This window comes from Globicephala melas, chromosome 18 (assembly GCF_963455315.2).
Source record: "Globicephala melas chromosome 18, mGloMel1.2, whole genome shotgun sequence".
In the NCBI taxonomy this organism is placed as follows: Eukaryota; Metazoa; Chordata; class Mammalia; order Artiodactyla; family Delphinidae; genus Globicephala; species Globicephala melas.
In genome coordinates, this window is record NC_083331.1 from 7,426,756 (window position 1) to 7,549,420 (window position 122,665).

At 45.1% G+C, this 122,665-nt stretch overlaps 2 protein-coding genes across 2 annotated transcripts; both read left to right on the forward strand.

Moving 5' to 3' along the window:
- The first annotated feature begins 36,716 nt into the window (after positions 1–36,716).
- On the forward strand, positions 36,717–59,619 carry MEDAG (mesenteric estrogen dependent adipogenesis). The gene is made up of 5 exons (XM_030882565.2): positions 36,717–37,323; positions 47,015–47,124; positions 49,875–49,987; positions 56,073–56,358; positions 58,195–59,619. Exons 1-5 carry the CDS (start codon positions 37,046–37,048, stop codon positions 58,317–58,319), a joined length of 912 nt encoding a protein of 303 aa, XP_030738425.1. The 5' UTR covers positions 36,717–37,045; the 3' UTR covers positions 58,320–59,619.
- Positions 59,620–63,769: 4,150 nt separating this feature from the next.
- Positions 63,770–100,708, forward strand: TEX26 (testis expressed 26). The gene is made up of 8 exons (XM_060288262.2): positions 63,770–64,551; positions 64,642–64,776; positions 65,919–66,143; positions 70,304–70,388; positions 76,823–76,991; positions 78,421–78,565; positions 80,928–81,104; positions 100,123–100,708. The coding sequence occupies exons 3-8, from the start codon at positions 66,002–66,004 to the stop codon at positions 100,404–100,406; spliced, it is 1,002 nt and encodes a 333-aa protein (XP_060144245.1). The 5' UTR covers positions 63,770–64,551; positions 64,642–64,776; positions 65,919–66,001; the 3' UTR covers positions 100,407–100,708.
- Positions 100,709–122,665: the final 21,957 nt, after the last annotated feature.

A 122,665-nucleotide genomic window follows, 5' to 3' on the forward strand; every position in this document is an offset into this window, starting at 1 on the left:
TCGCACAGCGAGGGCCACACTGTCTCCTAGTCAGCCGTCGTCGTTGGAGGCTATTGATGTCCATCACTTGACACTAGTTTATGGATCTAAACAAACCCCCCACCCCCATCTCTTCCCGTTCCATCTTTGCTGGGGTGTTTTGTCAAGGAGGCATTTTCTCTCCACCTTCCAGGTTCAAAGCCCCGATGTTGCCCTTGAGTGGTCCTTCTCCCTCCCTTTCCTCAGCTAGTCAGTTACTAAGTTCCATCAGTACTTCCTTCAGCCTCGACTCTGGGAACTGCACCTTCGTCTCTGTCGCCATGGTCACCACCAATTCCAGGTGCTTGAATCCTTGAGGACTTATCCTGGAATCCTCATGATTCTTCCAGTTTTCAGGCTTTTCCATCTCCAATCCATTCCCATATGTTTTTTAAATAAATTTATTTTACTTTTTATTTATTTATTTTTGTCTGCATTGGGTCTTCGTTGCTGCGCACGGACTTTCTCTAGCTGCAGAGAGCGGGGGGCTACTCTTCGTAGCGGTGCGTGGGCTTCTCATTGCGGTGGCTTCTCTTGCTGCGGAGCACGGGCTCTAGGCACGCAGGCTTCACTAGTTGTGGCTCACGGGCTGTAGAGCACAGGCTCAGTAGTTGTGTCTTGCGGACTCTAGAGTACAGGCTCAGTAGTTGTGGCGCACGGGCTTAGTTGCTCCGCGGCATGTGGGATCTTCCCAGACCAGGGCTCGAACCTGTGTCCTCTGCATTGGCAGGCGGATCCTTAACCACTGTGCCACCAGGGAAGTCCCCATTCCCATGTGTTGTTGCCAGATTCGTCTTCCTTATAAAAATGCTGCTTTCACTTGTCACCACCCTGTTTAAAATCCTCGGGTGCATCTGCAGTTGTAACTCAGACTTATTTCTGGACTTTCAGAAACTTTGTACAGGAAAAGCCGAGTGAGGTGCTGGCTGGGTGTATTTTCTCCTTCTGGGAATCCTCAGGGTGTCTCTCCCCACCCCTAGGGTGCCCCAGCTAGTGGGATCTGAGCACAGCTTGCCAAGCCGTGAGACCCTCTAGTAAACTGGTAGCCCGTGAGTGGGTACTGGACTCGAGCAGCCAGCACAGTGGCCTGGCATGAAGATCTGCCCAACAGGAGCAGCTGTGCTGGATGGAGGCCACTGGGCGAATCTGATCCTCTCCTGGGAGTCTAGCTCCAGACAGGGCAGTGGAGGAGAGTCAGCAAGGGGCTGAGGATGCGTCACCCAATCTGCGGCACTGGCGTGGCAGCCACAGGGGCGGCAGATGACAGCACTGCTAGAGCCACGCTGGTCCTGAATGATCTCTTGGTGTATTAACCATGCGTGTCTTTAATTTTCTATATTCTGATCCTTTGACGTCTGGGGCTTTGCTGACCTGAAGGGACTGCCTCTCCTAGGGTTAGGCGTGTCTTAGAGCTGGTAAACAACCCATCCAAGAACATGCTTTCCAAACCCAAACCAACCAATCCAGAGCCCATGCCCCACCACCTCTTTATGGCTCTCGCACTCGGGGCCACTAGTCCCCTGCCCTAATCACCCCAGGGCCAGGGACCCAAAAACTAAGGACAGCTCTGTGCCCCAGGGACTGCTGAAATTACTCAAACCGGCCAATCCTAAATCCACTCCCTCTTCCTCACCCACTCGTGCTGCGTACGTCACAATACAGGCTCCTGCCCCAGCTCTGCCGGCCTCCCCGGCCTCCGGACTGGCCCTGGTGCTGCCCCGTGAGGCCCTGTGTGGTGTGGTGTGCCCCCTCCTCTTGAGAGCTGTGAGTATCAAACTATCCTTTCAGTGGAAATCATCTTCTAACCTGTTGGCCTTACCGTACCTCAACTTTTCTGTGAATATACGGGACCTTGAAGCACTCTGTTCCCACACTCCACTGTCTCTATGGAGCTTGGCGGTGCGGTTGTCCCTGCTGTCCTCAGAGGCAGGACTGTGCTCTTCCTTTCTTATCCCTCACGTCTTAGATTCAACCCCCTTCGCTTAAGGTAAATTAAGCGGTTCTATTCCTTGCATTCCAAAAAAGCCAACTACAGGATTCCAGATCTGACCTGTACCTACTTCTCCCACCCTTTCTCTTACTGTGCTTCTCAGACCTTTCAGCTGCAACCACACAGGGTATCTTTTTATTCTCGACTGTTCCCGGTTTCCACATCTTGTTCATCCAAGATCTCCGTCAGGAATGCCCTCCTCCTTCCCTCTGTTGGCTAAGTCTACTCTTCCTTCAAGGCCCAACTCCAGCCTCATCTTTCCTTTGAGGTTTCCATGACTTCATCACCATAACAACCGTATCCTTCTCTGGACACCTGCATCTCCTGCTGCCTGGGACATTTATAGGACAGGCCTTGCCCCTCACATTGGCATCACTCACCTCTCAATGTTCGGGAAGTATCTTAACCTAAGGATTTTTTTTGTTTTCTTTTTTAAGATTTTTTTGATGTGGACCATTTTTTAAAGACTTTATTGAATTTGTTACTATATTGCTTCTGTTTTATGTTTTGGTTTTTGGGCCATGAGGCATGTGGGATCTTAGCGCCCTGACCAGGGATCGAACCCGCACCCCCTGCATTGGAAGGCGAAGTCTTAGCCACTGGACCGCCAGGGACGTCCCTCTCCCTAAGGTTTTACATTCTCTTAGTTCAGGGACCAAATGCTTGTTTCTGTGCAATGACGGGATGCACTTGATACCAACTATATCCTCCACATCTTCCTTCTCACTGAGCTGGGATATAAAATCCCCAGATGCGAGAACAGTTGTTGCCATGTTGAGCCAGGGCCTGGCCGGGAGGGGAAGCCAGGGAACTATCTGTTCACCTGTCCATCCGGGGCTAACCCATCTGGGCGGTGGGGCCGCCTGACCCCAGCTTCCCTGAGAGGAGAGCCTGCCTTCTCCTGACACTTCCTGACACTCGGGAAGAGCTTGCTTCCTCTAGTTCCCTCTGGCCTGGGAGGGAAGGTGAAATGTAACTAAAAGAAATGAGAGAGGAACTAGAGGGGGTCCCAGGTCACAAGGGATGCGGGGACTCTTTCTTTGTGGAGGCCTGGAAATCAAACGGGTCCTTCACAGTTTGGTCTTGGGCTGACTTGTTTATAATAAAAACATTTGGTTTGACTTCCAGAGAATCCAACCTATGATGTAAATGCTCAAGCGTTCCAGCCCACATTCCCTTTAGTCCCCAGAGAAGTTCTGTTCAGAAAGTGTGAGGGGTGGAAACAAACAGTTCCTGGGACTGTCTCCAGTCTGCGACCTTGCATTTAGAGTCTGAGCTGTGGAAATAATTCAGATACTAAAATTCAAGCCCTGCATATACCTTTTAAATGACATATGAATTATGTATCCAAGGAGATGGACAGTGTCTCTTTAAATGTTCTTTCCGTTCCCCGGGCATGTTGTAATCAGCAGATGGCCGGCCATACCTTCCCCACGGCCCCCCTTTCAGCAGACCCTTCTAATAGCTAATATCCAGCAGTGACCAAAGCCATTAGAAGGATTAGGTCGTTACCATCCTGTCCAGCAAACACACAGTGCTCACGAGGACTGCCTTTTCCGCTTTGGTTGTTGTCTTCATGGATGAATCAGGACCCAATGATTGATTGAAAAATCAGAACGGGGAGGGCAGAGGGTTATGGTCATTCTTTTCGGGGACACCTCCCAAACAGCCTTGGGATTTGAGGTTCCTTTGTAAGAAGGAGGGCAGATATCAGCTTTGTGGCTTAAGCAAGCTCTGAGAGTACACAGGCAGCACGCGGACCTCTGCCCTCGTCACCATAATATCTCCTTCTCGATTTCTCAATTTCTCGAGCACCACGGCGAGCCTCTTTGCTCTGCCTATTCACGCCGCCGTGTCCCTGCCGCCCAAGACAAACCACCAGCCCAGCCCCGAGCCACGTAGCAGGCTGAGGAGTGCTCTGAAACACTGCCACCCAGAGGCGCCTCCGAGGCACAACAGTCCACAGCCAGGGAGCAGGGAACCTGGTGTTGGGAGCTGAAGGACCAGGGGCAGGGGTGGGGGGCTGGGTGTGAAAGCTGGTTCAGAACCGCGAGGGCGAGCTGCAGAAAAGCACGCTTCTAGGCACCAAGGCAAGTAACTAGTTTGGAGCTGGCTAAATCGGGTGGGTGATGGAAACATGGAGAGAGGCGGCGGGGATATAAAGAAGGTAATGACGTGGTACGGCTGAGCCGTATTTTCCTAAATGGAAGAAATACACACTTTCTCTAAGTGAGAGCTGGAGAAAGGTGCCAGGGAGGTGAGTCAATGGAACGCACTCTTTGGAGTCGGCCTCAGTTAGCATGACTCAGTCTCTCACATGTCTGGGTGTTTAAGGATCCTTGGGCTCTACTGACTCGGGGGGACGTCACTAGACCTCGGTTTCTTTACCCAAAGAAGCTGAGCAAGGTCTCTAAATCTCCTTGCAGCCCTAACACTGTGAGATTTTATTATCCGAGCAAACAAGCAACGCAGGAATACAGGCCATGTAAGCCGTGGGCAGTCCATAAATCCCTGGTGTCTGACTTCCCAATGCAATAGGAGAGAACAGAAAAGATGCCTCCATTTTCACCTCTTGATGGCTCTGTGCTGGGACAAAGCTTGGAAGGTATCCCTGCAGGACGCTGGGAGATTCTCAGAAAGAACCTGCTGGCTCACCTTCCAGCACCAGTGGAGGAGGGCCAGCTCCCCGGGATCTGGAACCTTCCAACACTTTCTGTGTGTAGGGGGAGGGGGCAGAGGGCTCAGAAGGGAAGTTCTACTCCGTTAAAATCGAAGCTAAACCAGAAACGAGTGGGTCAGTCATTTAATAGGTCACTCTTTTCAGTAATATTTTTATTTTTAAAAGGAAACTTCTGTTAGAAGGCAAGTTATTCCAAAGAAGTCAGAGTCTGCTGGTTGAAATGTGAGGAATGCAGGCCGGAGGGAGGGGGAAGGCATTTCGGTGCCTCTCATCTTATCTGATAGCTCCCATCCAGCCCCAGTCGGCAGTATTTCTTGGGAAACAGCATATGTGATCACAATTTTAAAGACTGTTGGAATCCCTTTCCAGCCAAAGTATAAAGAAGATTTGGGTCCAGGCTCTGTTTGAAGAAACCCAGGTTGTACTTCTCCCAGCATTCAAGGCTCGGTGGTTTCTGCTTATCTGAAGTGCTCACATTGCAAATATAAGCAGCAGAGCCGGGGATTTAAATTCTGTCTTGATGGGAATTTGAACTGAAATATTCTGCCCACTGCCACTTTATAAGCCGAGAATCATCAAGCCGCTACAAATACCTCCAGGGGGCCTTGCAGTTGCTCAACATAAATCAGCAAAATGACAGGCAATTGACTCTGAAGACAGCTCTCACATGGCTGAGTGGCTGGAGCTGCCTGAAGCAGATGAGGGCATTTTCCCATAAACACGTCTGTGATCAGCCCCGGAGTAAACAGGGGAGCGAGCTCTATCTGTCGGACTCCAGGCTGCTCTGGATTTTTCATGAGGTAGAAACCAGCGTGTGACTCGGTGCAGCAAAGTTGGCAATTCTGAGAAAGAAGTTTGTATTGCAACACCTGGTGAATACTTCTCTGATCTCCCCGGAAGGTAAGCAAGAAGATCACTTGACCTGGCCGTGTTTTTCTGGAGCAATAAAAGAGGAGTGTGGGAACCAGACCGTCCAAGGTAAAAGCAGTCGGCTTGTAGTCCATGATCTGATGCTGCCTAACAAAGTTTGGCACAGCCCGGCCTTTGGCGAAGGGGAAAGGTGCACCTTTGAAGGGCTGACCTTACTAATGCCATCTGAGGTCACCCACTCATAGGCCCGAAGAAGTCAGGAAGGTGACATCTGTAGCTAAGCTGCCTGGGGGGCCGAGGCCACCTGGAGTGTGCAGGACGCATCCAGGGAGGCAGGCTGATCCTGCTTCAGCTGGGGTTTTGCCAAAGGGGACAGAGAGGCTGGGGTGGGCATACGAACTGAGTTTTCAGAAGAAGCCAGAAATCAGGATTCTCATGAGACACTATGTCTGCCAAAGCAAATATGCCTACAGGCCAACAACAACCTCTGGTGCAAAGGGAACCCTCCTACACTGCTGGTGGGAATGTAAACTGCTGCAGCCACTATGGAAAACAGTATGAAGGGTACTCAAAAAACTAAATAGAGTTGCCATATGGTCCAGCAATCCCATTCCTGGGCATATATCTGGACAAAACTGTAATTCAAAAAGATGCACGCACCCCTATGTTCATAGCAGCACTGTTCACAATAGCCAAGATATGGACGTAACCTAAATGTCCACTGACAGACGAATGGATAAAGAAGATGCAGTATATATATATATACACACACACACACACACACACACACACAGTGGAATACTACTCAGCCATAAAAAAGAATGAAATAATGCCATTTGCAGCAACATGGATGGTTGGACCTAGAGATGATCACACTAAGTGAAGTAAGTCAGACAAATACCATATAATACCATTTATATGTGGAATCTAAAATATGACACAAATGAACTTATCTATGAGACAGAAACAGACTCACACACATAGAGAACAGACTTGTGGTTGCCAAGGGGGAGGAGGGGTGGGAGAGGAATGGATTTGGAGTGTGGGATTAGCAGATGTAAGCTATTATATATAGAATGGATAAACAACAAGGTCGTACTGTATAGCACAGGGAACCATATTCAATATCCTGCAGTAAACTGTAATGGAAAGGAATATGAAAAAGAATATGTATATGTATAACTGAATCACTTTGCTGTACAGCAGAAATTAACACAACATTGTAAATCAACCATACTTCAATAAAATAAATTTTTTTAAAAAGTGACATTGGTTCAAGACGGCGGAGTAGAAGGACGTGCTCTCACTCCCTCTTGTGAGAGCACCGGAATCACAACTAACTGCTGAAAAATCATCGACAGGAAGACACTGGAACTCACCAAAAAAGAAACCCCTCATCCAAAGACAAAGGAGAAGCCACAATGAGATGGTGGGGGGGGGGGCGCGATCACAATAAAATCAAATCCCATAACTGCTGGGTGACTCACAGACTGGAGAACACTTATACCACAGAAGTCCACCCACTGGAGTGAAGGTTCTGAGCCCCACGTCAGGCTTCCCAACCTGGGGGTCTGGCAACGGGAGGAGGAATTCCTAGAGAATCAGACTTTGAAGCTTAGTGGGAATTGATTGCAGGACTTCGACAGGACTGGGGGAAACAGAGACTCCACTCTTGGAGGACACACATAAAGTAGTGTGTGCATCAGGACCCAGGGGAAGGAGCAGTGACCCCACAGGAGACTGAACCAGACCTACCTGCTAGTGTTGGAGGGTCTTCTGCAGAGGCGGGTGGTGGCTGTGGCTCACCGTGGGGACAAGGACACGGGCAGCAGAAGTTCTAGGAAGTACTCCTTGGCGTGAGCCCTCCCAGAGTCTGTCATTAGCCCCACCAAAGAGCCCAGGTAGGCTCCAGTGTTGGGTTGCCTCAGGCCAAACAACCAACAGGGAGGGAACCCAGCCCCACCCATCAGCAGACAGCAGAATAAAGTTTTACTGAGCTGAGCAAAGAAAACAATAGCAAAGATCAATAAAACTAAAAGCTGGTTCTTTGAGAAGACAAACAAAATTGATAAACCATTAGCCAGACTTATCAAGAAAAAGAGGAAGGAGACTCAAATCAATAAAATTAGAAATGAAAAAGGAGAAGTTACAACAGACACCGCAGAAATACAATGCATCCTAAGAGACTACTACAAGCAACTCTATGCCAATAAAATGGACAACCTGGAAGAAATGGACAAATTCTTAGAAAGGTATAGCCTTCCAAGACTGAACCAGGAAGAAATAGAAAATATGAACAGGCCAATCACAAGTAATGAAATTGAAACTGTGATTAAAAATCTACCAACAAACAAAAGCCCAGGACCAGATGGCTTCATAGGTGGATTCTATCAATCATTTAGAGAAGAGCTAACACCCACCCTTCTCAAACTCTTCCAAAAAATTTCAGAGGAAGGAACACTCCCAAACTCATTCTATGAGGCCACCATCACCCTGATACCAAAACCAGACAAGGGTACTACAAAAAAAAGAAAATTACAGACCAACATCACTGATGAACATAGATGCAAAAATCCTCAATAAAATACTAGCAAACAGAATCCAACAACACATTAAAAGGATCATACACCACCATCAAGTGGGATTTATCCCAGGGATGCAAGGATTCTTCAATATACACAAATCAATCAATGTGATACACCAGATTAACAAATTGAAGAATAAAAACCATATGATCATCTCAATAGATGCAGAAAAAGCTTTTCACAAAATTCAACACCAATTTATGTTAAAAACTCTCCAGAAAGTGGGCATAGAGGGAACCTACCTCAACATAATAAAGGCCACATACGACAAACACACAGCAAACATCATTCTCAATGGTGAAAAACTGAAAGCCCTCTAAGATCAGGAACAAGACAAGGATGTCCACTCTCGCCACTATTATTCAACATAGTTTTGGAAGTCCTAGCCACGGCAATCAGAGAAGAAAAAGAAATAAAAGGAATACAAATTGGAAAAGAAGAAGTAAAACTGTCACTGTTTGCAGATGACGATACTATACATAGAGAACCCTAAAAATGCTACCAGAAAAGTACTAGAGCTAATCAATGAATTTGGTAAAGTAGCAGGATACAAAATTAATGTGCAGAAATCTCTTGCATTCCTATACACTAACAACGAAAGATCAGAAAGAGAAATTAAGGAAACACTCCCATTCACCATTGCAACAAAAAGAATAAAATACCTAGGAATAAACCTACCTGAGGAAGTAAAAGACCTGTACTCAGAAAGCTATAAGACACTGATGAAAGAAATCAAAGATGACACAAACAGATGGAGGGATATACCATGTTCTTGGTCTGGAAGAATCAATATTGTGAAAATGACTATACTACCCAAAGCAACCTACAGATTCAATGCAATCCCTATCAAATTACCAGTGGCATTTTTTTATAGAACTAGAACAAAAAAATCTTAAAATTTGTATGGAAACACGAAAGACCCCGAATAGCCAAAGCAGTCTTGAGGAAAAAAAATAGAGCTGGAGGAATCAGACTCCTTGACTTCAGACTATACTACAAAGCTACAGTAATCAAGACAATATGGTACTGGCACAAAAACAGAAATATAGATCAATGGAACAGGATAGAAAGCCCAAAGATAAACACACACACCTATGGTCAACTCATCTATGACAAAGGAGGCAAGGATATACAATGGAGAAAAACAGTCTCTTCAATAAGTGGTGCTGGGAAAACTGGACAGTTACATGTCAAAGAATGAAATTAGAACACTCCCTAACACCATACACAGAAATAAACTCAAAATGGATTAGAGACCTAAATGTAAGACTGGACACTATAAAATTCTTAGAGGAAAACATAGGAAGAACACTCTTTGACGTAAATCACAGCAAGATTTTTTTTGATCCACCTCCTAGAGTAATGGAAATAAAAACAAAAATAAACAAATGGGACCTAATGAAACTTCAAAGCTTTTGCAAAGCAAAGGAAACTACAAACAAGAAGAAAAGAGAACCCTCAGAATGGGAGACAATATTTGCAAACTAATCAACAGACAAAGGATTAATCTCCAAAATATATAAACAGTTCATGCACCTCAATATTAAAAAAAAAAAAAACCCAATCCAAAAATGGGCAGAAGACCTTAATAGACATTTCTCCAAAGAAGACATAGAGATGGCCAAGAAGCACCTGACAAGCTACTCAACATCACTAATTATTAGAGAAATGCAAATCAAAACTACAATGAGATATCACCTCACAAGAGTTAGAATGGGCATCATCAGAAAATCTACAAACAACAAATGCTGGAGAGGGTGTGGAGAAAGGGAACCCTCTTGCACTGTTGGTGGGAATGTAAATTGCTACAGCCACTATGGAGAACAGTATGGAGGTTCCTTAAAAAACTAAAAATAAAATTACCATATGACCCAGCATTCCCACTACTGGGCATATACCCAGAGAAAACCATAATTCAAAAAGACACATGCACCCCAGTGTTCATTGCAGCACTATTTACAATAGCCAGGTCATGGAAGCAACCTAAATGCCCATTGACAGAGGAATGGATAAAGAAGATGTGGTACATATATACAATGGAATATTACTCAGCCATAAAAAGGAACGAAATTGGGTCATTTGTAGAGACATGGATGAATCTAGAGACTGTCATACAGAGTGAGGTAAGTCAGGAAGAGAAAAACAAATATCGTGTATTAGCGCATGTATGTGGAACCTAGAAAAATGGTACAGATGAACCAGTTTGCAGGGCAGAAATAGAGACACAGATGTAGAGAACAAACGTATGGACACCATGGGGGGAAAGTGGTGGGGTGCGGGGGGTGGTGGTGGGATGAATTGGGAGATTGAGATTGACATATGTACACTAATATGTATAAAATAGATGACTAATACGAACCTCCTGTATAAAAAATAAATACAATAAAATTCAGAAATTCAAAAAAAAAGCAACCTCTCATGTTGAGTGGCAGGACTATTTTCATTTTGGTTTCTCCAAACTCATTCGAGCTATACCATGTCTCTGAGCCATTTAAAAGGATTTCCAGAAGGCGAGAGAGAGGTGGCATAGACCCCCTTGGCAAGAGAATAGAAAGTCTACCAGCTCTCCAGATCTAGAAGATTTTTTTTTTTTAAATTTCAAATTTAGATCTTTCGTACTGCCACTTCAACCCCTTCTTTTTATTCTCAGTCAGTGGAAATTCAGAGCTGCTCATCATCGCCGGAATAATCCTAACTCATAGAATAATTTTAAACTCGATTGGCAGTTAGCAGAAGGCAACCCTGTTGATCGCTCTGGATCCTGTTCCCTCGCAGGTAGCTTGTGCCGTGGGGGAACAACAAGGCCGTGGCTCTGCTGGGCCTGGGACTGGTCACCGGGTGCTGTGAACCTCCGTTTGCCCTTTATAGAAAGACCCCTGCGCCTCGCAGGTGGTCTCCTGTGAAGGACAGGTTCTGGCCGAGGGCAGGAAGATGTGTCTGTCTCTTCCGGGTTCAGCTCGTCTGACTACGACTCTCAAAGCCACTACTTGTCACTTGTGTGACTTGGGGCAAATTTCTTCGCCTTTCTAAGTCTTGTTGTTCTCATCTGTAAGATAGGCATTACAGTAGTGTTTGCTCCATAGACTTCTGGTGAGAAGTAAATGAAACAGTCTAAATTAGTGCTCAGCTCTGGTCCTGACATGTGGTGAGTTTGGAAGGAACAGATTAGGTGATGAGCTGGGTGCAGTCGTGGTATAGGGAGGGGGGAGTCTAAGGGGATTCCAGGTTTCTGGGTGACTGGGTGGGTAGTGGAGCCATTAACCAAGACACGTGATACCAGAAAAAGACCAGGTTGGGAGACACGTGATTTGCTTCATTCATGATATACTAGATGGAAGTCACCTCAGAACTTTGAGGTGGAGCAGTCCAGTCGGAAGCTGAGATGTGGGTTTGGATTCTTTTTTTTTTTTTTAATAGTGATCTTGGGGTCTTCTTATTTTTGTTTTTGGCTGTGTTGGGCCTTCGTTTCTGTGCAAGGGCTTTCTCTAGTTGTGGCGAGCGGGGGCCACTCTTCATCGCGGCGCGCGAGCCTCTCACTATCGCGGCCTCTCTTGTTGCGGAGCACAGGCTCCAGACGCGCAGGCTCAGTAGTTGTGGCTCACGGGCCCAGTTGCTCCACAGCATGTGGGATCTTCCCAGACCAGAGCTCGAACCCGTGTACCCTGCATTAGCAGGCAGATTCTCAACCACTGCGCCACCAGGGAAGCCCTGGGTTTGGATTCTTGGTTGGGACCGTCAGTCTCAGCTTGGAGGCAGCAGTGGCGACTGCGTGTGGGTGAGGTTGTCCAAAGTGTAGCTTCAGGGGGGAAGGGACCACAAGAGGACTGAGACCCTAAACCAGAGTTTCAATGGCCGGAGAGCCAGGGAGGAGAACAGAGAGGGTGTATGTCAGACAGGTGGAGGGAGGGACCCCCGGAAAAGAGTTTCATGGGAACCAACAGAGAAATGGAGGGTGTGGTTCCACCTTTGAGAGGTTTACAGTCTGATGAAAAAGCCAAAACAAACGCTGACAACAACCAAAGGGCTTCTCAAGATGATGTGTCCAGAGAGGTGGAGGGAAGGACCCCCAGAGCGTATCTCCACTATAGCATAGGAACGACGCTGATAGGTGATCCTTAGGAACGACGCTGATAGGTGATCCTTAGGAACGACGCTGATAGGTGATCCTTAGGGCTGAGCAGTGTCTGAGGGCATGTAGGTGAGGCCCTTTGGAGACAGTGACAGCAGAGGTTTGGGGTAGCCACACGGCTCAGTGGCCCGCACTGGAGTGCACCGGGGGCCCCAGAAGGCTCTGCAGGGTAGAGTGGGGGGCAGGCCTTCTGCCTCCAGCAAGTGCACCCCAGGGTCGCGTTTGCTTGGTCTCTGCTGAGCGTTCTGGGGCCTGAATGGGGAACAAAGGCTCCAGGTCGCCATCTCCCAGGAGGGGCAGCAGCCTCTCTCTGCCTGTTTAGGGCTGACAGCAGGTACCACAGTGGGTGGAGTGTGCAGGGGGCCCAAGCGCCGGGAGGAGGGCGGGGCGCTGGCATCGCTGCATGGTGCTCCGTGAGCGTGAGGGGACCACAGAGAGGTGCCGGAAGCAGAGGGATGGTGGAGGCTAAGGGACCCCAGCAGACGGACGGAGGAACACAGAGAGGGATGGAAAATCCCAGAAAATGAAGAGAGATGTTTCAGAGGGGAAACATCATTGCACCAGAGGAAGTAGCCGTTACATTTTGCTGATGGAGACAGGAGCCCACCAGACAGTGCTGGAGGCGGCAGATGGTCACTGAAGGCCAGCCAGCATGGACCTGCAGCCCTGAGCCTGCCCTGGCCCTTCCGTCTGTGTGGCCAGGACCTCCCTGCCCCCCGGGGGAGGAGCAGCCGGTGGGCACTATGCTTTCGGGAAGATCCGGTTGCCTGTGTGTGGGCGCACTTGACGGCGACACAGGGTCACGTGGCAGGGACCTGCCCGCCAGGGGCAGCCAGATAGCCCAGCGAGGCTGCCACCGGACAGCCCAAGTCCTTCCCAGGCTTTAGGAGGGCCCCTAACTGGCATCTGTTCTGTGTCTCCCTTTGAACTCGAACCCAGCCAAGCCAGAGCCACACTAAAAACGGCAACCAGAGCAGGTGCTGATGCAAGATGCAGGGTCAGGCCCCCGGCTCTTCTTCCCAGGCCGGCCCGGTACCTCTGGAGCTGTTGCCTTTGTTCTTTTCCCACGTAAAACTGCTCAGGACCCACGTCAGCTCCCAGTTCCGATGTGGAAAATATAGCAGCACACAATATGTTGTTTTGGCAGAAAGCTATGAATTTGAGTATGGAATGTCTGTTACGGGGGCCCATCCAATTAACTCGCTTGTCGAGAAATCAGAATAAATAGTTGAGAGGAGGTGAGTGATGCAGTGCTCAGACCTTTATTTCTTACTTGCTCTCCTGGTTAAGCAAGTGCACTCCCCAGGGCGTCGATTTCGGATGGAGGAGGAAAGAATACGTGTCTTCCCCTTGGTTCTGCCCTTCGAGGGAAGAAAGGGGGTCATTTCCATGCCTTTCACACTCTAGAATTCTGGTGAACTTCAGTTTATGAACGAGTTAGAGGGGCAATCCTGGCAGACTGCCTGGAGTCTCAGGTTTACTGCTTCTGTTCAGTCTGAGACAAGGCCTGGGCTTGACCCCAGAAGGCTTCCCTCCCTCCTTAGGTTTTCCTCTGAGGCTGACGGGCTTGGCTGCGTCCAGCAAGCGGGGGGACAGTCCAGCCTGACACACGCGCCCGCGGGAGCTGGGATCCCTGGACAAGCCCTGAAGGGAGGGCTCTGGGCTCTGGGGATGAACAGAGGCACTGGCCCCCTGAGTCGGGAGCTGATGTGGCCTCCAGGGTAGGCTTTGCGAGAGGACCCCCTACACCAGCGAGGCCCCTGAGAGAGAAGCACCCAGGGCACATGCAGGTCAGAGCCCCGGGCAGGAGCTTTTCCAGCGCCAAAATTGCCCAGGATGATTTTAAAGGGATTCAGCAGATAAAACTCTGCGCAGAGAATGTCTTCCTTCGAGCTTCTTCCCGCGGCTCTCTGTCTCTACATCCTTGCTAAGGTGGAGGTGAAGCCCAAGGCCATTCGGCATGGTGCCTGCATCTCTGAGCTCTGAAGAACTGTGGTGAGTGAGTTTCTTGCAGCTACAGGGGCAGCCGAGGGACTGAGCTTCAGTGGCCCACGAGGGGACGGCCCAGAGCACCTGCACACGTGTGCCCAGCTTGGTGCTTCTGTAAAAGTGCCCTCCCAGCCTCCGAGGGCCCCCGTCCTACCCCCAGCCTCCAGCACTGCAGCCTCCCCTTCCCAGCACCCACACACTCGGGGTTTACATCACTATTCCTCCAACAGTGGTGCAAAAGCTCCATCCCAGGCAAAAGCGTTTTTGGATCTTTGCTCTTGGAGGCAAGCGCCCCAAGTAATGAGGACCTGGAAGAAGGAAAGGGCATCCTGTCTGCAGCGCTGCAGCCCAGATTCCACATCTTGGGCGTCATCAGGAGTCAAAGCCTCCTTCTTCAAGGGCTGCAGACTAAGTTTGTCTTTGTGCTGTGGTACTGCTTCCATTTCAAAGGCTTCATCAGCGAATCTCGTGAGTCATTCCTGGAACCTTCAGGAGTCTCCATGGTGACGGGTTGAGTGGGCCGGGGGGGAAGCCAGCATTCACTCCACTTTCCGACTAGTTCCTCTTCTCTGATTTTTTTTTTTTTTTCTTTTTCAATAGAGACCACAGCTGAGGATTTAGCTTTTTTGTTTTTTAAGCAAATCATAAAACAGGAACTCCCTAAGCTCCTTTTCTGTTTTGTCAAAAAACCTTCTATGTAAATATGTATTCTTGTCTTTACCTGCCTTTTTGAGACCATAAAAAAACAAAACAAAACAAAAACTATGCATTTGTGGGTTTGTTGTTTTGTTGTGGTTTTTTTGTCCAGTGTTTTGAGAAAGGGTCTGATTTTCCTGTTTACTTCAATGGAAAGGTTCTGGGTAAACTCTTGTTGTCTGGAACAAAGACATCAGCCTCATCAGCCCTAGAGGGTTGAACGCCTATCTAGCCCACCAGCCACACAGCAGAGGTCGACCAGAAGTGTGAAAATACCATCCACTCACAGTTGGCAGAGATGTGCCCCCAGTTCTCCTTCTGTGATGCTCAGGGCAAAGCATGGTACTCTGGGCCCATTAGGGAATGAGCGTTGCCATCACTGCCTTGGTCAGAAGAATCTGAGCAAGAATCTAGGGTTTTTTGTTTTTCAAATAGAACTGACTATTAAAAGCTGCCCCCGGGGTTCCCTGGCGACGCAGTGGTTGAGAGTCCGCCTGCCGATGCAGGGGACACGGGTTCGGGCCCCGGTCCGGGAAGATCCCACATGCCACGGAGTGGCTGGGGCCGTGAGCCATGGCCGCTGAGCCTGCGCGTCCGGAGCCTGTGCTCCGCAACGGGAGAGGCCACAGCAGTGAGAGCCCTGCGTACCGCAAAAAAAAAAAAAAAAAAAAAAAAAAAAAGCTGTCCCCAACGTAATGAGCATTGGTCAACCTAAATATATTTGTATAATCTTTTTGTGGTACAAATCCTGTGTCGCAGCGGTGTGCCACCTGAATATTCCCATGTCTGTGGGTGGCGGTGCGTTTACAGCACATGGCAACCTGAATTCTGCTGTTTCCATTGTCCCCCCGGCTGCAGCAGGACGCTCAGCCCCCTGAAGCTCTCCGCCATCTCTGGGGTCTCCAGAGCCATCGTGCGTGTGCTCTGCTCTGTAGATGCAGCCAGTCTCCATCGGTGGTTACTGAAGGCTCAGTGGACCAAGCCTTTGCAGGGCCCTTGGAAGGGGGATGGAGAATGGCCTTCTCTGCTGCGTTAGTCCCTGATGGGGCCCCAAAGCAAGGGCACCCGGGCCTCTACATACCAGCCTTCCGGTCATTGCTTTCAGTCTTCTCCCATCGCCTCAGACCCAGCCTTGCCTCTAGGAGTCCTGTCAAGCAGAAGCTGTGTCTTTGGAACTAGAATTTCTCTGACAACTGAAGCTGTTCTCACGGGTCTCACTCAGTAACTCTTCCTCTGGTTTCTCAGGACACAGTTTCTTAATGTTGGGGGGTCACAGAGGCTTTCAAAAGGGTAATAAAAGCCCCATCTCAGAAAAGTGCATGCACACATGCAGCATTTCACAGACATACTCAGAACTTTACAGACCTGGGAAGCCAATGCCTGGGCCTCCGGGTAAGAATCCTGCCAAAGGAGGAATTTTCTTGCAAGAATTTTCTTAGCACTGCTTTGGTCTCTTGTCCAATCCAACTCACCAGTGTGCCAGACACACCCAGTACAGCTGAATCCCCACCGTGGGTGTACCCAGGCCCAAGCCGAGGATATTCACACGTGCACATGAATTTTCAATTCCCTTATTCCACATATGCTGTCTATAAATAAGCATGTACAAGAAAGTGTTTCCTACTCAAGCCTGCTCTTCAGGGCCTCTCGTAAAGATGAGTCTAGCTCCACTTGGAAAGGCAGATTGCTGAGGTTACGTGCCAAACCCCAGACAGCCCAGGACTCCAGCACTTGGGGTTGATGGATCCAAAATATATGTGCGTGGGTCCTTAGCTAGCTTGAATTTTTAAAAAATCACACATACCATTAAGTTTCCTATTTTTCTGCCTATTGTTTTCTTTCTTGTAAAGAAGCTACTTATAAAGCAAATTTGATCTATCGTTTCCCTGCCCTGCATTTTGTCCCTAAGCTTCTGGATGTTGGGCTGGTCCCCTGTATCCATTTCCTAGGGCTGCTGTAACAATTTACCACAAACCTCGTGGCTTAAAACAATAGAAATGTATTCTCTCACAGTTCTGGAAGACAGATGTCCAAAGTTAAAGTGCTGGCAGGGTCACGCTCCCGCTGTAGACTTTAGACCAGGATCCTTCCTTGCTTCTTCCAATGGCCGGTGGCTCCAAATATTCCTTGACTTCAGTCTCTGTCTCCATCTTCCCATATCTCCTCCTTCTCCCTGTGTGTCTCTTATAAAGACACTTGTCACTGGATTTAGGGACCACCCAGCTAATCCAAAGTGATCTCATCTAAAGATCCCTAACAAAACTTAATTACACCCACAAAGATCCTTCTTTTTTTAATTTTTGTTTTTGCGGTACACGGGCCTCTCCCTGCTGCGGCCTCTCCCGTTGAGGAGCACAGGCTCCGGATGCGCAGGCTCAGCGGCCATGGCTCATGGGCCCAGCCGCTCTGCAGCATGTGGGATCTTCCCGGACTGGGGCACGAACCCGCGTCCCCTGCATCGGCAGGCGGGCTCTGAACCACTGCGCCACCAGGGAAGCCCAAAGACCCTTCTTCCAAATAAGATCACATTCGCAGGTTCCAGGGATTAGGATGTGGATATACCTTTGGAGCCACCACTCAGTCACTATGGTGTTGCTCGTTTATACCCCCAGGATCTCACGGTGGCTGGCCCACAGTCACAGCCCAGCAGGCAACTGTGTATTTGTGTTGGATGGTTTGGAATCAAACTTTGCACCCGTGGATTCTGTCCGCCCGATTCTGAATAAAGGTGGTTTGTGCTGGGAGGAAGCTAGTGTCTTCAGCATCCCTTGACTATGAAAATAGCTACCAGACTAATTAAAGCATATACTTTCTTGCTTTCCTTGGGGAATTGCTGATAGAGTCTTTGATGCCGTTGTTTCAACTTACCACATTTATGTATGCAGGAATTATCTGGGAATAAAGCAAATATGTTTGAAGGTCTTTTTTCTCCCCTGAAGTGGGGTCCTTTCAGACCCTCAGTGTCTGAAAATAAGTTGAGTTTTATTTCTGAGATAACCTTTTGTGTATATACTTCATAATATTTATTAGGATAAAAGATATGCATTTATAAGAGTACAACTATAAATTTTCATGTAGGTGGTCTCATTTCTGTCCTATGGCATTTCATTAACATCTGATATTGACTTCATTTAGATGATACACGTACAAAGGAAGTGACATGCCTTTTCTTTCCTTAAAAACACATAATAGAGGGGCTTCCCTGGTGGCGCAGTGGTTAAGAATCCGCCTGTCAATGCAGGGGACACGGGTTGGAGCCCTGGTCCGGGAAGATCCCACATGCTGCGGAGCAACTAAGCCCATGTGCCACAACTACCAAGCCTGCCGTTCTAGAACCCACGAGCCACAACTACTGATCCCACACACCGTGTCTACTGAAGCCCACGCGCTCTAGAGCCCACGCACAGCAATGAAGACCCAACACAGCCAAAAATAATAGATTAATAAAAATAAATTTATAAAAAAACAAATATTTTAAAAAGTACATAATAGATGCCACCATAGAGCGTAAATGAATATAATCAGCTTTTCCCCTACTCTAGAGTGCAAATTTTAAGCTTTCAGTGTACCGTGAAGTCTCGCCAACCTCCCTATCTGGAGTGGTTTTATTTGACAGGGTTAAAAGTGGCAGGGCGAAGTCTGGCTTTGCCAGCAGGAGCTTTTGAAAACAACGTCTCCTTGTGAATATAATTCCCACAGTCCATACCTTGCAATTTCATGCGGCTGGTCATATTTTATTTATGAAATGTTTGGAATCTGGAATCCAAAATTAGGGAAGGTCCAAGGTCTTTGTTCCCTATTCCTAGTGTAAATGAGTTCAAGTTGCTTTATTTTCATGGTTTTGGTTCCACATTCTTTTATATATCAGGCTTTAGGGGGGGTTATTAATAATTTTTGTCATCATTTATCCATTTTCTAATGAAGAAACAACAGAAGAATCAGAAGAGAGCCGGAGAAAAAGCGGGTTCCCTGTCTCAGTGGTCACACCACGTGCATTGGGGAATGGCAGAAACACCCAAGCCAGACTGCCACCCCATCAAAGCACACTGCCCAGCACAGTTAAGTTTAAACGAGGGTGTGCGTGGTGAGTCTTGAAGCTGAAGATGCGTTAACATCAAGCGTTTCAACTTCACATAGTAACAAACCCCAGCAACAACACAGCATCGGTCAACTAAATGGGAGTTCGCTAAAAAAGCCTACACGTACCCCCGCGGGATCCCTGCAGACAGATTCCACGTCCAAGTTGAAAAGATGGTTAGAATTGCCTCCTTCGGGCTTCCCTCGTGGCGCAGTGGTTAAGAACCCACCTGCCAATGCAGGGGACACGGGCTCGAGCCCTGGTCCGGGAAGATCCCACATGCCGCGGAGCAACTAAGCCCGTGCGCCACAACTCCTGAGCCTGCGCTCTAGAGCCCGTGAGCCACAACTACTGAGCCTGCGTGCCTAGAGCCCCTGCTCTGCAACAAGAGAAGCCACCGCGATGAGAAGCCCGCGCACCGCAACGAAGAGTAACTCGCTCGCCGCAACTAGAAAAAGCCCGCGCGCAGCAACGAAGACCCAATGCAGCCAAAAATAAAATAAATAAGAAAATGAATTTATATTAAAAAAAATTGCTTCCTTCTTGTCCTTCCCTCTGCTCTGTGAACACTTTACAATTTTCTTTCTTTCCTGAAAGTATTCTAGCTCATCTACAAATAGTCTGGCTCCTCTGCAAAAACTAGCTGATTTGTCTGCCACGATTAGTAAGCCTCATTGTTTCAAGTTACTGTGTACTTGATTTTTAAGCTCCCTGACAGCTCTATGTGGTTTTAATTAACTTCTTGGAATACAGTTTTTTTAAGCTCAACAGTGTTCCTGGATAAAAATGATCACGCTCAGTTTGTGTCAGTGTGTGTGTTGTAAGCCTGTGGTAAGCTTTTCCTTTGCTCTAACTGGCTGCAGATAGATGGGAGGCTATTTATTTATCAAAGGCTGGCTTTTCCTGCATATCTTTGTGATAGATACCCACTGGGATTATTTCGTATAAAGTTGGGCCCAGACCAGATAAGGTGTAGGGAAGAACAGCTGACTCTGGCTTTCAGAACTATTTGTGGTTGCAGTTACCTACAAGTTCAGTGTCTGAGACCCATCTTGTTTATAACACTTAGCTAGCATTGTGACACAGACTTTTAAAAACACGATTTCTTGAGCACTTTCATTACATCTAAGTGTTGGGCCCTACCTGTTGGCTCTTTGAACTTGCCAGATACAGGGTAGCCATATACGTTTTTGTCCCTGAAAGTAGATGGGAGATGGGATGCCATGACAGCAGGTGTAAACCAGGGCATCCTGGCAAACAGGTGCATAGGGTCCTCCCCAGACACATGGAACTCTTCTGCCCCCTGGGCCACTACCAAGGGCTTTTTTGTTTTGTTTTGTTGTTTTTTTTGCGGTACGCGGGCCTCTCACTGTTGTGGCCTCTCCCATTGCGGAGCACAGGCTCCAGACGTGCAGGCTCAGCGGCCATGGATAGGAACATGATAGTACCTACCTCATGGGCTTGAAGCAAAGATCAACTGAGTTAATATACGTAAAGTAGTTGTCTTGGCATCTAGTGCATAACAGTCACCTGGTGTAGATTGGTTGCTATTCTCAGCATCTGTCCTGGAACTTGAGGTGATGGTCGTTGGGAGACGTGTGTCGGGTATCCTGGAGAAGTTGCCCTCATACTTCCTTCAACTGTGGGGAGCCCTGCGTAGCTCCACCAGGGGAAATTCAACAACAAACTGAGAACACAGGGTGCCTCTTTTTATTAGAAGCACTGGTGAGGACAGCACCACCCCCTCTGAGAGCATCCACTGCAGGAAGGCCAACGTCAACTGCTGGAGAACCATCAGGCAGAGACGGATACAAGAGTGGCCATTAGCAACACAGGTGGAGACAGATTACGGCCATTAGGTCACAGGCTGGAAACAGGCAAGAAATCTTTATTAACCACCAAGGAGAGACTCTGCCAGGAGGAAGGAGATCAGAGCGCCCATGGTTCGTCTGGGTGGCAGCTCAAAGCCAGTGGATTGCCACCAGCTGCACCTCTAGTATGACCCAGACTATGGTGGTCTGTAGAACTAGGGGTTACACACAACACAGAATCACAATTCCAGGGAAAGAAAACTGTTTCCAGGTGCATCTGTACCTGACTCATACATCTGCCTTGTTCCAAGAATCCTCAAGGAAGGGAATTCCACCAAATTTTCTTGCCACTCTGTGCCAATAATTAGCAATTTTTCTTTATGTGTATTCTTATTAAGGCCTTTTTCTTCTTCATCTCTGCTCATGGAATGATAGGTAGCTAAGGGGGTTTGCCGTCTCCTACAGCAAGCACGACTCAGAGAATCCAAATGGCACAGTTGCCGTCAGTTGATTTTCATTTAGATCTTAACCTCTCAGTTTATTTCACGTGGACTCTGGATATTAAAGTAGAAATAATGCTTTGTGACCTTTAAGCAAGGCACCGGCTGCTCCTCCACCCTTTCCCCTGTGGTTTTGTGAACCACACAGTCCATTGCTGTAATATCCTTATTTCTGGACTTCCAGCCTCTTTCCTAGCAGGGAGGTGACTCATGCTAAAAGCCGCACGTTACACCATGGCTTACTAGGCACCGCACCACATGCTCCATTTGAGACATCCTTTCAAATGGCAGTATCTGTCCTTGGAATCAAGGTTAAATTGAGTTAAAGAAAGAAGCCCCAACTTAGCCCAGACCCCTCTTCAAACCTGGTGCCTTTCCCTCCCTAATGATGTAATGAGAAAGATTTCAGAGGGGAGCACACTGGTGGGTCTCAGAAACACCCGGGGGAGTTCCAGCGAGTGCTGTGACTCTGTGATGCTCTGACCATGGAGTGGGCTTGCAGTAAACTCGTCTTTGGCAGGAGCTGTGCACATCATCATTTCTGCTCTGGTAAAGTAGATTTCAAGGGCAGCGTAAGGAGGGGCTGCAGTGGGGGTGAGGAAGCAGTAAGGAAAATTTTTTTTTGCGGTACGCGGGCCTCTCACTGTTGCGGCCTCTCCCGTTGCGGAGCACAGGCTCCGGGCGCGCGGCTCAGCGGCCATGGCTCTCGGGCCCAGCCGCTCCGCGGCATGTGGGATCCTCCCGGACTGGGGCACGAACCCATGTCCCCTACATCGGCAGGCGGACTCTCAACCACTGCGCCACCAGGGAAGCCCAGGAAAACTTTCTTTAGTGTTCTCCAGATCTTTCAAACCAAGCTTTCCTCTGTGTTGCCATTCCCCTCCCATCCCCCTACCTCTATCACCCCCCCACCCCCCCCCACCCCCCGCCGCAGAGGTCTGGGTGGTAGCTCAGGCTCTGAAGTTGTCATGGCTACCAGGTTGATGGGCTGGAGGAGGCCAAGGAATGAAGAGAGATCAAGGCTGGAGAGATCGCTTGTGCGGGGACAGGGTTCAAGGACTCCACCCACTCACCCACCCAACACTCCTGTCCCAGCCCAGCCCGCGCTTCCCACGCCCACCTCCAAAGAGGAAGAAACCTGGCTGCATAAATACTCTGTCACACTACAGTAGTGAAGACCCGAGGGAGCCGGGTGTGGAGAGAGAGAGAGAAAACAGGGCCAGCTGTCTGGACAAGCGTGGGGTGAGAAACCGTGAGGTGGGCTGGAAATACCCAGGGGAGTATGCTGGGGACCGGCCCTGCGGGTCCCCTTTGGTTTTTAGGAAAGTGAGTCAAAGGTTGGAGTTATTTTGAAATTCCATTTGTTTGTAGAACTCTGTTTGTTCTGCTGCCCCCTGAGGGTCCAGGCTGGGCAAAGACCACACGCGGAAGCAGGCAATGGGCCTGGGGAAGGGTTTCTACCCCCTGGGCCCTGGGGTAGCATAACCCTTGTGGAAAAGGAGTGAAAAGGGAGACGCTGGAGTGTGGGGTGTATGGAACAGGCACCGGTGAGAAGTGGGAATGATGCTGTAAGTGGAGGTGGCCTTAGTTTATAGGCAAACACCTTGACTGTTGACTTTATATTCTGCCAGGAAGCTGGAATCCCGGAGTCCTGACTGGTGGGCTGTAGGTGGGGAACTTCCCTTGCTTGTGTCCTCCGTGGTCTCTGTTGTTGGCCACTGGAAACAGGAGGGGACCATGAAGACAATACTAAAGTTTAATGTCCTTTGTACGACCAGCTTTTGCTGGGGCACCTTCCTCTTGGAATAAGACACTGATTCATGACTGAACAACCGCTACACCCAGAGAAAAAAACCTCCTTGGAGTCTCTCGGTTGGTTTCTGTTTACAAGAACGGATGGTTTCCAAAGACTCTTCAGAAAATGGCTGAGAGAAGTCAGAGCAAAAAAGTTAATGTTTTTATTTCTGTCTCTTTCTTTCCACGGAGGAGTCTGAAATTCTTGCTTTGGGCCATATGGAGTGGATATTCTAGAAGGAAATTATATACGGCTCTGTTTCTGCTCAAATGCTTTTCACTTTGTCAAGCGGACCCTTTGAAGCAGCCTTCTCCTTACCTCAGATTCTGACATGAATAATTGTTTAATTGCCTTTCAGTCTACACAAGATAAGGATGCACGTCTCAAAATTGTGTAATTCTCTTAACCAAACAATAGCTGAGCCACCCAGAGCAGTTTTCAAAGAAAGAAAAGAATTCCTTACATATGTTAAGCATTTTATTCCTTGCAAAGTGCTTTGCTCTGGAGTGTTTTGTTAAATTGGGTAATGCGTGTGAAGCGCTGTGTAAATTGTATCACATAACAGAAAAGTAAGATTTTATGACAATTATTGATTTGATTTTCCATATAAGAAACCGAAGCCCAGGGAAGGGAATTACAGCCCAGATTACAGCCGTCAAGCTCAGCTCAGACAGAGGTCTGTCTCCTTCCTCTGTCCCAGTGGAGGCCAGGATCACCCTGGACCCACCAGAGACTTCCTGGGAGGGCTGGGGCCGGAAGCGGATCCACACAGGCATGTTTCCTGATTTGGGTTACCTCCCCCTGACCCGCTGTCTCCCCTCACAGGCTTCAGGCAAAGACGTGCCTTTTTATCTTGCTCCTTTCCTGCCAGCCATTCTCGGCAGAGCCCTTTCCCTCAGGCTGGGACAGAGGAGTTGTTACTTACATTTAAAAAATATATAGGTTGCTTTCTCTTAAAAAAAAAATGTTGTCCCTGAAGTAAGCACAGGCTCCGGACGCGCAGGCTCAGCGGCTATGGCTCACGGGCCCAGCTGCTCTGCGGCATGTGGGATCTTCCCGGACCGGGGCTCGAACCCGTGTCCCCTGCATCGGCAGGCGGACTCTCAACCACTGCGCCACCAGGGGAGCCCCATTTTCTGTATTTTTTAAAAGCTGTCAGTAAATTCTCCTGGTAGGATGTCGTCTTTAGCTTCCAGTGTGTTAGGACAAGGCCTGGGGAAGCCCTGCTGGGGGCTGGAGTCACAGGGAATTGGAGCACCCACCAACCCATCCTCCACCTGCCACCAGGACAGAGCCCACCTTGCGAGGCAGCAGGACGCAAGGCCGAGGAAGGTCCCAACGTCCGCTAACATCCCTGTGGGGATGTGCAGGGGAACCTGAGAGAAGGGGCTGGATGCAGGTGGAGACGGTGTTTCATGTGCCACAGGAGACGGTCCCTGTGCAACAAAGGACACACTCAGAGTGAAAAGGCAACCATGGAGTGAGAGGAGATATTTGCAAATTACATGTCTGATAAGGGATTAATATCCAGCGTATATAAAGAACTCACAAGTCAACAGTAACAAGAAAACAACCCAAATAAAAAGTGGGCAAAGGACTTGAATAGACATTTCTCCAAAGAAGATATACAAATGGTCAATAATCATGTGATAAGATGCTCAACTAATCATCAGGGAACTGCAAATCAAAAGCACAATGAGATTCCACTTCACACCCATTAGGGCCACTATTGTAAAAAACAAAACCCAAAAAGACCCTCAACAAACCAGAAGATAACAAGTGTAGGTGAGGACATAGAGAAACGCACTCTGTGCACTGCTGGTGGGAATGTAAAATGGTACAGCCACTGTAGAAAACAGTATGGCAGTGTCTCAAAAAATTAAACTTAGAATTAACACATGATCCAGCCATTTCACTTCTGGATATATACCGGAAATAATTGAAAGCAGGAACTCTAACAAATATTTGTATACCAATGTTCATAGCAGCATTATTCACAATAGCCAGAAGGTGGAAACCACCCAAATGCCCACTGATGATGAGTGGATAAACAAAGTGTGGTACATACGTACAATGGAATACTATCCAGCCTTTAAAAGGAAAGAACTTCTGACACAGGCTATAACATAGATCAACCTTGAAAACATAAGCTGTAGTGAATATAATGGCTGTAAGTTCCACCTGTGGAAGAGGTCCTTTATAATTGTTTTATGTGGAATTCTGAGTGTATAACTCTGGCCTAGGGGTGTCCCAGCCTTATCCAGATAAATTATTCAGAGGTTTTATTTTTTTAAAGAAATGAGAAATCATCATACTTGACTAGTGATTTGAATAAGATATTTAAACAGGAAAAATCTTTTTAAAAATCCTTGAAAGTATCTATCATCAGACAGGCATACCCTTATTTTTTTTTAATAGTTGTATAAATGTCAAAAATTCATCTAAACTATATAGCTATTATTTGGAGTAGAAGAGCGAATTATGTCAATGAATCTGTTAATTATCTTACTTATCAGAGCCCTAATTGTGTTTCTGTAACCTTTATATACATCATAGAATGTCTATCCATGCCTCTAGTTTTTCCAAATATTGAGATTTTTTTTAAGTTCATCTGGCACTGTAAAATGGATTTCAGGCAGCAATGCTGGTTGACTCTTGCTTCAAATTCAGCTAATGGTTGCATATTCTTCATCCATTTCCCTTCATCCCCATTCTCTACCCAGGAGCCAACCACTTTCTACTGGGGATCCATGAGGTTCCAGGGAAGCTGATTTCATGTCCATCTTCTCGGTTGGGGTGTGTAGTCTATGCTAAGCCAGTCCATCTTCTCGGTTGGGGTGTGTAGTCTGTGCTAAGCCAATCAGTGCTTTCCATCCCTCTGGACACAGACATTGGTTACAGAGTGGGCACGTGACCGAAGGAGGACCAGTTGGAATGGATCTTAAGATTTTTTTTTTTTTGGAAAGGCTGGGTAGGGATGCTCTCTCTTCTCTTCTGGACTAGAAGGAGGAAGTACCATCCCTGAGAGCTGCTGGAAGCTATGGGGGACCTTAATGGGAGTTAAGAATTTAGAATTTGACACCAGAAAGGGCAAAATGAAGAACCTTGATGGTTTAAGCCATTTTAAGAGAAGCTTTCTGTTACTTGCATTGTAACTGATAGAGCTTATCAATGATATATTAGCATACAACTAAACAGTTTACAAATCATCTGATCCTACTTCATTTTCACAACATCTCCATGGGGATATTCAGAACGGCTGTAATTCCTCTCATATTATATGAAGAAAAGAGCCACGAAGGCATTGCTCCAGGTTAACCAGATGGTTAAGTTAAAAAGTTATGTGAGGGGCTTCCCTGGTGGGGCAGGGGTTGAGAGTCCGCCTGCCAATGCAGGGGACACGGGTTCGTGCCCCGGTCAGGGAAGATCCCACATGCTGCGGAGCGGCTGGACCCGTGAGCCATGGCCGCTGAGCCTGCGCGTCCGGAGCCTGTGCTCCGCAACGGGAGAGGCCACAGCAGTGAGAGGCCCGCGTACCGCAAAAAAAAAAAAAAAAACGTTATGTGAGGATAGGCAGTATACTGTATTATCAGCATCTTTTACAGTGCTTGTCAACTGGATAGAATAAATGTTGAAAAAATAAATAAATTGAATAACAGAACCAACATAGAAAAAAGAGCAACCAGCTTTGTTTTAATTATTCATTCCTTTTTTCAACAAATATTTACCAAATGCCTACTCTGTACCAGGCATGAGACTAAGTGTTCAAATTCAATACTGTGTCAGCACCTCCCATACAAAAAAAAGAGAGAGAGAGAAAAGTGTTGAAGTCTTTAATATTCTTATGCTCTTTTAAAAGTTTCAAACAGTTAAGAGATCATTTAAAGGTCTGCAGTGATTTGCTAGAAAGGATCCTTGTGTTTTAAAATCTCTTCTCTTTTCTGTTGCTTGTATCCATGTTTTCTGCCTCACTGAACTCGGGTAGAAAGGCGCGTCGGTGGTTGTGTGTTGTAAGTTCTCCATGCAGCCCAATACCTTGTAAATACTGAACTACAGTCTCTTCAGTGCCTACGTCTTTCTCTGACAGTATGTTAGGATGTCTGCTCATTCAAATCTCTGGGGGACCATTAAGATGGACTTTTACTATTTTAGTATGTATCACAGTAGATCAAAAATCCATACTTAACCGGAAAAGGCAATATATAGAATTGAAACTCTGTCAGTTTTTAGAGTAACAAGAAAGTATAAGGAAGATTACCCTGAGGGAATGAGGCACTAACCAACGAGTCAGGAAAATAGCCTGAACTGTAATTTCCCAGGGATGGAATGTGGAACCGAAGAAAGACACAACCAAGAAAGGTTAAGCCCTTATATCAAATAGAAACCTCCGAGAATTTAAATCCACAGAATCGACGGATGAAAATTGTTTCATGATTTAAAAACTCAGCAAGGTTTTTTCCCCCTTCTCCTGTCCTGCATGAAAACAGAGAAAAGAGCTGCCCCTTAGATGCCTTTTGGAGGTCAAATTTAGGAAAGTCAGCCCTGAGCAGTGAGTGGAAAGAGCAAACTCTTTAGAGGAAGACTGAGCTGGGTTCAAATCCTACCTCTGATAATTCAGGCCGGTTACTTAATCCTTCTGAGATTCCTTTCCTCACCTGGAAAACAGTGATGATAGTTACTTAACAGGGTGCTGTGGCAGTCAGATACGTGCATATCAAGTGCCCGGCGTATACCAGGCCCGTAGGAAATAGCAGCTATTATGTTGTACTTTTTATAAAAGTAGGACAAACTTGGATTTATTAAAAAAGGGTTGTCACACTTACTTCTGCTTTTCTGATCAGTAAAAAAGATTTTTCTTCACATAGTGTCCGATGGCACAGAAAGGGAAAAGCAAATGAAGAACACATGGTACTTTGCAGAGCATTGAAATTTCTTACTCAAAATTCAGTCACGGCTGCATAATGAGGGTGGAACACGGCCCTCGTGTACCTCTTACTGCTAAATTTACTACATTCATCTGAGAAAATGAGGGAGGCTTTGTTCACATCCTTGAAAACCACTCGAAGTGCCTCATGTTTCTGACATTGTCCTTCAGGACCTTGAGCGAACTAACGATAAAAGAGATGGATGACTGAGGATTATTCAGCGGGTTATTGACAGCCTTTCAGAAATGTTACAAACAGTTTTGTAACTGTTTACTCATAAACCTGTGCTGTTTCCCCTTAGGTAATGTCTCTCATCTTTGAAGCCGAGTCCACGTCAGCTGTCAACGGCGCGGTCTGTTCCTGTTAAGGACCAAGGAGGAAGCAGAAGGGTGAGTGGCTGGGGGCCCTCTCCTCGTCCCCTCTGGCGATGGATCCGGAGCACACCGGGTCCTGGTGCAAGGCTGCGTGTGGGTGGAGGCAGCTCTGAGCCGAGCCCTCCCTACTCCTTATCTACACTATTCTGATCAGAGACAATAACAAGGCGAAAGTTTGCAAATATTGTGCTGTAGAAGTGGCAGTCTTGCACAATACTAATAAATTTGCCATGAGGTTTACGGAGAATCAAAGCAATTTAGGAAATGGAAGTTTTTTTGTTTTTGTTTTTTTCCAGCTGAAATACATAATAAGAACCACTTCTAACTTTTCAAGTTATAAAACTTGAATTTTACTTTTTTTTTGGACAGGATATAAAGTCAACTCTGTGATATTCTAAAGGTATAAAGTGTCGTTGACATGTTGAAACCATACCTTTACGCTATAAAACCCCAAATGCCTCCCTGCTCCCAGCTTTAGTAAGCTTACTGGTCATTCAGAATCAGGGAAACTTAGAGCTGAAAATTCTCACTTCTCCTCAAAGTCTTAGAAGAAATTCTCAAACCTTTCAATTCTGTGTCTCACGCCTTTCACATCCTAAAGTTGAATTTGGTGGTAATTATATACACTGCTATGTCACTTAATACTTTTCAAAATGTGTATATTCACAATATAACAAGCAGGGGAGATTTCATTATTTTCACTTTTTGGAGGAGAACAATGATGTTCAAAAAAATTGACTGAGTTGGATAATGATCAGTTTATAGAATCACTGAGTCTACGGGAGAAACCGTACATATTAGATACAAGTGGCCAAATAAGCTTGATATAAACTCAATTTTTAAACGTAAAAATGAAATTATAAGTATTTTGGAAGAAAATAGAATAATTGTTATAATCTGAAGGGTGATTGTAGAGAAGGATTTTATAACCATGACTTCTAGGACAAAAGTCATAGTGGAAAATATTGCTGGATTTGTGTACTTAAAACTTACACATGCACACAAAAAAACTTCTGAATGGTGAAAAATATACTCTGATATACTTTGGCATTTAACAAAATTTAAAGGCAGACGATAAACTTAAAAATACAAGGAACACCTATAATATATAAAGAGCTCTTACAAACCAATAAGGAAATGATGAATCCATATGTTAACAAAGGACATAAATAGCAAATTCCCAGTGGAAAAATTAAAGTAGCCAATAAACATAAACAAAAATGTTTAACCTTGCTGGTATCAAAATAAATAAAAATTAAAACAATAAAACTCCCCTACCTGATGAAAAAATAGAATAGGATGAAAATATCCAGTATTACCAAGAATTTAGGATAAGAGGCACCTTCCTGCTATGCTGCTGGGACGTTAAAGTCCCTTTTGGAGAGCAATTCAGCATTATGTATCAGAATCCTTAAAAAAGAGCACAGCATCTGGCCCAGCTTCTAGCTGTAAATTCTAAGCAAGTAATTGGAAAAGTTGCCAAAGATCCAAGGGCAGAAATGTAAATGACAGTTTGCTTTTTTTAATAATAGTGAAGAATGAGAAACAACCTAAAATATTGACAATATGAGGTCATATGTATCATAATTAACCCACAAAAAAGAAGAGCTACCAAATACCGTGAATAGTTGATGTGTTTGTTGAAGAAAAATGCATGTATATATTAATGAATACACACACACAACACACACACGGAGAACCGTGCTAGTTGCTGTCTCAGTGCTTTACATATAATACTCCATATAATCCTCACTACAACCCTGTGATGTCGGTGCTATAAAGAACTCTACAGCACAGTTGAGGAAAATGAGGCAGAAAGAAGGCAGCTTTTGCCTGAAGTCACACAGCTGGCAAGGGCAGAGCCTGGATTCCGGTCCAGGTCCTGCAGCTCCAAGGCGCCTGGTCTTAACTACCAGCCCGGCTCCACTGGGTGAAAAAGTGTGCTTTGCGCACTCACTTTACACAGAGAAAGGACAGAATGGGGGTCACACACTGCCCAGCCTTCAGTGCTGCCTCTGATGGGGGAAGTTACAGAGGGAAGACTTCTGTTTATTTATTTATTTTTATCTTTTTATTTTTTTAAGACTTCTGTTTATTAATTTAAAATTAGAGCAATGTCTTCTGATTTTTCCGCACTTGACACACATCCCTTGCTGGTAACAAATTACAAGCTTTTCAAAGCTGCAAGGTTGTCGAAAATGGTGAGGAAATATTCATTCTCCCCCTCATTCCGCTGTTTTGGTAATTTACAGACCAAAATAGGATTAAGGAAGGGCCGACTCAGCTCTCCCAACCCCTGTCTCTGCTAAGCCCTTGATTGTAAAGCCTCACAAGACACAAAATGTGTTGTGTTTTGTTTGTTAAATTTCACTCCTTTCTGAACACTCTGTGCCTGTCCTCTTTTTCTTCTAAAAGGATTACTGCACTAGGGCCCAGCATTCCAAAGGCCTGACGCTGGGACCGGGGATTCGGGCCCCTCTTCCCACTGCTGTCGGCCCGATATTGCCAACATCCTTATTATTTCTGTTCTGTGTTTTCTCAAAAATCCCAGAGGATCTTGGTGAGAGGAAAATTCTTATTTTTTTCCTGACTCAAATCTTGAGATTGTAACAAATACCAAGGGGACTAGAAATAGTACAGTGATTCCTGGTATAAAAAGAGAGAACACACTCAGGGTTGTTTTCTGTAAATCTGTGTCAACTTTATCTGCTCCGAGATGGGGACTGATTGGATTCTTCAGCAGCAAGAGAGAGGTCCGTGGTGATGCTGGTATAATTCTCTGGAACTGGTCCTGTGCACCCTTCCCCCGTACAAAGGACTTTGCGCACACTGTTTTCCTTAGCGCTCCACACAAAAGTGAGAGGGGGATAAAAGCATCCCCGCTTCTTCACTTCTTCGGGACTCATTAGTTTAGACGCTTCTGTGCAGGCAGAGTTCGCAAGTGGCAGAACCAGTATCTTAGCCCAGTTCTGTCCAAGTGCCAAGTCTGTGCCTTGACCATTGAGGTCAGGGTCTAAGACTGGAGATAACTACTGACTCTGCGGGGGCTGAAGGTCCACTCCCCACTCCCTCACCCACCCTAGAGAGCACCAAGGCCAAGGGACTCGACCACTGTTTGTGGAATGAATGAATGGGTGAATGAATGTGTTGACAGGGCTACCGCCAACCTGCCAGAGTGTGAAGGTGGCCATGGAGTCAGGTTACTTTTTTTTTTCTTTGAGAGAGGAGTTTGGGGGATTGAGGGTCTGGGTTTTGGGGGTAGCTTTTGTTCTCCTGTGGTCTGGAGTCTCTTCCATGGTGGGTGTGGTGGGGTACTTTATGCTATGGAGAGATTGCGGGGGCAGAGTGCTGCCTCCAGGACAGGGAGGTGTCCTGGCGAGGGGAACTCACTCCAGACTCCAGTCTGGACCCAGAGCAGGGACTGGCACGTGTTCTCTGTAAAGGGCCAGGCAGTAAATATTTTATTATTTTTTTAAAACTAATTCATCTTTGTTTTTAATTGAGGTAATGCTGGTTTATAACATTACATAAGGTGCATGTGTACAGCATTATATTTCTACTTTAGACGTAAATATTTTAGGCTTTGAGAGCCAGGCACACCCAACCCTCCTGTTATAGCAACAGCAGGCAGATGTCAACAAGAGTGTGGCTGTGTGTCAATAAAACTTTATTTATGGGCACTGAACTTTGAACTTCTTAGAAGTTTTAGGCATCATGAAATATGACTCTTCTTTTGATATTTTCTGACGATTTAAAACACATCCTTAATCACAGGTGTACAGAAACAGGTGACAGGCTGCACTTGGCCTGGGGACCATGTTCTGCCCACCTGTTCTGGAGTCAAGGCCAATGAAAGGAGTGAACCTTTCCATCTAGGGTGTCAGTGCAGCCACCTGGGGTAGGAGGGGGTTTAGGAAAAGTGCTTCTCCATTGTACCACCTCTGCAGCCTCAGGCACGTTACAGGGGTTCAATGTGCATCTGTTTCTCCATCCATACTGTGGGAGTATGAATAATCCCTAGCTTGGAGGATGCGAAGGCATGATCCATTGACGCCACTTAGGACAGGGGAGTCTTCACTAAATATTAGCCATCATTGCTATGATTACTATCATGGCTAATGCTGTAACTGGGATGCAAAAAGATGCAAAATCCCAGAGACAGTTTGTCATGCTTCTTTCTTCCAGGGACAGCAGTGATTTTGAGGGTACTGAGGGGGTCCCTGTGTCCGCCCTCCCAATCTGCTCATTTTAGAGTCTTAAGTGTTCAGAGTTGGAACCTCTTATTCCAACAAGATAAGTTGCAGTTGGAATCTTATCTGCAGCCACTATTACAGAGCCACCTCCAACCAGTGAGATTTCAACTGCATCCAAACGCATTAAAAGTTCTGGAGACGTCCTTGGTTCCCTCCTATATCTATAAGACTTTGCATCCTGACACTCTCCACCATGTATGTGTCTGGATGCCTCCATGCCTGCTCCTTTCTTCTCTTTGTCCTTCTCCATCTCCTCTTCCAACAGTTATCGAATACTCGTACCTGGCTTGGCTTGAGGTCCCTAGAGGCAGGCAACAGATCTTAGGCATCTTTGCATCCCAAGCATTCCAAGCCCACACGAGCATCCAATCAGCATTTGTAAAATTGAATTGGCCGTTTGTTCCCACACTTGGTTCTCGTCAACACAGCACTCTTCTCCAGTCATCTGTGCTTCCTCCAGATGCTCTCCTTGTGCCAGGTGCTTCCGGCTGCTACAACATCCTAACCCACATTTGCCTCCGTGCCCACATCACTCGGTGCCCCACCAGCAATTAAAGAGGTTTAACCAAGGGGGCTTCCCTGGTGGCGCAGTGGTTAAGAATCCGCCTGCCAATGCAGGAGACGTGGGTTCAATCCCTGGTCCGGGAAGATCCCACATGCCACAGAGCAACTAAGCCTGTGAGCCACAACTACTGAGCCCGCGTGCCACAACAAATGAAGCCCACACACCTAGAGCCCGTGCTCCACAACAAGAGAAGCCACCACAATGAGAAGCCCACGCACTGCCCCCGCTCGCCGCAACTAGAGAAAGCCCATGTGCAGCAACGAAGACCCAACGCTGCCAAAGATAATAAATAAATAAATAAATAAATTTAAAAAAATAAAATAAAATAAAGAGGTTTAACCAAATCTCCAAAGAACGTAACAGGATGAACCAGCTGGCCTGGGTAGGCTTGCATGTGAACTCTGCCACGGAGAGGGAGTGTTTATTTCGGCAGACAGTGAACTCAGAGATGAACACGGCCAGAGCCCGATGAGGTCAACATACAGGAAAGGAAGTAAAATTTTCCATTCCAGTTCAGCCATGACTAAAGTTATCAGGAACCAGTGCAATAACTATGAGTTTGAAGTGCTTTGCATGGGTAAATCTCTCTGCAAATCTGGGCTTTTATTTTCCCATATGTTCTTACTTTAGCTTTCATAAGACTCCAACAGCTACAACGGCAGAAAAAGTGATTCAAAGCATGTTCAGCATAATTTTGTCCGTTTAATGAGCAAACACTCAATAGTACATATTGGGTGTCAGGTACCATTCTAAGAACTTTATGTATGACACAATGCTGCCTTTCATTCATTTATTCATTCATTCAATAAAAATAAATTGGATGTATTCTGTGAAACCACACTGCGCTAGGAATGAAAAAGGCATCGGATACAGTTTTTTTTCCCTCTCTCTCATGGGCTTAGTGGGAGAGACAGACAAAGAAATCAACAGCACAATGTCTGGAATAGGGGCCCGGGCAGCAGGCATCATTTGTCCCGAGGCTGAGCAGAAGAGCGTGTAACCTGCCCTGAGCAGGTGATGTTTACACCGACTCCTGAAGGGTGCGTGCAGGGCTGCAACAGGAGGGGCAGGGTCCCAGGAGGAGCCTGTGCACAGGCCTGGGGGAGCAGCAAGCGCTACCCCACAAGCCTAGAGCAGAGGGTGTGGATCTGAGCCTGAGGCGGGGTCTCAGCCTGCTCAGGCTGCCCTACAAAAAGCCACGGACTGGGGCGGGGCTGAAACAACATTTATTTTCTCACAGCTCTGAGCCTAAGGTGCAAGATCAAGGTGTTGGCAGTTTAGGTACCTCCTGAGGCCTCTCTTTGGCTTTTAGATGCTGCTGTCTTGCTCTGTCCTCACATGGCCATCCTTCTGGGCAAGACTGTCAGGTGTCTCTTCCTCTACTTATAGGGACACCCATCCTATTGGGTGAGGGCCCCTCCCTAGAGGGACACAATTCGTCTGAATGCCACGAGAAGGAAGAGGGCTGGAGGGGGTGAGGCCGGTACGGCAGCTTCTGAAACAGTCCAGGGGAAGAGTGATGGGAAGCTAAGAGAACAGCAGCACTGGGCGTGGAAAGCAAGCAGGAGGTTCTTGAGATTTGTATCAGTAGAAGAATCTGCGGACGGAGGCAGCCAGTCGGCTGGGAGGACACGGGTGGAGGGAGGAGGTCAGAGGGTAGGGTGACTCGAAAGTTCTGAACCGAAGGATGGCGATGCTTCCTGGCATGAGGAACAGTGTAGGAGGAGAGCATCTGGAGGTGGAAGGAAGATGGTGAGTGAAAAGTGCCAGCAGAAAGCCACGGGGAGAGTTTAGCAGGGAGCTGGGATGTTGGTCTAAGAAGCTGGAAACAGGTCTGGCCTGGAGCTAGAGATGTGGGAACCATCCGCTAGCTTGGGGCCAAAGATTTGCAGCCAAGGATTCGAACAAGGTCACCCAGAGAAAGAGGAGGTGGCCAAGGACAGACCCCTGGGACTCAGGAAAAGGAGTGGCCTGAGAAGTGGGAGGAAAACCCGGAGGTGAGAGGGAGCTGGCGCTGACCAAATGTGGGCCTGCCCTGAGCCAGGCACCGTGCGAGGTGCGGTGACAGCATCTCATGTGACTCTTACAGAAGTGCGCTCTTGTAGGCGTAAAGCAGACACTTAAAGAGCACTTACCGTATGCCAGGCGCTGTTCACAGTAACCTGTGGTGGACCATCGAGTTCCCACCAAGCCTCACCCTTTCCACCTGAGGAAACTGCAGCACACAGGGGTGATTGCTCACGTTGCAGAGCTAGACACGGAACAGGGTTCCGGCTGATGAGGCCCCGAAGGCTGAGCTCAGAGCCACATTGCTATTCTGCCTCCACCCGCCTCGCACTGATTTTAGGGGTGAGAAAGTCAAGGACCAGAGAGGTGAAGACGACATGGCTAGTCAGTGTCAGAGTCAGGTTTCAAACTGAAATCTTTGATTGGAACAGTTGCTAATCCGGGGGTGGGGGGGGGGCAGCCAAGAAACCACCTGAGGCGAGATTAAAGGGACCAGAGGAGCTCAGCAAGATTAGGAGGCGGCCACCTGAGAGGAGTTCAAGGGAGTGCAGGCCCTACTCGCGCCCGAATCCTCTCAGCAGCCCCACCCTTGAACCATTGTTATCAAACCCCTCATCAGGTCGGGACACGGAGGGCACGAGCCTGCTGTGGCCCCCTCTGCCTGGCGGAGTAATAAAGCTATTCTGTGCTACTCCACCCGAAGCTCTGTCTCCGAGATGCCACTGGGCACCGGTGTGCAGAGGCTGAGATTTTGGCAGCAAATTCAGGGGAAGGAATGGTGCCGGGAAAGGCTGAGAGGGGGGGAAACGCAGGAAATGATCTGGAAGCGAAAAAGCAGAAACTGAGATTAGGAGACGGTGATTGGCAACTGACTCCAACTTGGGGGCGGGGCGTGGGAGACGAGGTGAGAGGTCCAGCACTGCCCGGACGAGCCGGGCCCTGGTGGGGAGCGGGGAGAGGGACGCGCGCCTCCCTCTGACCAGTGCGATGAAGTGTGGTGCTTTGGGGGAGGGTGGGAGCTGCACGCCCTCCCACCCACCGCGGGCCAGACCCGGCACCCCCGGTGGAGTCTCCCGCACCCCCCTCAGCCTCTCCCCACTCCCCCTCCCGGCAGCGTCCCCCCACCTCCAGCAGTGTCCGTCCCCGGCAGTGTCCACCCGCCCGGCAGTGTCCCCCCCACTCTGGCAGTGTCCCCACCTGCAGCGTGCCTCCCCCGGCAGCGTCCCACCCCCCCGGCAGTGTCCCCACGCGGCAGTGTTCCCCCCCCCGGCAGTGTCCCCCCCACTCTGGCAGTGTCCCCACCGGCAGCGTGCCCCCCCCGGCAGCGTCCCACCCCCCCCCGGCAGTGTCCCCTCCCACGGCAGTGTCCCCCGCCGCCCCCCCCCCCGGCAGTGTCCCCCACCGGCAGCGTGTCCCCTCCCAGGCAGTGTCCAGGCAGGGGCGGGACCAGCCCCAGGCGTGGAGCAGCGCACCCCAGGGGGATGAGTAACCCTTGGCTGCGAGCGGGCGCAGCCAGGCGGGAGCGTGCCAAGTCCTGAGATGCCGAAACGCGCCCTGAGCGTCTGGGGTCGTGCCCGAGGGCCGGGAGGGGCGCGGGGCGGATAAAAGGGCCGCGCGGCGCCGGGGCCGCTTTCTCCGCGCGGTGCCTGCAGAGCTTCGCTCCTCGCCGGCGGGCAGGCGGCCCGGCAGCACCTGAGCGGCCACCCGGGCGCGGGGCCGACCGAGTCGGGGCGCCCGGCCCCTGTCGGGGTCCATCGACGGCAGGAGCGCGGGCCGGGCCATGGCGGGTCTGGAAAGCGCGCCGGCGGCCAGGCCGAGCCTGACCTCCATCTCGTCGGGGGAGCTGCGCAGCCTGTGGACGTGCGACTGCGAGCTGGCCCTGCTGCCCCTGGCCCAGCTGCTGCGCCTGCAGCCCGGCGCCTTCCAGCTGCGCGGCGACCAGCTGGTGGTCCCGGGCCCCGCGGAGCCCGCGGCCACGCGCGGGGGCTTTAACGTCTTCAGCGACGGCCTCGTGCGCCTCGACGGACAGCTCTACCGCCTCAGCAGCTACATCAGGAGGTGGGTGGGCCCGCCGCCTGGTCCCCGCCGCCTGGTCCCTGCCGAGGCCTTCACCCCGCTGCCCATCCCAGTCCTCTGGCCTCACTTCCTGAGATCCAGCCTGGATCTCCTCCTTCATCACATTTTCAGATTTTTCTCATTGCTAACGTCACTCGGAGGTGCAAAACTCCCCCCACTCCCCCCCTCCGCCCCGCCCCGCCCCCGGCCCTGGCTTTCTCTGCCCCTGGCACTGACGTTCTGCAGCTGTCCAAGCTGCCCCGGGAGGGCACTGGGCAGGCGCCTGAGGGAGAGCAGGGTGGGGAGTGCGTGAACTGGTGGATGAGTCTTCCTTCTGGCCCCTTAACTGGATCAAATGAGCTCAAATTGGGGGCACACCCTTTGGGGATGTTGCTCAGCAGAGACTCACACCCTGGCTTTAGAATTGGGGGAAGGGAAGGGGAGAGGATGTTCTGTTCTGTGCCCTAGGAGCTTTATCCAGTGAGGAGGCCCGGGGAGAAGCGTGCAGAAGTTTAAAGTTTCCCATCTTTGGCCTCAGTGAGTTTTCAAAAAATAAATCAATTAACGGTGGCTGAGAAGGGACCAGAGACCCGTGAAGTCCAGCCCAGGGCCGTGTGGGCTGTCGAGTGGGCAGTTCAGTTCTGGGAAAATGAGAGGGATGAGTGTGGCTTCCAGGATCCAGGGACAGAGCTTGGGCCAAACCGAATTTGATGGAGGGTCACAGGATGCTTGACTGTGGTGGCCAAAGTGCCTGAAGCCCTTCCTAGCAGACTTGAAGCCAGCAGGGATGTCGTCTATCGGAGGCAGGCTTTGACGGGGTAAAGGAGGAGGGAGCTTCACGCTGCATTCTGCGCCTCTTGCTACCAGAGGTCACCCTGTGCCTCCAGAGGTCAGGGGCTGGGGGGGGCAGGCGGGTGGTGGTGCTTATATTTGTGTTGCAGAGCTGAGTGCTGGGAAGCGGGCAGTGCAGTCTCGAGGTTGGTTCAGAGGTGGGGAAGCTGGCCAGCTATTAAGATAGAAAGCCTTAGCTCCGGGGAAAGACAAGGGCCAGGGTCACCCTGTGGGTGGGACCAAGCCAAGAGGGGGGAAGCAAACAAAATGAGATGTTTAAAATACCTTCTTCAAAGCTGCTGGGGAAAACCTTGCTTTTTCACACAAAGATGCTGAGGGCTTTGAGGGCCTGAAAAACCATTCCCCAGCAAGAATTTCTCCCTTTCTTAGTGAATTGAAAATTCCAAGCCATAAGCAGGGGGCGGTGGGAGGAACTGAGTTAGAAATAAGATTTGCAAAGATTTTAAAAGAAGATAACCGTTGTATTAACAGAGTATGAAAAATTTAAATGTCCAGAATTAATTGAAGCTATAGGTTAGGCTTTGACAGAGTCAGCTCTCCCAGTCTCAGCAAACAATGCTGCAAAGCTTACAATGGTTTTGAAGTCTGGTTGTTCAACTCTTGCTTTGAACACCTCCTCCCCGAAGGAACAGCAGTGTTCCCCTGGCAGTTCAGAGTCCAGAATAAACAATGACCAGGTGACACAGACCAGGGTGCAAACAGGAATCAGCAAATACAAGGTTCTCGTTGTCTAAGCAATCGTGTGAAGGCTTTTGTACCCTGGGAGTACCAAGACGCCCCTGAGAATAATTGGGGAGGTGGAAGGAACAACCTGTCTTCCTCTCAGGGAACGCACTATGCAAGCACAGCAGCCCCTTATACCTGGGTGTACAGTCCTGGAGGACGATAGGGAGGGAACCTGGTCTGAATGGAGAGAGCCTTCTAGAAAGAGGGGGAAGACGGCTGTGGACAGCAGTGAGAGGTTTTGCTCTCATGCATCAGGAGTGGGGTGCATAGTCGAATACAGACGTCTGAAGTGGCCGCTCCTCAAATGGACACAGATTTACCCAGTTGTCTTTGGTTTGGAGATAGCACACAACTTCCTCTCTCAAAAAGCAGTACCTCATTTCTTTCTTTCTCTCTTCCGTCCTTCCTTCCTCTCTCTCTGTCCCTCCCTTCCTTCCTTCAGTAAGCTCTAGCCAGTTTAGCTGAAGAAGAGTTTTACGCGGTTTCCTTTTTACCAGTCAGTTCTGGCGCACTTCTAAAGACCCCAGAATCACGCGGCCCAGGGACAGCCCCTTGCGTACTCTGCAGTATTTCTTTCAGGCTCTGCCCAGTTCAGTGTCGTTGCCCCTGTGGTCCTGGACACCAGTTTCGGCCGATGTGGCGTATTTCCTCGAGGTCAGGCAGTTCTTGGCGAGGATGGCCAGTTTTGCTTTGCCTTCCTAGTGTATCATCTTCAGAGTCACCTTGTACCCCACCATGCACTTTCCACTTTTTATAATACCCTGGGGCCTAGAGTTGATGGACTCCAGTGGCGTTTTTGTCTTCTTTGTGGCCCATATTCCTGCCTTAGGTGTGGGATGGTCCCCAACCAAGAGCAGCTGCTGAGATGGCTGGAGAGTAAGAAACACAGGGTGATGATTCTTAATCGTTTTGGACCATCAAGCTTTTGAGAATCGTAGGTAGACCTTCTTCCCAGAAAGGTCGACATACACCTAATGTTGCTGACCATGCAGGTAGTTTAGGAGATGCTTGGATCCAGGTTAAGAATCCTTCCTCTTTATTTAGTTCTTTTGGTTTTCTTTGAATCATTCAACAAATATTTTGGTGTGGGATAAGCCCACAGCATAAGCAGGATTTCTTTTCGTGGCCTCAGAAGTGTGTGCTGTGACTTTCACAAGGTCCTTTCCCAGAGAACCCCAAGAGGCTAAGAGCTCCTGACGCTGACATTCATACGATTCACGTGCTCAGAGAGTAAGAGGAGATTTCAGTGGTTCTACGCACTCTGGTTTGTTTCGTAATACTGGAACATTTTCCTAAATATGTACCAGCTAAATAAGCCTCAGGAAAACTAGGGTGGTGGGAAGGCCTAGTGGTGGCACCCAGTCCTGAGAGCCTGCTTGAAATTTCCTTGTCCTCCTGTCGGGGATTTATGGCAAGATCTTTATTGCTATTTTTTTCTTTCAAGCTCAGGATTCCCACCCATGTTACAAATGAAACTTGCTTAGGGTTCCAGGTGCAAATTACCATTAACTACCACACACACACACACACACACACACACACACACACACACACACACACACACACACACACACACACACACACACACACCTCCCTTACCTCTTTTTCCTATAACGCAGCCTTTTAGTGGGATGGAATGGCAAACATTTGACAAAGAGGAGCTCTAATTCCCTGTTTTCAGTGGTCCTCTAGCATGAAAGAGGCTGCTTGGGTAATAAAAATAAGAACAATAATAGTGGTGGCCACTGACGCTTACTTGAGTGCCAGCAATGGGTGCAAAGTATTTCACAGCTGTCTCACAAAAGCTGACAAAGTCGGCACCATTGTCCGTTTCCCTTTTTTACAGATGAGAAAATTAGGACTCAGAGAGATTAAATAATTTCCCTGGGTGAGATGCTGGTGAGCTGCGGGACCGGGCCTCTCCACAGCATTTAGCTAACCATGCAGCCCACCCTGTCAGCAAACTGCCTCGAACCTGGAATAATTCTGGCTTCCTGTAGACCACAGCGGCTTTCTTATAGATTTCCGGAACCTCAAATTAATAACTGGAATGACGTCAGCCAGTACACATCTTATATAATCAGCCTAAAAGAGAAAGTAAGTCCAGTGGTTTGAAGGAAGCCACTAAAAGCAGTGCTGTGACCTGCTTCTGCCCAGATCTGACCAGCTGTTAGCTGGGTGACAGTCACACCTACCTCGAGATCAGCTGCCTGGGGCAGGGGACACAGGGGAGGAGAGTCAGGGTTGGATCATACTTAGATTTTCACTGGGGGGAGGTGCTTGGGCTCTGTCTGTGGCCCAGGCCACCTCTCAGAAACATCCCTGTATGCAGCCCGGCCACCCTTGCTGTTGCCCTCAGCAAGCCCCTGACCTGTCCTCTGCTTTTGTCCGCATGTCTGAGTCTTGGATTTGATGACCTGCCCAGGACAGCAGCCCCTAAACAGGACTCATAGTGATATTGATGAATTATAATCTCTCACGTGTTGAGCTATGATTTTTACGGGATTCACTTCGGAGTAAGTGTGGACAGGCATGAACGCCAGGACCAGGCTGCCTTGGTTTGAGTCCTAGTTCTGCTGCTTACTAGCTGAGTGACTTGGGAAAGTTACTTAATCTCTGTGACTCAGTCTTCTCAGCTGTAAAATGGGAATAATATTGCCAACAACCTTATAGGGTTGTTGTTCACAATTAAAATGTATAAAGTTCTCAAAACAGTCATTGGTACCTGTTCATCATGGGACAAACGTCAGCTTATGTACCTACCAAGCAACCCCAAGGCCAAGTGCTTCACACACACTATTTCGTCTTTCAGCCACCTCATGGGGTACCTCTTATCAGCCAGATTTTACAGGTGAGGAAATGCATCTCAACAAGGTTAAGAAACTTGCTGAACTCACAGAGACAGGAATCAAACCCAAATCGGTGATTCAAAACAAAGGGCACTAGCCTTTGCTACCTTCTTCCTCCGGAGACTTGCTTTGCCCTTTCAGCTACACTCCGGTCCTTGCACATGCCTGTCTGTGGGCCTGGATGCCTCCACGTGCAGTCCACAAGGCTCAGCTAAACCAAGACTCCCCGCGGGGTCCCCGTCTCCCTCCTGCTTCTGCCCTCCCATTGGCAGTCTGTTCGGCCCGACGGAACAATCCCTCCTCTGTTCCTGTCCCAGCTCAGCAAGTGGCTCTAGCTCCAAGCCCCTTGGCTTTGCTCCTTCTTAGTTACGTTACTAGGACATGGCCCTGTGGATGCCTGAGTGCAGAGAACTGTGCGTTCTTCTGGCATGTGTGTGTTTGAATGATTAACTCGTTTGTAAGCCTCTGAAAAACAGGGACCGTGGCTTAGACCAGTGCTTCTTAAACTTTAAATAAGTTTTTGCAGGTCTCCTTAGGCTCTTGTGAAAATACAGATTTTCGAGCAAATACCTTTGGAGAGGGACCCAGGATTCTGCAGGTTTGCAAGCTCCCCCGTGATGCCAGTACTGTTGGTCCAATGATCAGACTTCAAGCAACAAGGCCTTAGATGTGTATCATTTCATATTGAGATGATACATTTTCTTAGCTGTCTCCCCAATAGACTATATGCTTCTGGAAAGTGGGACTGTTTCCTTCTTCGTTTTGTGTCCCCGGTGCCCAGCACATAGTAGGTGCTCAGTAAATGTTTCTTGCACGAATGAATGAATGAATGAACACGTGTATCGTTGATTAGAGTTACAGATGTTAGAGTGATAAATCTGAAATTTTTGCTTATTTAACTAGAGTTGGGGCAGAAGAAGGAGGTGAGGGAGTGAACAGAAGGAATTGTTTAAGTGTGTAGGGAAGGCTTTGCATAAAACTAACAAGTTAACACTGGAAAGAATGTCCCTGTAAGCTTTTGCTTAGTCACAGCAAAGGACTGTGGAAGCTGTTAGCAATTTCTGGCCCTTTTACACAAGGACTATTCCAATATATTTCTCTTTTTATCTGCTCCTTCCTCCATACTTTAAAAAATGAACGCGCACACACACACACACACACACACACACGAGATGGGAGCCGTGTGTTTGAATTCCTGTTTGTCTCTGAGCATTCAATCATCAGGGGCCAGGGAAATTTGGAGCAGCTTTTCAAGTCATGCTAAAGATGATGTAAAATTTGAAGAAAACTCTGGAGAAGGGTTGGCATCTTAGAGGGTAGGTGATCTTTCAGCTACTCCTGATTTGCTAGAAGCAAAAATTCAATGTTCTGTCTTGGTCCCATCTTTCAGGTGTTGCCTTCGTTAAACTGCTCCCTCTAGCCTTCCAAACTGAAAAGATGAGGAAAGAAATTGGAGCAAGGAAAGAGAAACCCTTCCTTATTTTTTAGATATTCATATAGTCCTCCTTTCCTGGTCACTCACATGAACACAGCCCTGGTTGTGTGTCAGAAGCTTACAGAACTTCACGCTAAGGCCAGCGGAGTTGGCCAGAATTAAAGACACTAATAATGTTTGTTGAGCATCTACTATGGGCCCAAGTACATATGTCTATGTTACTGGCGCTGCATTACATCATCAAATGGAAGGCAATACCGTTATATCCCTTTTACAGATGAGGGAATGGGTTCAGTGGGTTAAGTAACTCACTGAAGGTCATAATGAGTTGTGGCTCTGGGACTGAGTTCACACAGCCAGTCAATTAGAATGTGAATTAAATCTTCTTATTTCGAACACTATGCTTTCTATCACATTGTTCTGCCTTTCAATCTTTGGATTAAAGCCAGTCGTAGAAAGTTCCAGCCTAGCAGCATTTTGGGGCCAGGATAAAAGCAATGAAGAAATGAGCGTTTAAAGGAACTATCTTAAACTGTTTGCTTCTCATCCCTAATGAAAACGTCAGCGAATAGAATAAATATCTAGGACACAGAAGCAATATTTGCATGAGTAATTCATAAATATGCATGATTGAAGATGAGATAACTGGTCCCTAAGGTCGTCTAGTCAGGCTCATCTTGAAACAAAACTGGTGGTTGAATGTCAGGTACTTGAAGACCTGTGAGATTTAGCAACTAGGTCCTCAATCTTTGTATTTTAGTGACTTACATATCCAGATTTCATACCAGTGAATTCCAAAGGGATGCTCACATGTATTCATTCCACTGCAATTTTGAGGTGTTTAACAATTGGACAGTAACTGGGAGGCTGGGGATGGATGAATTAAGGAAGTGGTTCTTATTTGTGACCTGGTTTAAACAGAGAGTTAAGTAGGGATCTTGCCACAATCTCTTGTCTGTACATTGTGTTATCAGAGCTCTCGAGTGAGCAGCCTTTTCCCACATCTGTGGTACAGTGATAACTGGCGATGCTCTGTGATGATGTTTACAGCCCTGTTAAGATCCGAAAAGTGCCTCTGAATCATCAAAGGAAGATTAAGTTATGTTGCGCATAGTCTTATGATTCAGGATATCTTATTAAATTCAGACTCCAAAAGAGGTGACTCATGGATAGGTTATGCATTAAACTCAATACATAACTCCAGAAGATGCCCCCTTTCCCCTTCCCCACCCAGTCTCCCTTCTTTGATCAGGCCGAATAACAGCTCTCTGGGCCCTACAGCAGTCAAAAAAGTCTTCCAGAGAATTTGGTGGAAAACTGATGATTTTTCCAACCAGGGATCATTTCCAAGTTGAGATTTTTATCTTCCTCCTGCCAATGATGCCTCCAATGAGATGTCAGTCGACGTTGTAGGCAGAGGCAAGTACTGCACTGCCATTTGGGTCATCAGAATAGTATTCAAACCTGCAGATTTTCTGGGTGTCCTATACACACACACGCACCATGTCCATGCCCTAGAGAGTGACAGTCAGACCGTGGATATTGAGAGAGCAGAGCAATCACTTTGAGGGAAATATTAAGTGCTTAAATGACTATAAATGAACTCCATGATACACAAGGTGGGAGAATGTGAAAATTGCTTTGGATGGCTCACAGGTGGTACCTGACTTCCAGCCAGCATCGTGCATCTGTCTCTTTGATGTTTAGTCCAATCAGCCTTGCCCTTCTTTTGCTAAAGGCTCTTCTTCCTGCTTTCTCCCCCTGCCCCTCCTCACACCCCCCTGCAACCACAGGCCTCACGGGCCGGCCTCTCCTCTACCGCTGCCCAGGTCTCTCTGCCCACCTGGGCCAGGTCCTTGGGGGCTGAATAGATGGATGGTGGAAGGGTGGGGCGCACAAGGGGCCCCTGTACTGCCGCCCTGCTACCCCATCCCCACTTCCTGGACCCTGAGCGCCTCAGATGTGCAAGGCACGTGTCAGCACACCATCCGGTGCTTAGTGAATGCTGCTGAATGAGAGTGAGTGAACCCAGCAAATCGTGGTTCCCTTTCTCCTTCCTTCTCCTTCGCTTCCTTTCTCCAGTACCTTTTGGCAGTTGGTCAGTTGGGACAAAGAACAGGAAAATTCTCCCTCTGCTGATGTGGGACACAGTGCCGCTCCCGCCAGGTGCCCCTTTACCCCATCCTCACTGTGCACTGCTCTGCCCAGAGGAGGATGGGGGTAGGGGAGGCACGGAGGGAGAACCCTAGGAAATCCCTGGTCTGTGTCTGCATTATCATACCCAGTCCATGCCACTGCTAACCCCCTTCTCCATTCCCACCCTCCTCTCCCCTCGCGCCCACACCCCTGAACAGCGACACCTGCACCCACTCTCCTTCCCCGGGTGCACCAGCCTGTGTGCCCCTCCCCACTGCAGGACCAGCCCCCTAACTACCCACGTGCCCCGGGTTGGGAGATGGACGCTACATTAAAAGCCTGGTGAAATAGAAGGCAGGAGGCATTTTAGATGCTCCATCGGGGGTCAGGTTTTAAAAGCCCTCAAAATCAGATCTGACAATCCAAGAAAAAAGGATAATGACACAGATTTCTAAGAAACCAAGCTGGAGGCAGACAGTGGAAGCTGTTTTTTCCTGACTCGGGGGGTGGATATTCTCCCACTGCTTTTGACCCAGGCCTGGGTCCCAGTCTCGTGCTCCGGCCCCTCTAAGTGGGCTGTGGGGAGAGGACAATGGGGAAGGAGGCTGAGGGGACTTTGCGGCCAGAGCTCTCTGCTGCGGGTGCTCCCCAGGGCTGGTATTTTCATGTCAGGCTCTGGAAGGACAAGAAGCTGGAAAGAAACGGGGGAGCCGTCTCTGCAGGGGACTAGATGTCAGAAGCCAACATGCGGCCCTTTAGCAAAAGCAGCCCATTCAGTCCATGCAGACCTTGCAGTAGTGCCAGTCAGTGGGGAAGCCGCTGTATCTTGAAGAGGGACTGGGGTATCCACATCCCCCAGCATGCTGGATGCCACTCAGCCTGCCCGTGTCCATGCCGCTTCTGAGCTTGGGTTTGGTTAGAAAATTAGCGTTCTTTTTGAAGGAAGCCAATTTGCACTTGCATCTGTCTTTTTTAAAATCAACAGTGCAGGTAGAGACACAGAAAGGCTGCTTGGAAAATGTGCAGAGTAGGGAGACAAAGCTGACATATTGGAGGACAGAGTCAAAAAGCACAAAGATCTTCCTGGGCTGGAATAATGAACTAACACCAAGGAGGCTAAATGTAATAGGGCCCTGGGCAGAAATCCAACATTAGTTTTGTTTTTTGTTTTTTTTAAATTGCACAAGCTCACGATCAGGGAGATGTGAATTGGTTCATATGAATATTGGTTGATTGTCTAATCAATGGAGCCATCTGGGTTTATCCTGGGATTAGAGAAGGAAAGGAAAATTTCAGACCCACCAGTTAGGATGACTACACTGGAGAAGACCCAGAAAATTCCACTTATTGAGTATAATTCATTCTCAACCCAGAGAGACATAGGGCTCCGGTAGCTTCAAATGAACGCTTACAGCCCAAATATAGACGGTACTAGTCATCATCTGGTCCAGGCTGCCCTTGAGAGCCAGGTATTGGTGCCAGGCACCCCCAGGACCAGGGCCACCTTTAGTTTGCATGCTGATCAGGGGAGGGGATTTATTTATTTGGTACAAGATATGGTTGCCTCCCGAAGGACATTTCAGGGGACTTCCCTCAGAGGGTCTGAGGATGTAGTAGGCACCTGTCCAGTACGTCCCCTTCCTGACCTCGATGGGAAGGTACATCGCACTTGTAATCATCTCTTCTTTTTTCATAGATACGTGGAACTGACCAACTACTGCGATTATAAAGACTACCGGGAAACTATATTGAGCAAACCAATGCTATTCTTTATTAATGTACAGACCAAAAAGGACTCCTCGAAAGGTAGGTTTGTAAATGTTTGGGTTTGGTTCCGCCTTTCTGGACTGTGGACTGTAGCCTGCCGATGAGGTAGAAGTTGGGCATGGAGAAAGCAGCTTGTGCAAGGCTGGAAGCCTGGTGTGTGAGGCCATCAGCACAGCACAAGCCTGCAGAGCAGACCTCTAAGTGATCCTACGGCAGAAGCCATCTGTCTCTGAGTCTTGTTTCATACTTCCTGTCTAAGCAGGAAGTGATCTCTGAGCCTGCAGGGGTTGCAAAAATGACCAGAGTGATGAAGATGATGATATATAATATTGCCTACCATGTATCAAGCACTTCTGTGAGGCATGTGCTAATGTGAATAATTGGTCAACAGCCCAGTAGGGCATATCATGCAAAGGAGAACATTTCTGAGCATGAAAGCAGGAACTGTAATAAGTATGCTGGGATAAAGGTATAAACTAGAACTGACTCAGGCGTAACCAGGATGCCTGGCCGTCCTGCCTATGCGGTACTTATCCCATCCCCATTTTATAGATGAGAAAACTAAGGTAAAGAAAATAAACGCTTACGTAGATGCTTTTATGTTTCACGCTCTGGCCTTCGAATTTCAATTTTAGAGATCTCTCTTTATTGTTTCTTCAGAAATCAGACTGATAACAACTATATTAACTCAAATTCCAATACGAAAATATCTCAGTTTTCCCTTCTCCCTCCCGCTCAGTGATACATGGGGAAAGTCATGGGCATAAGTGCTGTAATAGCAGTAGCGTTTCTTACACTTACTTCTAAATAACGTTCTTCAAATGAGACCAAGAGATTAAGAATTGATCTACAAATTCCAAATAGACTTCCTCAGACATGCCCTTCCTCATTCAGATTCGTTGGACCTGATTCTCTGCTCGTCTCATTCAGAGTCATTCAGATTCCCTTCTCACTTCATACTTCAAAGTCACAATGTCCTTCTTGGCAGGAGGGGCCGGGAACAGATCACACTGTAACAAGCAATGCTCAGTAGAGCATCTGAGCCCCTGATGCTATTTGGCTTACTGGTGACCAGAAAGCTGAGAATTCTCTAAGAGTGTAAAGCACAGATGTATGCAGTATACCTCCCGCATCGATCTCTCAGGAGGGTTCTCAAGAAAGAATAAGAGACCTCTCCATTTTAACATTGCAATGAACATACAGGGAGTGGTAAAAGGAAATATTTGTGGGTGGCCTTGAAAAGATTCACGGTTATATAATGCTTGTGGAAGGAGGTAGAGAAACCCAGTCCTCCTTGGCTGTGAGGAAAGCCATGCAATGAGGAGATTCTGTGACACAAAGCTTAAGATGCTCAAGTTTAAATTATGAAAATTGTGATTAGGGCAACACGTCCAGCCCTGCTGCTATCCTAAACTTGTACTTTTGTGCAAATTTAGAAGAAGCCACCATTAACTCAAGACAATTTACTAATCCTTCCCAGAAGTTTGTCATAATAAATGTACAAGTAGACAATGTGGAAGCGATTGGCATCCTCTAGAATTGTGCAGTGCACAGCCTGCCCAACCTGCACAACGATGGATGGAGGGTGGCGGCCTTAAGTATCTAATGAGCCCAAAGGTCTTGGTTTAGTTTATGTGAAAGTTAATGCAAGGTATCAAATAGCTGGCTTGCTTTACTTGCTTATTTATATATTTTCTCAAAGAGTAAATAAGGGAGTTTCTATCTAAAGTGCCCCAAAAAATAATTTGGGAGAAAGGAAAACAGGGGAAGGAAAAAGAAGATGGATAAGGTTAGTGCAAAGGTTAGTTCAAAATGTATTCCCCAAGGACGTAACACTTGCTATTGGTGGACCACAGGTTTGATGCTCAAAGCCCGTGTAGGATGTTCAGTTCCCCAAATCACATGCTGCATGGCCTTTAAACAAAGGGCGGCATTCTATGTTATGGGTCTTCCTAGAAAAAGTGCTTGAGTAATGAAGGACATGGAGCTTGATTCCGGGGGCTGGAAAAGTTAAGAGGTTGTTGGTTCGCAGTATTTAAAATTTCCTAGGGAGTAAACAACCACCCCTTTGCTTAGATTAGATAGAACTGGACAGAATTGGATTTAAACCAAACCAAACCGATCAAATAAAGAACAGAAAACAACTGCCAGGACACAGACGTGGCATTATTTAAACAATGGGAGGGACATTTCTGCTGGGCTTGTCCTGGGCTGGGACGTGGAGGAGAACCAATCTCAGATTACCTTGGTCCTTAGAACTCTAGACTAGCCCTTTGCAGACTGAAAGCCAGGTCTCTGGGGGAGGACAGGGAATGATGAGGGAGGGGGAAGGCAGGGGGAAGCGTCCTTCCCTGGACGGATTTTCTGCTTTGTAAGTGAGGAAATGTGGGTGAGAGCCAAGTTGCTGTTTATCCAGCAAGGCAGTGACACGAAAACCAGCCATCTCCAGTTTTCACTTTGGCTCCCATGCTGGCTGCACACAGAGGAGACTCAGTGCTTATCTGTGATAATTATGGACTGGAACTTTCGATTTCTGAGGCATGAGTGACAAAGTGCAGCCTGGGGGGAGCTGATTTTCTAACCTGCGTTGACAGTATCCTGGAGCTTCCTCACGCCTGCAAATTTCTTGGAAACATTTCTAGAAACCTGGTTAGGTTTTGCAGTGAGGGAGCAGCGAGGGAGGTTATAAATTAGTAAAATCTCCAAATATGGTGGGAATCACTGCTTTGTCAGATACTAAGAAGTACACATGCACCCTTGTTTTCTGACTTCTACTTCCTAATTTCTAGAAAGAACGTATGCGTTTCTTGTGAACACCAGGCACCCCAAGGTAAGAAGACAGATAGAGCAGGGGATGGACATGGTCATTTCCTCAGTGATTGGAGAAAGCTACTGGCTTCAGGTGAGGTTGGCTTGTGTGAATCCAGGGCTGCCAACACACAGAAGAGGGTCTGGGCGTTTCAGGCCAGGACTGAGTCCCTAGAGCTTAACTCTAACTTAAATGAATCCAGACACAGACCTTTTCGATTGCTTCATTATCACTACCAATAAAGTGAACTTAGTTTCTAGGAGCTTCTTAGAAATAGGGTAAGAATAAATATAAATTTGACCAAGCAGCTCAAGGTCTTTACATGGATTTTGATGCAAATGCAAAGATTTGTTTAAAAAAAAATAAAGGCAACTGACTGAGGGCAGACACCAAAACCAATAGGAACTATGAACCTGCAGCCCGTGAAAAGGAGACCCCAAACACAGTAAGTTAAGCAAAATGAGAAGACAGAGGAACACACAGCAGATGAAGCAGCAAGGAAGGAGCAACACACCAGACCAAATAAATGAAGAGGAAATAGGCAGTCTACCTGAAAAAGAATTCGGAGTAATGATAGTAAAGATAATCCAAAATCTTGGAAATAGAATGAAGGAAATACAAGAAACGTTTAACAAGGACCTAGAAGAACTAAAGAGCAAACAAACAATGATGAACAACACAATAAATGAAATTAAAAATTCTCTAGAAGGGATCAATAGCAGAATAACTGAGGCAGAAAAACGGATGAGTGACCAGGAAGATAAATAGTGGAAATAACTACTGCAGAGCAGAATAAAGAAAAAAGAATGAAAAGAATTGAGGACAGTCTCAGAGACCTCTGGGACAACATTAAATGCACTAACATTCGAATTATAGGGGTCCCAGAAGAAGAAGAGAAAAAGAAAGGGACTGAGAAAATATTTGAAGAGATTATAGTTGAAAACTTCCCTAATATAGGAAAGGAAATAGTCAAGTCCAGGAAGTGCAGAGAGTCCCATACAGGATAAATCCAAGGAGAAACACTCCAAGACACATTAATCAAACTATCAAAAATTAAATACAAAGAAAACATATTAAAAGCAGCAAGGGAAAAACAACAAATAACTTACAAGGGAATCCCCATAAGGTTAATAGTTGATCTTTCAGCAGAAACTCTGCAAGCCAGAAGGGACTGGCAGGAGATATTTAAAATGATGAAAGGGAAAAACATAAAACCAAGATTCCTCTACCCAGCAAGGATCTCATTCAGATTTGATGGAGAAATTAAGACCTTTACAGACAAGCAAAAACTACTAGAATTCAGCAACACCAAACCAGCTTTACAACAAATGCTAAAGGAACTTCTCTAGGCAGGAAACACAAGAGAAGGAAAAGACCTACAATAACAAACCCAAAACAATTAAGAAAATGGTAATAGGAACATACGTATTGATTACTACCTTAAATGTAAATGGATTAAATGCTCCAACCAAAAGACATAGACTGGCTGAATGGATACAAAAACAAGACCCGTATATACGCTGTCTACAAGAGACCCACTTCAGACCTAGGGACACATACAGACTGAAAGTGAGGGGATGGAAAAAGATATTCCATGCAAATGGAAATCAAAAGAAAGCTGGAGTAGCAATTCTCATATCAGACAAAATAGACTTTAAAATAAAGCCTATTACAAGAGACAAAGAAGGGCACTACATAATGAACAAGGGATCAATCCAAGAAGATGATATAACAATTCTAAATATTTATGCACCCAACATAGGAACACCTCAATACACAAGGCAAATGCTAACAGCCGTAAAATTGACAGTAACACAATCCTAGTAGGGGACTTTAACACTCCACTTTCACCAATGGACAGATCATCCAAGATGAAAATAAATAAGGAAACACAAGCTTTAAATGATACATTAAACAAGATGGACTTAATTGATATTTATCGGACATTCCATCCAAAAACAACAGAATACACTTTCTTCTCAAGTGCTCAAGGAACATTCTCCAGGATAGATCATGTCTTGGGTCACAAATCAAGCCTGGGTAAATTTAAGAAAATTGAAATCATATCAAGTATCTTTTCTGACCACAACACTATGAGACTAGACATCAATTACAGGAAAACAATCTGTAAAAAATGCAAACACATGGAGGGTAAACAATACACTACTAAATAACCAAGAGATCACTGAAGAAATCAAAGAGGAAATCAAAAAATACCTAGAGACAAATGACAATGAAAACACGATGACCCCAAACCTATGGGATGCAGCAAAACCAGTTCTGAGAGGGAAGTTTATAGCAATAGAATCCTACCTCAAGGAACAAGAAACATCTCAAATAAACAACCTAACCTTACACCTAAAGCAATTAGAGAAAGAAGAACAAATAAAACCCAGAGTTAGCAGAAGGAAAGAAATCTGAAAAATCATATCAGAAATAAATGAAAAAGAAATGACGGAAACGGTAGCAAAGATCAATAAAACTAAAAGCTGGTTCTTTGAGAAGATAAACAAAATTGATAAACCATTAGCCAGACTCATCAAGAAAAAAAGGGAGAAGACTCAAATCAATAGAATTAGAAATGGAAAAGGAGAAGTAACAACTGACACTGCAGAAATACAAAGGATCATGAGAGAGTACTACAAGCAAGTATAGGCCAATAAAATGGACAACCTGGAAGAAATGGACGAATTCTTAGAAAGGTATAACCTTCTGAGACTGAACCAGGAAGAAATCGAAAAAATAAACAGACCAACCACAAGCACTGAAATTGAGACTGTGATGAAAAATCTTCCAACAAACAAAAGCCCAGGACCAGATGGCTTCACAGGTGAATTCTATCAAACATTTAGAGAAGCGCTAACACCTATCCTTCTCAAACTTTTCCAAAATATAGCAGAGGGAGGAACACTCCTAAACTCATTCTAGGAGGCAACCATCACCCTGATACCAAAACCAGACAAAGATGTCACAAAGAAAGAAAACTACAGACCAATATCCCTGAGGAACATAGATGCAAAAATCCTCAACAAAATATGAGCAAACAGAATCCAACAGCACATTAAAAGGATAATACACCATGATCAAGTGGGGTTTATCCCAGAAATGCAAGGATTCTTCAACATATGCAAATCAATCAATGTGATAAACCATATTAACAAATTGAAGGAAAAAACAATATGATTATCTCAATAGATGCAGAAAAAGCTTTCAACAAAATTCAACACCTGTTTATGATAAAAACCCTCCAGAAAGTAATCACAGAGGGAAGCTACCTCAACATAATAAAGGCCATGTATGACAAACCCATAGCCAACATCATTTGCAGTGGTGAAAAACTGAACCCATTTTCTCTAAGATCAGGAATAAGACAAGGTTGTCCACTCTCACCACTGTTATTCAACATAGTTTTGAAAGTTTGAGCCAGAGCAATGAGAGAAGAAAAAGAAATAAAAGGAACATAAATTGGAAAAGAAGAAGTAAAGCTGTTACTGTTGGCAGATGACATGATACTATACATAGAGAATCCTAAAGAAGCTACCAGAAAACTACTACAGCTAATCAATGAATTTGGTAAAGTAGCAGTATACAGAATTAATGCACAGAAATCTCTTGCATTCCTAAACACTAATGATGAAAACTCTGAAAGAGAAATTAAGGAAACAGTCCCATTTACCATTGCAACAAAAAGAATAAAATACCTAGGAATAAGCCTACCTAAGGAGACAAAAGACCTGTATGCAGAAAACTATAAGACACTGATGAAAGAAATTAAAGGTGATATAAACAGATGGAGAGAAATACCATGTTCTTGGATTGGAAGAATCAACACTGTGAAAATGACTATACTACCCAAAGCAATCTACAGATTCAATGCAATCTGTATCAAACTACCAATGGCAGTTTTCACAGAACTACAACAAAAAATTTCACAACGTGTATGGAAACATAAAAGACCCCCCCCCCAAAAAAAAGACCACGAATAGCCAGAGCAATCTTGAGAAAGAAAAACGGAGCTGAAGGAATCAGGCTCCCTGACTTCAGACTATACTACAAAGCTACAGTAATCAAGACAGTATAGTACTGGCACAAAAACAGAAATATAGATCAATGGAACAGGATAGAAAGCCCAGAGATAAACCCATGCACATATGGTCACCTTATTTATTTTTTATAGCCCTGTTGCTCGCACATGCGAAAGCAACTTCATTGACTGGACTTTTTTTTTTTTTTTTGCGGTACGCGGGACTATCTCTGTTGTGGCCTCTCCCGCTGTGGAGCACAGGCTCCGGATGCACAGGCTCAGTGGCCATGGCTCACGGGCCCAGCCGCTCTGCGGCATGTGGGATCTTCCTGGACCGGGGCACGATCCCGTGTCCCCTGCATCGGCAGGCGGACTCTCAACCACTGCGCCACCAGGGAAGCGCCCTGGTCACCTTATTTTTGATAAAGGAGGCAAGCATATACAATGGAGAAAAGACAGCCTCTTCAATAAGTGGTGCTGAGAAAACTGGACAGGTACATGTAAAAGAATGAAATTAGAACACTCCCTAACACCATACACAAAAATAAACTCCAAATGGATTAAAGACCTAAATGTAAGGCCAGACACTATAAAACTCTAAGGGGAAAACATAAGCAGAACACTCTATGACATAAATCACAGCAAGATCCTTTTTGACCCAGCTCCTTGAGAAATGGAAATAAAAACAAAAATAAACAAATGGGACCTAATGAAACTTCAAAGCTTTTGCACAGCAAAGGAAACCATAAACAAGACGAAAATACAGCCCTCAGAATGGGAGAAAATATTTGCAAATGAAGCAACTGACAAAGGATTAATCCCCAAAATTTACAAGCAGCTTATGCAGCTCAGTATCAAAAAAACAACCCAATCCAAAAATGGGCAGAAGACCTAAATAGACATTTCTCCAAAGAAGATATACAGATTGCCAACAAACACATGGAAGGATGCTCAACATCACTAATCATTAGAGAAATGCAAATCAAAACCACAATGAGGCATCACCTCACACCAGTCAGAATGGCCATAATCAAAAAATCTACAAACAATAAATGCTGGAGAGGGTGTGGAGAAAAGGGAACCCTCCTGCACTGTTGGTGAGAATGTAAATTGATACAGTCACTATGGAGAACAGTATGGAGTTTCCTTAAAAAACTAAAAATAGAACTACCATACAACCCAGCAATCCCACTACTGGGCATATACCCTGAGAAAACCATAATTCAAAAAGAGTCATGTACCAAAATGTTCATTGCAGCTCTATTTACAATAGCCAGGACATGGAAGCAACGTAAGTGTCCATCAACAGATGAATGGATAAAGAAGATGTGGCACATATATGCAATGGAATATTACTCAGCCATAGAAAGAAACGAAATTGAGTTATTTGTAGTGAGGTGGATGGCCCTAGAGTCTGTCATACAGAGTGAAGTAAGTCAGAAAGAGAAAAACAAATACAGTATGCTAACACATATATATGGAATCTAAAAAAAAAAAAAAGTTTCTGCAGAACCTAGGGACAGGATAGGAATAAAGACGCAGACGTAGAGAACGGACTTGAGGACACGGGGAGGGGGAAGGGTAAGCTGGGATGAAGTGAGAGAGTGGCATGGACTTATATAAACACTACCAAACGTAAAATAGATAGCTAGTGGGAAGCAGCCGCATAGCACAGGAAGATCAGCTCGGTGCTTTGTGACCACCTAGAGGGGTGGGATAGGGAGGGAGGGAGGGAGACGCAAGACGGAGGAGATATAGGGATGTATGTATATGTATAGCTGATTCACTTTGTTATAAAGCAGAAACTAACACACCATTGTAAAGCAATTATACTCCAATAAAGATGTCAAATAAATCAATAAAAGATAAAGGCAACTGTTTAAAAATATGTCAGAAAATGTGTACATATAGCTGACTCAGTTCGTTGTGCAGCAGAAACCAACACAACATTGTAAAGCAACTATACCCCAATTAAAAAAAATCTATACCTTCTTGTTTGGAAAAAAAGTATGTCAGAAAGGAAGAGAAGTAAGAGGTGTGATATTTTGGACATTTGGACAGCTGTTAATTCTATAATATAATTCCATGATACAAGTCTGTAATACAACATTATCATTATATCACTGAAATTAATTAAATGCTCCTCTCTTTCAGTTTGATTTTCAAGAGGCAGTAAAGAATTTTCTCCCTCCAGGAAACAAGGTGGTTAATGGAGAAAATTTGAGCTTTGCGTATGAATTCAAAGCTGACGCGTTATTTGATTTCTTCTATTGGTTTGGGCTCAGCAATTCCACTGTAAAAGTGAATGGAAAAGTTCTGAATTTGTCAAGTACAAGTCCAGAAAAGAAGGAGACCATTAAATTATTTCTGGAAAAGATGAGTGAACCTTTAATCCGAAGGAGCAGTTTCTCTGACCGAAAATTCAGTGTAACTTCCAGAGGTATGTTAAAAATTCTCAACTACCCGAGGAACGTAGTTAAATTAAAGGGTAGAATAATATCATGGGGGAGGAGAATCAATTAATGGAAAAGGTAAGGCTTCTTGGTAAAGGGGAAATATAATATCACATATTTCAGAAACTAGGAAGTGAGAAACATTTACTACCAAAAAGAAATATAGTAAACTAACACAACATTGTAAACCAATTACACGTCAATAAAAATTTAAAAAAAGAAAAGAAATATAGTGACTTTTCCTTTTAGGCTCCTTTAAGTTTTCTGACATAGCAGTTTTACAGTGCAGCATACCCAGAAAATAATTTTAAATATATTATTAATGTAAATACATGTTAATACTCATTGAAATATTATTAACAATAACTATAGAAGAATGATGCTTTCCTCATGTGCATATTCAGGGCAACAGAATGTATGGAAAAGTGTTGGCTGAGGGGGGAAGACACGTGGTCGAGATATCCATCTTTATAAATATTTGGAAGGGTCCTCCAGAGTTTCTAAGACCACAAAAGAATATCTCTTGAGACTGCTTCACTTAACAGACCACAGGTCACATCCGGTGCGTTCTAGATTTTCCATCCAGGGCCTCCTTCCCAGGACCTGGGGAGACTTTTCAGTCCGATGTGGCTAAGGCAGTGATATCAGTCAAGTCACCTGGATCGGTCTTCTGCTGAGCCTGCTGTCTGTCCCAGGCTAGTCTGTGCTGGAAGGCAACTTCCCTGAACCAGGACTTTTGCTGCTCATTGCAAACAAATAAACAAAGAAAAACAAGCAAAAGACAACAACAAAACACCAGTCTCTACGAACCTGTCATTTTCAAAAAGTTAAAAAAAACACAAAAAACAGAGGCTTCATTAGTTGCATTTAATGACAGTTGCTTTCTTCCAATGTTTCTAGCGAAAATGCTTACTCCTAGCTATTTCTTATCCTGGAAAGCAGCTTCCCTCTGTCTCTGTCTGTCTCTGTCTCTGCCTGCTTCCCTCCCTCCCTCCTGCCTTTCCCCCTCCTCCTTCTCTCTCCCTCTTTGTTGCTTTGCTTTCTCTGTCTGGGTGCTTCTTACAAAGATGCCTTTGTTCTCTGCTCCATTGCTGCCATGGTGGGGGGGGCGGGAGGGGAAGTTATGTGCTCATCCTTTTGGGGGAAGATTACCTTGCCTGGTTGTGGCCATCCCAGATGCCAGGTCCTTCCTGGGACACCCCCCAGCCCACCCACTGGCCACAGCAGCCTGAGCAGGGTTTTTCTGTTTCTTCATCCCTCACCCACTGTCCTTTATGCTGCCCGGGTGTTCACTGGCATCCTGGGGAGACTGAGGGGCATGTGAAGTTGGGCAGTGCTTCCTTGCAAGTTTACTCCGAGCCGGCCCTGGGGCCACTTCTACTTCAGAGCAGTGGGGAAGGATTCTTCAAGGCCCACCTGAGTCGTCGTCACGCACTGCAGGTGACCCAACCACCATGCATCAGCCACTCGGCAGGCAGCTCCGCTGGCTCAGCCCTGGTGATCACTTAGCCTGGCTTCATCTCCTTCTCGAGAACAGATCTTTGTCCTAGGCATCTTTTCCCCACCTGTGGGCCTTTTGTCATCAAGTGAGAAAGGGTACCTGTAACTCCAGCCCATGGAGAAGCAAGTGACATCCACATCCTCCTGGTGAACAGAAAGGAACACGTTTCTGTCAGCGTTTTGAGTTTTTCTGAGGAAGCCAGGATTCCCTATTCATTATTGAAATGGTTACGTTGGATGCTGCATGGGCCTTAGGTACTGTTGGATTTGGGTTGTAGTTTTCCAGAGATGGTAATAATGCAAGCCCTGTTTACTTTTCTCAGGTTCACTAGATGAAGTTTTTAACTGCAGTCTGTCACCCAGATCATCTCTGATGGAGCCTCTTTTGGCAGAATTACCATTTCCATGTGTTCTGGAATCTGAAGAGACACCCAACCCATTTATCTGATTGGATTGGACATTTTGCAGCTCCTCCTACACCCCAGGCCTGTGCCAGAACCCAAGGCTGAGGGGATCCAAGAGAGATGGGTACCTCTGCCCTCTGCTCCTACAGAGACCCCTCCTTTCCATTTTTTTTTTTTTCTTTTTTTTTTTTGCTGTACGTGGGCCTCTCACTGCTGTGGCCTATCCCGTTGCGGAGCACAGGCTCCGGACGCGCAGGCTCAGCGGCCATGGCTCACGGCCCCAGCCGCTCCGCGGCATGTGGGATCCTGCCGGACCGGGGCACGACCCCGTGTCCCCTGCATCGGCAGGCGGACTCTCAACCACTGCGCCACCAGGGAAGCCCCTCTCCTTTCCATTTTTGTGGGTGATGCTTTGGCAGGGCCGATGCAGCTGTCTTCAGGATGGGAGGGCTTTGGCCCCATGGCCTGGGTGCTTCCTCTCCTTTTAACACTTCTCCAAAGAGGCAGAGGGAGTGGCAGAGTCCTGCCACCCTGAATATTTCGCTTATGCCCTGGCGTCCTGGGAGCTCCTGGGCAGCCTTTGTGGGAGCCACCTGACCTGGGTTTTGCCCCGTGACGCTTCATAAATCTGGGTTTAGCCCTCTGCTTGTCTGAACCCAAACCCAGCAAGCACGGGGTTAGCAGTGCCATTCTCTTGCAAACCTTGCTGAGCAAAAAGCCCAGGACATCCTTCATCAGAAGGCAAGTGTGTTTTTCATCCTGCCCATAGGATGAAACCTTAGGAGAAACATTCACGGTGAGGCTCGCGGGAGGATTGGCCAGGTTGATAAGGCGGTAACCCTGCCACCCGCTGCCTGAAATCTGAACTCCCTTGACCTCCCTCTTAACAAAGTGGCCCGTGTAGAAAGAGGCCAGGTGATGTGATACCAAACATGACAGGAGAAGGATAATGTATGCGGCATTGTCCTCTCTGTTCAAAGCACATTATGTCAGTTGGGTATTTCATAAGCTTTTAGCAATCCTAACCCTAAAAGCAGAAGAGAAGGAAGCTATGCCATCACCATAATGCATTGTTACAGCAATACACTTTTCATCTCATAGCTGCGGTGGAGTTCTTCCAAAAGACACAAAACATCACCCTATTTACATCCTAAAAACCTGCATGAATGAGTTGCTACACAGGCTTATAATGAGAAAGATTTCTGGGTCCCGAGTATAATTTTTCTGTCCTTTTAAAAAATATTCCTGTATTATACATTATGATAGCACTACTGATTGTCCTTTCATTTATATTTGAAATGGTATGTACTATATTTGTGCAATTAAATTTTTCCTTAACATTCAGCATCGAATTGAGTAAATTTGTGACCAAGGATGTGTGATCTTTCCGTCACACCCTGCAGGTGGTATGTTGGCCTTGTAACTTATTACAGTGAGAATTGTGGTTTTACAGCTATTTTATCAAGAGCCTTCTTTGAAGAATAGGTCTGTGAAGTATTTGGAGAAAAAAAATTGATAGTGATGTTTCAGAAAAGGGGAATGTTCCTTAATAACAGAAGGTAATAAACATTTGTTATTCACTCGGTGCAAAATGAAGAGTATTAACAAAAAAATAAGTTATACACCAGAACAAACAAACCTTAGGTGAATATCAAATAGTATATGCTTCCCAAAGGAAATAGAAACTCTATTCACAAAAATTGACAAAGTCCATTTTTTGAAAATAGTTGAATTCAGGAAAACCTTTGGTAATCGCTCCAGAAATGGACTAAAGATCTGGAAGTTTTCTTTTTTAAATTTATTATTTTATTTATTTATTGTTTTTGGCTGCGTTGGGTCTTCGTTGCTGCCCGCGGGCTTTCTCTAGTTGCGGCGAGCGGGGTCTACTGTTCGTTGCTGTGCGCGGGCTTCTCATTGCAGTGGCTTCTCTTGTTGCGGAGCACAGGCTCTAGGCACGCAGGCTTCAGTAGTTGTGGCTCGCGAGCTTCAGTAGTTGCGGCTCATGGGCTCTAGAGCGCAGGCTCAATAGTTGTGGCGCACGGGCTTAGTTGCTCCGTGGCATGTGGGATACTCCTGGACCAGGGCTGAAACTCGTGTCCGCCCCTGGAATGTTTCTTTTATCATTAAAAATTGTTTTCAGTCAACTCAGAGCCAAATGCATTTACTTAATTCGATATTCACTTACCAAAGTTTTATGACTGCCTCCAAAGAAATATACACTGTGCTAATGTATATTTCATTAGCAAATGTCACAAAGAATTGATACTGGGAAATCTATAAAATCGGTGAAAAGTCTATTGGGACAGATCTTCCCGGGTCAAAGTGACCTCAGTCTGGATGTATATTTGCCCTAATTCAGACATCTTAAACAGTTTAAGATCAGTAGAAATGTATAGGACAAGAATGGCCTAAGCAATCATTCATTCCATTCATTCATTCATTTATCACATATGATTGAGCGCCTACTGTGTGCAGTGCACTGGAGCTGGTATATAAAGGTGCCTAAAACATGGCCCTTGCTCTCAAGGAACATCCAGTCTTGTAAAAGACAGGTGTACAGCTAGTAAGAACAATAAAATCAGTGCTACGGGAGAGATTCAAAAAGGAAAGCGTCTAAAACGCTTATGATCCGGTTTTGGAGATAAAATTACTGATGTGTAACTGTAAAATTTAGTTTTAAAAGAAACATGTAAGGATCAATTTATCCAAGCAACTGATTTACTGAAGTTCTCAGTGAAAGAGTCACCTTGGAAGCTATTAATTTTTTCCAACAAGAATGCAATCTGGACATTATCTACAGAATAAGGGAGTTTTTCTCTTATTACCTCATGGTTAGAGTTTGATTTTTGGCCAAAGGAAAACATTGTCCAACTTGATTGCCTACCTTAATTATCAGCTCGAATGTCTTCTTACTGTTTCAAATACCCGTCTATCTTCAAAGAGCAAAGTTATACCCCAATTTAAGAAATTCAAAAGAATGTGCATCAGTGTTTGAAGGGAGTTTCTAAAGAATTTCAAAGATGCTTTAAGCAATGGCAGTGTCATTATAATAAATGATTACTTTGAAGAAGAGAACATTCATTTGGATGGCTAACTGCTGGTCTAACAGATTTAAAATGAGTGTTCACACTTGATACTCACGGCTTGAATAAACTTGAGAGACCCAATAATGCAAGGCATTAGTAATTGTTCTTAAGGGTTCAGAGACGAGAAAAACACAAGAATCAGAGACAGCAGAGATGGCCCAGGAAGCAGGTGACATTTATATACGATTGATGATGAGGTTTTGATAGAATCGAACGTCTGAACTTGCTGTTACGGCTTTAATTGGATAAAATGTGAGTTTGGTGAGTGGCAGGTTAGAAGAAGAGCTAGAATTTACCCTGTTAAACTGGACTGTCCTAATAAAATAGAGACCATTATAAAATTTTCTTTTCTGGATTTTTCAATAAAAACAGAGCAATCATTCTTGGACGGCTTAAACACAACCCTTCTTAGTGGCAGATATGAACCAGGTGACCTCAGGAAGACCTGGATCTCTGATGGTAATTTTAAGTGTCAGTTTGGCTGGGCCACGGTGTCCAGATGTGTCGACAAACATTATTCTTGATGTTTCTATGAGGGTGTTTTGGATGAGGCTAACATTTAAATCAGTGGACTTTAAGTAAAGCAGATTGCCCTCCACAATGTGAATGGACCTCTCCCATCAGCTGAAGGCCTGAATAGAACAAAAGTCTGACCTCCCCTAAGCAAGACAAAATTTTGCACAGATGACCTTCAGACTTGAACTGCAATGTAGGATCTGCCCTGGGCTGCCCTGGGCCTCTGGCCTGCTGGCCTACTTTGCAGAGTTAGGACTTGCCAGTCCCCACAATTGTGTGATCCAGTTCCTTAAACTAAGTTTCTTTCTCTCTCTCTCCACACACACACACACACACACACACACACACACACACACTATTGGTTCTGTTTCTCTAGAGAACCCTTAATAATACAGAGTCCATCACAGAAATGGAGAAAATGTTTTACGAGTTAATCCATCAGCTAAAACAAAGAGAAAAGACAGTATTTTTTTTTTTTTACATGAAGACACTTGAATAAAAGCATTGCATACCACATAATAACAGGAAGTCTTGCCAAAATACAGCAAGCAAGCCAGAAAAACTTCACTCAGTACATTCATATCCAAAGCACTTGGCATTGCTGAAGAATGTCCGTGACCTCTTCTGGGCTTTTGGAAACAGTCACCGGCCAAGTCTCCCATCAACTCTTTCACATTCTTCCTCTCGTTCCGGAGACAACCTTTCCTCTCACGTTACCCGGAGCAGAGGTCCTCAAACTCGAATGTGCCCTGGAATCTCTTGGAGGTTTAGCTGCAGATCCTGACTCAGGAGCTCGGTGGGGGAGGGAGGGAGAGCTGTGTTTCTGCATTTCTAACCAGTTCCCAGGTGATGCCGAGGCCGCTGGTCCTGGGACAAGGCTCTAGACCTGTCCATCTCAAGCGTTACGAATCACCTGGGCATCTTGTTAGAAAAGCAGAATCTTGCTTACCCCCCGACTTACTGACTCAGAACTCGTGTTCTCTTCAAATGCCCAGGTGGTGTGGACACGCTCAGTTTGGGGATAGCTTGCTGGTACATCTGCTTTCTCCTGGCTGGGACCCTGTCTACTCTCTCCTGGAGCATCAAGTTCTCTCTCTTTCCCTGCTTCTTACCCTTGGCCTATGAACTTGGTTATTCTTCTCTCCTTTCAAGTCTCCATGTGACCCACACCCTCTTCCCCCACTAGACCCTCTTCTCCTTCACAGGCAAAAGTTGAGTGTTCGGGCTTCCCTGGTGGCGCAGTGGTTGAGAGTCCGCCTGCCGATGCAGGGGACACGGGTTCGTGCCCCGGTCTGGGAAGATCCCACATGCCATGGAGCGGCTGGGCCCGTGAGCCATGGCCCCTGAGCCTGCGCGTCTGGAGCCTGTGTTCCGCAACGGGAGAGGCCACAGCAGTGAGAGGCCCACGTACCGCAAAAAAGGAAGAAAGAAAAAAAAAATTTGAGTGTTCCTTTGTTGCTGTCTCTTCCCTCCACCACCCACCCCCATCTTGACTTCTTCATATCACGCTCCCTCTGTACGTGTGTGTGGCAGAAAGAAATTTCTTGTAATAATGTGAATTGGAAACCAGTTCCCATTTAATTCATTTGATGCAGCTGCTCTCAACTGGTTTTGGTCAATTCAGAACTCTGTCACAGGAGCGTTGGCAACCTCAAGGTCTTAGTGTCTGGGTGATGGATCCACTCTGGCAGGTGAATGGAACCTTGCTTCTCTTACTCCTGGAAAAGAGGATTTACTTAAACGACTGACCTGAGCCCTCACGCTGTTGCCTGACCCACTCAGTGCACACTCCTCATGTTCAGGTGGAGCTCCTCAGCGGGGCTGTGGGGCTGCTTGGCTGTCCCCCTCCCCCTTCACAGTATGGCAAGACCAAGCTCACAGGGCCTCTGGAGGACACAGGCTGTTTCCCCCTCCTGGGTCCTTTCTGGGCCTTGGGGCACCTCTCCCTCTTCATCTGGTCGCCTCCCGGGCATCTTGGAAAACTCAGCTCAGGCAATTCCTCTCCCCCTCCCCCAAGGTCCCATAATACTCTGGACACTGCCCTTAATGTCATCATCCAGCTCACTTCAGGTGCTCAGTATTTGTTGAGGGAAAGAAGAAAGGAAAACTATTCTGCTTAATCCTTAAACTGAGTTGCCTCAAGGAACCCAAATTCAAAGGCAGGAAGAGAGCTATACTGCTCATAATGAAATGGACCTGTATCAACCATCCGTCTGCAGAAGCAGAAGCAGAAATGAAAGGCTATAAAAAAGAATGAAGGACTTCCCTGGTGACGCAGTGGTTAAGAATCCACCTGCCAATGCAGGGGACACAGGTTCAAGCCCTGGTCTGGGGAGATCCCACATGCCGCAGAGCATCTAAGCTCGTGAGCCACAACCACTGAGCCTGCTCTCTAGAGCCTGTGAGCCGCAACTACTGAGCCCACGTGCCACAGCTAGTGAAGCCCATGCGCCTAGAGTCCGTGCTCCACAACAAGAGAAGCCACTGTTATGAGAAGCCAGCGCACGGCAACGAAGAGTAGCCCCAGCTTGCCACAACTAAGAAAGCCTGCACGCAGAAATGAAGACCCAACACAACCAAAAATAAAATAAATAATTTTAAAAATTTTTTAAATAAAATTAAATTTTTTAAAAAAAGATCAAAAGAGTAATAAGACAAAAGAGCAATACCTTAGGTGTGTGTGGCTTTACGATTTATAAATTATCATTAGAATTATTCATCGTTACAGCCCACTGAGGGGGGTACTCACATATTCATTTTACAGATAAGGAAGCTGAGGCCCGGAGCAGTACCTGCTTTATGCCCAAGGCCTTCAGGTAGAAAGTGACGGATCTTCTGGCTCTCGGTTCAGCGCGTATCCCTCCCCGCCATTTCACAGCTTGCCTAAGACGAGACAAATGTAAGATATTAATACAAATTCACTGCAAAAATTCTATATACTCACTGCTCTATTTTTAAAGTGTATTTCTTTTAAATTATGCTATGCTAATTAGCTCTACTATTTCCAGACAGTGATCTGTTATTGGGTGTTACTTTCTTAATTTAGACTCCACTACTAAATCCTAATTTAGACTCCTTCCTTCTAATAACATCGACAGCAGTCTGTGTGTCCCACCATTCATCGCTATAAATTTGAGAGCCTAAATCTGTTATATTCATTCCATTACATGGATGGGACTCGACTCTCAGAAACTTCTGGTTGAGCTCTTCAGTTTGAAGAAATCCTTGCATAGGTACATGGGATCCTTACTTTGATGCCTATTCTGTCTCCTTTGATAAATTCCCTTTTGTTACTTCACTGTTCGCTTAAGGTCTATGTTAGAATAACCCCTTGAAAGGTTAAGGGATGGTTGTAAATTGCTTTCTAAGCATGGTGCCAACAGTCTCCAATGCGTACTTACTGTTTCCTCTTCGCATCCAAGTGGGTAATAGCTGTGTCCTAGCCAGGAGACATTCAATATCACTAAGCACCTATGTGCCAAATGACCAGGTAGCTGTCAAATAATATAAAAGACCCTCCACATACATGGGGGTGAGAGACCCAGTTGAACCTGTGGGGACAGAAGAATGATGACACTGACCGTCACAAAAACGATTTTTGGTGCCAGGAACATGGCCCGGTGAGAAGAAAGGTGTCACACACGTCCCTACTCACTCCTCTTTCCAAGCGCACTTTTCTTTCACCTCCCTGCCGGCTCCTAATTCCTGTGCAGAGATGACCAGTTTGATGGCATGAAACTATCTCAGAAACTCTGGTTCTAGTTCCACGTAACGCAAGATTACTTGTGATTTTTAATTCCTCTTGCTCGGATCCTGCAAGATCCCTGACGACTTCGCCTTCATTCGCTTAAGCTGAAAACTGTGCATAGCTGGCAATTTGCAGTTGAAAATCTGACAATATTACTTTCTCTTCGGCCCCTTTTGCTCCTCTCCCCAAATATATATAAGACAGTTCTCAGGAAAGCTCATTGCATGAACTAGACAAATACACGAAAGTAAGGTATCCATCATATTACTAGAAACACATCTTTTTACTTTCAGACCGGGTCCCCCAGCCGGCCCGGTGAAGCGCCCTGCACCTCGTCTGCCGGGGGCTGAGCCGCCGGGAACCTCCCCGCGTCTCCATGGCGAAGCGTCGCAAAGCAGCCGCGCAGCACCCAGCCCGGCTGGTGCGAGAGGCCCAGCGACGGCCTCTTCTAGCAAGAATGGCAGAGCCTGGGGCCGAGGCTCCGTGTCCTTCTCAATGCGGCCACAAGATCCTGCCAAGTAAGACTGCGGACCTTGCCAGCCGGCGGGGGGCGGGGACGGGCTCTCCCTTGGAGACGCGGTGCCTGGAGCGAAGGCCGCTCGGGTCTTCAAGGGTGTGTGCCTCCCCCTTACGGGTGGGACTCAATTTAAGGAGAGGCTGGGAGTCAGGGAAAATGAAAGGGTGTTCACGACCTTGCCCCTTTCCAGCCCTTCGCCATACCTTCTGTCAAAGCCCTCCCTAAACAGCTCGGAGTTTAAACACCCCATGAAATGTCCCGGAGGGGACAAGCAAAAGGAAGGCCTAGTGTCTGGAGAACAAAGACAAAGACAAAGAAGCAACAGAGGTCGGGAGCTCTGAAGAGAGCAGACCCAGCGGGGGCCCTGATCCCCGGCAGGATCTGGGAAACAGCGCAGAAAGAGGGCGGGGCGGGGCTGCAGAATGCAGAGAAGCGACCCCCAAGAGGATCTGCAGCGTCCCCCACCCCCACCCCCGCGGCTGTAGCAGAGGCTGGGAACTATGGCATTCAGCTGTCGCTTCTAAACTTCGCTGATTTTTCTTTCAAAGGGATTTTGTATCTAACAGAGGCAGTGCTTTTAATACTAATTCTGCATGCGAATGCAGCTGGTGTACTAACTCAGCTGTTTGTGTCAGTGGAGGGAGAGCCACTCTAGCTGTGGTGCTACTGGCATGATTACTGTGTAGTCAGCTCCATCCTGGTCTTTCTCATGGCAATAATAACCCATCGCAGCCCTCTAGCTGGGTAATTGTGGTTCCCTGGTGGCTACAGAGCAGTGGGGATTGTTCAACTGCAAATTCCCTAGAATTGTAGTCCCAGGAGAATGAATGAAATGCATACTTTCATCCCATTCATCCCTTTGTAAATTACGAAGAGCAAATGAAAATAATTAATACAAAAATATTTACAACACGAGTTTCTCTATGGTGTCCAGGCAGAGGAGCTGGAGCCCTCCCCAGGAACGCCCCCCCCCCGGCCCCCCGCCCCACTCCCCTGAGTCTCGTCCTCCATTTCTAGCCACCCTGTCTTGGTTTCTTTCACTGTCTGCTCTCCCCCCTCTTGTCTGGGAATGTTGGCGTCCTCCAGGTTTTCTCCTTCTTGGTTTACATCCCCTATGTGAGTGGCCATATCCTGCCACAGGGCTTCTAGTCTACATAAAGGTGCCAATCAACGGCTCTCTCATCTTTATGTCTAACTCAGATGCTCTTCCTAGATCTCAGACCAAAATATCCATCTGTCTACCAGATGCACTTGGATGGCACAGAAGGGCCTCAAACGCAACACGTACAAAACTATACTGTCTTCCTAGACTTGGAAGCTCAGTAAGGAGGGTCCCATCTGCTTAAAGGAGAGGGGAGGGCAGCTTCACTGACACCTCAATGTCATCTCCAGGTGTCACTGATTCTGCCTCCAAAGTGTCCCTTCCCCTGAGGGAGTTTGCCCCTTCACCTCCGGTCCTGAGTCTCTAACAGCCACTCTGTGCTACTCCATCCTCCACTGATGGAAGGGTCACCCTCTAAAAGGTGGGCCTAATGTGTCACTGTCCAGCTCTGGTCTCAAAATAGGATGAGGCTGATGACGCCTATGGACGAATTGCTATCGAACTATTACTATCGACTGGGCTCTTAAATGCTGTATTCCTTCCAAGGACCGCCATAAATTTCCACAAACTGGTGGCTGAAAACAATAGAAATTTATTTTTTTCACATTTTGGAGGCCAGAAGCCTGGTATCAAGCTATTGGCATGGCTGCACTCCCTCTGGTGGCTCTTGGGGAGAATCCGTCCTTGCGTCTTCCAGCTTCTGGTGGCTGTCGGCATTCTTTTTCTTTTTTTTCGGTACGCGGGCCTCTCACTGTTGTGGCCTCTCCCGTTGCGGAGCACAGGCTCCGGACGCGCAGGCTCAGCGGCCATGGCTCACGGGCCCAGCCGCTCCACGGCATGTGGGATCCTCCCAGACCGGGGCACGAACCCGTGTCCTCTGCATCGGCAGGCGGACTCTCAACCACTGCACCACCAGGGAAGCCCTGAAGCCCTGTCAGTATTCTTGACCTGTGGCCCATCACTTCAGTCTCGGCCTCCATGGTCACATCACCTCCTCCTCTTCCGTGGCCAACCTCCCTCTGCCTTCCTTCTGAGGACACTGAAATTGCATTTAGGGCCCACCGGATAATCTAGGGTGTTCTTCATCTCAAATCCTACTTGCATCTGCAGAGTGATCAGGCCTAGATTGGTGTTGCTTGCTTCGGAAAAAGACAGTCTCTGTGCAGAAGATCCTTCTAGATCCTTCTAAGAGTCAAACTCAGCTTCAAATCAGGTGAAGTGATAGTTTATTTTAAGAGCAACACAGCCTCACAATTTCTCCCCACCTACTTGTCCGTGCTTGAAATTCTCTTAACAAAGAACATTAATTCTGCTGTTGGAATAAAATGCTTTAAAGTATAAAGTGGTTCCCACTAAAGAAGAAGAATCAAAGGATAATGTCATTTCTAGTATAATGGGATCAGAGCGTAGACACCAGCCAGGAGTCTGTGAACAGAAGGACAGAGCGTGACAGGCAGGGGCTAAGGCTTTAGTTAGCCCGGGGAAGCCTCAGGTGGAGGTGAAGCTCACCCCGTGTGAAGGCGGCGGGTGAATAGTTACAGAGGGGCAGATGCAGCTGCCTGGCTGGATTCAAGGACCTGTTCGATGAGAAACAAGCCCTGGATGGCAGAGATGGAGAGATGGGAGAGATGGGGAGAAGTACACAGATGGCAAAAACTAAATGTTTCTTTTTTATATGTAGGCAGTGGCATATAGGTTTTCAGACTATTTGGAAATTGAAGACACCTTTGAGAAAGATGCTTTACGGCAATTGTATTCAGGATGCGTGAACGGGAGAAAAGGCAGGCAGTGAGGTGGGTGCGGTGTGAGAGGTGAGGTGATGGACCCCAGACGGCTTTGCTTCGAACATGGAAGGGATCATTTCACCCAGGTGCTAGTGAAATCTAAAAAGCCACAGGTAACTGCCTAGATAGGAAGAAAGAGAGAATGATCGAATTAAATTTTAAAAATATATTCCCAAGTAATCTGGTGGTACCTCCGTTCACAAGGGGAGGTTGGGGCAGATCAGTCCTCGTGTCTGCATACTGGTGAATTCTCCATCCTCACCCTCTGGGCCCGCCAGCAGCATTTGCCGTTGTAGGTGTCCCTCCCTCCTCCTGGAATCATGTTTTTCCTTCGGCCATCAGGACACCACAGCCTCCTGGGTCTGCACTCACCTCGCTCACTGAGCTTCTCAGCCTCCTTCACCGGCTTCCCCTCAGCTCCCCAGCCTCTTGACACTGGGGGGCCCCGGGCTTCAGCCTTTGGACGTCACCTCCTCTAATGCCACTTCCTCCCTTGCTGAGCTCACTCACTCTCACAGATTTAAAGAATAGCTATGCCGCGGAATCTTGCACAGTCGTTACAAAGAATTAATTAGAGCTGCACCAGACGAGTCAGAGGGGCTTCCCATACGGCGCCGTTAAGTGACAGGTAGAAGAGGACACTTTGTGTAAGATGAGCCTGTTTTTGTAAAACAAAATAGGACTAGAACCCAATGTGATAATGTATTGATGTACGTATATATCAATCTGTATATGATTATAGTAGCAGTTATAAAAGTCTGGAAAGAAACAGGCACAATTGTTGACATGGGCTACCTGGGAGGAGGGTGATTACAAGCAGGGCCAGGAGGGAGCCACGACAAGGGGTCCAGGAGAGAACCTGACATGGAAACTATGACCCTCTTTGTGTAAAATCAGTTCATGCATTTACAGGTATATCTAATGTGATGCATGAAAAGTCAGGCAATAAAACAGCGATAGTGAACATCCTAAGATGATAGAATTTCAAATGAACTCTTTTCTTTATATTTTTATGTATTGCTCGAATTCTTTAAAATAGTATATGTGAGTTCTCAAGAAAAACAATAGACCTATTTTTATCTAGGGGGGGAACTCATAATTAAATTGAGCTTCCCCTCTACCCTAGTGGAGCTCACAAGTTGGCCTTCACTCCTTTACACTCTGCATTACCACCCAAAATGTTTGTCTCTTGCAAAATTATTTTAATTATTAAAACAACATTTGATCAAAATATGCTGGCTTGCCACATTTAAAACTGTTTTATTGTGCTTTTAGCAGGTGATACCGATCTGGATTCCTACGCCACCATGACGAAGACTGCGTTCACACCTAAGACAGGAGCAGTGCCTGCTTTAATTCGGTACATTCCAATTCAAATCAGATTGATATACACGCTTGAATTTGTTCACCTTTCTTCTATTATTCAGAGTCCAAAACCAATAGAGAGTAATCAGAGAAGGCTTGTAGAAAATGAACTCAGATAAGACCCACTGCACGCACAGGTCTCCTCCAAGCATCAGAGGGGGTTTCCCCTTCAAAGAGTCTCCCAAGCTCCTACAGGAAAATTGAGAAAATTAACACATGGATCTTTCATAAAGCCACTGTGTATCATGCTTTACAACAGAGCCAGTATACAGTTAAGAGAACTGTGCTACCTAAACATGGAGCATGAATTGAGTTCATTACCTGGTATACAGTAGGCAGGCAATGACAACTGAATGACTGGATAAGTGAGTAATTGTTAGCACTTCCACCCAATACTAGTCTTGGAAGCTGGAACAAGGCCACAGTCCCCTTACCCTTACCTTCACTCCTCCAACTATTGCTTCCTAAAGCAATGTTTGCTTGCAACTCCTCCCTCAATTCCACCTGAACCGAGGGTGGTGGGAATTTCTGTCCATCAGCCGCCTCTCTAAGCTCATTGGTGGGTGAGAGAGGGTGGGGCTGCGAAAGCCCTGTCTTTCATTGCATCAGTGGTAGGTGGGAAATTAGCATGGAGGACCTTCCCTTGTCTGTGTTCACTCTGTAAATTACTTCCAAAATAGAGGATCTTTTCACCTTAAAAGTTCACATTGTCGAGAAGTCAAATGGAGTACTGTCCAGACTGTGGTGCAGTCAGGCAGAAATGGGTTCCAGCCTCAGCTCCCTGCTCTCATTACCCCTTACTTCCTCTGCTCCCTTAGGCAAGTAACCAGCCAGCTACAGCTCAGTTTTATGGTTGGCAAAGTGGGAATGATGACTGCTGCATAAGGTGGTTGTTCTGAGGACAAACTGAAAGCACTAGTCCAGTGACTAGAGCACGAAGAAGTTACCCCCCAAATTTTCATTCATTTTTCCCCAGCATAGTATACGACAGACTTCCAAAAAGTGCAGGTCTGCAAGACTCCTAATTTCCGAGTTACCGGCTATCCCACTGAGTCACGTTATATCCCCTACTGGGAGGTTTACCATCTGACAGTAAGGGTTATGCCAGCTTCCCAAACAGTAACAGTTGTCTGAAGAAGAAACATTTGGGATGAAAGCCAAAACCAAATGGGTACTTATGGAGTCTAGGTCAGTGGTCTTCAAATTCACATATTTTTAAAGTCCACAGAAAAGTTCTTATTATAAATTTAAATAGCTGTAAAAGATAAAACTTCCAGCCCATCCTAAGTATTGACATTTTAAAACAAGACCATTAAATCATTTCTTTACATATAACCAGTGGGTAATCTAACCACCTTAGCAAATTGATACTCACTCTGACCCTTTTTAAAAAATATATACAAACAAGCTCTTCTTTAACAGATCATTTATTTCATTCTCTTTCCTTCTTGAGCTCTTACTCCCAGTCTACTTCCTCCATAGAATTTTACGCTGCTCTAATATATTTTGTGTTTGAAAGCAATTTATTGATCACTCCATTATACCTCTTTGCAACTATTTCAGTATATTAATTGACATTAATTTTTAAACATGTTATAGGACCCTAAGTATTGAGTTATCACAATTATTTTTAGTACAGAATTGCTCAAAGCAATAAACACATTACAAGTGTTAATAATTACTAAACAGAAAAAGTAAATTTTTTGGAATTGCATCTTGATGAGATAAATGGGGCTGTTTTGTTTTCAATTACTTTATGTTTCCAGATTTGAGTGTTATTATGTTGGGAATGAGACCACATTCAGCATCAATTTTTCCTGCTTTTTGTTTTTTCAATTTATAAATGCTAGTGTTGAGAAACCTTGTTCTCATAATTAAGTAGATGTGAATGAAAGGAGTTTTAGTGTAGCATTGTCATTCGACACTCTGAACTCTTTATGGTTATATGCCAAAAATCACAAGGTGATTTTTTAATGATTGATTGGCTGACAGCTTGGTTGTGTACTCCTTCAGTTTCATTGAAAGCAAATAATTAGATGATTTGTCATCCAGTTATTGAGTTATTCCCTATCTCGTTTTTCTAAGAAGTATACTGAAAAGGCCTGTCTCTTTTTTATATTTGAATTTTATTTTTATTTTATTGTATTTTTATATAAAATTTTTATTAAAATATTTTATTTTATTTTTTCAGACATGTTCTTATTAGTTATCAGTTTTATACATATTGGTGTATACATGTCAATCCCAATCTCCCAATTCATCCCACCACCACCAAGCTCTCCCCGCCCCGCCACTTCCCCCCTTGGTGTCCGTACATCTGGTCTCTACATCTGTGTCTCAATTTCTGCCCTGCAAACCGGTTCATCTGTACCATTTATCTAGATTCCACATATATGTGTTAATATATGATATTTATTTTTCTCTTTCTGACTTACTTCACTCTATATGACAGTCTCTAGATCCATCCACGTCTCTACAAATGACCCAATTTCATTCCTTTTTATGGCTGAGTAATATTCCATTGTATATATGTACCACATCTTCTTTATCCATTCGTCTGTCGACGGGCATATAGGTTGCATCCATGACCTGGCTATTGTAAATAGTGCTGCAATGAACATTGGGGTGCATGTGTCTTTTTGAATTATGGTTTTCTCAGGGTATATGCCCAGTAGTGGGATTGCTGGGTCATATGGTAATTCTGTTTTTAGTTTTTTAAGGAACCTCCATACTGTTCTCCATAGTGGCTGTATCAATTTACATTTCCATCAACAGTGCAAGAGGGTCCCCTTTTCTCCACACCCTCTCCAGCATTTGTTGTTTGTAGATTTTCTGATGATGCCCATTCTAACTGGGCATCATCACTCACTGTAGTTTTGATTTGCATTTCTCTAATAATTAGTGATGTTGAGCAGCTTTTCATGTGCCTCTTGGCCATCTGTATATCTTCTTTGGAGAAGTGTCTGTTTAGGTCTTCTGCCCATTTTTTTGATTGGGTTGTTTGTTTTTTTTAATATTGAGATGCATGAGCTGTTTATATATTTCAGAGATTAATCCTTTGTCTGTTGATTTGTTTGCAAATATTTCTCCCATTCTGAGCGTTGTCTTTTCGTCTTATTTATATTTTCCTTTGCTGTGCAAAAGTTTTAAGTTTCATTAGGTCCCATTTGTTTATTTTTGTTTTTATTTCCATTACTCTAAGAGGTGGGTCTAAAAGATATTGCTGTGATTTATGTCAAAGAGTGTTCTTCCTATGTTATTTTGTGCATTAATTTTGATTTTCATTTTGAGATTTCTGTGCATTAATTTTGTATCCTGCTACTTTACCAAATTCATTGATTAGCTCTAGTGGTTTTCTGGTGGCACCTTTAGGATTCTCTATGTATAGTATCATGTCGTCTGCAAACAGTGACAGTTTTACTTCTTCTTTTCTGATTTGGGTTCCTTTTATTTCTTTTTCTTCTGTGATGGCCATGGCTAGGACTTCCAAAACTATGTTGAACGATAGTGGCAAGAGTGGACATCCTTGTCTTGTGTCTGATCTTAGAGGAAATGCTTTCAATTTTTCACCACTGAGAATGATGTTTGCTGTGGGTTTGTCATATATGGCCTGAAAAGGCACGTCTTAACAAATGACTATTAAATTACATCTGTTACTCCTTCATTTGGAAGAAACTTATTTAATATTATATACTCAAAAAGGACTTGGAAAATAGGAACATTAATTTCAATAAAGGTTTTCCAAAATAATCTTTTTTTTTATAAAAATGCTTTTGTCATTGCATACTCTAAATATATTTTTATCCAAATCTTTGAGCTGAAGATTTAACTCATACAATTTACACCATGTTTACCTAGCTGGTAAAATCAGTCCTTGTGGTCCAACCAACAAGTGAAATTAGGTTTACTTTCTGTCAAAATAAAAATCTGACTACAATTCTAGGTTAAATAAATGTTAATATTTGTTTTGAGGAATATTATGAAAACTACTGATAAATTATAGAATGCATATTGTAGGGAAGATTATTAAAAGTAGACAGGAGAAGTGTAGAAAGATTCAGGTCTAATATGATTAATTACATCCAAGTAACAAAAATAATGCAATGAAATATGTAGCTAAATGTGTAAGTTGCCTGTGAAGTGAGGAGTATGATAAAAAAATATGAGGTTCTTTAGTTAAATATGTTCTCATGTGTGCAGAACTCTAGTGCTTGACTTTGGAAAATAATTAAATAATATCATGCATAAAAGTCAGAAACAATTTCATTGATTTATTTGGAAACCAAATCAAACATTTACTATGTATTTAATGAAAGAGAAAGTTATATATGGTAAGTATATAGTTATATATGGAAAATTACTAGTCTGACAAGCTAGCGTATACTTTCATGTGTTGTTAAATATTTTACATCATCAAATAAAATGAGGACTGGCTATATTGAAGTAAATATTTCATAATATGTTTGGGTTAAAAACTTAGCTTTAAATACCTTATTGAATGATGAATACAAAATCTGAAAAAAAGATCACAAGATTTTTATGTACCAGTTTTATCCAGTGAATCTTTAAAAATTTGATAGTCTCAGAAAAGATTCCAGGTACATTGAAAAGAATCAGCATCGCCATCCTGTACTGCTTCATCTAAACAGAGATGCTCTTCTTTCCAGCTAGTGACATATCCTAGGGATTTTTTTAAAGCTGGAAAAATGCTTACCTTTAAATATGTAGGGGAAAGAGCCATTTTCAGCAATCTATATTCTCTGCTCTCCTCTTAGAAGCTTCTCCTTAAAGAGGGATGAACATTTGATAATTTTTAGGACAGGGAAAACTAGCCATTACTGTCAGCCACACCAATCTACAGTGTACCTACATTCAGAACATCCCTGCACAGGCCATAATGCTCTGGTTATAGCCCCACCCTTTACTCTTGACCTAGAACGGCAAGCCCTAGGTAAGTATATGGAATTTGGGTTACAAGGGAGTTCCCTGAATCACCATTATGAAGTTCCCAGCGCCCCTCTCACCATTGGCAGCTAACACCCTGAGGTGTAATGCACCTTAGTAAGATCCTATGGTGAAGTGGGGAAGGGAGAAAAGGATGCGGGAAGGAAAAGACCCACTAGATATGCAGCTTTGTGTCTCAGGCAGATACATGTTAAGAAAGAATATACTGAGAAATATGGATGTGAAAATCTATTCCTTTAAAGCAATTTGTGCTGTGATCCCTTTGGAAAGGTCTTCATGCACCTTCGATGACTTCAGTTTGATTTAGGACCACAGTCATGCTTGAATCTGTACATCTGAATGACAAGTGAAATAGTGCAGCGTCCAGATGTATCCCACTTTCCAGATGTTTGGTTTCTTACAGACGTAACCTGAATCTTACCCAGCCCTCTTTTTTAAAAAAAGTCAATATGAAATATTTTAGACACACACAAAGGAATATACAATAAATCCCTAGCTATTATCCAGCTATAATAATCAACAACACATGGACATTTTTAATGTATATCCTCCACTTAGCCTTCCCACTGGCTAATGTTGAAGCAAATTCCAGGCGTTACATCATAAGTCAAAGTATATTTTTATGTATCTCTTGAAAGATAAGGATGCTTTAAAAATACGTAACGATACCATTATCTCACCTAAAAAAGCAATTCCTTAATATCAAATAGCCAATAAGTGATCAAATTTTCCCCAGTTGTCTCATAATTAAAAAAAAAACAAACAGTTGGTTAGAAATTGAATCCAGACAAGGTCTCTGCATTGTATTCTCTTACTTCATTTAATCTACAGGTTCCTCCACTTTTTTTTTCTGAGAATTTCTTTGTTGAAGAAACAGATGATTTGTTCTGGATTTTTCTGACTCCATCCCCATAGTGTCATTTAAAACTATCCTTCTTTTCATGTATTTCCTGTAATCTAATATTCCAAAGACTTCATCTGATTCAGGTTGGGTATTTTCACAAAAGTATTTAATAGGTGGTGTTGGGCACGTATATCCAGAGTGGCAACTGCTGATCATTGCCTAGATGCGTTATTTCATTAGGGACTTGCAAGCCAGTGGTATCCTAATTCTTATATTTTTCCTTTTATTAACTGGAATACTTTTTACATAAAGAAACTTTCCTTCACCAAGTATTTAGTTATACTCAAGTACTGTTTACACAGAAGAGTACTCATCTCTTTAAAAAAATTAAGTAAAAAATTAATGTATTTCAGATTATTCTTTTAAATTTAGGACACTCTTACTTTTGTTAAGGGCCATAATAATATACAGGATTGTTTCTTTTCAGGGAAACCTAGAAATTAAATTATTTCTGGCATCAAGTCTTAAGGCAGCCAATCTTTCAAAAATTATTTGACATGTGTACTCTTGTGAAATTTGGTATTTAATCCCTTACTCTAGTTTCCACCCTTTTCTCACAGTCAGAAAAGTACCAGAAGATTAGGATATACATATTCACTTAGTTATCCTGTTCCCAACCAGACACAGTACAATGATGAGTATGTTTGGAAATCATATTCTAAAGAAGATTTGATCAACATTGGAACCTCAAGAGGAATCAAGGACCACAAATCTTATTACCCCAGTCAAGTAAGATAATATCTACATATCTTTTGAACGTGATATTCTATCAATAATCCGTAAGAATGAGAGTTTGGATATATCCCAAAGATCCTTCATCATCTAAGCTGTGGTCCTTCTTAGACTATTTTCTGCTCACCTTCTCACATTTATTTCTAACTCCTACTTCCTTATCCCCTTACATAAGAAACATTTATTTTAATAAATTTATTTATTTTTGGCTGCGCTGGGTCTTCGCCACTGTGTGCGGGCCTCTCACCGCAGTGGCCTCCCCAGTTGCGGAGCACAGGCTCCAGGCACATGGGCCCCAGCAGTTGCGGCACGCAGGCCCAGTAGCTGTGGCTCACGGGCTCCAGAGCACAGGCCCAGTAGTGGTGGCGCACGGGCTTAGTTGCTCCACGGCATGTGGGATCCTCCTGGACCAGGGCTCGAACCGGCTTCCCCTGCCCTGGCACCACCCTGCGCCACCAGGGAAGTCCCTGAAAGTTTTTTTTTTAATTGAAGTGAAATTCACGTAGCGTGGAATTAACCATTTTAATGTGAACAGATCACTGGCTATTAGTACATTCATAATGTTCTACAACCACCACCTCTGCCTCATTTCAAAATATTTTCATAATCTCAAGAGGAAACCCTGTACCCATTAAGAAATTATTCCCTGTTTCCCTCTCCCCTAGTCTCTAGCAACTACCAATCTGCTTTCTGTCTCTAGATATTTTATATGTGGAATCATACTATATAATAAGTGACCTTGGTCAGGTCCTTTTGTATCAGGAACTTCTCTTAATAATGCCAAAGGAGCTCATTAACATGAAATTTTATACAGACAATAAAACCATTAGTCAAGAAGAACTAAGAACTAATAGGTACTTTAAGCATATATCACATAGGCAGTAACTAGAGTGTGGTTCAGATTAATTGCTAATACATAGCAATTACATTTCTTTTTTTTTCTTTTATTCACGCATTAATTTAGTAAATATTTACTGAGGTCTATTACAGTGATATGTACTAAGGATCAATGAAGAATAAGACTTAATCTTAATTAAGTACATAAAGGCACAGACGTGGAGAACAAACATATGGATACCGAGGGGGAAAGTGGAGGGATGGGAAGAATTGGGAGATTGGGATTGACACATATACACTATTGATACTGTGTATAAAATAGGTAACTAATGAGAACCTGCTGTATAGCACAGGGAACTCTACTCAATGCTCAGTGGTGACCTAAATGGGAAGGAAGTCCAAAAGGGAGAGGATGTATGTATATGTATGGCTGATTCGTTTTGCTGTGCAGTAGGAACTAACACAACATTGTAAAGCAACTCTACTCCAATAAAAATTAATTTTAAAAAAAGACTTAATTTTTATCTTCAAAGGAACTCAGAGTAAATCCAGAGCCTGATTTTTGTCTTTTCTGGGTCTTCATCTCCAGTTGCTCTCCTTCTGTGCTGGTCCATCCTGGTCCACATGCACCAGCCCCTCAAGACCCTTCTCAACGTGGCTCCTAACTTTCCTCTCCTGCTTCACCTTCAGCCAGTCCCCGCTTCCCTGCGTTCCTCACTCGCACCAACTAGACCGCATTTCATGAACACTCTGTGCATCTTTTGCTTCAGTGTTGACCCATTTTCAAAACATGCCTTTTGCTGTGTGTGCCTTTTTGATTCTTGTCTTCCTTCCCTTCCGGTAACAGAGCCTGTCACACTCCCTCTGGGCTTCTGTAGCACCTTATCCACAGCTCTGAGTGAGTGATTCTTATGAGAAGCTTGTTCACAATATAAGTGCCTGGGTCCCACTTCTAGAAAGTCTCAATGTCTGGGATAAGGTTCAGCAGGTATATTTTGGAATAACCTTCCTAGGTATTTCTGATGTATTATCTCCATGTGAGAACCACAGTTCCAAGTGTTATGGTTGCAAGATATCACATTCCATATCCATGTATCCTGTATATCTCTTTCTAATCACACTGGTTTGAGATTGTCTTGAGGTAGAACAATGACTTAATTACCTTTAACCTTGGCACAGAATCCATATAGGAACTGAAAACATTTGCTTTTGAGTGTCAGCTAGGGGAGAAGGATAGACATCTGTATCAAGTATTTCAATGGGAATTTATTTATTAATAAAGCCATTAGTAATTTACAAAAACCAACTTATAGATGCTGCTTACTGGGAACGATACCAGATGATTTTCCAAAATAGCTTAAGGAATGTCCTGCTGTTTGAGCCCGAGAGTTTGCTTCTCTCTCTATAACCTTGCCTTCTCCTCGGGTGGTTTATGAGGTCATTATGAGGGCCATTGAGTACCCATGGCCTCTCTCCCTGAGTCATCTAAACTAAGAGGCACCATGTAGTGAAACCCTTTCCCACTGTGCTGGTCTGGACAGAGATCAATTTTTAAAAATCAATATTAAAATGCTCTCGAGTACCAGTAGGTGACATCACATATTGTTTGACATACAATGTACATTTGAATTTATTTTGAAAAGACCTATTGAAAAACTATTTTGGAAAAAGAGTAGAGGTTAGTGTTAATAGTAATTAGCACTCTTGTGACATTGCTCATGATATTTGTGGCTTTTTTTTTTTTAGGGTTATGAATACTTTATTTTTTCTAGTATCACTTATTTTATTTTTTCAGAGAAGACTTTGATCTTTATTTCTAAGCTCTTTTTCATCTCTTATCACAAGTAACTGATTTTGTCCATATTTCCACGATTTGAATTTTTTCTCTTCATTTTATTTATTTTTAAAAAATGTTTATTGGCGTATACTTGATTTACAACGTTGTGTTAGTTTCAGGTGTACAGCAATGTGAATCGGTTATATGTATCCATACATCCACTCTTTTTTAGATTCTTTTCCCACATAGTCCATTACAGAGTATTGAGTAGAGTTCCCTGTGCTATCCAGTAGGTCCTTATTAGGTGATATTCATGTTTTTAATATCTACGTCCCAATTAAAGTTGGTGTTGTATGATGTGCCTCTGAACCAACATTTTGTAGCAAGAATTAGGGATGAACTCGCTCCAGGTGAAATGACTTGTGATTCTCTCCTCAGTTAATCTGGTAGTGCTTGTGGAACCTGGTTTTAGTCAGTGCTTCAGAGGTATTTAAGGATCATATGTTTAATGAGTATTTGTTAGCAGAGTTATTTCCAAAAATAATAGTGCTACGGTCCACTAATGACAATGATCTTACCTAACCCTCCATCGGTAAGGTTCTTTTCCTTTGAGTGGTTCTTTTCCAGATAATGGGGATGATATGCACTGCCCTAAGGTTGCCAGGTTTAGCAAATAAAAATACAGGTGCCCAGTTAAATTTGAATAATGGTGTATAACAGGTAAAAAATGAGTACCTATACATACTTACACTAAGAAATTATTCATTGTTTATCTGAAATTCAAATTTAACTGGCATCCAGGAATTCCCTGGTAGTCCAGTAGTTAGGGCTCTGTGCTCCCATAGCAGGGGGCATGGGTTTGATCCCTGGTTGGGGAGCTAAGATCCTGCAAGTCACATGGTGTGCCCCCCCCAAATTTAACTGGCACCCTATGTTTTATATGGCAACCGTAGCCCTAACTAAAATCTCTCACTCTGCACCCTAACCTCTGCCCCAGGGACTAGACAGGCTACTGGAGTGAGACATGCTTCCTGAGTCCACGGAGCAGAAACAAATGAGCACTCCTAACTGATGTACAATATACTCAGAAACTACTGCTAATCACTTGAACTTGTACTTCCTGTGCCTGATAAAGCAGAAAATTATTTCCTGGTGGAAATGTCCCTAAAAAGTACATTGACCATACCTCTAAATGCAAGAAGAGTGTGTTTTAGTGTGATAAATTGGAAGTTACTGACAGAAGCAGAATGAAATGAAAATATGAGGCTAATTAGAAATAGCCTACAAGGAGTAATTATTGCCTTTCATTTGTACCCCAGCTCAAAAGATTAAGCAACATTCTCAGATGTTTCTGGAATGGAAAAACTTACTTCCCCGACCAGCAGACACTGAATCTCGATGGAATTACCAAATTCCAGCTAAAATTCCTGAGCTTCAGGATTTTAGTTTCAAATATGGATGTTACTCAAGCCTACCCATTGCTTCTCAGGGTCTAGGTAAGTACACCTGTAGCTTTTTTTTTTTTTTTTTTTTTTTGCGGTACGTGGGCCTCTCACTGTTGTGGCCTCTCCCGTTGCGGAGCACAGGCTCCGGACGCGCAGGCTCAGCGGCCATGGCTCACGGGCCCAGCCGCTCCGCGGCATGTGGGATCTTCCTGGACCGGGGCACGAACCCACGTCCCCTGCATTGGCAGGCGGACTCTCAACCACAGCGCCACCAGGGAAGCCCTCACACCTGTAGCTTTTAAAACAACTTCATAGACTGTTCTCGCTCCAAGATTCCTCAACACATAGGGCCCTGGTGGGTGACCTTGATAATAGTCATAGAGAATGTCAGTGACCCCTGAATGGAATCAAAACTAGGACTCTGGGGCACTTAGCCTCAAACCCAGGGAATGAGGATGATGTCTTAGAAGAGAAATGACTGCTTGTGCCGTGAAATGAGTACATCCTCTGCCTGGGAGGGACAGTTGTTGGGATTGGGGGACATGCCCCCCACATAAAATGAAAGGAAGGATTTAGTTGCTATTAAACAACCAAAATTTAAAAAAAAGTTCCTCGGGAATCAAATTAGACTTGTCAGTTATCCCCTGGAAGTTTATCCACACAGCACATCCTTCAAGCATCTTTACATTTAGCAATGATTTTACTTGAGTGTTCTTTTATGACCCCAATTGCTGTTGTTTACAACAGAAAAGTTTTTAAAAGTTCCATTGACCAAGCCACCTCCGAGTTCCTGGGTAAGAGGATAATCTGGTGTTCGTCTGAGACAGTGATTTATTCCTTGCATGGAGTTGGGATCAAGTAGCGCTTTAGACAAAAATCACATAACTGGAGAGTAAACCAGGAACACCCCCGCCCCCCCACACACCTGATATCCAGCCCTCAGCTGGCATTTGTAACACTGAGCATGACAACATGGACACTGAATAGGAAAACACGTTATCACTCGCATTCTTCCTTTCTCTTAGTTTTGGCTGCAGAGATGGCAAGTGCTAGAAGTGACAAAGCTTTACAGCTTCACAAAGTACAATTAAAAAATATGTAATTAGGATTAGGGGACCATAGATGTTCAGAACCAGAAAAGACTCCTTCAATTTCTAGATGAGGAAATGGAGGCCAGAGAGTTGAAGGGCCTCCCATGATCAGTTATCACTCAAAGATTGCAAAGCTTCCCAACCCTGCTGGGCAGAAAAGCAACGCTGGCTTGGATGAAACTTTTGGAACAATAGTCTCTATTGTTTTGTTTATCATCACATCACCCAGGCCAAGCCCTGTCTAGGTGCTTCACACATAGCATTCCTTGTCCATTCACCTGCACTAGGTAAGTATCATTACCTGTATTCAAAGATGAGGAAATGAATAAATGGAGAGGACAGATGTATTTGCCAGCACAGAACTGAAACCTAAGTTTATTTCTTTCCGAAATCCATGCTCTTTCCAGGAAGTCTTGCTGATCCCTTGAATATTATTTGCTCTTTTTAATCAATAATTAACATAATTGTGTCTTTTTAGCTATTAGACATACTATCCTTTGATTATTTTGGTCTCATTGATTTTATATTTAGAGTACTATTATCAGATATTTGCCTCCTTCCTAGAATTTCTCTATTTAGCACTTAAATAGTTAAATGGAAATTTTCATCCTGTTTTTCTTCATAATTTTCAGACTGACAGGTTCTTGATCGCTTTATTTACTCTTACTGTGATGTTGACAAAGGGACGGATTAAAAAGGAAAATAGTTCAAATGAAGAAAATCTGAACATAACTAGGTTATTTTCTCAATAATCAAGGAAAAATAAGATCCAAATTGTTCTAAATATAATTTCATCATGACTTTGTGTTATTTTGTTTGTGTGTGTGTGTGTGTGTGTGTTTTAATTAATTTATTAATTTATTTATTTTTGGCTGCATTGGGTCTTCGTTGCTGCGCGTGGGCTTTTCTCTAGTTGTGGCGAGCGGAGGCTACTCTTCATTGAGGTGCGTGGGCTTCTCACTGCGGTGGCTTCTCTTGTTGCGGAGCATGGGCTCTAGGCACGCGGGCTTCAGTAGTTGTGGCTCGCGGGCTCTAGAGCGCAGGCTTAGTGGTTGTGGCGCACGGGCTTAGTTGCTGCGCAGCATGTGGGATCTTCTCGGACCAGGGCTCGAACCCGTGTCCCCTGCATTGGCAGGCGGATTCTCAACCACTGCACCACCAGGGAAGCCCTGGGTTTTGTTTGTTTGTTTTGTTTTTTTTAAGAAGATGTTGGGGGTAGGAGTTTATTAATTAATTTATTCATTTTTGGCTGTGTTGGGTCTTCGTTTCGGTGCGAGGGCTTTCTCTAGTTGTGGCAAGCGGGGGCCACTCTTCATCGCGGTGCGCAGGCCTCTCACTATCGCAGCCTCTCTTGTTGCGGAGCACAGGCTCCAGACGCGCAGGCTCAGTAGTTGTGGCTCACGGGCCCAGTTGCTCCGCGGCATGTGGGATCCTCCCAGACCAGAGCTCGGACCCGTGTCCCCTGCATTAGCAGGCAGATTCTCAACCACTGCGCCACCAGGGAAGCCCGCCCTGTTTGTTTTATTTTTAAACAATAAAATCATTTAGGGCTGCAAGTCATCTCTTCCCTCCCCACCTCCCTACCTACCTAGTTTTAACTGTATCCAGTAGGTTTCTTTTTTTTTTTTAATTTATTTTTTATTTATTTATTTTTGGCTGCATTGGGTCTTTGTTGCTGCACGCAAGCTTTCTCTAGTTGTGGCGAGCAGGGGCTACTCTTCATTGCGGTGTGCGGGCTTGTCATTGCCGAGGCTTCTCTTGTTGCAGAGCACAAGCTCTAGGCACGTGGGCTTAGTAGTTGTGGCTCACGGGCTCTGGAGCGCAGGCTCAGTAGTTGTGGCGCACGGGCTTAGTTGCTCCGCGGCATGTGGGATCTTCTCGGACCAGGGCTCGAACCCGTGTCCCCTGCATTGGCAGGCGGATTCTTAACCACTGTGCCACCAGGAAAGCCCCAATAGCTTTTGATATAACTTTTTTTCTTATTCTCTTTTGGATGCTTAATTTGTGTCTTCAATTCTGATTTCCTCTTTGAACCAAGAATTATGTGGAAGAGGTTTCTTAATTTTTCAATAATTACGGGATTAAAAAAACCTTTTTATTATTGATTTCCTATTTGAAAGTTAAAAAACAAATCTCTGCTTTGGGAAAATTAGCAAAAAAATTTTTATGCCAAGATTAATTTGTGTATTAGATGAATATCAGAAGAAAAAAATGTGCAGTTTATTGTATTTTTCAAGCCCCTCCTACCTTTGCCTTAATTGCATATTTGACCTGTCAAATTCTGAGGCAATAATATTTGAAACATTCCACAACAAAAATGTTTTCATCAATGTCTCCTTGTATTTCTGGGATTTTTGCTACATATTTTTGGCTACTATGTTGTTTATCAATGCTTATGACTTATACAGAGCTTCTTCATTAATTAATTTTTTTCCCATTACATGTTATTCCTCTTTGACCCCGTTAATGATTTTGACCTTAAATTACATTTTAATTGATATTCATGTTGCCATTCATGCTGGGTTTGTATTTTATTTGCATTTACTTAATTCCCCATTTTTCTTTTTTGCTGTTTATGTCTTTCTTGGAGCACTGGGGACTGTAGCTGTGGCCAACCAGTAATTTCATGTGGATTCTCTCTTAGTTTAGTATATATAGTGGGACTTCCTGTCCTCACAACACTCTCCAAATCATGGTCCATATTCCATTGGGATCTTAAACCAAATATTAAAAAATGAGTCATCCTTCATTCAATAAATATTTATCGAACACCTGCTGTGTGGCAGTGTTGTAGGTCATGGGAATATATTTGTAGTGAAAAAACATACATGGAGCTTACATTCTAGAAGAAGGGACAGATCAAAAACAAGTCAAAATGAACAGTATAATTACAAAATATAAGCGCCACACACAGTGTAAGCAGTGCTGTGATGGGGTCCTGTGAGGAGGCCTCATTTAAGCTGACCCGTTAAGAGGGGAAAGAACCAGCCATGTGAAGAGATGAGCAACAGCTTTCCAGGCTTGCGGAGCAGCAAGGCAAGGGCGTCAAAGTAGGAAGGAGCTTGAAGTGTTTCTTGAAACGTCCTAGAAACAGTCAGAAGGCAGAGTGGCTGAAGCATTGTGAGTCGGCTAGGGACAGGGCAGAGGGTCAGTCATACAAAAGGGGTCAAAGGGGCGGGGGTGAGATCATGCATGGACTGAGTGCCATTGGCTCCTAATAGCATGGACTCTCTTGTTGTAGTTTCTGTGTTCCAGAATAGTCCATAAATTTCTGTTGGTTCAAGTTGTGGATCCCTCATGAACGTGGTTTGGTTTTACGTTAATCCTCTAACAAAGCCTTGTCTGGGGCTGGAGTGTTCATCCCTGCAGACATGTTGTGGCTGCGTCTTCAGCATTTGCTGTCTTCCGGGAATCCCAAACGGGATCCTTGACCTCTTAAATGAATTTTTGAAAAAATTTATATACATTAGAGTTCACTCTTTGTGCTGTAAATTTCTATGGGTTTTGACAGAAGCATAGTGTCATATCCATCATTATAGTACCATACAGAATAGTTTCACCACCTAAAATATCCCCTTGCTTCACCTAGTTGACTCTCTTCCCAAACCTGTCGTTACTTCTTTGGAGATAGTTTTGGTATTCTAAGGGCAGGACAGCCAAGAAAAGCCACTATCACCCACTGCCTCGCAGCAGACAGCCTGGCGATGAATGTAGCCTCCCATCTGGCTGGAAACAGAAAGGCATACTACATACAGAATTGTAGAACAGGTAAGTGACTGCCACTCTAGAGCCAGAAATGCTACATTTATAAACATGCACTATTAGACAGCCTTTTTCTTTGGACACTGTGGTAAACTAAATTATTGTCCCCAGTTCTTCATCTCTCCCTGCCTCCACACTCTTTGGAAGGTATTTCCCCAGCCTTTGACTGTGAGCTTGGTCATGTGACTTGCTTTAGCCAATGGGATGTTAGCAGACATAAGTCTGGGCTGCCCACTGGTCCCAGGAGAAGGATGAGAGTCATGTGGATGAGAGCTACTGCTATGGTCAGTTTGCGTACCCCCAAAATTCATCTGTTGAAATTCTAATCCCCAAGGTGATGGTATTAGGAGGTGGGACCTTTGGAGGTGATTAGGTCATGCGGGAGAGCCCTCATGATTGGGATTAGTGCCCTTATAAAAGAGACCCCACAGAGCTCCCTTCTGCCATGTAAGGACACAGAGAAAAGATGGCCATTTGAACCAGAAAGTCCTCACCAGACACCAGATCTGTTTGTGCCATGATCTTGGAATTCCAGCCTCCAGAAATATGAGAAATAAATGTTTGTTGCTTATAAACTACCTAGTTTATGATGTTTTGTTTTAGCAGCCCAAATGGACTAATACAGCTACCCTAGCTGACCCTCCCTAGGGACCCACAAAGTGTGAGTGAGAAGTAAGTGCTTCCCATTGCATGCCACTGAGATTAATACAGCAAGAGCTAATAGATACAGGCACAGTATTTATTTAGATGAGACGTCTCTGGAACCCTCAAAGCGAAATGAAAGGCTTGGTAGAATCCGTTTTCCCTCTTAAAAATATTGTCTGATCACCACTGACAAATGCATTTAAAAAGTGATTGTCTTCTAAGACAGGAGAGTGTTGTTGTGGTCCTTTTGTATTTTAAAACCTGCCAAATAATGAAGGCATTTTAAACGTTGAACACTTCAAAGGTTCTCACGAGGCCAGTGGCCGCGGCTTATTTTAACGTGCCAAAGGATGTGAATGAGTGCTTTAATATGTTCCCTTTTTCAGAGCAGATTGTCAAGGCCGGATCAATGTACTTGACGTGAGTTAATTATGTACCTTCATTATTATATTTCAAAGAGAGCAGTGTTTCAACACAGATAATGATTCTGAAATTCTTTCTCTTGTGGTGTACCCTGATGGCTCTTTTGATTCTCTTTCTAACCTCCTGCAAAACTCACTGCCCCCTGCCGACACACACACATCCTATCCCAAAAAGTCCATGTTTCTATGCTTTCCAGAAACATCTGTTCTTTGTTTTTAACCTCTTGAAAAAAACTGTTCTATAAATAGGGTTTTTTCCCCATTTTTTTCTAGTTTTATTGAGATATAATGGACATATAACATGGTATTAGTTTAAGGTGTACAACATAATGATTTGATATATGTTTATATTGCAAAATGATCACAATAGGTTTAGTTGACATCCATCACCTCACATAGTTGCAATTTTTTTCCTTGTGATGAGAACTTTTAAGGTTTACTCTCAGCAACCTTCAAAAATACAATACAGTATTGTTAACTATAGTTACCATGCTGTACATTAGATTCCCCAAAACTTATTTATCTTATAACTGGAAGTTTGTACCTTTTGACCACCTTCACTCATTTTCCCCTTCCCTCAGCCTTCTGTACCCCCCAACTATCATCAGTCTTTTGCCTGAACCTTATCATTCAGCCTAGCTCTATCTCTTGGTTGTCTCCTTTTTTTTTTTAATTTTATATTATTTATTCTTTTATACAGCAGGTCCTTATTAGTCATCAGTTTTATACACATCAGTGTATACATGTCAATCCCAATCGCCCAATTCATCACAACACCCGCCCACCCCCCCGCCACGTTCCCCCCTTGGTGTCCATGAGTTTCTGCACATTAATTTTGTATCCTGCTACTTTACCAAATTCATTGATTAGCTCTAGTACTTTTCTGGTAGCATTTTTAGGGTTCTCTATGTATAGTATCATGTCATCTGCAAACAGTGACAGTTTTACTTCTTCTTTCCCAATTTGTATTCCTTTTATTTCTTTTTCTTCTCTGATTGCCATGGCTAGGACTTGCAAAACTATGTTAAATAATAGTGGTGAGAGTGGACATCCTTGTCTTGTTCCTGATCTTAGAGTGCTTTCAGTTTTTCAACATTGAGAATGATGTTTGTCATATATGGCCTGTGGGTTTGTCATATATAGCCTTTATTATGTTATTATGTTGAGGTAGGTTCCCTCTATGCCCACTTTTTGGAGAGTTTTTATCATAAATGGGTGTTGAATTTTGTCAAAAGCTTTTTATGCATCTATTGAGATGATCATACGGTTTTTATTCTTCAATTTGTTAATCTGGTGTATCACATTGATTGATTTGTGTATATTGAAGAATCCCTGCATCCCTGGGATAAATCCCACTTGATCATGGTGTATGATCCTTTTAATGTGTTGTTGGATTCTGTTTGCTAGTATTTTGTTGAGGATTTTTGCATCTATATTCATCAGTGATATTGGTCTGTAATTTTCTTTTTTTGTAGTATCCTTGTCTGGTTTTGGTATCAGGGTGATGGTGGCCTCATAGAATGAGTTTGGGAGTGTTCCTTCCTCTGAAATTTTTTGGAAGAGTTTGAGAAGGATGGGTGTTAGCTCTTCTCTAAATGATTGATAGAATCCACCTGTGAAGCCATCTGGTCCTGGGCTTTTGTTTGTTGGAAGATTTTTAATCACAGTTTCAATTTCATTACTTGTGATTGGTCTGCTTATATTTTCTATTTCTTCCTGGTTCAGTCTTGGAAGGCTACACTTTTCTAAGAATTTGTCCATTTCTTCCAGGTTGTCCATTTTATTGGCATAGAGTTGCTTGTAGTAGTCTCTTAGGATGCTTTGTATTTCTGCGGCGTCTGTTGTAACTTCTCCTTTTTCATTTCTAATTTTATTGATTTGAGTCCCCTTCCTCTTTTTCTTGATGAGTCTGGCTAATGGTTTATCAATTTTGTTTGTCTTCTCAAAGAACCAGCTTTTAGTTTTATTGATCTTTGCTATTGTTTTCTTTGCTCAGCTCAGTAAAACTTTATTCTGCTGTCTGCTGATGGGTGGGGCTGGGTTCCCTCCCTGTTGGTTGTTTGGCCTGAGGCAACCCAACACTGGAGCCTACCTGGGCTCTTTGGTGGGGCTAATGACAGACTCTGGGAGGGCTCACGCCAAGGAGTACTTCCTAGAACTTCTGCTGCCCGTGTCCTTGTCCCCACGGTGAGCCACAGCCACCACCCGCCTCTGCAGAAGACCCTCCAACACTAGCAGGTAGGTCTGGTTCAGTCTCCTGAGGGGTCACTGCTCCTTCCCCTGGGTCCTTATGCGCACACTACTTTATGTGTGTCCTCCAAGAGTGGAGTCTCTGTTTCCCCCAGTCCTGTCGAAGTCCTGCAATCAATTCCCACTAGGCTTCAAAGTCTGATTCTCTAGGAATTCCTCCTCCCGTTGCTGGACCCCCAGGTTGGGAACCTGACTTGGGGCTCAGAACCTTCACTCCAGTGGGTGGACTTTTGTGGTATAAGTTTTCTCCAGTCTGTGAGTCACCCACCCAGCAGTTATGGGATTTGATTTTACTGTGATTGCGCCCCTCCTACCATCTCATTGTGGCTTCTCCTTTGTCTTTGGATGTGGGGTATCTTTTTTGGTGAGTTCCAGTGGCTTCCTGTCGATGATTGTCCAGCAGCTAGTCGTGATGCTGGTGTTCTCGTAAGAGGGAGTGAGAGCACATCCTTCTACTCCGCCATCTTGGTTTCTTATCTATAAAGATGTTTAAACCTGTTCTATTTTGTTAAAAAATGCTTTCACGAATAGAAGAGTAGAAAAATAACATCTCTTTCAACTGAAGACTGCAATAATTTGTAAAAAATCACAATGGGACATGTGTAGTTGAGTTTTCATTATGTGTTAAAAATCTCCTGTCTGTACAAGAGGCATATGAGCCAGAGCAATGCTTCTCAATCTTGACTGCACGATAGAAGGGCCTGGAGAGATTGAAAAAATCCTGATATCCAGGCCACTCCCCAGACCCATTGCATCAGAAAATCTAGGGATGGAACCTGCAGCAGTCTGTTCTGAAATTCCCTAGGGTGATTCCAATGCACAGCAAAGAGGAAGCCACACTGACCTAGGGGAGTGGCAAATTGTACCTGCTAGGTTTACGTGGATGGCTCAGTTAGGCTCTAGGCAGGAAACAGAATCCCCCCCATTTGTTTCACATGATGGGGCTTGAATGAACGGACTACTTCTGAGGGTGAGGTTTGCAGAGGCTAACAATGGAAGGAAGCTGTTACCAGCTCTAGGCCTGAATGGACAATGTGACTGGAGCCCAGTGAGACCCAGTTGCGTGGAGGAGCTGCTGTCCCCTGGGGCTGTGGTCACAGAGAGAAAGAGCCATGGCCAGAGACATGAAACAGGGAGAGACAGGGGAAGAAATACTCCACTCTTGCTTTCTCCTTCCCTCCGATACAATCTGAGCTCCTCCAGCGGCCCTCATTGACCAAGCCCAACGGACGCCACCAGAAATGTACTGAGGAAGATGCAGCCCAAAGGGTCAGGCTCCAGTGGCACAGAGTGGGCTAGGGAAGGTATTAAGGGGATTTGGAGGCCAAACAGAATATAACCAACACAGCCGGCCAGGTTTTCTCAACCAAAACCAAAAGTAGAGTGTGTGGCCAAGTACTGAATACGATTTCTGAATGTAATTTTATAGAACACTTTATAAAACAGCGAACTTATTCATTTAAAGAATCATCTTTTAAAAAATAATCACATTTCATGAATTGGGATGGTTCCAGAAAATCCAAGGTGTATGATTATGACAGTTCAAACTTTATCCCTCATTCAACATTTAAAACAAAATATTTCGGGGAATTCCCTGTCAGTCCAGGTTGGGACTCCGAGCTTTCACTGCCGAGGACCCAGGTTCAATCCCTGGTCGGGAAACTAAGATCCCACAAGCTACATGGCATGGCCAAAAATAAAAATAAAGTATTTTTAAGTCTTTTGTGCCAGACACTGTGCTGTACTAGATACCAAAATCAAAGACAGAATAACCATTCTTAAAGATTTAAGAGTCTAGTGGGAAATACAGACAAGTTAGTGATGTTACATTTCACCAGCCCAGGGTGGTGCACCCCACTTCGGGGGCACTCCCTGCCCCCAACTCCAGGCACATGGTTCTGATGTCAGCTGAAAACTCACTGCAGTCAGCCTGGGCCATGTTTGGTACCTCTCCTCTCTGGCCACCATTGGGTCCAGCCCGGGTTTTCCTCAGTGGAGATGTGGGCAGAGCTCTCTTTCCTCTGTGCTTATGAGGCTGTAAGACACATCCAGAGCTACCCGTGGCCTTTCTTCCAGCCTCATGGGGACAACCAGCCAGAGAATGGAGACATGGGAGAGGATGCATGAAAGAGAGGGAGGGTCCTGATGAGACTGGAGTGAGTCCTTGAGTCCAGCTGCACCTCAGCCACACGAGCCAATTCATGTCCCCTTTTGACGAAAGCGGCATTGAGCTGGGAGTCAATAGTGTTCTAACTAATACAGAAAGAATTGTCAATAAACTCTGAAGAGACGTATGATAGAGCCAAGCACAGGGTGTTACGGGATTTCTGAGAAGCTTGCCTAACCCAGCCTGAAGGGTCAGGAAGGTTGCTGGAATGATGTTGGGCCTAGGTCTTTCCTGGAGGCAATGGCATTGTAATTATGCTATTTTCACAAGCAAGAGTCTCAACTTAATGCCTACAGCGGCCTGGCAGATGACCGAAATAAGGGCAGTGGGCCAGGTGTGAGGCCATAGGGAGTGGTGAGGACGATGGTGAACTGGAGAGTGTCTCCCGTGTCTGGAAGGGGCTGGTGACATCCCTTCTAGACAATTGTAGCCCTGTTAGCATGTATCAGTTGTGTAGGGTTTCAGGAAAATCCCTTTTTTCACTGTATCACTACAATCTCCCTCTTTATGTTTCATAGTATTCCATATGCTGAAGTCCACTTTGATATTAATGTAGCTATTTCTGTTCTTTTGGTTAGTTTCAGTATATTTTTCCATCCTTTTACTTTTAACCCATCTGTGTCTTTTTATTTAAAGTGGGTTTCACATACGTATAATACACCATGTAAATATATAATACAACGTTGAATTCAGGAGTATGAAGAAAACTACAGCAGGCTAAAGACAGAGAGGCATGGGGGCTGCTATCTTAGGTGGGGTGGCCGGGAAGCCCTCTATAACATGGCACTGAGCTCACTCCTGACAGAAGTGAGGCAGGAGGGGAGAAGCTTGTGGATGTTTGGAGGAAGGACTTTCCAGGTAGAGGGAACAAGGGCAGAAGCCCTGCAAGTTCTAAGAGAAGGTCAAGGTTGTCCTGGAGAAGTGAGGGGAGAACAGTAGGAGATGAGGTCAGACAGGTAGAAGGGCAGATCAGAGAAGCCTCCAAGGTTATGGATTTTACTTTGAATGATATGAGGAGCATGGCAGGTATTTGAGTAGAGGGTTGACATTGTCCAACTTCTGTTTTTAAAAGACCACTCCTTACACAGAACATATTGTAGTGGGGGCAGAAATGAAAACCGGGAGACGAGTCAGGAGGTACTGCCAAGGTCCAGGTGAGAGACATGGGTGGCTTGGACTAGGAGGTATTGGTGGCAGAAGTGAGGAGTGGCTAGATTCTGAAGACACTTCAAAGGTAGAACAAATAGGGTTTGTTGGTGGACTGAATGTGTGCTTGGGAGAAAAAAGAGGGGAGGGAGATGACTCCAAGGGTTTTTCCCTAGGCAATTAGAAAAATGGAGTTGTTATGTGAGACACGGCAGGCGGAGGAGGCGTGGGATCGGGTAATCAAGGGTTCCGTTTTGGACAGTGGATGGCACCCACACATAATTACTATTAATTGCACCCTGGCAGGACAAGATGGTAAGAGAGCATTTTTAATACCAGTTAGTTTCCTCTTTGTTCACTCCCTGGCATTTCCTCCCACCCCACCTCCCAGCTTCATGTTAGCATCAATTACCTTCACATGTGATGGGATTAATGCACCCGGGGTGGTGGGGGAGGGGGGAGGGGGAGGGGAGAGAGGAGGAACCTCCCCAGGTACTCCAGTTACAAATCCTGGCACAGTGAGGGGTGAGCCACCACTGTGGGTACAGCTCATCAGCACTGGCTGCTCCCAGCAAGAAAGTAGCAAGATTTTCTTCACCTGGCATCTCTGTGAGCATCAGTAATTACCCCTGGGGACAGAGTAGACATGATTCTAATCAGTACAGGAGTCCCTGGCAGGTTTTGCTGTCTGATACCACGAACTGGAGAGGAAGAAGAGCAGGTTCTGCTTTGGAAAGGTTAGAAACATCTCATGCTAACAGGTAAGAAAACGTTCTCTTTGTCCTTTTCTTTTCTTTTTAATCTCATAGAATTTTCTAGAATTCTGCTTGGGGTACAGGCAGAGAGCTGTTTGCAGTAAAAATGGGTATTATAAGGTAACTATTTACATTTTCAAGGAAGCAGGTTTTGCTCCTCAGGAGGAAGGTAAAGGGAAGTTTGTCCCATTCATTGTAAAGACTGACCACATGCCCCCCTCAGCCTGGCACAAACATGGGGTGCAGCAGTGCACGGGGCTTAGTGTGCTCAGCTAGCTGTTGCTATGGAATTTTGTCCCTGCAATCAGAGCCTCTGCCTTGATAACTTAATTGCACTTAAAAAAAAAAACACAAAAAGAACCCTTGAATTTGAGTAAATCCTGAGAATATCATGAAGGCTTTTGATTAATGTAAAATTAAAGCTCTTTCAGAAGCATTAATTGAATAAAAAAACCCACTATTCAAAGACCTGTAGGGATGGCCCAAACCATTTGAAGATATACAGTCATTATCTTAAAATCTGGTTAATTAAGGCACTAAGTGTCATCAAACACCTTGACTTCAGGGCACTTTATTTATATTTAAGTTCCTGTCTCATTTTCTCGTTGTTCTGACCCTTTGATATCTATGTTTCCTTCCTGCATTGCCCTATCCTGAATCTTTTCCATGTTCGCTGGAAAATAAACCCTAGAATATTTCCAGCTCTCTTTCTCAGCATCCTTCTTGCTGACCAGGTGTGGATGAGATGTCATAATTAAAAGTGACCCATTTCTTCTGAGATTGCTGAGATAAAACATGCTTTTAGCTTGGCAGAAGAATTTTGTCTTTGTTGAAAGAAACAAACTGTAAGCATAATATTAAATCAGTATTAAGAGTGACAAACAATACACTTAAAAGTTTGGGAAATTACTATTCCCTCAAATAAGGTAAAAGAAACCATTAAGTTCTGAGCGAAACGTCACCCTCAAGCCCTTGGCACAATCATCTTACCAGCAGGCATGAGTCACCTTGATCTCTGTCGTGTGAAACCACAGGTACCACCTAGGATGCTTAGAGCTACACACAGGTCATAGAAGACCCACAATGCCCGAATATTTAGAAAATCGATTACCTTACAAAATAAATCTGTTGGTAGGGGGTGCTCCACACTTGGTTAATTCAACAATTCAAAGGTGTAATTGAACACAAATATCCTTTGTAGCTTTGTTGTTTGGGCTTTGGGGCTCACGTGTGTCCTGTTGGCAAGATGGCTGCAGCAGCTCCATCCAGAGGCCACATCTGAGGCAGGAAAAGCACTCAGTTTTCTCCCTTCCTTCACTTTTCAAAAGCATGGGAACCTTGCCCAAAACCACCCAGTGGACTTCCACTCACACCCGACCGGCCAAAGTTGTGTCACATGCTCATGACTAAACCCAAGCCAGCAAGGAGAGCAGATTACCATGGTTGTCTTAGACCCCACGATTCACCCCCCAAGAATGGGGAGAAGCTCTGCCTCTCACGAAGGGCATGACCCCCAAGACCTACATGAGGCAGAGTTCCGTTAGCAGGGGAGCATTGGGGGGGAGATGGCTACTGGGTGGGAATGATGGGCAGACATCTATGTTTTCCACTGCCCATCTTCCTGTCTCCCTAGCTGCCCCTTTATAGCCCCCTTACTTACTCCTCTTCCGTCTGCCTGTCCTTGAAATACTAGGATTCCTCAGCACCCAGCCCGGGCCATCTTCTCTTCTCTGTGTGTGCTCCCTCAGTCCTGTGGTTTTAAATGCCATCTACACGTTGGCAACCCTCAAAATCGGTATCTTCTGCCCAGACCTCTCTCCTCTGAGTTCCATATTTGGACATCTAACTTCCCACGTGACAGCTCTACTTACATGTCTCAGAAGCATCTCAAACATAATACTCCCAAAACCGAGCTTTTTATTTTCCCCCAAACCAGCCCCTTCCCAGGTTTTCCATCTTAGTAAATGGCACTCCATCTGCCAGGTGTCTCATGACAGGCGTTTGGGAGTCAGTCTTGACTCTTACCCTCCCTAACTGCCCATCACAACCACTCTTCTTTTATTCAACATGGCATCGAGCACGCTGCTCCTACAATAGGTGTCCAGCCCACAGTAGGTGCTCAACAAATACTTGTTGAAAATGATTGAGTGTGCTTGTATGGTACATCCCTTGACTGGAGAGTGGAAACACGGAAGTTTAGAAAGAGCCTGAGGGTAATAACATGGGACATTCTGATAAAGGTGTTCATTTGGGGATGAACTGAAAGAAACATTGACAGTGCTTTCTGAGAGTTATGATGCCACTCTTCCTCCCCAAGTCAAACATAAGCCCACCAATCTTTCGGCAGGACTTCCATGAGCACTAAAAGTGTAGAGGTGAAATCTTACAATTTACTTGGAGCTTCTCTCAGGTACATTGGCTTCCTTATGGCTCCTGGTAGCAATGCCACATTCAATGGTCCAGTGCACAATGAGGGCCCAACGTGAATTGACATTGTGATGCATGGTCTGCATTTTCTCTCAGTAAGTCTTGTGATCAGCAACTACTGAAATGAAGAGTTGAGAGATGTTGTTCTTTTCTTTTCCAACATCAGTGACACTGATGGCTGTGATGTTGAAAAGATGGAGGATTTTAACAGTCAGCTACTGCTGCATAACAAGCACCTATAAAATCTTGGTGGCAATGAGAATTTATTTCCCATGCACCTGCAGCTTGGCTGAAGTGGCTCCTCTGGGCTGGGTATTGCTGGGGTAGTGCTTCAAGCCATCGATCTGGCTGGGTTTGATGGTGAAGAGATGAATGTTCCACATGTATTCATTGTGGGTCCCACTCAAGGGAAGTTCTTCTCACACTAATGACAAAAAACACAGGAGGGCAAGTGGAAATTCTTGAAGCTTCTTAAAGCCAAGACTCAGAGCTGGCACACTGCCACTTTAGCTAGTTAGTCAAAGCAAGCTGTAAGAACAAGCTCAGAGTCAAGGGCTTTTCTGGGATGATCTACAGAGCTACAGGGCAAAAAGCGTGGATACAGGGAGGAGTGTTGAATTGGAACAACACTTCAATCTGCCCGAGTATATACTACACATCAAAGAAAATGAAGAGAAAGCTTGTGTTCAGCTGGAACTGATCAAGTCCAGGGTGGGGCTGCATCTCCCTCTGCTCCTGTCTGCTTTTCATTGTAACTCAAACTATACCTTATGGTCCCTTTGAAACAGACTACCCAATATAGGTTCCATCCCTCCCCAATTCATTCTATTTTTTATCTATTCAGTAACACCCAGACTACTTCCCGGGATGGTGCCCTGGACGTTGATTTCTTAGTATGGTTGTTATGGGAAGCTTTTCATTTCACATCTGCTGACACAATTTGCTGTCTCTCTAAAATAAAAAATAAAAAAAAAAAAGAGAAAGAGAAAGAGACTCATACTCTGATGGCTGTAAAGGATAATGAGTGATTTGTTCAGAGCTACATACAAATCAGACTAGCATCTTCCAGACAGAATCACTAATATAATTTTAAGCCCACACACTTTACAAATGCGAACACCCCAGTGCAGCTGGGTTGCCATGGGCAACCAGGGCATGCCAGCTTGTGATCTGAAACAGGCTGATGTCTCCCAGCCTGGGAAGCACATTCTGCAGACAGACTCCAAGGGAGGAGAGGATGTTAGTGTTGGCTCTGATCTGGCCGCCACACAAATGCACCCCTGTGATGGTTTGGATTAGTTCTCGTCTGAACTGCGCAGCTTTTTAAAACTCCTATTTACACAGGACTTCTTCAGTATCCCCTCTGTGTGTGTGTTGAAGCAGGCTGGGGAATGGAGTGGGGAGAGTGTGATGGAGCCGTGTGGACTAGAGCAGGCAACGAGAAACTCCACCCATAGCTGCTGACGGTCTGAGGTCAGAGCAGCAAAAAGGATGCCCAGGTCAGAGGCCAGGAGGCAGGCTGGTTGGTCAACTGGAAAGTGGGCTCAATGGGTCTTCCTCAGAAGAGGTCCTGATCAGATGTTGGGAGCTGATGTACGCTGGTTGGAAAAACAAGAGCAAGAAACAGGAAGGCATGAAGAGGAAAGAGAGGGTGGTTTGGGGCAAAAACAAACACTGGGAGTGGGGTGAGGGGCAGACAGGTCCCATTAAAAGGGCTGGAGGGAGGGGATGGCACAGAGGAATGACCTGTGATGACTCCACTTAAATATGTCAATACAAACCTAAAGTCATTGTCGAAAGAGCCTGTCTCAGTCATCTAGGGCTGCCATAACAAAATACCATACACTGGCTTAAACAACAAACATTACTTCTCACAGCTCTGGAGGTTAGAAACCCAAGCATCATGGTGGCAGTGTGGTGGGGTCCTTGCTGAAGTTCTCTTCCTGGTTTATAGATAGCTGACTTCTCCTTGTCTCCTCACATTGTGAAGAGAGATCACCTCTCTCGGGTCTCTTTTTGTAAAGGCGCTAATCCCATTCGTGAAGGCTCTACTCTCATGACCTTACTACTTTCCAAAGGTCCCATCTCCAAATATCACCATATTGGGGATGAGGGCTTCAACATATGAATCTGGGGGGAGAGGACACAAACTATGAATTATAGGATGTTCCTGGTGAGAGCGCCACTGATAGTCACAAGAATCATGAAAACATTTAGTTAAGAATTAGGTGGTTTTTTATTATACCATAACATGATCTGTCCCCACCTCACTGACTAGTCTTGGTCAGATTCAAAGAAGAGCAGACTGGTTGAGAGATAGATCCCACACCCGCCACTGAAGAGCACACTCCTTGACTTAAAGCTGAGGCGTCTATGTCAGTTTGCACACCTGCTACAACAGGGAGGTGCCTCAGGTGGGAACAACGAGAGCAGAAGGTCTTAGATGAAGCTAACACCGGGTGTTCCTGGACCGTGGGGAGACCCAGAAGCCTCAGGGTTTGTGTGAACTGGGGTCAGGAAAGTCCTTTTTTTCCTACCTTTTTTTTGGTGAGAACATTTAAGTTCTACTCTCTTAGCAAATTTCAGTTATATCAATACTACATTGTCATCAACCACAGTCACCAAGTTATCCATTAGATCCTCAGACCTTATTCACTTTATAACTGAAAGTTCATAGCCTCTGACCAACCCCTCCCTATTTCCCCACCCCTAGCCCCTGGCAACCACCACTCAGCTCTCTGTTTCCATGAGTTTGACTTCTGTTTTAGATTCCACATATAAATGATATCATACAGTATTTGTCTTTCTCTGTCTGGTTTATTTCACCTAGCATAATGCCCTTCAGTTTCATTATTCATATTGTTGCAAATGACAGGATTTCCTTCTTTTTTTCCTTGCTTTTTAAGGCTGAATAATATTCCATTAAAGATATAAGTATATGTGTGTATATATCACATTTTGTTTATCTATTCATCCGTCCACAGACACTTAGGTTGTTTCAATACCTTGGTTATGGTAAACAACACTACTGTCAGCTGGGGAGTATGGATATCTCTTTGAGACAATGATTTCATTTCCTTTGGATATATATGCATTCCAGAAGTGGAATTGCTGTTTCATTCTATTTTTAATTTCTTGAGGAACCTCCATACCGTTTTCCTTAGTGACTGCACTAGTTTACACTCCCACCAACAGTGCACAAGAGTTCCCTTTTCTCCACATCCTGGCCAGTACTTATTACTTGTCTTTTGGATAATAGACACCCTAACAGGTGTGAGATGAGGAGAGTCTTCAAGGTGCAGCAAAGAAATCATAAAAAGCACCTGGGAGATCACCTGGTCGAACCTCCTCACTTCACAGACACTAAAATTAAAGTCACAGAAGTTAAACAATTTGTCCAAGGTCAGAAAACCAGAGAGGGGCATGTGTGTACAGACCATGGAGCAGTGGGGAGCCCCTAGGCTCCAAGCAAAGGGATGGGGTGAGGAAAGGGGGCTTCAGGAAAGTGGATCTGGGGTCAAGAAGGATCAAGGATGAGAGCAGCAAGAGTCAGGGAGACCCAGAAACCACCCAGGCTGTGGGTCATGGTAACAGAGGGTAGTAGGAGGACTGAATGACTTGGTGGCTGGGGATGGAAGGTGAGAAAGAGGAAAAGAATGACTCAACTTCTGAGTTTGAGCAGCTGGTCAAATGGTGGCTCTGCTTCCAGGAAAGTGGGCGGTAGAAAGAGTCAAAAAGGACTCAGGCTCTGAGGATGGTCCAAAGTGGGGGTCATTCTGGGGAAACCAGGCTGGAGCAGCATTGGGAAGGTGGTGATCCAGGAGCCAGTGAGACAGCCAAGAGGAGAGATTCTGCAGCCAGTGAAGGCTGCCCTGGACCTTTAGGAACAGAGGGACCCCCCACCTCCGCCTCCCAAACCTCATGCAAGGGCCAGCATGGAGGCCTGGCTCCAGAGTTTGCCTCTTGGTCGTATCTCCCTCGTTCTTGAATCCTCTGGCTTCGTATTTCCTATTGTCACCCCCAAGCTCTGATCCTTTATAAGCTGTGTGCACAGTCACCTCTGAATCACTAACCTTGACGATCACTCCCTGCGCATGTGGACTTCAGTGACCCTGACATTTCTGAATGAGAACAAGGCGCCCTCCACCTAAAACTTCCCTGGTCCCCTCACCCTACAATGACCCTGTGGTGACCTCACTCGACAGTGACCCCTGTGGTGACATGTCCAGACCTCTCCTGTGCGCCAGCCCTCCATTTCCAATTGCTGGACGGACCTCTCTACCTGGATATCTCAAAAGGAGATTCAATTCAATACACCCCCAGTGGAATGAATTATCTTATATTGCACGTCTTTTTACTCTCCCCATGTTCTCCTAATCGCCTCTTCCCATTCACCTCATCCAGAATCCTGGTGCCGTCTTCCATCTCCCCAGCCTCCAGAGTCATGGGACCCTGTTACCGACACACATCCTGCATCTCCATTCCCACTACCATCTTGCTTCAGGCCCTCTGCAATTCTCTCCGAGACTCCTGCAAACGGTCTCCGTCCCTCTCCATCTCTCACCTTCGTGCTGCAGAGAGAATGGTCCTACGACGTCTTGTTAAGGTGGCTTTTCATTTTCTTAAGGACAAAATCCAGCCTCCTAAGTATGGCATACACTAGATACACGGGGGTCAAGATTGTTTGACTTGCTCTGTCTCTTCCTGGAAGGCACTGCCCCTCTAGTCTGCCTGGAAAACTAATACTTATCTTTCCAGTGGCTTCTCCCTTGAGAAGCGTCTCCCCACCCTGACCTCTCCAGCCAGCGTTAAGTGCTTCCTCTCTGTGTAGTTCCAGGGCTCCAACAGACCTGCTGCTTATCAGAGTGTTAAAATTACTGGCTCACCTGTCTGTCCTCTGTTTTGTCTTCATAGCCCCAGCGTCTAGCCCAATATCTGGTATAGGTCAAGCACTTAATAAATGCTGATCGGGCTTCCCTGGTGGCGCAGTGGTTGAGAGTCCGCCTGCCGATGCAGGGGACACGGGTTCGTGCCCCGGTCTGGGAGGATCCCACATGCCCCGGAGCGGCTGGGCCCGTGAGCCATGGCCGCTGAGCCTGCGCGTCCGGAGCCTGTGCTCCGCGACGGGAGAGGCCACAGCGGTGAGAGGCCCGCATACCGCAAAAAAAAAAAAAAAAATGCTGATCAAGATGAGAGAATGGATGAAGAAATGAACGAAGAGTTTCATAACGCTATACCACCATGCACACCCCCCCACCCCATTCCGAAGGGTCACTGCTTCCAGAATTCTGAGTCTGACTCAGGAGAAAGCCACCCTCCTCAGACCTGCTACAGGTATGGGAGTACAGATTCTGACAAGCTGGGTAATAAGTGAGATAGCAATAGTGTTTAGAACCAAAATGAAACCTAGAGACTCCTTCACCCACTTTCTCATTTTAGGGGCCAGGGCACAGGACTGGATGAGGAGAAAGCCACTGGACGTAGATCTGACTTAGAGTTCACTGATCTTTCCCAGGCAAATGTTCTAGTTGCTGCGAACACGTGGGCCAAATCTTTTACTTACGTAGCATTTTTTTTTCTGGTTACAAAATAAGTCTTCATTATAGAATATTATAAGTTGATTGTATAGGCTCATTGTAGAAAATACAGAATACAGAGAAGCACAAAGAAAAGGAAATAGGAACCATGTGTGGAGCCCTCACCAGAGACAATTCGTTCTTTCAATCTGGCTTTTTGGAAGAAACAGAAATCCCCTCAAGGTGGCTCGAGTCAAGGGGCTTTGTGGTGAGGACACACATGCAATGACAGGGAATCCCATGGAAATCTTAGAACAGAAAGCTGTCTCTGAACCGGGCTTTCATGAGGCAGAGTCGGGAGTGGCTTTGGATTCGGAGGATGTCTGGGAGCCAAGGTGCACTAGCTCAAAAGCTCCACTCTGGCGCCTCCTTGTTCGTGTAACTCAGCTCCCTCCACTTGTCTGCTTCTGTCTGTCCTGTCTCCATTTCCTGAACATTTTCCCACCATTTCCTGAACACTTTTCAAATGTCCTAGTTTAGACACTGAGACAGAGAGAGACTCTCACTGGCCCAGCTAATCTTTTCAGTAGTCCTCAGGTTGATGGACATCTTTTACTCCTCTAATCAGCTGCGGGCAAGAGGGTCAAGGGTACCTGATCAGCCTTTGGTAGGACAGAAGGAGCAGGGCTGGCCTTAATAATAATAATAACAACAGGGCTTCCCTGGTGGCGCAGTGGTTGAGAGTCCGCCTGCCGATGCAGGGGACATGGGTTCGTGCCCTGGTCTGGGAAGATCCCACATGCCGCGGAGCGGCTGGGCCCGTGAGCCATGGCCGCTGAGGCTGCGTGTCCGGAGCCTGTGCTCCGCAACGGGAGAGGCCACAACAGTGAAAGGCCCGCGTACTGCAAAAAATAATAATAATAACAACAATAATAATAGCTACCATACCTGGAGCACCTACTATGTGCCTTGAACTGCTCTAATTACTTGACATACATGATAACATTTCCTTCACTTTTTACCCTGTGAGATGGGCGCTATAATTACGACCACTTCATTTGGGGAAGTTTAATATTATGACCCATGAAGCTGTATGTCTACATTCTGCCACCCCAGAAAAAAAGGGTGAGTGTCTGCAACACTTCCGTATCCCAACCTCTTCTCTCTCCTTCAGCCCCCCACACTGCAGAGGTTCGTGCTCTCATTTTAGTTGTCCAGAATGCCCCATGTCCAAAACCACCCTACTCCTTCTCCCCTCCCCCACTCATCCAAATCCTATTCCTCTCAGTTCACTTCCAGCTCTCCGCCCCTCTCTTCACCTGACCCCAGCAAGCCTGATGCGTTGTGTGAGGTCTGCCATTATTAGACTGGTCTTTCCTCCAAGGCAGATTTTATGTTCTTTTGGTTACAATGAAATAAAATTTCAAGGCACCAAGAGTGAGAAATTCTTCAAAGAGTTTCACAGGCTCTGTAGACTCAGTTCCTACATGCAACATCCAGGATGCTCTAAAGGCGGCCCTCTTAATCATCCAATAATCCTGAACCCTGACGAGGACACACAGTCTGCCCTAAGGCCTACAGCTGGGCCTCTGACGGGATAACTGGTCTACCTTTTTGTTCCTTTTCCCAGAGACTAAATATGGACCCAATCAGCTGAAATGAGATTACAAACTTCTTTTGCCTTACTTGGCAACCAAAGAGATGAGTTTTCCCCCCAACCTCTATGTTTCAAAAAGATCCAATAAGCAAGATCTTTAAATCAAGGAAGTTTAAGAAAGAGTAGTACTACTCTAAGAACAAATACAAAAGGGCACAGTACTTACGTAAAAAGTCGCAAATCTATTATTGCCTCTGTTTCCCTAAGATGGAAACACATGGAAAAACCAGCAATCCCAGGCACCTTCGGGGACTTTCCCCCATAACAGTGTCGTCAAATTAACTAATTAGAATTACTGCTTAAACAACTTGTCATTTATACCTAATTACTACAGACTACAATAAAAATTATCATGACAGATTCACTTTGTTGTAAGCTTTATTTAATTACAATCCTTAACTTCCATGGATTTTGTCTTAATAGTTTACTGCCTACTTGTTACATTGTCTGTTCAGAACTGAAAACGTCTAAGAAACCAGTAGTTCTGGGGCTGTATCAGGGGTCTCTTTATTCCCCCCCTTTACTTAAAGCAGAGTGGGAAGGGCTCAGCTGATGCCTTCCGTCGTGGTCAGTTAAGGCAGAGATCCTGCCTCCACACCCCCAAAAGTCCTGGCCCGCTTTTGGTGCCACCTCTGAGAAGGGAATTGGACGTGGGGTCACAGGCAATGGGGGTGGAGGGGGACCCAAGTCTCCTTACCGAGACCCCTGACAGGACTGTGTCTCGGGATGGGGTCCGGGCAGCAACCTGAACGCAGTGGCGATCCTGGGGGAGCCGCTAATGCTTCGAGCTCAGACTTGCCCCGCCGGACCTCGGCCTTCGGGGGAGCAGGGGCTGCGGAGGGCAGACCCCCCAGCCTGGCTGCCGCGGGCCTGCCTCACCCGGGGAAGATGCGCAGCCCCTCGATCGGAACCGAGGACGTGGCCCGGAGGTGGGTGCCGCCTCCACACCAGAGCCTGCGGACGGAAAGGCGATCGGACCGCCTTTGTGGGCCATGCGGGCTCTCGCGCAGGGCTTAGGGCTGCGCTGGAGCCCCCTAGGGTCCGTGGCCAGTGACGCTGTTTAAAGCTGGGGTCCATATCAGGTGTGCTGTGGCCTCCTCTTCCCACGGAAGACCCATCCAGACCCATCCGCTGTCTGCTGCTCCGTTACCGACCTTCCCAGCGGGCACGCACCTCGCTGAGCATCCCTATAATCGGCCGGGCCCAGCTTCTGCAGGTGTCTTTCCTTTCTCCTTTCCACGCCTATCAACATTTTCCTTTCTTAGGTCCACCTCCTTTCAAGTCTCATTCTTTGCTTCCCAAGATCACAAATGCCTCTCCGGATAAATCAGATTCATGCTAATATGTTGAGGGTATGAATAAATTCCAATTAATCCATCTCATCTGATTTTAATTTTGCAAACATTTATGGAGCGTATCATATACCGAGCCCTAGAGAAAAACTCAAATTTAAACAAAATATAGCCCCTCAAGACCTTACACAACCAGCACTTTTTCCTCAAAGGAAATGTTTTAGAGTACCAAAATGAGATTTTTTAAATTTAATAATGGTATATTTATGTTAATGTTCCCTGGAAATCTAACAAGCACATCGAACCCAACCATGATTTCCTGATTACCATTGTTTTGGATGAGGCTAAAGAAGGTAATATGTACAATAAGTGAGTCTATTTAAAGAAAAATATTAAGTAAATGAATGAGAAAAATCTGTACAGATAATGGACTCATGACTAAGTTTTAGGAAAACAGGAGCTCAGTAAGAGATGTGTATCCAAAGACACGTGCCCCTGATGGGGAGACGGGGAGGGGGACATGACTTCTGGCTTTTGAGGACAAGGAAGGCTTCTGGGAGAAGGTGGCATATGAGATGGGCCTTCAAGGATCTCTAGGAGTTTTTCCAAGATATCACAAAGTGGAGGCCACCCCACGTGGAGGAAACAGCACACCAGGCTACCCAAGTGATTGAAGTAAACGGGGCCCGAGGAGCAGAAATGGGATGAATGCTGGACAGTGAGCTTGGAAATGGACGATGAGGAGATTAAAAAATAGGGAATTCCCTGGCGGTCCAGTGGTTGAGACTTCGCGCGTTCACTGCCGAGGGCCCGCCCAGGTTCGATCCCCGGTCAGGGAACTAAGATCCCACAAGCCGCGCGGCGGGGAAGAAAAAAAAAAATTGGGGTTTTGTTCTTTTTGCCATTGTGACCTGTGCAGGTAATATATCAAAAGGAGCTTTCCTCAGGGCAGGGATCTTCATAGTGAGGGCGAGATCAATTAATGGGTCAGGAGACTGATTTGCTGGAATATGACTGACATCTAAAATAATGACAGCTATTAGTTAATATCAGAGCGCATCTTCTGAAAAAGCAAAAGTCGTGTATTGCGAAACTTTTGTTGCCTAGTGTGCATTGAGTCATGATGTCAAACGGGTCAGAATATTTGAAACGAATTGCCCCCGTGTGATCTCAGCCACTGAGGTTCTTCCTGAACAATCTATTTCCGGTCACCTCTCAAGTCAGTGCATAGAGAGTTCAACCATGTAGGTCATACTCCGACCTTCACTTTGCCCAGCAAACACTTTTTCAGTCTTCCAGGCTTCCATGAGAACTTTTCAGTCATTGTCAGAGGTTATGGGACATTTCCTGGTTGAGGGTGACCTTTTCACCGACTGCGGCCAGGCCAGGTTTTGCTCCTTTGCTGACTGGGTTAGCCACACTGGAGCCTGCGGTGACCCAGGCCATATTGCTTGTAGCTGGGCTGTGTTTGACAGGGTGCCTCCGAGGCCTGAGGCTCCCCGTTGCCATCTCAGAACGGTGACGGGATCTGCAGCTCCTGGCTCGAAGCCTGTGTGGGCTGGTGTGGAATCAAGGCTGTGCAGGAGGATGTGCGATGATGCGGCTTCAAAGGAAAAGGCATGGCTTCAGTGACACATATTTAAATGAGCTGTGGGAAAACGGGCACACAGCAGCTATTTTTTATTTGTGTTAGAACTACAAGAGCCAGAGTTGCTCACGGCGTACTGGCTTTGGATATAGAAGAAGACTTTTTTTGCTCTGCCACTCACTACCTTGGGGACTTGTCTTCTCCGGTCCTCAGCTTCCGCGCTGTAAGGAAGGGGCGTGACTATAACGGTTCTGAGACCCCTTCCAGCTCAGTTCTTCTCTATTTCTCCATCGCCTTGTTCTTAGTATAGGTCTGTTGCTTCTGTTCTCTCTCCTCCCCCCAGTGCTCGTGGCAAACTGAGCGAATCCATCCTGGCTTTTCCCTGCCAAGAGCCTCAGAATCCTTCTCAACATAGTACTCGACTGCTACAACCGATCAGTGCACACGTGCAAGGTCAGCTTTGCCATTCTTATTTGCTAAGGCTGGCAGAAGCATTTCTTTTTTTTTTTTTTTTTAACCACTGAGAGGCCATGGAATCTACCCAAGCAGCTGGAAAACAGCAAAGTATTCATTTTAGGTTAATTTAGAGAAGCAAGCTGGGAAATGCTTGGGGTGCTCCTTGCAGCCCATTTGCATCCACTTTAAGACTTGTAGAGGGGACTTCCCTGGAGGTCCAGCGGTTAAGACTTCGCCTTCCAATGAAGGGGGTGAGGGTTCGATTCCTGGTCGGGGAACTAAGATCCCACATGCCTCGTGGCCAAAAAACCAAAACATAAAACAGAAGCGATATTGTAACAAATTCGATAAAGACTTTAAAAATGGTCCACATCAAAAAAATCTTAAAAAAAAAAAAAAAACTTTGTAGAAGCTGTAGAATGTCCCTGTGGTGGGAAGTCTTTAATACTCTCTGAATGAAGGAGGAGGTTTGACTCTTCAATTGTCACCGTACTTTTAACCGTATAACATATAATCATAACTAAAACAGCAAGGTAAAAATGCCTCCAAGTAAAGGGGAATTGAGGTTCACTTCTAGGGGACTAGTCACTTGGGTTGAAACAATCCACTCTGACTGTTAGTCTCTCCAGAGGAGAGACATGAGTGATAGTGGACATTGGAGGTCTGGAAGTCCACACCCCTCCGGTCTACCCATCTGCCTGTGTTCTCTTGGGAGATGGAACAGGAACTGGCTGGGGACCTCCAGCAGAGATGCGGCAGCAGAAAGAGAGCTGGTATTAGGTCCTGGTGCCAGCACTTACTGGTTGTGAGAAAGTGGGCAAGTTAATTGAGCTCTCGGTGCCTCAATTTCCTGGTCTGTAAAATGGGGACCATAATACTGTCTCCCTGACAGAGTTGTTATGAAGATTAATGGAAACCTGCGTGTAAAGTATCCAGCAGCTTGTACATTATAAGCTCAAATAAAGGTTAGATGTTAGTGGCAGTGCTGTTTAAGGCTGCGTTAATTGGTTTAAAATGGAAGCCACCTTCTAATCTTCCTGCTTCTAAGATGGCTAAAAAGACAAGCTTTTTTTTATTTTAAGCCTCAGTTTATCATGAGTTTGAAAGTTCCTGGCAGAATCACCCAGGGCTTTTTTTTTTTTTAGTTTTATTAGCAACTAATCAAGATGCTTTTTTTTTTCTTTTTTCCATTTTTGCGGTACTCGGGCCTCTCACTGTTGTGGCCTCTCCCGCTGCGGAGCACAGGCTCCAGACACGCAGGCTCAGAGGCCATGGCTCACAGGCCCAGCCGCTCCGCGGCATGTGGGATCTTCCCGGACCAGGGCACAAACCCGTGTCCCCTGCATCGGCAGGCGGACTCTCAACCACCGCACCACCAGGGAAGCCCCACAGGCCTTTTTTTGACTCTTCTTCCTGTGGTTATGATCTTGTGTCACACAAGAGAAAGATCACTTTCACAGTCTAGGTTCACTGGAGAACTCCCTGCAGCCTCCCCTTTTCCTCTTCATCAGGACGATCCACCATGGGAGCCCCTAAATTTCAACCCGGAGAACCCCTCAAATCTTCTGGAGTTATTATCTCTTTTAAGAATCTTAAGACCACGGGATCGTAACTGTCTGTTTTCTGAAGCTATAGAGACAGACACTCAAGGAACAGATTTTCAAAAGGATACTTTATTCAATTAATTAGTCAATTCCCTTATCATAGATGTGAAGTTACCCCTAAACCATCCGGACCGAGGAGACTCTACAGTGAGAAGCAAAGAAATGTTGGGATGTAACAATAGGAAAGCTCATTTGCATTGCAAATGAGCAACCAGCCGGCAAATGAACGCTTATGGGAAAACCACTCTAATCATAAAAACTGCTTGCTTTCGGGGAGACTGCAGTGTAAGGACAAACAGAGTCACAGCTCCATGAACCCTCTGCAATATAGGATATTAGAGAATATCTAGGTAGGTTTCTCTGAAAATGCATTTGAATACAACAAAATGCATTGCTGGGCAATAGACAGTATGTTTAAAACTTGACTCCACAACTGTGGACTCAATTATTTATGGTTGTCACTATAGCTATGATAGTTTGGAAATAGTCAGGCTTTTCTCTGTTTTTATTTGTAGGAAAACAAGTCATTCAAGTGATGCAATGTGACTGGCTGTCGATGGCAGTTACAAATTTTCAAGCCCTGCCAAACACAGGAGTCCCCGAAAGGGACATATGTTTTCTCTGCTTTGTGTTCCAAATTTGCCTTAAAAACATGCAATTATGTGAAGGCCTGACTTATATTTTCAAGAAAGAGCACAATAATGGCTCTGTTTTGTAGCTGTGTTTCTCCAAAACGTATTTATATTGCTGCCTTTTCAAAAGAAGTTGGCTAATGATCACTGGATTTTTGCATTCCGTCACGACATATGAAAATTTGATTAGGGCTGTGAGATTTAAGAACTGATTTTTTAAGTGCAACAGAAATTTCGTTAACATCATTCCGTACTGCAGCCCTGAAAAGTCTTCTGTACTTAGGGTTAAGGTTAGGGTTTTCATTCACTTCCTTATTTTTGTGGACAGTGGGAGAAGGGGAGGCCAGAAGCACGTGTATTTGTAACAGGAGGCCAAGATGGAATAGAATGACCAGGATAACAGAGAGCAAAGCTTGGAAGGTGCCAGAGGCTGTAGGTGTGTCATGAGCAAATAAATAGGAAACAGGCTGGGTAGGATATTTTGGGGGATAGAAGGATGGCTCTGGGGAGAAGTTGTGAAGGGAGAGAGTGAGGCTTTTTGGTCACATTTTATACTTAACTGAAAATTGCTGTAAAACCTTTCATAAATTATATAATCACTGGCTTTGGTTTCATGCCCTTCATTACTATTATTAGTGATGGCATTCACTTCACTCTCGCAGAAGCATTTCTAGTAAATTTAAGGAGAGAAGATGAATTAGTCTCTTTCTGGATTGGGGAGCCCCCTCCTGAGAGGTAGGCAATTTTTTGTTATTTGTTCTTTTTCAGAAATGGAGGTAGAGAAGGGTGAAAGGCCCATTTCACATAATAAGGTGGTTAGTGGACAAGTAATGATCATGATATAAATTTCAGGAAATTCTGAAGCTAAGAGAAAAAGATATTCAGGGGCAGTGGAAGGATAGAAGTCTGCGGTAAGGATAACATATATGCAGTATGTTTTGACTGCTTTGTACAAATCTAGAGTCACCACTTTGTAGGGGTATAAGTGTTTTTAGCAATATAAATTTAGGAATAAATGTCTTATGTACAGACTCATAAGGTACACTGTGTATTTAATTGTAAAGGCTCAGAAAAATACAATATGAAAACTGAAATAATACCATGTTTCCCCATAATATTCCAACCTTAAGGGGAATAATTTTCAAATCCTTAAAAAATTGTTTCACCCTCTGGAAGTCACATCTGGGATGTAGGATAAGAAGTCACATGCTCTTAGAGGCAACATCTTCTTGTTAGGTCTCAGATTCAAGCACATTTTTCCCATACATGTTGTGTGTGAGCCTGATATGAGGTTGGTATAGTCTCACTGCTTCTTTGGATGCTGGCGTAGTCTAAGAAAATGTTGAATTCATTCAGTGGTAATATCTCTTACTGGGGAGGGCAAATGGCCCCTCAGTGTGATGGAATCATCTTTCACGTGTAGTCAAATATTGTTGGGGTCTTTCTCCCAGTCAGCTTTTTAAACATTACCTCCTGGGCTCAGGTCTTGCCAAAAGAGCCCTACCGGGAAATTTTAAGCAGAAACTTCAGGTGGAGTGTTTTCCCCTTCTAGAGCTAGGTTTCCAATTTTGTTCCTTGGTGAAAGCAAGTTCAAAAGTAATTATTGAGTCATTTAGGACAGAATTTGAAGGTGCTTCAACTTTACAAAATTGTGGATCTCCCAGGAGCTTTGGTGTTAGTCCGAGTTTTATGGTAAAGGCCACCACCTTGGAAGCTTGGAGGTGGTCAGAGAGATTTCAGAAGATGATCCTATTGGGGAAATAGCCTATTTCCTCCTTTGCTATCTTCCTCGGGCCTCAGGAGATGGTGCAAGAACGTCAGAGCTCAGCTCGGCTCTACCCACTGGTGACAGTTTATTCATTCTTTCTAAGCCGGAAGTTTAAGGATTTCCATTTATAAAAGCCAAATTGTTGAGATAGTAGCTAAGAGACTGGAGGTGAGGCAGAGGCATTCTCTGGGGAATCTGTTTATTGAGCTGAGGACAGGGGACTAACCAAATTCCCTAACACCAAGGGTACCAAGAGCCTCTGACCATAGCTTCAGAAAATTTACCCCAGAAAAAGAGGCCACAGATCAGTTCCCCCAGGGCCTCCTCCTGTTTCAGCCTGGGCTGAGACGGACCAAGGAGCAGAGGATGCGGCACTGGCAGTTCTGATGCGCTGGACTCCTGACAGGGAAGAGAGCGTCTTTGGAATGTGATCTGGCAAATATTTTCACTCTCCCTTTTCTCATACCAGTCCCGTCCCTGATCTTTTCTTTCCCAAGTCAATGTCTATCCTCTCCTTTCCTTCCACCACCCGCCACCTCTTCCTTCCTTCCTTCCTTCCAGGCCAGTTGAGCCAAGCCTACTCCAGAACTTGGGGCTGAGGAATCAGCTGAATTGGAGTAGACACTGGGAACAATGACGGTTGGAATAGCCTAAGTGTTACTCAGAGGCTTAGCCACCCCATATTGGCCTCCCATAGAGAGAGGAATTATGGGTTTCCAGAAATTGCATGTTATGGGCATTACTATTAGCATTATATGTTTTTAATTTATTTTCTTTTTGTTTTGATGAGATTGAACATCAAGTGACCCTTGAAGAGCTACAACACTTAAATGCACTCTTTCAGGTAGGAATTGAGCAGGTGAGCTTTATAATTTGATTCTTTTTTTTTTTTTTTTTTTGGCGGTACGTGGGCCTCTCACTGTTGTGGCCTCTCCCGTTGCAGAGCACAGGCCTCAGCCTGTGCTCACGGGCCCAGCCGCTCCGCGGCATGTGGGATCTTCCCGGACCGGGGCACGAACCCGTGTCCCCTGCAACGGCAGGTGGACTCTCAACCACTGCGCCACCAGGGAAGCCCTTGATTCTCTTTTTGATGGTTGATTTTTCAGTGAAAAGTACATGCCTTTTAATTCCTACAAAATAGCAAGGAAGAATAAATTCTCTGTAATTGTCTGTAAAACTTCTTAATGGAATTAGAAACAAAGTATGAATGCATCAGAGAAATGAACAAAAGGGATAGCACGCTAGAAGTTGACAGAGTTCAGGTAGGTCCAATTAGACATTCCATTCTTTGGACTCTTACACCCAGACTAAACAAAATGCAACTATGTTCAGAGCTAACTATTAGTTTTCCCTCCTAGGAGTATGAGAAGAGAGGAAGGCTGCTGGATATGGAAAGTTAAAAATGCATAATGAAGCAAGCATGAGGTCACAGAAGAAAGTAGATGGGTTTTAGAAATGCTGGATCATTGAAACCACGGTGAAAATTTCAACCATAGGAACCAATTAGGCTTGATGATCTATCTGTGCAATCACTCTCAGCTCTGAACTGTGATTTCTGCTAACACCCAGCCGACTTACTGAACAACAGTTCATATAGGAAAATAGTTTTAAATTACTTAGTACACGAGGCCAACAAGATATTTAGAAACTTTTCTGGAAAAGGAGAAAAAGGCTCTTATTAGATCACTGGTTATTTCCATGTGGGTTGTTTCCAAAGAGTTTGGACACTTTTCCCACCCCCAAACTGCTGGAATTAAGGATTTTAAATATTTTCTCTGCAGTTCTGTTTAGCCCAGTTTTTAGCCCAGAATATGAAATCTTATTGAATATCTTAGCCTGTTCAGGCTGCTGTTAAAAAACAAACAAACAAACCATAAAATGAGAGTCTTATAAACAGCAAGCATTTATTTCTTGCAGTTCCAGAGGCTGGAACCGAGGTCAGGGTGCCCTCAGGGTCAGGTGAGGGCCCTCTTCCAGGCTGCAGACTTCTCGTTGGATCCTAGCAGGGCAGAAGGGGTGAGGGAGCTCACTGGGGTCCCTTCAGTAAGATCACAAATCCTATTCTTGAGGGCTCCACGTTCACGCCCTAAGCACCTCCCAAAGCCTCACCTACTAATGCCATCACATTGGCCATTAGGGTTTCAACATATGAATTTGGCAGGGAGGCGGGGACACAAAACTCCAAACAGAGCAATGAACAAGGCTGTATTCATAAGATAAAATACATATGATGACAGGAGAGGCTGTTTAAGCTCTACTTGCTAAGGTTTCATGATTACATCTTAAACTATAGAAAAAAATTATTCAAGGTAATGCACTATGATCTTGTCCCTGGAGTTTAAACAAAATCCCACCATCGTCAGACTGTAGGCTGGTGAGGCCCCCAATGCCCCTTCTGAGTTACAAAGCCCTCGGTTTCCATGGCTCGAGTGGAAGTTTATGTGTGTTTAGAGTTTCATCTGCTGTGGAGAAGTGATCATTAAAAAACACCCGTCTTTTAAAAATATCTACTCTGTATGCATAATATTAAACAAAAAACTATGGGGTAGAGAGAGGAGTGTTTTCAATGGATAAATTATCAGGTGTTTTAACAACATCCCAGATCTTTTTAGCCAAAGCAGTCTAATTACCTGCATTTTTAGCATGCCTGCCCCCCCTAGTCAGTGATCTACTCATTCTCTTCTCCTCTCATGCATTCATTCACTCACTCATTTATTCATTCAATAAACATTTACTAGCGACACAGCATCAGTCAAGTGGACTCTGCCCTCGGGGAGGTCAGAGCTGGCCTAGAATTCAGCCTGGGTGCTACGCGAGCATCTAAAGCAGACCAGGGAGCCAGGAAGGTCTCCTGGAGGAGATGAACCTTGGGCTGCGTTTTCAGGGGCACAATATACAGGGTGAGTGTTTCAGATATGGGTGCCACCTAGAGGAATGGGGGTCTTACACCAAAACTTGTGGTTCCCGTGGGGAGCAGAGAAGGTGATGCCCTATTTTCCTATTCCCGTATCTTCCCACGTGCTGTTCCCTTGCCTAGAATACTCTCCTCCCATTTTTTGCCTGAGTACTAATTCTCCCTGGATTCTGGTTTTTCTTATGTTCCCAGAACTTAGGACCATGCCTGGCCCATACAGATGTCCAATAAATGCTGTTAAATGAATGACTGACTTTAATGCAGTACAGTCATCATGGACTCAGACGAGGCTGTGCTAACTTTCCTAGAAAGAAGTAGCTGCTCTTCCTTTTAACCCGATAGTGGTCCGCAGTTTCCTGTTAACACAATTTGTTTTTGGCACTGCATTGCTGCTTTGCTGTGACCCTGCTGGACAGCGAACGCCATGAGGGCAAGTAAGGCATCTTTCAGCTCTGAAGCTGCAGCATCTGACACAGGGCTTGTCATGCCACTGGTGCTCAATGAGTGAGCGATGTGAGGAGGAAGTGGTCCGGTGTCTCTCACATACCCATGCTGAGAAGGCAGTTCCCCAGGGCAGGGCCAGAGGCTGTTCATGCAGACCCCAGTGCCCCTTTCGCTGTGACTGATGGGGGAGGCTGCATCTCTCTGGGCAAAGCCACGGTGCTGCAAGACCAAGGAGTGGCCGTACGATGGCCCATGTACTGCCCGAGGGCCCACTCCCACTGTGGTCCACAACACTGCACGGCCCTTGCCTCATGCCACCTTGTCCGGAGCTCCAAGTTGCCCAGGTGGACCCACACCTGTCCCAGGCTCTGCTCTGTGGTGACAGGGGTGGTCTGGGTGGGCAGCCCGAGCCCAGGCAGTGACTGCCCCCCTCCTGAGCTTTTCTGTTTCCTGTTGCATCTCTCATCCTAATCTCTCGGGAAGCCATCCCTCTAGGTGTTTGGGTCTGTTTGGACTTTCATTCCAAAAATATTTGTTACTTATTATGTGCGTGGTATTGCCTAGTTGCCATGGTAATGTCTGCGCTGCAGCCACACCCAGGGGTGTGAGATGTCTCCTTTGGAGCATGATGTAGAGGGAACTGGGTCTGAGCTCAGTCCCACAGCCAGGGTCTCTCCTCACGACCCCTACACTGGCACTGGGTATCGACTCACCAAGGGGCAATGCCCTGGTGTCTTGAAATAAGGCATCATCTCATTTTTTCCATTTGGTATCATTACTGAGCAAAGGCAAACACCCCTGAGACTTATAAGAGAAAAGCCAACACCGCACTCCCCAAAATAGACATAAAACCTGACCATCTCTGTTGAAGCTGCAATTATGGAATCCTGGGGTTTGAAAGGACCTTAGAGGTCACTTAGTATATAACCACTTCAATGCACAGATTCTATTCTCTGCTAAGCCAGGAGCCAGCATACGCTTGAATACCTTCAGCTTAAGGGAACTCGATACTTTATAAGGTAGCCCGTTTCAAGGTTGGAGAGCTCTGACCTTAAATTTGTTTTTTTCCCTTTATGAGCTGAAATTGGTCTTTCTTGACATCCTACCCATTAGCCCAGTTTCTAAGCTTCTGCACCACTCTCTGAGTTATCCATGGCACCAGAACAAAATTACCACAAACTCAGCAGCTTAAAACTACACATGTATTATCTCTCAGTGTTTGTAAGTTAGGCATCCAGTCCTGGCTTAGCTGGATTCTCTGCTTCAGGGTGTCTCGCGAGGCTATAGCAAGGTGGTAGCTATGCTAGGGTCTCATCTGAAAGCTTGACTGGGGAACAGGGCACTTCCAAGGACACATGGTCTCTGCCATGTTGCTTGCGGGTTGTTGGACTAAGGCCTCAGTTCCTTGCTGGCTGTTGGCCATTTCCACGTAGGCGCCTCTATAGGGTAGCTCATGGCTTGGCAGCCAGCTTCCTCAAAGCCAGCTAGGGAGAGAGACAGCCTACCAGAAGTTACGGTTGGTTACCAGCAAGTTACTCAAAGAGAGGGGGTTTTATCGGCCTGAATACCAAGAGGAAGGGATCGTGGGATCCATCTTATCGTCTGCCTGTTACAGCCACACAGAAGGAATCTACTCTCTCTCCCACACAATGATCCTTCTAACACTTGAAAGTAATTCTTATGACTTGCGCACCTTTTTGTCCTGGCTACACCCAAGTGAGTATCCTCACCATCCCAACCACTGTCCTCAGAATTTGCTTTGCTGTGTATCTCAAAGTGGGGATACACTCAAAGATACTGATACACTTTGAGTTTCAGTGTCTCAAACTGAAACTCAGTTCAGTCCTCTGGCTGGAACTGACTAGGGTGGAGTGGGACCCCCTGGGAGCATAAGCCCTGGGAGACCCACAGCTCCTCCTACTAATTAAGGCTTGATTTCAAACATAGACATTCGAGGAGCTCAGCCTCTTGCTGGGGAAGAGTTCTGGTGTCAGTGCACTGAATTCAGATTAACAGTCCTATTAATGTTTTGGAGCAAACATTCCAGAGATCTTAGAGTAGTATGCGTTTTTGAATATGAAAATTGGAAAAATGAATATCTTCCCCCTCCTGTATCCTGTCGCCCACCAATCTAGTGAATAGTTTACTCTAAACACAGATTGATTTTTTTCTCTCTAGAGTAGTGAACAAATAGAACAACTTTTCATGAAAATAGACTATGAAGCAGTGGGTAGAATTCAGTGGGTAAGTTGGGTTGTGTTTTGTGAGTCAGACTTGAAGTTAGTGAGGAAAATGCATAAAATGTTTGGTTCTGAGCCTTTCTGGAGTACCCTATGCCCCTCAGTACCCTTGCCAAGTTGAAGTTGAACCAAGGGGACATGCATATTCACAATTTTCAAGTTCTCGTAATGTCAGGATATGCCTGGAATAGCTTCACTAGGAATTGCAGTAGCTCAGGCAAGTTCCAAGAAGGCATTCCTAAAACCAGGAAATGAAGGCTACATCTGCCACCTTACCCAAAAGCAAAAGTGAAACACCGGTGAGCAAGAAATCCTGCGAACAAGCAACACCTGGTGATAATCAGATCACTGACACATGGAAAGTGTTTAGAACAGGGGCAGCCACAGAGTAATTTCTCAACAAATGTTATCAGCATTGTCATTATTAATGTTTCCCAATTTGGGTTGTATAATGAGGAGCTGAGACATCTGCTTTTAAAATTCTCTGCCATTGTGCATCAGTATCCTATTGTTCTAGGATGAATCAAGTTCTAAAATGACAAGCTGAGCGGCATTCACCTCTATTCAGACCTCGGGCCAGTGCCCCAACCAAAGCAAATACAGTGTTTTCACTGTCATCTCATTTGAAAGGGAACAGTCAGGATTCCAGGGAAGAGAAGGGAAGACTCTAGTGAGTTAGGGCTTTGGGGGAAGCGGAGAGAAAATGGAGATGTTCCCAGGCCCTATAGGCACGCCCACCCCTTCCCCAGACCGCAGGTCGGCTTTTCCCTACGTGCACTGCTGAGATTCGAAATGAGGCGTACATCCTGGTGGGTCAGAACTGTGCAGTCAGACCAATGGGGGCTCAAGTCTCAGGCCAGCCACTTACTAGTTGTTTGATCTTAGGCAGATTATTTAACCTTTCGAGGCTTGAGTTCCCCAATTTGTAAAATGAGGAGAGTAACAGTACCTACCTTATCCAGCTATGGCAAGAATGGAGGTGAAGGTCCACATTGCACGGAACAGGGTATGTGCTCAACCCTCACCATCATCTTTAGACAGAGAGACTGGGCAGGGAAGCGAGACACTGAGTAGCAGATTTCCAGCCCTAGCCGAACAGGCGCACCCCAGTTATTAGCCCCGAGTTTTTGGCAACCAAGTTCACATCGATAAGCTACTAATTATGTCAGGACTTATCCATGTCCTGAGGATAAAGAGAACTTTTGAAAGACAGTAGACGTTTACTGAATTTTCCTTTCTTCACCAGGATGGCTTCTGCACGTACCTGCAGTTAGTGTATTCAGAGCAAGCTGGTGCTCTGGCTCGCCAGAAAGAGGTTTCCTCCCAGCTGCCTGCTGTGCTGCGAGGGCTGTCGTATGGGGGTCCCGTGCTGTGCATTCTCTCTGCGCCTGACGACACCTTAATCATGATCAGAGAAGATGGAGCCGTTTATTTCTGGTCCCTGCAGCTGAAGTTGAAAAGAAGAAAGCGGGTTTTTGTATGTGATTCTCATTTGATAAGGATGCTGAGTGCTCCAGTTTGATTTTATTTGCTATTTTAAACTGCTCCTCGAGTGGCATGATTACAGAAATTGTGTCCTTGAAGATAATATATTCATGTTGGATTTTGCCAGTCTATGGAATGCAAATAAAATATGATCTCTATATGTAGTGCGAGATAATTCCTCATTTTGCTACTAAATCAGATGGATGAATTACACGTGATTCCATCATGTACTTGATCATATGTCTTAATGAATGACAAATGGAAAAGAATTTTTCTCCCTGTTAATGGTTATTTCAGTTTAGGTTGCTCTGTGAGGGTTTCTCCTTAGAGAACTTACAGAATCACAGAATCAGAAATTCAGAAGGCAAGAAGCATTTGGGAACTACACTTAGGATAGGAATAACAATACCTGACCCATTCCAGAATATATTCTGTCTTTAAAGTCTTTCTTTTATTATCTCACTCAACAAATAGTTGAGCCCTTGTCACTGCTCAGGTTCTGTGCTGTGTGCTGGGGGTACAGACACCCATTTCTGCCCTCAGGAAACTTATCATCCACCCTAGAAGTTACAGCTAAACAATAACCCTCAGGCTGCCAAATAAGCCCGCTCTAGAGAGAGAGAATAAAGGTGGTTCTTCAAATCTATATAGCAAGTTCTCTATATAGGCAGACCCTGTTTTATTGCATCTCACAGATACTGCATTTTTTTTTACAAATTGAACGTTTGTGGTAACCCTGTATCGAGCAAGTCTATAAGAACCATTTTCCCAAAAGCATTTGCTCACGTTGTGTCTCTGTGTCACATTTTGGTAATTCTCGCAATAGTTCAAACTTTTTCATTATTATTTTATCTGTCATGGCGATCTGTGATCAGGGATCTTTGATGTTACTATTGCAAAAAGATTGCTACTCACTGAAGCCTCAGATGGTGGCTAGCATTTTTTAACAAAAAAGTATTTTTAAATTAAGGTATGTACATTGATTTTTTTTAAGACATGGCGCACTTAATAGACTACAGCATAGTGTAAACATAACTTCTGTATGCACTGGGAAATCACAAAATTTGTGTGAATTGCTTTATTGCAGTGGTCTAGAACTGAACCCTCCCTCAATATTTCCGGGATACGCCTGTAGTTGAGAGCGAAAGTCAACTAAAGAAAACTATAGAGTGGCATGGACATATATACACTACCAAACGTAAAATAGACAGCTAGTGGGAAGCAGCCGCATAGCACAGGGAGATCAGCTCGGTGCTTTGTGACCACCTAGAGGGGTGGGATAGGGAGGGTGGGAGGGAGACGCAAGAGGGAGGAGATATGGGGATATATGTATATGTATAGCTGATTCACTTTGTTATAAAGCAGAAACTAACACACCATTGTAAAGCAATTATACTCCAATAAAGATGTTAAAAAAAAAAGAAAACTCTATTATGTTAAGTATGCATATTAAGGACCAGAGTGGCTTGAGACAATGGAAATTGTCTTATCATTAAAAGGGCATATTTTTGTTTATTTCCACCCTTCAACCCTTTAGGACAAGCCCATCATTCGGAAGCCCAGGTGGGTGACGGATGTCACCCGCACGCCACAGTACAACAAACTGATCCTAGGGACTGGGTGAGTGCCTGCAGCTCTTCAATGGCTAAGTGAATAATCGTTGGGCTATGAAATTCATTTCCATGTGTGGGTTTACACAGACACATACCCATCTGTGGTAATAGGGTAAAGTATGAAGACCTTAAAAAAAAGCTGCTGTGCAAAGAAAGCTATCACTTTGGCCTATTGCAATGATACTGTCCTTGCCTCAAACTGACAGGGCCCTCTTCTGGAATACTTCCAGAGTGAGAGAAAATGGTACCTTTTAGTACCATTTATTTTAGATTCAAAATAATATTGCCACTTTATTGTCCACCAAAATTCAGTCCAAAGTGATTTTATTTTTCAAAAAATAAAATCCACAGTAAAAAACAAAGAAAAAACGAAACAAAACAAGGCAAAAAACTATACTCACTGCTGGAGAGCCTTCAAAGAATGGGTCAGGCTGTTAAGGAAGATACTGAAGGTTTCCATCAATGGCAGCATAATGAAAATGAATGTGCAGCATCCCGGGTGCCAAGCAACTTCAGTAATGGGCCAAGGCAAGGGGCTGCGGCTTGGTGGGAAGGAATTTTGGAAAACTCCAAAACAAGGTTGAAGCAAAAGAAAGTTCAACACTGGAGCAGGGTGAACTGTGATGGGGGCGGTGGTGTCCAGGCTGAGGAATTAGGCTGTTTAGCATGGGGCTGGGGGCGTGGCTAAGTGAAGGGGCGGAGCTTGAATGTGGTTCCCACCACCCTGTCTGACTCCTCCCACCTCCTCTGACTCCACCCAAGCCCAAACTTGCCTCATTTAGAAGCCCCTGGTTTCCTAGGCTTCAATCACCTTAGCGAACAGTTAATACAACCTCACATCCTCTGGGCTATTAAATACAATTAAGTTTAAAGTTAAGTTTAATTATTAAAATATACTTATTAACATATTAATATATATTCTTATAAGTAATATTAACTATTAAAAAGCAACAAATTTGGATTTCTAAATTCAGCCCGGTTGGATTTTAAAAAGCATGCTCAGGAGTCAGGATGGCGGTGTGGGAAGACGTGGAGTTAGCGTCTCTCCACAACTAGGGCACCTGCCTGACGCTGGTGGGGGACTCTGACGCCCAGGGAGACAGGAGGAACCCCCAAGTGAACCAGTAGGATGTTGGGGGGGCTGGGGGGGGAAGAGAAGTGGAGGCCAGACAGGATCAGCGCCCCTGAGGCTGGGGAGATGAGGAAAGTCAGGCAGGAGGGACCCTCCGGGAGGAGCGAGAGAGGAGCAGAAGGCAATCACCTGGCCCACTTGGGCTGGGGAGTCTGCTGAGCTCCCAGGCTGGTACCCCCGCTCCAAAGCCCCCTCCAGGCCGCGTGGGTCCTTGGGGGCATAGGAGGGAGGCCGGGGAGATCAGGAGAGACAGGTGGGAGGAGCAGGAGAGGAGAGGAGGGTGTTTGCCCCTCCCACTCGAGCCCAGGAAGCCTGCTGGGCTCCCAGGTGAGGTCCCCTGCCCTCTGAGACCAGGGGTGGGGGGCACGCCTGGGCCCCTTCTGTTCCTTGAGCCTAAGCCCCACCCCCCACAGCCCCAGGGCCTTTTCCAGCCCTGTGGGTCCTGAGCATAGGCCCCACCCAACACCCAAACCTCGCCCTTGCTTAGGCCCCGCCTCCACAGCCAAGGCCTTCCCCCCGCTTTTCTTTTCTTTCTTCTTTTTCTTTTTTTTTTCCTTTTCCTTCCTCCTCTGTTTTACTATTGTGGTACTGATGTACCTTATGGTTGTTGATTCATCTATATTTTTATTTTATATTCTTTCTAACATATCTGTTAGTTTCCTAGTCTAATTTTATTTTTTACTTTGTTATTGCTTTTTTTTTTTTTTGCCACCCCACACGGCTTGTGGGATCTTGGTTCATGAGCCAGGGGCCAAAGCTCCTGCACTGGGAGCGCTGAGTCTGAACCACTGGACTAACAGAGAACCTCAGACACCAGTGAATATTCATCGGAGTGAGGTCTCACGGAGGCCCTCATCTCAGCACCAAGACCCAGCTCTACCCAACAACCTACAAACTCCAGTGTTGGAAGCCTCAGGCCAAACAACCAGTAAGACAGGAACACAATCCAACTCATTAAAAAAAAAAAAAAAATGAGATAGCAAAAAAATATGCCACAGAGAAGGAGCAAGGTAAAAACCTACAAGACCAAATAAATGAAGAGGAAATAGGCAATATACCTGAAAAAGAATTCAGAGTAATGATAGAAAAGATGATCCAGAATATCGGAAACAGAATGGGGGCACAGACTGAGAAAATACAAGAAATGTTTAACAAAGATCTAGAAGAACTAAACAACAAACAAACAGAGATGAACAACACAATAACTGAAATGAAAAATATTGTAAAAAACACAAATACATGGAGGCTAAACACTGAGCTACTAAATAACCAAGAGATCACTGAAGAAATCAAAGAAGAAATTAAAAAATACATTGAAAAAAATGACAATGAAAACACGACGACCCAATGCCTATGGGATGCAGCAAAAGCAGTTCTAAGAGGGAAGTTTATAGCAATTCAATCTCACCTCAAGAAACAAGAAATATCTCAAATAAACAATCTAACCCTACACTTAAAACAACTAGAGAAAGAAGAACAAAGAAAACCCAAAGTCAGTAGAAGGAAAGCAATCATAAAGGTCAGAGCAGAAATAAATGAAAGAGAAACAAGGAAAACAATAGCAAAGATCAATAAAACTAAAAGTTTATCTTTGAAAAGATAAACAAAATTGATAAACCCTTAGCCAGACTCATCAAGAAAAAAAAGGGAGAGGACACAAATCAATAAAATTAAAAATGAAAAAGGAGAAAACAAAACTGAATCTGCAGAAATACAAAGGATTATAAGAGACTACTACAAACAACTATATGCCAATAAAATGGACAACCATCAAGAAATGGACAAATTCTCAGAAAGGTACAATTTTCCAAGACTGAACCAGGAAGAATTAAAAAATATAAACAGACCTATCACAAGTAATGAAATTGAAACCATAATTAAAAATCTTCCAAGAAACAAAAGTCCAGGACCAGATGGCTTTACAGGTGAATTCTATCAAACATTTAGAGAAGAGCTAACATCCATCCTTCTCAAACTCTTCCAAAAAATTGCAGAGGGAGAAACACTCCAAAATTCATTCTACAAAGCCACCATCACCCTGATTCCAAAACCAGAAAAAGATATCATAGAAAAAGAAAATTATAGACCACTATCACTGATGAACATAGATGCAAAAATCCTGAACAAAATACTAGCAAACAGAATCCAGCAACACATTAAAAGGATCATACACCATGATCAAGTGGGGATTTGTCCCAGGGATGCAAGGATTCTTCAATATACACAAATCAATCAATGTGATACACCACATTAACAAATTGAAGAATAAAAACCATATGATCATCTCAGTAGATGCAGGAAAAGCTTTTGACAAAATTCAACACCGATTTATGATAAAAACTCTCCAGAAAATGGGCATAGAGGGAACCTACCTCAACATAATAAAGGTCATATATGACAAACCCACAGCAAGCATCATACTCAATGGTGAAAAACTGAAAGCATTTCCACTTAGATCAGGAAAAAGACAAGGATGTCCACAGTCGCCACTCTTATTTAACACAGTTTTGGAAGTCCTAGGCACAGCAATGAGAGAAGAAAAAGAAATAAAAGGAATACAAATTGGAAAAGAAGAAATCAAACTCTCACTGTTTGCTGATGACATG

Excerpts from the sequence above, each read along its gene's own strand:
- MEDAG (XM_030882565.2), top strand. The coding sequence starts at position 37,046 with ATGGCGGGTCTGGAAAGCGCGCCGGCGGCCAGGCCGAGCCTGACCTCC. Across the intron at positions 47,125-49,874 it reads CAAAAAGGACTCCTCGAAAG|AAAGAACGTATGCGTTTCTT; the intron begins GTAGGTTTGTAA and ends CCTAATTTCTAG. Across the intron at positions 49,988-56,072 it reads GAGAAAGCTACTGGCTTCAG|TTTGATTTTCAAGAGGCAGT; the intron begins GTGAGGTTGGCT and ends CCTCTCTTTCAG.
- TEX26 (XM_060288262.2), top strand. The coding sequence starts at position 66,002 with ATGGCGAAGCGTCGCAAAGCAGCCGCGCAGCACCCAGCCCGGCTGGTG. Across the intron at positions 66,144-70,303 it reads CGGCCACAAGATCCTGCCAA|CAGGTGATACCGATCTGGAT; the intron begins GTAAGACTGCGG and ends TTGTGCTTTTAG. Across the intron at positions 70,389-76,822 it reads GCAGTGCCTGCTTTAATTCG|TCAGAAAAGTACCAGAAGAT; the intron begins GTACATTCCAAT and ends CTTTTCTCACAG.